At 39.5% G+C, this 112,077-nt stretch overlaps 3 protein-coding genes, 1 non-coding gene and 1 pseudogene across 38 annotated transcripts; 2 read left to right on the forward strand and 3 right to left on the reverse strand.

The window, feature by feature from the left end:
- The first annotated feature begins 2,556 nt into the window (after positions 1-2,556).
- ZNF793 (zinc finger protein 793) lies at positions 2,557-38,672 on the forward strand. Of its 3 annotated transcripts, none has more exons than XM_067019184.1 (7): positions 2,557-5,887; positions 7,616-7,757; positions 20,120-20,241; positions 24,887-24,932; positions 31,685-31,814; positions 32,335-32,430; positions 35,733-38,672. In XM_067019184.1, exons 4-7 carry the CDS (start codon positions 24,918-24,920, stop codon positions 36,713-36,715), a joined length of 1,224 nt encoding a protein of 407 aa, XP_066875285.1. In that variant the 5' UTR covers positions 2,557-5,887; positions 7,616-7,757; positions 20,120-20,241; positions 24,887-24,917; the 3' UTR covers positions 36,716-38,672. The 3 variants fall into 3 exon arrangements, with proteins under 3 accessions (XP_066875285.1, XP_058901052.1, XP_066875286.1); XM_059045069.2 differs by lacking the exon at positions 2,557-5,887 and adding an exon at positions 5,895-6,288; XM_067019185.1 differs by lacking the exon at positions 2,557-5,887 and adding an exon at positions 5,895-6,288 and having other exon boundaries at positions 31,688-31,814.
- An 8,892-nt stretch (positions 38,673-47,564) lies between these two features.
- On the reverse strand, positions 47,565-50,519 carry LOC131744939 (heterogeneous nuclear ribonucleoprotein U-like protein 1 pseudogene; annotated as a pseudogene).
- A 5,287-nt stretch (positions 50,520-55,806) lies between these two features.
- On the reverse strand, positions 55,807-65,276 carry ZNF829 (zinc finger protein 829). 24 transcript variants are annotated; one of them, XM_067019166.1, is made up of 7 exons: positions 64,968-65,246; positions 64,249-64,322; positions 60,486-60,599; positions 59,467-59,593; positions 59,066-59,161; positions 57,241-58,227; positions 55,807-57,150 (listed from the first exon to the last, which is right to left on the reverse strand). In XM_067019166.1, the coding sequence occupies exons 4-6, from the start codon at positions 59,582-59,584 to the stop codon at positions 57,248-57,250; spliced, it is 1,194 nt and encodes a 397-aa protein (XP_066875267.1). In that variant the 5' UTR covers positions 59,585-59,593; positions 60,486-60,599; positions 64,249-64,322; positions 64,968-65,246; the 3' UTR covers positions 55,807-57,150; positions 57,241-57,247. The 24 variants fall into 24 exon arrangements, with proteins under 24 accessions (XP_066875267.1, XP_066875278.1, XP_066875265.1 ...); XM_067019183.1 differs by having other exon boundaries at positions 56,007-57,150; positions 59,066-59,352; positions 64,249-64,306; positions 64,968-65,276; XM_067019182.1 differs by having other exon boundaries at positions 56,007-57,150; positions 59,066-59,251; positions 64,249-64,306.
- Positions 65,277-65,309: 33 nt separating this feature from the next.
- Positions 65,310-94,232, forward strand: ZNF568 (zinc finger protein 568). Of its 10 annotated transcripts, none has more exons than XM_059045012.2 (8): positions 65,332-65,438; positions 66,710-66,780; positions 69,541-69,622; positions 70,239-70,518; positions 72,040-72,098; positions 87,336-87,462; positions 87,734-87,829; positions 91,399-94,230. In XM_059045012.2, exons 4-8 carry the CDS (start codon positions 70,443-70,445, stop codon positions 92,979-92,981), a joined length of 1,941 nt encoding a protein of 646 aa, XP_058900995.1. In that variant the 5' UTR covers positions 65,332-65,438; positions 66,710-66,780; positions 69,541-69,622; positions 70,239-70,442; the 3' UTR covers positions 92,982-94,230. The 10 variants fall into 10 exon arrangements, with proteins under 10 accessions (XP_058900992.1, XP_058900995.1, XP_066875154.1 ...); XM_067019053.1 differs by having other exon boundaries at positions 65,339-65,546; positions 91,399-94,208; XM_067019050.1 differs by lacking the exon at positions 69,541-69,622 and adding an exon at positions 66,310-66,590 and having other exon boundaries at positions 65,371-65,438; positions 91,399-94,208.
- LOC131745703 (small nucleolar RNA SNORA25) lies at positions 74,930-75,056 on the reverse strand. The gene has a single exon (XR_009332433.1). It is a non-coding gene; the product is annotated as a small nucleolar RNA SNORA25 (small nucleolar RNA).
- Positions 94,233-112,077: the final 17,845 nt, after the last annotated feature.

Genomic DNA, 112,077 nt, shown 5'->3' on the forward strand with positions numbered 1-112,077 from the left:
ACCAAAAAAGGGCTATTCAGTTAATGGGATCAGAGCCAGTCAACATTACAATACCTTATACTGCTCAGCAACATTCCTGGTTATTGTTTACCTCCAATCACTGGGGAATCGCCTTTTGCGATTATCCTGGGAAAGTTGATAATCATTACCCATCTGATAAACTGGTATATTTTGCCCTACAGCATTCTTTTATTTATCCGAAAATCATTACCTCCAAGCCAATCACTGGAGCTCGGAATGTATTCACTGATGGCTCTGCTAATGGTGTAGCAGCACTCGTGTCTAATGATGTGGTTATAAAGGAAAAAACGTCATTTACCTCTGCACAAAGAGTAGAATTATATGCTATTGTTTTAGCCTTTAGAACATTTACCTCAGAATCTTTTAATCTTTATACTGATAGTCATTATTTAATGACAGTTTTAAGAAATATAGAAACAGCTACAATCAGTCATACTAATGATTTACAATTGTTTAATATTTTTATACTATTACAGTCATATATTCAACAACATTCTTATCCCGTTGCGGTTTTGCACATTCGTTCACACTCTGGCTTGCCTGGCCCTTTAAGTCAGGGTAATCAATTGGCGGATACTGCTACTAGACAAATGTTTGCTGTGAATTACCTTACCAATGTACAACAAGCTGAACAATCGCACCACTTACATCATCAATCATCTAGTATGTTACAAAAGCAATTTAAAATTTCAAAGGAAAGCGCTAGACAAATTGTTAAAAATTGTGGAACTTGTGTTACTCATTTACCTGTTCCCCATTTTGAAGTTAATCCTCGAGGTTTACTTCCTGGACAACTTTGACAGATGGATGTAACCCATGTCCCCTTTTTTGGAAAATTACAATACGTTCATGTCACTATTGATACTTATTCTGGATTTATTTTTGCTACCCCCCCCCCCAGCCGGAGAGTCTACTAAATATGTTATTACACATTTATTACACTGTTTTACCTGTATGGGTATTCCAAAACAATTGAAAACAGATAATGCCCCAGGATATACTAGTGCTAGTTTTGCTCGCTTTTGTTCTATTTTTTCTATCCATCATATAACTGGAATTCCATATAACCCACAAGGACAAGGTATAATTGAGTGCATAAATCAACAATTAAAACTTGTATTACAAAAAATAAAAAAGGGGGACTATAATAGGACTCCACAGAATATGTTATGGCATGCAGTATTTATTTTAAATTTTTTAACAGTGAACATATTTCGTCATGCTCCTTATGAACGCCTTTTTTCCTCTACTTTGCGGAATTATGCTGAGGTTAAATGGCGTGATCCCTTAACCAATGAATGGAAAGGTCCTGATCCTGTATTGATGTGGGGTCGAGGTTATGTTTGTGTTTTTCCAAAGGATTCTAAAGCTCCCCGTTGGCTCCCTGAACGATTGGTACGACATTATCATGCCCCCCACAATGGCCAATCTGACCCGAAGGATGCGGCGTCTCCGTCTCAGTCGACCAGTGAGTGTCCCTGGAGCCCCACAAATACTTTGCAGGATGAGACGGAATCAAAGGCAGAGGAGGCGCCTAATACAGGAGGCAAGAAATAAATAAATAACTTGTTTTCACTTACAATGTTTAGTTTTTCAGGCACGGCGGTTGATGGAAGAAGGGCCAACACCCCGTACCCCACTTACATTATTTTTGGCTATGATTGCAGTGCTTGGAGCTCCACCAGTTGAAGGCCTTTCTTATTGGGCCTGCATACCCGATCCACCTTTATTACAACCAGTTACTTGGGCAGAGGCTGATTTTCCTGTGTTTTATAATAATTCTACTTTGGGGAGAGTATTGGGGAATCTTCCCGTCATGAATATGTCCATAAATTACACTATTTGGTTTAATTCTTTTCCTGTTTATTTAAGCCCTTTGAATATAGAGTCAGGATGTGTTAAAGCTATAGCTTTGGAACATGCAATGGCTTATAAAACAACTATACAATCGCAATTTTATTCCAAGATTAATTCTGAATATAAGAAAGTAGGATAATCTGTACTTCTTCCTTGTAAACAAACTGTTTCTAAACGTGGGGATTTGACTACCGATGTGTTTTGGTATAAAGATCATAAGCCTGTTCATTTTCAAGGTCGTATTTCCAGACTTAAGGTTAGTGATCCCTTAGATCATTCTATTTTCATTGATCAGCTTCAGATGTCTGATACAGGATACTATTTGTGTGTTGAAGTATATGTAGGAGGACAAGGGACTTTACTGGCCGGCCATTAAAAGTTTAAAGGTGGTTAAAGCTGTTACAAGTTTGAAGTTTCCCTCCTTTTTTCCTTCTGATTTTCCCCAATCTGATTTTGCAGTATGTTATGATACATGGAGTAATTCTCAAATCTGGTGCACCTTAAATTATAATAATGGTACCATTTTAATTTCTTCAGTTCCTGTTACTAATAATAGTTTGGTTTTTTATAAGCATTGGGATTTTTGGAAGTTTGCATTGTCTTATTCTTTTTTTTTTTTTTTTTTTTTTTGTGGTACGCGGGCCTCTCACTGTCGTGGCCTCTCCCGTTGCGGTGCACAGGCTCCGGACGCGCAGGCTCAGCGGTCATGGCTCACAGGCCCAGCCGCTCCGTGGCATGTGGGATCTTCCCGGACCGGGGCATGAACCCGTGTCCCCTGCATCGGCAGGAGGACTCTCAACCACTGCGCCACCAGGGAAGTCCTGCATTGTCTTATTCTTATCAACCCGTTATTACTTGTGTTGCACCCCCATATGCCTTGCTAATAGGAGATTTACAGATTGAGTTTACTTCTGGTTCCATAGGATATAATATAACTTGTCAGAATTGTATTTTTAGTACTTACATTCTGCCTATGAAAGGAACTTTTTCTGTTATGATGTTAAAACAACCTTGCTATGTAATGCTGCCTGTAAATATTTCTGAACCATGGTATCATAGTACTAGCATGCAAGCTTGGCTAGAATTATCTGAAGCTTTAAAAAGACCTAAACAATTCATTGGAATATTAATATGTAGCATTTTAGCCTTAGCCGATTTAACAGCCACTGGGATTGGAACAAAGTAAAAATGCACATTTTAAGTGTATGGACTGATGGACACATTAGTTTGGACATACAAAAACTTAATGCGGAAATACAAGCAATTCAAGAAGCTCATCTACAAGAAGACGGGCCCCAACAATTAATTCAAGGACTCTTGGATCAGCTTCAATGGTTAAACCCAATGCACTGGTTTCAAAATGGACTCACAGGAAAAGAGGGGGAAATGTGGCGAGCATTGCCCTCTGAGAAATGCACCATTAAGACCCTCATAAGCCTCAGGGCCCGATTGTACTCTCCTTGGTATGCATCCTGGACTTTATGGTATGAACGTTAAAAAGGAGATGGCCTTTGGCCAGATCGCTCCAGAGACCTGCTCAGTTACTGGGAGTCCCTGGTTGTTCCCTAAAGCTAGGAAAAGCAACCCTGGAGGGGAAGTTGGTGCCTTTGTGGAACAAGCGATAGACCCGCTGATGCAGATATGGTGGCGACTAAGCCTAAGATGAAAGACTAGTTCTAGAGAACAATGTTTATACAGTTTCTGCTTTACAATGACCATGCAAAGTCCCTGCTTTAGGGGTGTATATATATGGCTATGCTTTGCTGTTAAATTTGCCTGCAACCATCAGTTGTTTGTGCCCTTCTGATCCCATACCTTGGTGCGTTCAGTTCCCTACCCCCTCTCGTCGATTGTTGCTGCACTTTGAGGACCCGCCGCGGCTGGCGGCATCTGCCTTTATGACTGGTGCTAGAATGAGGGTAGCCCATGAAGTGAGAAGGCCAGCAACAGGCCAGGCATGTAATGGGCACTCTCTAAATGGTCATTTTTGTTAATTACTATAATCACTTCAAAGCACTGTCACATAAACCGCTTGTATTAATTCAAGTGAAGCAAGACTCTTAAACTCTTCGCTAAATTTTAAGTATCTAGCAGAGCCATAGGCCTTTAATTTCTCTATCATGCAGGAGAAGAGGAAATTGCTAATAATCCCCTCTGACTTGATAGAACAATCTCACAAGTTTAGGAACTTGCTTAAGGAATCCAGAGATGTCAACTATAGCATTTTTACCACAGCATCCAAGTTATCGATTGCTGCATAACAAGTTACTCCCAAACTCAGAAGCTAAAAACAAATATTTAATAGCTTACACATTATATGAAGGTCAAGGATCTGCTAGCTGGGTGGTTCTGAGTCGCTCATGTGGTTGCAGTCATCTCAAGGTTTAACTAGGGTACAGGATCTGCTTTCAAGATGACCCCTTGATACAAGAATGCATCAGTTCCTCCCTGGCTGTTGGCAGGAGATCTCAGTTCCTTGCTACATGGGCCTCTTCACAGGCTATCTCAGTGTCCTCAATGACATGGCAACTAACTTCTCCAGAGTAAGTTACCTGAGAGAAAGAGCATGAGCACCTCCAAGACAGGAGCTGAGGTGTCATTTACAACTTAATCTCAGCAGTGACAAGCCATCACTTCTACTGTATACTATTAGTCTCACAAATCTGCCTTGGTACAACGTGAAAGGGGACTACACAAGGGTGTGACTACCAGGAGGTAGGAATTGTTGGGAGTTATTTTAGAGGTCAGCTGTTATACCACTTGGTAAGACCACCAAATAGAATTTTTTGTAAGCTATTTTCATACGACAAGGCAATCATTTCTAGAGATGTTCCAAAACAATGCCTGTGATGTGCAGAGCACTTTGGATGCATTAAAAACAGGACTCTGGTGAATGCTGTCTCTACCCCACCACTGCCTGGGCACTCACCATGCCCATATGCTGATGGCTGGCTTCTTCCCAACTACAGACTGCCTCAGGTCTGCCCATGAGGCAGGCTGAAAATGCTACAGCTTTAAGGTCCTTACAATAGCCCTCAACAATGAGGAACCAGAGATGACATATAACTATCTCAGCTTCATCAGCCCTTGAGTGGGACAGTTTGGAGGTGATTTCTACACAATCTCCCAGACTTCCCCACAGGACTGAGCCACCATTGCTCACAGGGGTACTCTGGCTCATGGATGCACTCTGTGTTGGTTTCCATCCCTCCCCTGTCTCACTTATCCATCCTCTACGTGTCAAATAAACTGCTTGCACTCACAGCAGTGTTTCAGGTCGTCTTCTGGAGCATGAAAATAAAGGAAAACCTCACTCAAATGGAGTAGGGCGGCCTGAAAGGGGAGCTCTCAGGCAGTACCACTCCATGTCAATTACAGGAAGAACTGACCCCAAAACAAGAATCAACAGGAAGGAATAATCCATCACAGGCCTCACCAAGAAGAAATCCACTACCCCAGCAACTCAGCCAATGAGAAACTCTCATCACTCTGAACTTTCACTTTTCTCCAAAGGACTTTTCTTCAAAACAACCCCTCCCAACTACCTCCTTTTTCTCTATAAAGTAACTGTTTTTCTCCTTTGTTTTGTGGACTTGCCTATGATTTTTGCTGTAGCTTGCTCGTCCGGAATTACAATTCTCTGCTATTCCAGAATAAACCCATTTTCTGGTATTTCATTTTTAATGTCAAAAAGCGTCAAGCCACCTAAGATAAAGACTCGGCTTTTAACGTATTCTTTCAATAGCCGGCTAAAAACCTCCTGCTTGCCCTCTCTTGCAGCTCCGCCCCCTCCGTAAAGTATCGCGGGGGCCTCAGCCTCCCCAAGAGAAGAGCCTCTCTCCTTCGCTGTTCTCCAAATCCTAGAGCTGGCCCAGAAAAAGTGTCACCTTGCTTTATAGACGTTCCTCCTGAGAGATGGCCGCGCCCATTGCACGTGAAAAGCGGTATAAATGGACGCGGCCATCTTACCTCACTGCCTGCGCAACTGGAGACAAAGCTCAATTTCCAGGTCAGGGAGCCTCTATATTGATCTCAGGAGGTTTGGGCTTCTGAGACGCTAAAAGCAGCAGTGACGTCTGTGTTTAGGGACCCCGGAACACTTGCTTCTCCCCGCCCTAAAATAGCCTAATCGTCTAACAAAAGGCCTAGTCACTCGCCGTACGGCACAGATTTAAACATGGCCACCCCCTGCAAGAGGTTGTCAAGCAGGCGCGGCCATCATACCTGCCATTAAAATTCAGAAACCCAGAATCCTGTTCTCTGGAAGGTTGCCAGGTGGTGGCCGACAACCTCAAAGATGCGACTGAGTCTGCGCACGGCCACTCCGGATGGGAAATGCTCATACCGCGGAGAGGCGGCGTGGTGCGGCAGTTTCTGGTTTTGGGCGCGGATGCGGGGAAAATGGGAAAGGTCAGTGTGAGAAACGGTCCAAATTCAGGACCTGTGTAGGAGGGCGACCAGATGGCTACGGTGGCCCAACTGGGTCAGTCATGGGAACCCGTAAGGCTCAGAGACTGAGGGTATTGAAGGGTTAAGTGATTGGGCGTCTGAGCCTCTTGCGGGAGGGAGTCTGTGGTGGCGGGTTTCTGTGAGTCAGTGTCAGTGTCTGTGAAGAAGATGGATTGGGAGTATATGGGAATCAATAAACGAGGGTTCTTGATTGAGAGAGTGCGTGGGGGTCAGTTTATGGTGGTCTTCAAGGGTCTGAGGCCAAGTGGGTTTCTTCGAAGACACTGATTTGAACGGCGTTAGGGCTCAGTGATCAGAAGCCTGAGAGGTCAGTGATTAGAGGTTCTAAGTTCTGTTTGGGTACCTGGAACTGGTGATTGTGGAAACTTCGAGGTTCAGTTCTGAGGGTGGTCAGTGAGGATCAGTGTTTGGAGAAATCTTTAGGCCATCAGTGATGAAGACTTTAGATATCTGAGGGCATCAGTGACTGGACTTTTGTATATCAGGGAATGGGGACTAGAGAGATCAATGCGGGGGGGAGGTGTCAGTGATTGGGACTGTTAGTAATTGTGGGGGGAGGTAGGACAGTGGGAGTCAGCGATTGATCCCCAGTCTTTGGGATAGCATTGGAGATCAGTGTGGGTTCGCCATCAGGGATCTGGGTCATTCAGTTTCACTGTTCGGCAATTAGAATGGATCAGTGAGTTTTGTAGTCACTGTCTAAGTGGTCTTTGATGGTCAAATTTGGCATTCCAGGATATCTGTGACTACAAGGACCTCTGGGAGTTAATAGATTGGAGACACCGCGTGTGTCTGTGATTAGGAGGCTTAATGGGGGTTGGTGTTGAGGCTTGCAAAATGCAGACGTTGGGGATGGGAGAGTCAAGGATTTGAGGCTGCAACCCTGCACAGTGGGAACACACTTCACCCATGTGACATGCCCCAATTGATGAGCAGCCAGTTCCGTTCAGTTCGTTAGGGCCAAAGCCCACCTCAAAACTCTTTTTGAAACCTCCCTCTCTGGGAATTCCCTGGCGGTCCAGTGGTTAGGACTGCATGCTTTCACTACTGAGGGCCCAGGTTCAATCTCTAGTCGGAGAACTAAGATCCTGCAAGCCACGGGGAGCAACCAAAAAAAAAAAAAACCTTCGGCTCCCTTTTTTACTGTTCGTCTCCCTTCTTTACTGTTCCCCACATGAATGAAACTGCTTTGAAAGGATCAAGTGTTAGAATTCTCTAAAGTAACATCTTGTTAAAAATGCATATTTCTCCTAATATTTCCTTTAAGGTTCTTTCTGGAAAATGTAATGACATGTCCATCTGTGACAGCATCCCAAGAGTCAGCCTGGTTTCTGGAAATCTATTCTGACTCCATGGCAGCTAGGATGGATGTAACTTTGCCTGTGGTTAGAAAACAAAGGGTTTACTGAGTAAGTATCTAAACTGATGTAAAAGATTTTGCTGAAGGAGCAAACCTTGAGAGCATTCGGAAAATACTTTTATCTAGGCTTAACTTAAAAATAATGTCCTCACCACACACACACACACACACACACACACACACACACACACACACAAAGAAAAAAAAGGTAATTATGTGAGATGATGGAGATGTTAACTAACCCTTTTGTGGTAATCATTTTGCAATGGATACATGTATCATATCAGGGCATTGTACACCTTAAACTTACACAGTGTTATATGTCAATTGTATCTCTATAAGGATGGGGAAAAAAAGATGAATTATGGAAGGAAAAGAAAATGGATCTAGAAGTTACTGTGTTCTAAGAATTTTTTTGCTTCGTTCTGTGTTTTTTAGGCATGGCACGTTTGACCTCCGTGAATCTGTGCCATATAAAATCCTGGTAGAACAATTCAATAAACGTAAAACCATGATAACAACCGCAAAAACAAAAGTTAAAGCTACTTTTAGAAACTGTTCTTCACTGAAATTAAAGTCAAACTAATGATGATTAAGATGGACTGAGACAAAATTACAAATGAAATGCAAATATGATTTTGACCATTAGCTTAATAAAAGGGTGAAATGCTGAAACAGTATTTTAATTGTTTTTATAAATATTACATTCAATCCTTATGTAGTCTTTAGACAAAACACAATGAGTATATCACCTTAAGGAGCAAAGGAACTTGAGAGGTAAGGCAGGTAACATCTTTCAGAAGAAATACATGTCAAGCTTTCATTTTTAGAGCAGACAGTCCCTGATTTTTACCTGCACAGAATCAAAGATACAGAACACATGCATGGGTAAGGAGTTAGGGCATTTTCTTTTTCTTGTAGCTCGTTTCCTTCATCACCTACACTGTGCTCAATGCCAGGTTAGGGAGCAAATACTTGTTCTTTTTAAAGTTTTTAACATAGATCTTTTATTGAGATATAAAACGCATAGACAAATATACATACAGCTCAATAAATTGTCACAAAGAGAACACCCCTGGGTGTTCAGATCAGAAAACAACATTCTAGCACCCTGAAATTCTCATGATACCCCCTCCCAGTTACTACCCTGCCATGGGGAACCATTCTCCCAATCTAACATTACAGATTAATTTTGTCTGTTCTTGAACTCTAATTAAATGGAATATCTAGGGCTTCCCTGGTGGCGCAGTGGTTGAGAATCCGCCTGCCGATGCAGGGGACACGGGTTCGTGCCCCGGTCTGGGAAGATCCCACATGCTGTGGAGCGGCTGGGCCCGTGAGCCATGGCCGCTGAGCCTGCGTGTCCGGAGCCTGTGCTCTGCAATGGGAGAGGCCACAACAGTGAGAGGCCCGCCTAGCACCAAAAAAAAAAAAAAAAAAAAAAAAAAAAAAAAAAAAAAATGGAATATCTATACCTGATGGGGTGGCAGTATGTGGCTCTATGTGAAAAAATTTTTTAAGTTTGAATACAGATTGTTTCATTTTATTTATGCCAGAAACATTTTTCCAGATCGTTTCCAGATCTGGACACAGATACACAGACAGTCAAGTGTTCTTATGTTAAGGCCACAGCTCAGTGAATTTTTATATTGCAGAGAACTGTGTAAACACAACGTAGATCACGATATACATCATTTCTAGCATGCCAAAGCCTTCCTTATCAGTCAATACCCACTGCCGCCCCTGGGTCTAATTCAATGGTCTAATTACTTTTGCCTGTTTTTGAACTTGAATTAAATGGAATCATAGAAATAATCTGAAGCCAAAACATTCATACAATGTGGAAGTTTTGTCTGAAATTCTGAAACCAGACACACCAGGACAAAATTCTGTTCTATAGCCCTGGCTTGGCCATTTGAGATTGCCTGTTTTCTGTTATTCCCTCTGGAATCCAAAAACAAACATTTAAGTGAACCCTGCAGTTTGGGGTGAATTTGGAGTCAGGATCCTGTTAATGAAGTTAACAAGTTAAGGCTGATTCTTCTTTGTAGGTAATTTGGAGGGGGACCTCAGAGCCCCCTGGGAAAATCTCTTAGCCTTTGGAGACTGACCATTGGCTGCAGAGACTGAATAAGGCAGCTTGAAAAAGAGCCTGCAGGGAATTTCCTGTTGGTCCAGTGGATAGGACTCGGCACTTTCACTGCCTTGGCCCGGGTTTGATCCCTGGTCAGGAAACTAAGATACTGCAAGCAGTGGGGCATGGCCAAAAAAAAAAAAAAAAAAAAAAAGCCTCCATGTGGTTGCCTGCCTCCATTTGACAGTAAGTTGTAGACATGATAGCCCTTTTTACCCCTAATGTGAATTTCCTGAATACAAGAACATGTTCTTATGTGACCACAATATAATTATCAAAAGCAGGAAAGTTAACATTGAAACACTATTATTATTTAAAAATTTTTTTTCACATCTTTATTGGAGTATAAATGCTTTACAATGTTGTGTTAGTTTCTGCTGTACAACAAAGTGAATCAGGTATATGTATACATATATCCCCATATCCCCTCCCTCTCAAGCCTCCCTCCCACCCTCCCTATCCCACCCCTCTAGGTGGTCACAAAGCACTGAGCTGATCTCCCTGTGCTATGCAGCAGCTTCCCACTAGCCATCCATTTTACATTTGATTGTGTAGATACATCAATGCTACTCTCTTACTTCATCCCAGCTTCCCCTTCCCCCTCCGTGCCCTCAAGTCTGTTCTCTACGTCTGTGTCTTTATTCCTGCCCTGCCACTAGGTTCATCCATCCCGCTTTTTAAAATTCCATATATATGCGTTAGCATACGGTATTTGTTTCTCTCTTTCTGACTTACTTCACTCTGTATGACAGATTCTAGGTCCATCCACCTCACTCCAAAAAACTCAATTTCGTTCCTTTTTATGGCTGAGTATTATTCCATTGTATATATGTGCCGCGTCGTCTTTATCCAGTCATTTGTTGATGGACATTTAGGTTGCTTCCATGTCCTGGCTATTATAAATAGTGCTGCAGTGAACATTGTGGTACATATCTCTTTTTGAATTATGGTTTTCTCGGGGCATATGCCCAGTAGTGGGATTGCTGGGTTGTATGGTAGTTCTGTTTTTAGTTTTTCAAGGAACCTCCATACTGTTCTCCATAGTGGCTGTAGCAATTTACATTCCCACCAACAGTACAGGAGGGTTCCCTTTTCTCCACACCCTCTGCAGCATTTATTGTTTGTAGATATTTTGCTGATGGCCATTCTGATACCTCATTGTGGTTTTGATTTGCATTTCTCTAATGATTAGTGATATTGAACATCTTTTCATGCGTTTGTTGGCCATCTGTATGTCTTCTTTGGAGAAATGTCTATTTAGGTCTTAGCACCCATTTTTGGACTGGGTTGTTTGTTTTTTTGTTATTTAGCTGCATGAGCTGCTTGTAAATCTTGGAGATTAATCCTTTGTCAGTTGCTTCATTTGAAAATATTTTCTCCCTTTCTGAGGGTTGTCTTTTCTTCTTGTTTATGGTTTCCCTTGCTGTGCAAAAGCTTTTAAGTTTCATTAGGTCCCATTTGAAACAGTATTATTATTGAAACAGTATTATTATTGTTATCATAGTAGCATCAAGTGAAAAAAAATCAAAAACAAAACACACAACATAAGAGCTGTGAGTTGAGTTTTATTCAGTGTCTTACTGAGAACTATAGCCCAGGAGACAACCTCTCAGCTCTGAGGAATTGCTACGAAGAGGCAGGGGAGAAGCCAGTAAGTATGTGATTTTTTTGTCTGGGAAATACATGTAGTCAAGCATAAAAAGATTATTGCTAGTCACAAAGAATAGACATCTCAAGTTAATGATTTTAGTGCTTTTCTGTGTATGGAAGAATTTGGGGTCATTGAAATTCTTCCTTAGATATGCATCTTAACTATCTAGGTGCCCTTCTATCCAAACCACAGAGTGCCTCCTGTCTTAGAACTGGAATGGTGAGCAACATTTTTTGTTTATAGCTGTCTCAGCCACAGACCTTATTTAGATTTCTTTAGCTGTCCCAATAATGTCCTTTATAACAATTATGTTTTTCTGGTCCAGGAATCTAATCCAGGATTACATGTTGCATTGAGTTGTCATGTCTCTTTAGAGTCCTTTAATTTGGAATATTTTCTCAGTCACTTTTTGCCTCTTTTGACCTTGATGTTTTGAGAAGTACAAGCTAGTTATTTTTATAGGATGTCCTTCAATCTAGTTTTTCTGATTTTCCTTACGAAATATGTACATTTCTGATTGCTACTTGGAGTTATGATGTGTCCTCAATGTCCCATATCAGGAGATGCATGATGTCAGTTTGTCATATTGCTGGTAATATTAACTTTGATCATTTGGTTAAGGTTATCCACTGTAATTTTAGTAGTGGGTTGTCCACTATAAAGTTATGTTAATAAGTATCTTATCGGGGCATTTTTTGAGACCATGTAAATAACCTCAAACTTTCATTCACTAGTGTTAATATTATCCTTTAATGATTGTTGCCTGAGTCAATTACTACTGTTATGGTTGCCAAATGTTGATTTTCTAATTGTATCATTCCCTTATATTGATTAGTTGGAGCTTTCCCTTATCCCCCATGTATTTATCAGTATAAATATAGTAGTGCGTCTCAGTTACATATAAAACAGGAGCTACACATTAGAAACTTACAAGCTGTTTACACTGTTGAGTTAGATCATGAGCCAGAGCTCAAACCTTCTAAATCTCAAAGAAAGCATCTTGGGAGACTGACTAGTTTACAGAGAAAAAGTTGTCAGATCATGTGACAAATAACCCACATAGACAGGAAACCTCTAGGGTCCCACTCTGGCCAGATAGATTTCTAAAGTGCTGTCACAATGAGGGATTTGGCAGCTAGAGAAGGAAAAGAAACGGACTGTCAGAAATGTAGTAGACTGTCAAAACCTGATGAAATGATCCATACATATTGTAAAACCCAAGTCATGGTTTTATTGATTCTGTGACAGTATATCATATTGTATTTTTAAAAAATCATGGTGGAAAAGGTCAGATGAGATTATGTGGGATAGTTTCTTCAATTGAGTTATACCAAACTGTGGGTAGTTTTCTGTGGTTTTATTTTCTGTCTTGATTAAATGTTTAATCAAAGAAGTTAGAAGATATATATGAAAAGTGGAAGGAATCAATAGATACAAACAGAGAAATTAATGAGTTAAAAAAGAAGAAAGGAAAAACTGTTAAATCTGATTTTTTAAAAAATCAAAAATATAGATTAAACCACTAGCAAACCTTATCAGGTCAAGAGGAAATTAACAAATATACAAATAGTGCAAAAAAGGAGAATAACCATATCATTAAGAAATATTTTTGTAAAGCTTTACATTAATGTATTTTCAAGGCTGGCATGCAAAGAATGATTTTCTAGGAATATATGTATATACGAAAATTCCATACAAAGAGAAGGAGAACTAAAAGCTGTGCAAATTTGAAATACTCAGAAAGGTACCTGTACACCACCTCCTGCCATTCCTTATTTCTCTTCTCAAGAAAGAAAGACAAGGCTTAGATAGTTCAGTTGGTGTTTGAGATTTGAAGTAGCTTCCAAGTAACTTACAATTCTTCAAATAGTTAAACCCTCCAAGGGAATTTATAAAGGAGGGGAATGCTACCACATGTTTTTATAAAGTCATCATTGTTGCTGTCAACAAAAAATTAATCAGTTGATCTAAGAAAGAAATGGAAAACTCTATTCAAGCCAAATTTGAGGACTATAACCCGGGAGGAGCATCTCAGAAAGCTCTGAGAACTGTTCTGCCTGTTAGAAGTCAAGGCACAGTTATATAAATGTTTTGAGACAGAGGGCGTACGGTAAATGATATATTATTGACAGTTTACACAATCTAGATCTAAGCATCATCGTGGCCCCTTACAAGATCAAGAAGGAACGTTATCTTTTAAGGAGTTGTCTTGTTGATGCTAGGAGAATGTTGCTCTTTATGGTTGAGCAGGTGTTTCTGCCCATGGGGGAGGTTTTTTAAGGAACCTCCATACTGTTCTCCATAGTGGCTGTATCAATTTACATTCCCACCAACAGTGCAAGAGGGTTCCCTTTTCTCCACACCCTCTCCAGCATTTGTTGTTTGTAGATTTTCTGATGATGCCCATTCTAACTGGTGTGAGGTGATACCTCACTGTAGTTTTGATTTGCATTTCTCTAATAATTAGTGATGTTAAGCAGCTTTTCATGTGCTTCTTGGCCATCTGTATGTCTTCTTTGGAGAAATGTCTATTTAGGTCTTCTGCCCATTTTTGGATTGGGTTGTTTGTTTTTTTAATATTGAGCTCCATGAACTGTTTATATATTTTGGAGATTAATCCTTTGTCCGTTGATTCATTTGCAAATATTTTCTCCCATTGTGAGGGTTGTCTTTTCGTCTTGTTTGTAGTTTGCCTCCATTCTTTTTCTGAGGTCCTGGGTCATCTTCAATATCATTATTCTGAACTCTTTTTCTGGAAGGTTGCCTATCTCCACTTCATTTAGGTTTTTGGGGGGTTTTATCTTGTTCCTTCATCTGGTACATAGTCCTCTGCCTTTTCCTTCTGTGTATCTTTCTGTGAATGTGGTTTTCCTTCTACAGCCTGCAGAATTGTAGTTCTTCTTGCTTCTGCTGTCTGCCCTCTGGTGGATGAGGTATCTAAGAGGCTTGTGCAAGCTTCCTGATGGGAGGGACTGTTGGTGGGTAGGGCTGCATGTTGCTCTGGTGGGCGGAGCTCAGTAAAACTTTAATCCTCTTGTCTGCTGATGGGTGGGGCTGGGTTCCCTCCCTGTTGGTTGTTTGGCCTGTGGTGGCCCAGCACTGGAGCCTACCTGCTTTTTGGTGGGGTTAATGGCAGACTCTGGGAGGGCTCACGCCAAGGAGTACTTCCCAGAACTTCTGCTGCCAGTGTCCTGGTCCCCACCGTGAGCCACAGCCACCCCCGGTCTCTGCAGGAGACCCTCCAACACTAGCAGGTAGGTCTTGTTCAGTCTCCTATGGGGTCACTGCTCCTTCCCCTGGGTTCTGATGCGCACACTACTTTGTGTGTGCCCTCCAAGAGTGGAGTCTCTGTTTCTCCCAGTCCTGTCAAAGTCCTGCAGTTAAATCCCGCTAGCCTTTAAAGTCTAATTCTCTAGGAATTCCTCCTCCCGTTGCCGGCCCCCCCAGGTTGGGAAGCCTGACGTGGGGCTCAGAACCTTCACTCCAGTGGGTGGACTTCTGTGGTATAAGTGTTCTCCAGTTTGTGAGTCACCCACCCAGAAGTTATGGGATTTGATTTTATTGTGATTGCGCCCCTCCTACCATCTCATTGCTGCTTCTCCTTTGTCTTTGGATGTGGGGTATCTTTTTTGGTGAGTTCCAGTTTCTTCCTGTCAATAATTGTTCAGCAGTTAGTTGTGATTCTGGTGCTCTTGCAAGAGGGAGTGAGCACACGTCCTTCTACTCTGCCATCTTGAACCAATCTTCAAGCAAAGTTCAATGTTATTTAAAGAACTTATTAATGAATTTTACCATGTTAGTAAGTCGGAGAAGAAATACCCTACAGTCATCTCATAGATGATAAAAAATTTAAAAGCTTTTAATAAAGTTCAACATCTCTAATGGATTTTCTAAAAAACAGTAAGACTATTTGAATACTTCCTTTCTTTTTTTTTTTTTTTTTTTTGTTCCTTGACCAACCACTGGACTGCCAGGGAATTCCCCAGTTGAATACTTTCTTAACATGATGAAGATCTTCTTTTTCCCAAATTGAAAGTCAGTATCAGATTTCTTGGCAGAACACTAAGCATTTCCATTCAAGTTTGCAGCCTCTCCCAGTTGTGTTTTCTTCTTTTTCTAGAGTGCTAGTGTTACCAAACCAAACTTGGGTCGGCTTGCCCACTGCACACCAAAGTCAATCTACTGACACTGGGTTGTGGTGAAGGAAAGTACAGCATTTATTGCAGGCACCAAGCAAGGAGAACAAGCACCTCGTGCTCAAAAGACGCAAACTCCCTGATGGCTTTTAGAGAAGGTTTTTAAATGCAGCATTTGGGGTTAGGGCTGCAGTTCATGGGCTTTCTTCTGATTGGTTGGTGGTAAGGTTAGAGGGTGATGTTTTGGGAATCTTAATCTTCAACCTTCTGTTCCAGCCAGTCTGGGGTCTAGGGGCTTGTGGTCAGCACTTAGTCACCATCCTCCACCTGAGTGAGGGGGGTCTTAGTTTCTGCTCAGCAACTCAGAAGTATGCATCCAATTGGTATGTATATCCCTTGGGGAGTAACTAGGATTGCTTAACTGCTTTTCCTTTGTTTCTGCATTCTATCACTTCTCTAATTAGTTCCTGCTTGAGTCTGTCTTTGGAACTCTGGGAAGGCCTTGGAGACTAAAGCCTTTTTCTACAAATAGAAACAGGTAACACAGAGGGCCTTTTGTACCAGGGAGGGCCCCGCCAGGTCCTGCTCAGTTTCAACCCCAACTTTTCTTTGATACTCCTCAATCTTGAGGGGAACAGGAGTGGGACAAGAAGGGAATAAAATTTTGGATAGAGAGGTTAATCGTAAACTCAGAAGGGGAACTTAGTTTTAGGGGGACTTGGTTTCACTGGTGGGTGCAGTTCATCAGGGAATGAGATAAGAGGTATAAAATACTGGAAAAAGAGAAGAGAAAACTTAAGTTTTCATGGATGATATAATTATATACACCGCCCCCACCCCCATGCTGAAGAGGATTAACTCTAAAACCATTACAGACATTAAAGCTCAGTAAAGTGCCTGGTTTAAAATGAATATAGGAAAATAGATTGATGACTTTTCCATTTCAGTCAGTAATTCAGTGGATGAAAATATGCCATTTAGAATAGCAATCAAAAACACAATTAACTACCTAGTGATAAATATAAAGAGAGTTAGAGTACCTTTATGCAGCAAAGTATAAAACTGTTTTGAGATGTAAGGGAAGTTTTGAATAAATGGAGAAGTCTTGATCTTGGATTGGAAGGCTCATTTTTCAAAATTGTCAACATTTTTTATATGGACAAATTCAATGTAGTGTCAAGCAAACTCTAAGAAGTGTTGGGGTTTTTTTTTGACTATTTCAGAATAATTCTACATTTCGTACCAAAAATGAAACATTCGAGAATAGCCAGGATATTTCTGAAAAATAAGTAATGAGAGGCACCCTGCCAGGCAAAGTTTTCAAACATGTTATGCAGCTTTGGGAGATAAAGTCTGTGATCGAAGAGGAAGAGTAAGTTGAGGGAAGAGATATTGAGTTCACTTTTGTGAGTGGTGAGGAGAGATCCATGATCTATCTGGTTTTAAATTTGTGCCTGAGAGCATCCAGGTGTCGGTATCTATATAGTAACATGTGGCTTTTGAGTTCAAATGTTAGGGTCTGGTGATAAGGATGTGCAAGCCACAGTTGTGTAGGGAAGGAGGAGATGGCATCCCTTCAGGTGACTGCCATGCTGCTGTTGGGGACGGACTGCATAGTGGTACCACTTACCAAGATTGACTCTTTACCAAGAAAGATAATGATTGGCTTCATCTTCCACCACACTATCTGGTGGAATTATCCAAATTTTCTCCCCACCCACCCACCCCAAATAATCTGCTTTTTAATGAAAAAAGAAAAATTTACCTTGCTGCTGAAGGAAATTGAAAAAGAAATTCTCCATAGTTTCACCATATGCACCCAATTACTGTTTCCTATCCTTTTTATTTTAGTCTGTGTGACATTGTGATTTATAATAAGAAATATGTATTTGGTCTCCTCAGTGTCATTTCTGGTACAGAACTCCTAAAACCCTTGGGATTTCCTAAGTGATAAGAGGGATAAAGGTGTCTTTTGTTATTCAGAACTCAACCCCTTTCAATCACTCCTGGGTTTTTTGTTTGTTGGTTTTTAACATCTTTATTGGAGTATAATTGCTTTACAATGGTGTGTTAGTTTCTGCTTTACAACAAAGTGAATCAGTTATACATATACATATGTTCCCATATCTCTTCCCTCTTGCGTCTCCCTCCCTCCCACCCTCCCTATCCCACCCCTCTAGGTGTTCACAAACCACGGAGCTGATCTCCCTGTGCTATGTGGCTGCTTCCCACTAGCTATCTATTTTACGTTTGGTAGTGTATGCCACTCTCTCACTTTGTCACAGCTTACCCTTCCCCCTCCCCATATCCTCAAGTCGATTCTCTAGTAGGTCTGTGTTTTTATTCCCGTCTTACCCCTAGGTTCTTCATGACTTTTTTTTCCCCTTAGATTCCATATATATGTGTTAGCATATGGTATTTGTTTTTCTCTTTCTGACTTACTTCACTCTGTATGACAGACTCCAGGTCCATCCACCTCACTACAGATATCTCAATTTCGTTTCTTTTTATGGCTGAGTAATAGTACATTGTATATATGTGCCACATCTTCTTTATCCATTCATCCGATGATGGACACTTAGGTTGCTTCCTTGTCCTGGCTATTGTAAATAGAGCTGCAATGAACATTTTGGTACCTGACTCTTTTTGAATTATGGCTTTCTCAGGGTATATGCCCAGTAGTGGGATTGCTGGGTTGTATGGTAGTTCTATTTTTAGTTTTTTAAGGAACCTCCATACTGTTCTCCATAGTGGCTGTATCAATTTACATTCCCACCAACAGTGCAAGAGGGTTCCCTTTTCTCCACGCCCTCTCCAGCATTTGTTGTTTGTAGATTTTCTGATGATGCCCATTCTAACTGGTGTGAGGTGATACCTCACTGTAGTTTTGATTTGTAATCAGAAATGTACATATTTCATAAGGAAAATCAGAAAAACTAGATTGAAGGACATCCTATGAAAATAACTAGCTTGTACTCCTCAAAACATCAAGGTCAAAAGAGGCAAAAAGTGACAGAAAATATTCCAAATTAAAGGACTCTAAAGAGACATGACAACTCAATGCAACATGTAATCCTGGATTAGATTCCTGGACCAGAAAAACATAAGTGTTATAAAGGACATTATTGGGACAGTTAAAGAAATCTAAATAAGGTCTGTGGATGAGACAGCTATAAACAAAAAATGTTGCTCACCATTCCAGTTCTACAAGTATGAAGTCATTAGCCACTGTGGGTGCCTACTGACAGTGTGCCCTGAGGGAAATTGAGAATGGAAAAGACAGGAGGCACTCTGTGGTTTGGATAGAAGGGCACCTAGATAGTTCAGATGCATATCTAGGGAAGAATTTCAATGACCTCAAATTCTTCCATACACAGAAAAGCCTAAAATCATTAACTTGAGATGTCTATTCTTTGTGACTAGCAATAATCTTTTTATGCTTGACTACATGTATTTCCCAGACAAAAAAAATCACATACTTACTGGCTTCTCCCCTGCCTCTTCGTAGCAATTCCTCAGAGCTGAGAGATTGTCTCCTGGGCTACAGTTCTCAGTAAGACACTGAATAAAACTCAACTCACAGCTCTTATGTTGTGTGTTTTGTTTTTGATTTTTTTTTCACTTGATGCTACTATGATAACAATAATAATACTGTTTCAATAATAATACTGTTTCAAATGGGACCTAATGAAACTTAAAAGCTTTTGCACAGCAAGGGAAACCACAAACAAGAAGAAAAGACAACCCTCAGAAAGGGAGAAAATATTTTCAAATGAAGCAACTGACAAAGGATTAATCTCCAAGATTTACAAGCAGCTCATGCAGCTAAATAACAAAAAAACAAACAACCCAATCCAAAAATGGGCAGAAGACCTAAATAGACATTTCTCCAAAGAAGATATACGGATTGCCAACAAACACATGAAAGAATGCTCAACATCATTAATCATTAGAGAAATGCAAATCAAAACTACCATGAGATATCATCTCACACCAGCCAGAATGGCCATCATCAAAAAATCTAGAAACTCCTGGGTTTTGTTTTGTTTTTTTTTCTCAGTTCCCTGACTAGGGGTTGAATCTGGGCCCTTAGCTGTGAAAGCCCGGAATCCTAACCACTAGGCCACCAGGGAACTCCCATGGGTTTTGTTAAAGGAGGTAACTTTTGGAAAGCCCCTAAGGATGGGCTGTTAAAAAATTATCATTTATCATTCCTGTTTTCACAGATGAGGGAAATGAAGCCCAGTGAAGTGAACTGTCTGGACTAGATCCCTTCAGTCAGTTAAAGGAATCACTGGCTTCAGACTTCTATCTGAGTAACTGTCAGGCTCAAGGTCTTTCCAGAAGTTCCCCCTGCCCCAAAGCCGGAGCACAGCCATCATTCGGATATGTCTACTGCCCAGTCTTCTGCAGGCTTCTTCCTCTTAGGCCTCAGAGAGTATTTGGGGGACTGTTTGATGACTCTCACCATGGGGTCTGCTTATCTTCAGGTTTCCTGAGTGCCCTGTACACCTTTGGGTCCCACCACCTCGCTGGACAGCAGGGCTCTCCTTGGGGCCCACAGGACCTTGGACACGTCTACAGAAGGCCCTGTCAGCAACTGCAGCTGAGGGTGAGTTACTGTTTTTTAAAAATATTTATTTATTTATTAATTATTTGCCACGCCACAAGACATGCAGGATCTTAGTTCCCCAACCAGGGATCAAACCCTCGCCCCCTGCATTGGAAGTATGAAGTCTTAACCACTGGAACCCCAGGGAAGTCCCAGAGGATGAGTCACTGTTGAGAAATAGAGCTGTGAGAGCCTAGCAGACCAGGTAAAAGACCCTCTGGTCCACGAGATGGGAATTTGGGACAAAAATCCCCTTCTGAAGGCGTCACCTAGGGTCCAGACCTCTTGCCAGAGCAAAGATTCCTACGTAACAGGAAATAGCATCATCCCTGAGCCAGAAGTTTAGCAAGACTCAAACTGTTGTCCCTCCTTCCAGGGACCCTCCATGGCTACATGGTGGGAGAAGGGTTGGCCCCAAGATTCAGAGAGACAGACAGAAGTGAAAGGGGAGGCAGGGAAGGCCATGTTCTCTCATGTGATAGGCATGTTCTCTCAGGGGAAGGGGACATTGGTCCAGCCTAGGGCATTCTGCCATCTTGTAGTGTGGCATGTGGCCAACCCACTCCCTTATTTTTTCTGGCCCTGTCTGGACTCTTAGCTGCATAGCCATGGAGACCAGGCTGAGTCTGAGTAGCCAAGTCCAGGAAGGTGAGGGAGGGAGTGTAGTGGCCTCAAGCTAGATTAACTGCCCCAGGCCTTTCCTGCCAGCTCAATTCCTAATGGACAGTTCAGTTCTCTCAGAGAACCCCATCCCCTTTTCGAACCCTCCTGTGACTTCCCTCATAATGAAAAAAGGCAGTGGGAAAATGAATGAAATATGTAAACAATGAAATGCATATGTGTTACAGTTACAGCTTAGAGTAAGAAACATCTGCCACCCAAATCGAGCCACTAATAATATTTTATTGTATTTCATACCAAAAGTTTTTCTACATATATATTTCTTAAATAACGGGATTGTGGGTTTTTTTTGTTTTTAAAACTTGAGATGTAACTTACATAGAGAATAGCGTATGATCATGTATTCACAGCCCAGATCATGATAGAGAATATTTCCAGCTCCTCAAAGGCTTCCCCACTTCTCCCAAGCAGTGCCTGCCCAAAGCCGTCACTTAGTTCAGGGTTGCCTGTTTCTGAACTTCATATAAATGAAATTGAAACAAGTAGATCATACCTTGTTTTTTAACTGCTTTTTTGACTTACAGGTATAGCTTGATTAATATATTATTTAAGCAAAGAAGTATCTGTATTTAACATTCAAGAAAATCACTTTTTATTTCTTCTGTGGAAGAGACAGGAATCTAAGTAGTTCATCTTAATACCATTGAGACAAATTTGTTATATCTTGTGAACAGGATGTTCCTTAACAAAAGACACATAAGGGAGCTTTCTGGGTGATGGAAATGTTCCATATCCTGATTGTGTGGTGATTACATGGGTGAATAATTTGTGAAAACATATTGAACTGTACAGTTAGAATGGGTTCATTTATTATGTGTGAATTATACCTCAGTAAAGAAAAAACTTTTTTTTAAGACACAGTAAGCTCATTGCTCAGTCTCTTCCGCTGCTGATACAATAGTTAAATGCCACTTTCACACTAACCATGCTTTATGACCTGTACAATATTTCAGTGCATTTAATGGATATTTATTGTCCATTAAATAAATGATATTTATTGTCCGTTAAGAGGAAAGTAAAACATTAACTCACTTAGCACTGTAGTGTTAGGAATTTTTCCATGTATGTACCCTCATGTACCCACAACCCAGATCATGATAGAGAATATTTCCTGCACTTTAGAATTATTCTCTTTTTCAAAAGATGGTATGTCAGTAGTTCATGAGAAAGAACTTCTGTAAAACAAAGCAAGGAAAATGTATTCATTTGGAAACATTTTTTTCCCTTAAAACTAATGTCTTCTGCCAATCACTAAACTAATTGGAAGCTGTTCACTTTCCTTAAAAGGAGAAACTCATAATTTTATTCACATTCTTTCAGAGGTTCAGAAGGGCTTCTAGAATTTCCTCCTCTCGGAGAATCTTTATTTTTTCTTAGTAACAATTTGAACAGTTCCTCATCAGCACTATTGGAATATATAAGTAAAGCAAACAACAATTTTTACCAACATTATTAAGATGTTGTATAAAATTCTTCCTAGCTTTTGAATAATTTAATAGGTCTGGACCTTAGGTGACCTTGAGGCCTCAAGTCTTCGTCCTGAGGTAGTTTGACCCAATGAACCCTCTGTATTGTTAACATTTGGCATGCCTAGGCTATTTTACCAAGAAAGTTTACCTCCACTTGTCCAATTAGGATGAGTATTATCCAGTTTGAGGATGATGATGTTACAGGTATTTCACCTTCAGTGCTAAGCTCACCATGTGGGCAAGCTTAATATTTAGGGACACTGAAGTCCTTTTATACTTGTGTGACATTTGGAATAAGTCACTTTTAAATTCTCAGGCTTACTTGACACATAAAAGTATAAAATTAAAGTCTGTTCTTCCAGCCATGGCCAGTTCTTCTCAGTCTCCTCTGGTTAATTTTCTTTGATCTCAGAATTGACCAACTGTAAGAATAGGGCAGTCACTGATTAGTGTTGGAGGGATTATTCATGATTATGTAAAGAAACCTCAGGACAGTAATTTGCTAGAGCTGTTTTTACAGGAGAGAACGTCAGGATAGTCAAATGGTGTGAATGTCACTATACTAAGGAAAAGCTCTTCTGTGTCCTGTAGGAAAATTATAGTCTCTTCTTTTTGCAAAGGAGAGATAACTGTTGCTCTGTTTTAAAGGTTGTCCTCCTAGACTGTTTCTCAGTGGGCAAAGCCTGGATCTGGGGGGGCGTCAGCTGTGGGGTTGACAAAGTTGGAGTTGTCAGCCATCAGGGCCACAACTCAAGAATGCCAGTCAGGAGAGAAACTCTTGTAGCCCCACAATGGTGGGATGGTTTTCCTGCCCTCAAAGGCGTGAATCAGTTTTGGTAGATGTAAGACTTATTTCGTCTGAGCCTTGCCTTTTGCTTTTTGCCTTTCTTTTCCTTTTCTCTTTTATTGAGGTATAAAATACATAGAGCAAAATGTACAAATCATAAATATACAACTTGATGAATTTTCTAAATACATATACACACTCATGTAACCACCACTTAGATCAACATTTCCATCACCTTAGAGCTGGGGTTGGCAAACTCTAGCCCACTAGCCAAATATGGCCTACATCTGCATTTGTAATTAGTTTTTTTGGAATACAGCCACACTCATTCATTTACATATTATTGTCTACGGCTGCTTTCATGCTACAACAGCAGAATTGAGTAGTTGTGGAAAACTCCGTATGACCCCCAAATCCTAAAATATTTACTGTCTGGTCCTTTAAATGAAAAGTTTGCTGACCTACCTTAGAAGGCTCCTTTCTGCCCCATCTTAGTGATTCATTCCCTTCCCCCATCTGACGCTGTCTCCATATTATTCGTTTTACCCATTCTGGAACTTTCTAGAAATGGAATAATACAGTATATTCTCTCCTATGTTTGACTTCTTTCATTTGGCGTAATGTCTGTGAGATTTATCCATGATGTTGCATGGATGTCAGCAGTTCATTCCTTTTTATTATTGAGTAGTATTTCATTGTATGGATGCATCACAATTTATCTAGTTCTCCTGGGCAGTTTCTAGTTTTGACTCACTATGATCAAAGCCGCTATGAACATTCTTACATTAATACAAGTCTTAGTTGAACAATATGCATGTATTTCTCTAGTATATATCCAGTAATGGAACTATGTTCAGCTTTAGTAGATATGGCCAAATGGTTTACCAAAATGGTGGAACCAAATTACAGTCCCCTCAGTCATGTGTGAGAGCTCTTGTTGCTTCTGGATGTGGATTTTCAATTCCAGGCTATAGGTTATTGGCAAACTATATTCAGACCTATTTATAAGGTTTCTCACTACTGTGAGTGAAAAACTTAAAACATTCTTAATCAATGTTTGGTACAAATTTAGTTCCATATTTCCTAATATGGTGGATGTTTGTTCTCATCTGTTACAAATTATTTTTTAGGGAATTCCCTGGGGTCCAGTGGTTAGGACTCAGCGCTCTCACTGCAGTGGCCCAGGTTCAATCCCTGGTCAGAGAACTAAGGTCCGGCAAGCTGCGCAATGTGGCCGAAAAAAACTTATTTTTTAATGACAATACTTAATAAACTGCTGGGTGAATAATAAGGTTTAGCCTTTCAGTTATTATTTGTAACATACTTTAAGTAACCATTAATTTTATTAATGTTACACAGTTACTTTACTTTTCTTTGAGTTTTTTTTGTAATATTTTCATTACAGATATAGAAGCCCCCTTTCCAGAATATACTTGGGGCCAGTTATTTAAGTTATAAGGATTTTGTTTTTTAATAACTTTCAGTTCTTACTTGGTAGCAACTTTCGTTTCCTGGTAAGTCTCTTCTGTTCATCCACATTCTGAATTGAATGGCAACATTTTTTTCTTCTACCCAGTGATCTAAAGCATGGGTTTTTGTCCAAGATTTACAGGGAATTTGCAAGTTCTAAAACAAGCCTGGTCCCTCACAGCTCTGTTCTCTTTCTCCATCCTCCTCCCCACCCCTCCCCCCATCTCTATCTTCACAGGCCACAGATCTTTTTCCAAGAACAACAGAAAATGATCGAGTACCAGGTAAGTGTGACATTAACGAGCCTACTTTCGGGACTTCCTTGGCGGTCCAGTGGTTAAGACTCCGTGCTTCCAATGCAGGGGGTGCGGGTTCGATCCCTGGTTGGGGAACTAAGATCCCACATGCCACACGGCGCAGCCAAAAAACAAACAAAATGAGCCTACTTTCCCTTCTTGGGGAAACTGCTCTAGAAAAAAATATATGCATTTCAACCACATATGCTTTGTCATAGGCTAGGTTCTCAGCAAAACAAACTTGGGGATGGAAATTGGCACACAGAAGGTTTACTAGGGAGGCTCTTGGAACACCTGTAAGTCAGTGAAGGAAGCAAGGTGGGCAGAGGGACTTGGTGAACAGAGGCATCAGCTGCTCTTATAAGATGCTCTGGAGCTGGGATGGTCCTCAGTGTTTTCCTGAATGGAGGCTAGGAGGCCTTTGTATTCTGAAATCAACCAGTCATTGGTTGTAGGCTGCCCCAGGGAGGGGACATAACCTTGGGTGGTGTCGCTCCCTTTGGCCAAAGGAAATTCTCTAAAGGTTTCACGCCGGGCAACAGCCAGCCATCTCCTAGCAGTTGGGAGAACTACCTCGGTACTGCAGGGAGATTTGGGTGGAATACCACAGCCTCTCTATACACATAGACACAATGGCCAGATACTTATTATACATACTACTCTACCCTTTTTTCCCAATTAAAATAGCCTAGAGATTGTACCATATTAGTACTAAGAACCATGCCTTTTTTTTTTTTTAATAACGTACATAATGCTCCATTATATGCATGGAATACTGAACCCATCCCCCATATTATGGACATTTCGGTATTTTCCAAATTTGATATTTTAAGCAATGATGCAAGGAACATTCTTTGTTGGAATACAGATGTACAAGGGGAGAGTCCAGTGAGAGTCAACTATGGACTTCCTGGTAGCCCAGCAAAAAGGCAAACACAGCCCATGACTTGCATTGGCCATAAGGAAGAAGTGTATTGTTATTTCCAAGAGAAAACTAGCTTTTCAGGGCACTTTTTTTAAAGAAGTGTCTTAGACATTGATGTTCCTGTGGGTTTGAACCTTCTCTGGGGCCTCTGGGGGTGGTTTCATCCACTCTTAGGTTGATGCTTGTGTGTCTGCAAGTGACTCCCATATCCATACCTCAGCTGAGGCCTCCTCTGAGAGCTTCAGACCCCTTTGCCCAACATCTGCACTTGGCTGTCCCAGAGCACTTCAGATTTAACTTCCATCTCTCTCCTCTTCATCCCTGTGTTTGGTGAAAATGGCATGGCCTTTTAGGTGCAGGACTACGTCTTTTCTGCTTTGCTCTGTTCTGTTCCCTCCCATTCTGTTTCATCCTATCCTATCCCACTCCACCCCATCCCATCCCATTCCAGTTAGCTCTTTTTGGGAAATACTGCCCAGAGCCTGTCACTGAGCCAGGTCCTGTGCTCTGTGATGAAGCCTGATTGCTGCTCACCCACTACCACAGTATGTTGTTGTGGCATCAGAGAGGGAGTCTAGTTGGTACCTCCTTTATGTGGGTCTTAGGGTCTCACGTGCCAGCTTCCATGGCCTCCACCCTGGTTTTGGTCCTGCCTTCAGATCCATCTGCCTGGGCCACTACTCAAGTGCTACTGTTGCAGGAAAAAGAGTGGGGTGCGAGAGGGTGGTCACATCCCAGGTCTCAGGTGAGTCCCTGGGACGGCCGCCAAGTATGGGTTCTTGGCTTCGAGCAGGAAAGAATTCAAGAGCAAGCCACAGTAAGGTGAAAGAAGGTTTATTCAGGGAGATACACGCTCCACAGATAGAGTGCGGGCCGTCTCAGAAGGTGAGAGGCCATGGGAGAAACACACTCCACAGACAGAGTGTGGGCCATCTCAAAAGGCGAGAAGCGTCAGGGTATGTACGGGGGCTGTCAGTTTTTATAGGGGTGGTGAAGCTCATAGGCTAGTAAGTGGGAGGATTATTCCAATTATTTTAGGGAAGGGACAGAGATTACCAGGAATTGGGCCACCACCCACTTTTTGGCCTTTTATGGTCCACCTTGGAACTGTTATGGCACCTATGGGTGTGCCATTTAGCTTGATGATGTATTACAATAAGCGTATACTGAGGTATACTGAGGCTCAAGGTCTAGTGGAAGTCAGTCGTCCACCATCTTGGACCTAGTTGGTTCTAACCAGTTTATGTCGTGTCCTCAATGGCTGTCATTCTTTTAAAGGTTGTGCCCTGCTCCCTTCCTGTCTTACCACCGTAGGACCCAGCATTCTTCAAGGAAACTTACAGCCTCCTGAGAGTGGAGAGTGGCTGCTCTCAGCCCTTTCACCTCTGTGGGGCCCTATCAATGCTTCTTCCCTCTGGCCACTCCCAGAGGTAGTGGGCCAGTGCCACTGGCACTGTGCGGTGCACTAGGGCTCTCCACCCCACTGACACCCAGGCACAGGTCCTGGGTGTCCCCCCCCACCTTTTTTTCTGTCCTTTAGAATTGTTTTCCCTTTCTTAACAGATTTTTAAATATAGATTTACAATCTTTTTCTACTTAAAATAGGTACTTTTATATTGTGCTGTCATATGCCAGGCACAGTTTATAAAGGCTTTACACATGTTAACTCATTTAAACCTCATAATATAATAACCAAGAGACACACACTATTATTATCTCCACTTAACAGATGAGAAAACTGAGGCAAAGAGAGGTTAAAGAGCTTTCCCAGGGTCACTTATTTAGTGGCTGAGCCTGTATTTGAACTTGAGCAGTCCTGCCCCGAAGTTCATGCTTTTAACTGATCTGCTCCATTGCCTCTTGCGTGTGTCAGTGACTGTAAAGCAGTGGACAGCAGTCCACAAAACCACCCTCACTTCTGACAGCAACTGTAAGTTTGGAGTTTCCCAAGACCACCCTCGGGTTTGATAATTCTCTAGGAAGACTCACAGAATGTTATATTCACAGTTAGGGTTCATTACAGCAGACATATACAGATTAAAATCAGCCGAGAAAAGAGATACTTGGGGCAGAGTCCAGGAGAGTTCCACACACAGGACTTCCATGTGTCCTCTCCCAGTGAGTGTGGACAGTGCAAAATTCTCTCAGCAACCATGTGTGACAATACAGAGTATTGCCAACCGGGGAAGCTTACCTAGGCCTTGGTGTCCAGAGTTTTCTTTGGGGGTTGGTAAAGTAGACATGACTGAGTGCTGACTTCAGTTTCCAGCCCCTCTGGAGGTTGAGCTGATTGATGTCTGTGAGCCAAAGCTTCCCCCAGAAATCATGTTGTTAGACTATCTGGTGTGGCCCAAGGCCCCCAGGTAAACAGAGACACTCTTACCTAGGAGGATGTTACAGGGGCTTAGAGATTAACTTCTAGGAACTGAGGGCAAAGGTCAGACCTCTCCTTGGGCAAGGTTAAATTCTCTACTGTACAGTCACTTGAAGATAATATCTTAGGTACTAAAGAAAAAACTGTTTCCTCTACTCACTGGAGTAGAAGAAGTTTTTTCCCCACAGCAAACAATTCTCCAATTCTATGCAGACCCTACATGTTAGGGGGTCAGTCTTACAAGACTGCCTCCCACTTCAGATGTCTATTGGATATTCCAGGTGGTCACCTGAACTTCTGAGTAGCCAGCTATAAATTGGGGGTTCCCATGACCCCCTCGTCAGTTTTGATAATTTGCTATAACTTACAGAACTCAGGGAAACACTTTACTTACTATTACAGGTTTATTATAAAGGATATTATAGAGGATAAAAATGAACAACCAGATAAAGAGGTACGTAGGGCAAGGTACAAAAGGGTCCTGAACACAGAAGCTTCTGTCCCCATGGAGTTTGGGGTCCACACCCTCCTGGCTGTGTTCACAAACCTGGAAGCTCTCCAGGGTTTTTATGGAGATTCCATTATTTAGGCATAATTGATTCAGTTATTGGCCTTTGGTGATTAGCTCAATCTCAAATCCCTCTCCCCTCCCCAGAGGTTGGGGGGTGTATGGCTACAGGTTCCAACCATCGAATACCTGGTTGGTTCCTCTGGCAACCAGCCCCCATCCTCAAAGAATTACATCATTAGTATAAACTCTGAGATGATTGACACGGGTTTGTTACTACTAATAAAAGACACTCCTATTATTACTTCTGTCGCTCTGGAAGTTACAAAGGTTTAAGAAGCTCTGTGCCAGGAATCAGGCAAAAAGATCAAATATATATAGATATATATTTCTTTTTTTTAAATTAATTTATTATTTTTGGCTGAGTTGGGTCTTCATTGCTGCGCACAGGCTTTTCTCTAGTTGTGGCGAGAGGGGGCTACTCTTCGTTGTGGTGCACAGGCTTCTCATTGTGGTGGCTTCTCTTGCGGAGCACGGGCTCTAGAGAGCGGGGGCTTCAGTAGTTGCACCACTTAGGCTCAGTAGTTGTGGCTCATGGGCTCTAGAGCACAGGCGCAGTAGTTGTGGTGCACGGGCTTAGTTGCTCCGCGGCATGTGGGATCTTCCCGGACCAGGGCTCAAACCTGTGTCCCCTGCATTGGTAGGCGGATTCTTAACTACTGTGCCACCAGGGAAGCCCTGTATTTCTTAATAGATCACAATATCACAGATGCCTTCTTAGGTTAGTACCTGTGGGTCTTTCAGCAGCTATCTGGTTCTGGGGCACTGGGCTCTTTGGAGAATTTGTTCTCTGTGCCCTAAACCAGAGGACTGACTGCCCGGACAGTGTAATCTGAGGCTTGCCAGGCTGTGGAGCCTCCTTTCCAAACTTCCTCTTCTGGGTCTCCAGCTGGACTCTTCTACCATTGGCCTCTTGTGTTTAAGTGTCCCTTGGGGCTCTGGCCTGAGTACTCTGCTCATCCTGTCTCCTTGCTGAGAGAGACCACACTGTGTGACAACTTTAGCTACCACTTCTGTGCTGATGGCTCACACAGCTTTAGCTCCATTCCTGTTCTTGTTCGTGACAGGACTCAAGTCCATCCTGCTGCCTGTCAAGTGTCTCCCCCTTTGTGTCCCCCAACATACCACGTCCTCTTTGCTTTTGCAGTTTTTCTCAGCTGCAATTGAGATTGGTGACCAGTGTCACCCAGTTGCCTTTGAGATACCTCAAAGGTAAGGGTGTTACCCTTACACCTTCTTCACACCCCACAACCAGTTAAGGTACAGGTTCTGCTCTTCTTTACATTGGTCCTTCTCTATCTCACTGTTTCTGTCTTACTTGTGAGCATCATCTTCCACCTAGGTTAGTACAGAGTCTTTCCTTTCTTCTCCCTCCAGGTCACCCACCACATTTCTCTTTCCCTCCATTCACTTTCAAACTGTCTGTGAGTTCTGTGTCTCTTGTAGGCAGTATTACTTTTTTATCCAGTCTAACAATCTCTGCTTTTTTGGAGTGTTTAATCATGTATTAAATAACCTTGTAATTTAATATAATTATTGGTAGGATTGGATCTATATCTTTTTAGCATTTAGTTTTCTATTTGTCCCATCTGCTTTTGCTTTGTTTCTTTTCTCTTGTGTGTGTGTTTTTGTTTGGATTAACTGAATATTTTTTAGAATTTTATTTACTTCAGTACACCTCTTTGCACTGAGTTTAGTGATTACTCTAGGGAACAATGTACCTCCTTAACTTTTTTTTTTTTTTTTTTTTTTTTTTGCGGTATGCGGGCCTCTCACTGTTGTGGCCTCTCCCATTGCGGAGCACAGGCTCCGGACGCGCAGGCCTAGTGGCCATGGCTCACGGGCTTAGTTGCTCCGAGGCATGTGGGATCATCCCGGACCAGGGCACGAACCCGTGTCTCCTGCATCGGCAGCCGGATTCTCAACCACTGCGCCACCAGGGAAGCCCCCTCCTTAACTTTTTACAGTCTGCTTAGAGTTACCATTGTACAGCTTGACACGGAATGTAAGAAACTCACCACATGCCTTCTAGAATGTGCTTTCTACACACCCCACTCCCTTGATAGATTTCTCATTGTCTTAAAGTCCATCATTTCATCACTCACAGGCCTCTGTACTCTCTCCTGTAACTGAGTGACTTGCCATCCTTAAAATCACTGTTTGGGGGCTTCCCTGGTGGCACAGTGGTTGAGAGTCCGCCTGCCGATGCAAGGGACATGGGTTCGTGCCCCGGTCCGGGAAGATCCCACATGCCATGGAGCGGCTAGACCTGTGAGCCATGGCCGCTGAGCCTGTGTGTCCGGAGCCTGTGCTCCGCAATGGGAGAGGCCACAACAGTGAGAGGCCCGCGTACCGCAGAAAAAAAAAAAATCACTGTTTGGCCCCCATGCCTTTGTTCATGCTGCTCCCTCTGCAAGGAAGGCAGTTTTTCCATCACTGCAGAGAAAATTCAGCTGCACATATCCCTTAGCTCTGAAGCCTAACTAGACCCTGATAATTTTAGTGGACCATTCACTTCTCTGCATGCCATAGCCTAGGTGTCCCGCTGTCACAGCTCTTACCCTTTCACCCTGAGGGCCTTACATATTGCTCTCCCTACTAGGCTGTGAGCTCTTTGAGGTCAGGTGCCACCCATGACTGTGTCCCCAGCAACCAGGACTGGGTCAGACACAGTCTTCAGTCAATATGTGTTGACCCAAATATAAATGACAGTGGCTTCCAATCCCATCATATATAGTCCAAAGCCAGGACTATAAAAGGCATCCTAGATAAATGATCATAATAAGCTCTGACCTATGAACATTATAAAAAATCAGAACCATCCACCTCTGCCTACACTTTCCCCACATGACTCAATGTCATTTCATCTTCAGCAGAGACCTGTGTCATTCAAGGATGTGGTAGTGGGCTTCACTCAAGAGGAGTGGCACAGGCTGAATCCTGCTCAGAGGGCCCTATACCGGGATGTGATGCTGGAGACCTACAGCAACCTCGTCTCAGTGGGTAAGAACAGCTCTGCCACACAATCTAGATTATACTTGAATGACCACCTTTCCGTTTTCAGTTGCTAGAAGTAACTGAAGTACCTAGAACCTCTGAAGTACCAAATACTTTCTATGTCTCAGACACTATTTTAGCCACTTTAAAAATATTAACTCATGTAATCCTTATAAGAGCCTTATGAGGTAGGTACTGTTAGTACCACTATTTTACACATTTGGGAACTGAGGCAGAGAAGGTGAAGTAACTTGCCCAGTGTCACTCATGCAGTACATAGCAGAGCCAGAGCGGGATTTGAACCCCAGCGGTCTGGCTGCACAGTGTGTATTCCTAACCCTTATACTCTGTGCTTCAGTGAGCTTGGCTTGGGTTTCAGTGGGCCTGGATTACTAGTTCCTTTTGAGTTCTGGACAAAATGTGTGTACAGTCTCCTCCCAAGTACAGTGTCTGTTGTGTAGCCTTTAATGCTGCCTGAGAAGACCAAGGAACTCAGTTCAAGGCCTGGATCATTTCCCTGGAACAGGTTATGAAGGCACCAAACCATATGTGATCCTCAGGCTGGAGCAGGAAGAAGCACCATGGATTTGTGAGGCATCATGCTCGGGCTGCCACTGTCGGGGTAAGTATGATAAATCCAGCAAAAGACGTACTAAGGGAGGCTGGCACCTCTGGGATTTTGTTCAGGGTCCAGCTTTTGTAAGCCTTAGAGCTTTGAAAGCTGCTGGAGACATTTCTCTGAGAGCTTCAGCCTTCTTGGTGACCGTTCAGGCTCCATGCATCCCACCTCCCTGTGTGCTTGCCCCATCTCCTTTTCTCCAGAATCCTTGGTCTCTCTCTTGAGATTATCAGTACACTTTCTCTTTCACATTCAGGCATTCTTACAAATAAGCTTCTGTGATTCTCTTGTTCTTGCTGATTCCTTCCTATTCTCTGTTCTAACAGTTTTTGGGTAAAATATCCCAGACCTGCCTGCCATACTCAGAGTCTCACTTCCTATCCTTTCCTTAATCCCTTAAGTTATCCCTGAGTCCCTTAATTTCCTAAGTCACAGAGGAGGAAGCAGTGAATTCCAAGAAGTGAACAGGGACAGTTGGATAGTGAAGGAGATGCCTGAGTTTGGCCTGTCTTAACCACTTCTATTTAATTTTCAGAATAACTGCTCCTCTCCCATCAGCTCTATAAAATATCTCAGCAATAATCCCTGATATCATGAGTGTTGGTAACTTACTCTATAGAATGCCTCTGGACTTCTGCTTCTCCAATAGAGTCATGAATTTAGCAAGAAGAGTCAGTGCCATCTGTTTCTGGATCTCTTTATGCCATTTGTACTTGGTGTTATAATCACATGATTGAATTAATTATATAAACCCCCAAAACATTCAAGTCATTTCATGCTTCTCCCCAAAATAATGTCTTTGAGATTACCACCATCCAGCTTTCACTGGTTGTAGTAGTAGCAGCAATAGCATTAGAATTTCTGGCCAACACTCAGTGTGTGCTCACTTTGTGCCAGGTCTGTTCTCAGTCCTTTACATGTATCAACTCACTAAACCCTTACAATACCTGTGAGGTGTTTATTACCAGCCTTTATTCCCCCATTTACAAATGAGCAAACAATCACAGAAAGGTTAAGAAACTTGTCTAGGAACATATAACAAAGTAAGGGACCAAATGGGGATTTGAACCCAGGTGGTCAGGCTCTAGAATCAGTATTCTTTTTTTGTAATGTTTTGGCCATGCCACGTGGCATGTGGGATCTTAGTTCCCCGACCAGGCATCGAACCCGCTCCCCCTGCAGTGGAAGCGCAGAGTCTTAACCACTGAACTGCCAGGGAAGTCCCTAGAACCAGTATTCTTAACCATCACACTCTGGTGCCCTCTGAGGTGTATTTTGCTTCATGAAACTGCTCGTCAACCTTCCTGAAACCATTGTAACCTGGCTATCAACTGCTTTTCTTTTCCTTCTTTCAAGAATTTTATGTAATAACTGCCAAAAAATAGTATCCAGTCAGCCCTCCTTTCTAAGTTCTCGGTATCGTCTATTTCCCTGGCTGCAGCCCAGCCTTTTCCTTCCAAGGGACTACTGCATTTTCTGTTTTCCAAACTTGATTCTCTTCTCAATGGTGTAACTCCCTAAAGAAGTCATCCATTCTGAGACCATATGATGCTCACAACCGGCCTCTTTGCCATTTTGCCACCTTTTGTCCGCCTTGTACCACCTAGGCTCCCCTACCCCCCATTTTACCAGTCTGGATCATCTCCACAGTATGTCCACTTATCCCTGTTTTTTGTCCAGCAAGAAGTGAAGTCATCATCTTTTCTACTTGCTACCTCCCCTCCACCCCACATGCACACAAGTGCATGCATATATATACCTCACCTTACTTCTCATTGCAGAGTTTTGCTACCATGAGCTCATTTTGAAGCTTCTGTCTCTGTCACCCTAATTGTTCTATGCATATGTGCTAGTTTTGTTGGTTTTCCTTTGAGAAATGACTTTAAATCTTCCTGTCTACTTTTCATTTTCCACTGACATCTCCTAAAATTGGACCCAAATTACCTCATGCCTGAATGTCTTTAAGTTAGGGGTTGTTAATCATTTTTGTGCCATGAAACTTAACCATTCTGGTGAAGCCTAATAGACCCCTTTTTTACATATTAAAAAAAAATAAAACCCATAAGATTACATGTGATACAAATTACTAAAATACAGTAATTACTAAAATAAAGTTAGAAAATGCAATGTCAAAATATTAATGATGTTAATGATATTAGTGATAATAGTAGATATACTTCCTTATTTATACATTAAATTATGAGATCTCCCATCAGGTCAAATAATTGTCATGATCTCAAAGTAGAGATGATTGTAAACATATTTTGCAAAATCTGTGATAACTATAGTGTGACATGAAAATACCTTATTCACAAACTAGGACAGTTACAGGAGCTAGTACTACTGTGTTTTTCACATTCATAATCAAAGGAAATGCTCAATTGTAGTTAGAACAGATTTCTATATACCAAGTTAAGAGCTCCTGCTTTAAATTCTAGTTAGCTTCTTTGATTCCTTCTTTTATCTAGTTCATCTTAGAGCCCTTGCCATTTATATTATTACTAACTAGCTCAACATAAGCTCTCTGACTGCTATAACAGTGCTTGTCCAACTTTTAATATGATAACGAAGCATCTGGGCAACTTGTTAAAATACAGGTTCTGATTCTGTAGGTTTGGGGGTGGGGCCCAAGATTCTGCATATCTGCCTACATATCATTTACCAGATGAGGCTGATGCTGACCATTGAGAACCATGCATTGGGTAACAACGTGCTTTATGACATTTAAACCCCTTTCCTCTGTAACAGGGATTGGCAAACTTTGGCCTGTAGGTCAGCCACCTAATTTTGTGCATAAAGTTTTATTGGAACACAGCTGCACCCTCCTTACATTTACATACTGGCTGTGTTCTCACCATACAATGGGAGAGTTAATTGTAATTAATTGTAATTGTCACAATTAATTGTCACAATAAATTGTGATTTAATTTAACAACTAATTGTGTGAATTAATTACAGTTGTCACAATTGTAATTGTGACCGAGACCACAAAGTTTAGGCCCACAAAGCCTAAACTAGTTGCTGGTCCTTTAAGAACATGTTTGCCAACCACTGCTCTATAATATCTTCTCATCTTCAAAATTATTTCTCTCTATCGTCTATGACGTGTTCCATTACATTTGTGCCAGTTTCTGAATCTTCTATACTCGTATAATACTTTTCCCTGTATTGGTGCCTTTAGTTATGATTCATGCTCTCTATTCATATACTGTGCGCCCTTTAAATTTTTAGGGCATTTCTCAAATAGTTTTATTCCAGGTCATAATAACAGATTCATAAGGAAAGGTTTGCTGTACCTTCTCCAGAAAACATTTGGCAAGGTAACGTCCAGAAGAAAAGACGGCAAGACATGCTTTTGAGGCAAGGTACATTCATCAGCAAGAAAACGTTGCCCAAGGAAAGAAGCCATGAATGTAATAAGTTTGGGAAAATATCACGTCTGAGCACTGATCTTTTTCCTTCAATTCAAAACCCTAATAACTGGGACTTTTGTGGAAAGAGTGTGAACCATAATTTAGACTTGAATGGTTTTAAGAGAAACTATTCAAAAAAGCAAGATGAGTGCTATGGATATGGGAAATTATTACAACATACAAAGCATGATAGAAGACCTAATGGAGAAAAATTCTGGGAATGCAGTCACTGTGAGAAAGCTTTCAGCCATAACCCAGCACTTATGTATAAACCAGCAGTAACCAATTCTCTTGTGTACAAACGGAAGAGGGTTCCACCTACAGAGAAACCCCATGTCTGTACTGAGTGTGGGAAAGCCTTCTGCTACAAGTCTGAATTCATTAGGCATCAAAGAAGTCACACTGGGGAGAAGCCATATGGATGCTCTGACTGTGGAAAAGCCTTTTCACATAAGTCAACCCTCATTAAACACCAGAGAATACACACTGGGATAAGACCCTTTGAGTGTTTTTTTTGTGGGAAAGCCTTTACCCAGAAGTCACACCGCAGAGAACATCAGAGGACACATACGGGAGAGAGACCCTTTGTGTGCAATGAATGTGGGAAGTCATTTGGTGAGAAGTCATACCTCAATGTACATCGTAAAATACACACAGGAGAAAGACCCTATCGTTGCAGAGAATGTGGAAAATCCTTCAGTCAAAAGTCATGCCTCAATAAACATTGGAGAACTCATACCGGAGAAAAACCCTATGGATGCAACGAATGTGGCAAAGCTTTCTACCAGAAGCCAAACCTCAGCAGACATCAGAAAGTTCATGCTAGGAAGAATGCTTATAGGAATGAAAACCTAAAAATTGTAGGAAAGCCTTGAGCAAGATATCCTATATCATATGTGGAGGAATTCATCCTTAGGAGAAATCTCATTGATCTAATGACCAAGTGTTTTATCATAAGGCAAGTCATGCTCCAATTGTGACAGAAAATTTTATACTAAAGATTATAGAAAATATTTTATAAAACATAAACCTGTTCATTCTGGCTTATGAAAGTTTAAATGATAATAGAATACAAAATATATGTGAAGAAAATTAGAGGTATATTATGGTATGTCCCACAGTGAGCCACATAATAAGCACTATTATATTTTAGAATTATAAATGTGAATTTAATAAATTATGAATATCAAGCACATATGTAGAATGCCATTCACCAACCTTTTTCACTCTAAATATCACCATTGTCTTTTGGTGTCTAACGATACAAAAAACAATAAAATAATATGGCCAACTATTTTTTTAAAAAGCTTTAACATATTAAACCAGCACCTTTTCTAGCACAACTGGCTTTTTAATCAGGAAGAAAGTAAAGTTGAACCAACAGCACAAACCATACGAAAAAAAAATTGGAGGCGGACTTGGGATTTAAAATTTTAAAATAACAATAAAATTCTTGAAAGAAAATGAAAGGAGACTACATGTACAATCTAGGAATTGGAGGAGATTAACTTTACCAACCCAGGACACTCAAAAGCTGTTAAAAAGTAAATATTTGACTACATAAAAAGTGCAATCTTTTGCATGGCAAAAGATGCCATCAACAGTCAATAAACAATGATTTGGGGGAAAATATTCACAGAGCCAGTCAGAGAAAGAGTGGTCTTCATATTGACAGGAAAAAAATAACCCAATAACAAAACATGGCAAAGAATGAATAGACAGTTGAGAGAAGAACAAATCCAAGTGGTTGATGGGCTTATCAAAAAAATGGTTAGCCTTAGTAGTTGTTGGAGAATGCAGATTAAAGTTATAATGAGATAACAGTATGCAATCAAGCTGACGAAAAAGAGCAGGAATGCTTTTTGCTGTCAGGACAAAGGGTGTTCTTAAGACACTGTTGGTAGAAACATAAATTGTTACAGCTCTTTTGAAAAGCAATCTGACATCTATTATAACTTAAAATACTTATGCCACTTTGGGGAATCTTCTCTTAGAAGTAAAACCCCAATACATAAGGGACATGTACATTTATTGTGAATTGTTCCTAGTGGCAAAAAACACTGGAATCAAAATAAATGCCCATCAGTAGGGAAATTGGAAGAGGGAAGGAACTGTAGTATATCCATTCCATAGGATGTTTATATAGCCATTAAGGTGGACAAGTTAAAACTATGCTAGTGGATTTGAATGGAATTCCACAATATTCAATGTTTTCTTGAGAGAAAAAAGCAAGGTAGAAGTGTGTAAAATGACTCTGTTTTTGTAAATCAGTTACAAAATGCTTCTAGGTGCTTATGAGTGATAAACATGTATCATATATTTGTGTAAAATTTTATATGCATGGAGAAAAGTATAGAAGAGTATACATTGGGTTTGGGGAAGGTGGGTGATGCAGGTGGATGATGGGGTAGTCAGTGTAGGAAAATGAAAGCCCCAAAGAAAAATTATGTAAATAACTGAACCAAGTATGATGTGTCAAAGATGTGATTAAGAAATTTGAGGGGGAAGCTAGAACTCTACTAATTTGTGGAGATATTTGTGGTATATTGTTAAGTGAAAAGAGAAAATTTCAGAATAATGTATATAAATCTATTTTTTTAATTAAAACACGTATATGTGTATTTATGCATGTGTGTGTTTATATGAACAAAGAGAAAAGTGTGGAGGGATAGATATAAAACAAGGTATTAACATTGGTTACCCTGGTGGGGAATGGAAATGTAAGTAGTTGTTTAATTTATATATCTTTGTATTGTTTTACTTGTTACAAACATATATTACTTTTGTAATTTGAAAAACAAAATAAAGGGGGGAAGAGTGTTTTGAAATACATGAGGCCTTGTAAATGTTTTTATTTTCTGACAAGATGGAACTCTGGCCTGGTCTACTGCCTCTCCCCTAGCTCAATCCTTGGGATATCACCAGATTAAAAGAAAATGTGTAGATCTAAAGAGCAAAAGGCAATACTGTGAGAACCCCTCAAGTAGAGATTTTTTTGATTTTATTTTGAAATAATTTTTGACTTATAAAAAAGTTGCAAAACAGTTCCCAAATATGCTTCACACAGCTTCCCCTAATGTTAACATCTAATATAACCATAATACAATTATCAAAACCAGGAAATTAACATTGATATAGTAATTAAACTATAGCCCTTCCCACTGATGTCTTTGTCTAGCCCAAGATCCAGTCCAGATCCCACATTGCATTTACCAGTTATTTCTCTTTAGTCTCCTCTAGACTATGATAGTTCCCCAGTCTTTTCTTGTCTTTCATGACTTAGACACTTTTGAACAATACTGGCCAGTTATTTTGTAGAATATCCCTCAACTGGGGTTTGATTAACTGGGTTATGCATTAATATTACAGAAGTGATGCATCTTCAGTGCATCATATCAGAGGGTACATGATGGTGATAAATCTTATTGGTGATGACAACCTTGATCATTTGGTCAAGGTGCTCAATGTCAGATTTCCCCACTCTAAATCTGCCATTTCTGCCTTTGTAGTTAGTAAATATCTTGGGAAAGATACTTTGCAGAGAATTTTTTTAAAAAACATATTGGCCCCAGAGATTCTGTTTGATTAGCTCTGGCAGAGGGTTCAAGCATCCTCAGTAATTCTGATGGTCAGACAAGGGTGGAGTTGTGGTATGGATCACACACCTAATCATTAGCCCTGAAACAGAGCATCCTCCTCACAGAACAGATAGTAATGAGAAAAAATTATGACATCTGTTAACACTGGTCTCTAGCTTTGGTAACCTAAGTGTGTTAGTTATCTAGTGCTACCTAACAAATTATCACAAATTTAGTAGCTTAAGCCAACCCACATTTGTTATGACAGTTTCTGTCAGTACAGACACAGCTTAGCTGGGTCCTCTGGTTCAGGTCTCACAAGGTTACAGTCATGGTGTTGCCAAGAACAGTGGTTTCATCTGATCCTCAACCAGTTACATAATTTGTGGACCTAGGGCAAAATTAAAATGTGGGGCTTCTTGTTCAAAAATTACCACACATTTCAAGACAGCAACAGCAGAGCGTTAAACCAAGTGTGGGACCTTCTGAGTGTGGGGCTGTCTGCAGCTATACAGGTTGCATGCATGAAGCCAGCCCTGGGTAGAGGGGAGTGTCCTGGGTAATCTGTTAAGACCTGAGTGAGTTGCCTTGCCATGGCAGTCACTGTGCGTGTGTTGATGCTTAAAATTCCCTGGGTCTCTTAGTGCCGGAGCAATGGAAGCGGAAGTCCTCCCTTGGAAGTCAGTAAAAATGACCTACACAAGAGTCAGTTCCTCAGAAGTTACCCCAAGATCAGCCCATTTGTAACCTTCACATTCTCTTTCCCTGTTACCCCTCTAACTTTGTATTATGAAAACTTTCAAATATACAGAAAAGTTGGAAGAATTGTCGAGTGAACACTCATATACCACCATTAACATTTTACCCTATTTGCTTTTTTATCTTTCCATCTATCCATTCATCAGTCCATCTCAATTTTTCATTCATTTCCAAGTAAGCTGAAGAAATCGGAATATTTTATAAGTGTACATTTGCTGAACTTAAACAAATGCATGCACTTGTATAACCGAAACCCTTCTGCAAAGCCCTTTTAATCTCAAGAAACTTTTACCTCCCGGTTCTTTATTCACTTTCTCTGTCCTTTCTCCTCAAAACCTTGTTTCCTCTTCTTTCTAATAGACTTTGCAAATCTGTTAAACCCAGAACCAGAAGTAACTCAACAGCTAATCCCCCTTTCTCCCTAGGAAGTGTTAATCACCTCTGAAACAGCAGATTTAGTGCTTCAGAGCTCGGTGAAGAGCCAGACAGTATTTTCAGCTTTGCAGGCCTGGCCCTACAGTCTGTCACAACTACTCAACTCTGCCCTTGTAGTGTAAAACCAACCACAGACATTACATAAACAAATGAGCATGGCTGTGTTCTAATAACCTTATTTACAGACACTGAAATTTGTGTTCCATGTAATTTTCACATATCACAAAATATTTATTCTTTTTTATTTTATCTTAACTACTTAAAGTTATGAAATCTTGGACTTCTCTGGCCGTGCAGTGGTTAAGACTCCACACTTCCACTGCAGGGGGCACAGGTTCAGTCCCTGGTCAGGGAACTAAGATCCCACATGCCGCCAGTGTGGCCAAAAAAGTAAGTAAATAAAATAAAATTATGAAATCTATTCTTAGCCATACAAAACAAAGGGACTTCCCTGGTGGTCCAGTGGGCCCGGGTTCGATCCCTTGTCAAAGAACTAGATCCTGTGTGCCGCAACTAAAGATCCCACATGCCACAACTAAAGATCCCGCATGCCACAACTAAGACCCGGCACAGCCAAATAAATAAATAATATTAAAACAAAACCAAGCAGCAGGCTGATTTAGTCTGTGGGCTGTAATTTATTAATTCCTGCTTTAGAAACTCACTGCTCCTAAGGTGTCCTCAGACTAACCCTATGGCAGCTTATTTGAAAGAGATTCTCTGGTCCCACCCCAGACCTCCTGAATCAGAACCTGTATTTTCACTGATTCCTGGATGATTCTTGTTCACATGAAAGTTTGAGAAGCACTACCCCATACCTTGGGTTTGGAGACCAGAATGCCAGAGGTTGAATTCATCCACTCTTACTGGATGAGTGACTGATGGTAAGTTATCATAATTGCAGGTTTAAAAATAGAATTCTACTTATTAGTAATTATGAGACAAATTAACAATTACTGATACAGATTGTGCACCTAAAAAATTCTGAAGGAAAAAACCCTAGCACAATATGGGAAAATGAAAGAGTTGTGAAATGAATGTTATATCTGATTGTTCACTTTATATGTGGAATAAACTCTTAGAAGATACATACTGGCAAAAACTCCTAAATATTTATGTACTTTAAAAAAACAAACAAACCTGATCTTACTAACAATTTAAAATATTATAGTGGTACAATTTTTTTATGTGATATTGAATAGAGATAAAGTATAGTGAATACTGAGGTGTGCCACCCATCTCTCTCCCTTTCAGGGCCAAAGCACTCATCTCCCTAGCTGCTGGGATTGTTGGCAGCTGACAACTCACAGCTGAGTCCCTCTTCAGCAATTGCAAAGGTACAAACACCCAACCTCCTTGCCATTATTCAGGAAATCCCTGAGAGCCATTTTAGTTTTAAACCACACCTGAATATCCATTTGGTGTCAAGGAACCCAGGATCTGACACAAATCAACAGGATACAGAAAAGGACATCAGCAAAAGCAATACTACTGCAGTAGTGAAGATGCTCTTGTCTGAAATTTAAAGAAACCAATTCTGGCTACCTTCAGCAGAAAAGGCAGTTAACCAGAATACTAGGGTAAGGAGTGGGTTGAAGAAAACCCTACAACCAAGAATTATCTAATAATCAGCTAGGGCTGTTTGGGGAATGCTTGAACCTTCTATATTGCGGCAGCTCCCAGGCTAGGCACGTTTCCCTTCCAGATTTCAGACTGCCAGGAGAGGGGAGGTGACTGGCTGAGCTTGGGGCGAGGGCAGCTCTGGCAGGGTTGGGAGGTGGGGGAAAGGGGAGGTGGTGGACAAGACGGTCAAGACTACTTATAGGGTGACGAACTGTCCTGGTTTTCCCAGGACTATCCCGGTTTTAGCACTGAAACAACTTCCCGGGAAACCCCTCCTCAGGACATGCAAAGTCCCAGTTTTTGCAATGGGTGCAAAGGGTGTGGGTAAAGTAGAAAACTGATATGGTGGCCCCCAAAATAGGAACTGCTGAAAGCAACAGATTTTAGTGTCAAGTGGATACAGCAGAGCTTTTCTGCCTTCCATACTGCCCCTGACTGCTGATGTTAATAACCATGATGGGTAGCTCACAATAAGGAATCATTCATTGATGCATCACTCTGAGTAACGCAACTTAAGTGTGTTGTAATTAGGAGCTGTAACTGTCTTTGCCTGTGCCTGTGGATTAACTCGTGCTTTGTATCAAGTAGTGCTAGTTTTCACTTCTGACGCTGTGAATACTGTGATAATGTTTTCTAAGATTTTAGATAATGAAAAGAATGGGTACGATAGCAACACCGGCATAACCCAGACCAAAAAAAGGCTAAGTGAATGTGTTCTTTTAATGACAAATGGAAGGACACATGGATTAGGGAGATAAATAACCAAAACAGAGAATACTGAACAATATGGAGAAAAGAATTTAGGATTGAGTATTCGGGAGAAAGGTATGTAAAAGTACACACGGTGACAATCTCACAAGTCTGGGACAAGACAGGTAAGTACTTTTAACTTCGTCAAGGTTTTTCAGCTCCCCCAAAGACACCAATAAAAATAGTGGTGGTGAATTGGCTTAGGTATACCAAACACACATCATCATCGTTCCTTTGACTGCTCTGTGAAACCAGGTACAGTTCAGGTACAGTTAATTTTCCGAACTCATAGCTTGCAGCTAAAACGTCCCGTGGGCAAGCTAAAGGGGAAATTTTGACGAGATATGTTGGTCCCTTACAGTCTAAAGCCTATTTTGTCAGATCTTGCCAGCCATCGTGATCAGCTTTCTACAGTTTATCAAGTGGTATGTGGAGTCATGGTAACAAAAATTTCCCCCTAGTTGTTAGGTACTCGAAAAATGGAGTTTCAAATCATCTTCTTGATTTCTATGAAGATTTTAATGAAACCACACCCACACAAACATAAAACGAAAGGGTGTTGATATCTCGTTCAATTAATAACTAGATTTTGTTCATCTATCTGCACATTTGGCAGACAATGTAGATGTAATTTTGGTAAATTCCATTCAGTCCCTAAACTTTTCACCAAAGAAAAAAAAAGATATTAGGGACCTCCCTGGCAGTCCAGTGGTTAAGACTTCGCCTTCCAATGCAGGTGGTGTGGGTTCGATCCCTGGTCAGGGAGCTAAGATCCCACATGCCTCGTGGCCAAAAAACCAAAACGGAAAATAGAAGCAGTATTGTAACAAATTCAATGAAGGCTTTAAAAATGGTCCACATCAAAAAATCTTTATTAAAAAAGAAAATTAAAAGATTTTTATCTGCAACACTGCAAAAAAAAAGGGGATGTGATTTGCTTATCTGAATACTGAGGCTTTCATAATGAAAGGTTTTGGTTATTACTCGATTTCTTCAAAACATGCAGAAGCACTTGGTAAGATTTTAAGCTTTAAAGAAATGGACGGAGATGGCCTCCTTAGACATATGCGTACCAGATTGCTGTTGATGCTAGCCATAGAAAAGATGTTAAAATGTCTTACTGTAAAATTATATTTTCCAAGTGTGGAACAAGCATGTACTTCTCTAATTTGGAGAATGAGGATGAGAATGGAGAAGATGATTATAGTAAAACAAAAGTTATATGCTGTTTCTCCAGAATTGTTTGATGATCTGGTTAAATAGAACTTTCTCAATTTCTTGACTGAAACTTTAACTGTTAACTTCAATTTCACAAGGTCAAATTACCTTTCTTATTTTCCCTGAGAGAGGTTAACTTACAGTGACATTCAAACATTGAAGTGCTTAAAAACTGTGGACATTTTAGACATGGATAGCCTCGGATGAATTTATAGATCCAAGACCCAGCAAACAGCTGCTTTACTAACATAAGCCTGTTAGATACAAAGTGGATAGACATTTTTAGAGAGCTGGAAATGAATTCATCCAAATCTAAAAACCTGCTGTTGCTAGTAGATAAAATCATTAAGTATCCCACGCTCATATGCTTTCGTTTAGAAGATATTTGGCTTGCTGTCATCAAATTGGGGTGACACCAGGAATTAGCATAACGTGGGCTTGATAAGAGCAGAGCTCCAAGTCAAAGTGAATTTTGTATGTAGTCAGTTTTACCACTACTGTTCACACAAGAAAAGAAGTATGTCTTGAAGGCCACAGGCAGTTCAGAGAAATATTATTGACAAAGAAAACAGTAAAAACATCCCACTATATCATGAGACAGAAATATTTCACTTTTAAAATTAAGTATAGGTATTATCTTTTTCATTAGCCCTATTGCATTTATGTTCTCCTTTTAAAGTCTTAAACTTATATACTGTAGACTATACATTAACATAGCCCACAGATTTTAAATATCCAATGGAGAGTTTTTTTTAAAAAGTTAAACTGATGTATCAGAGGAAAAAAAGAAACATAAAATAGTGGGGTTTCTTCCTTGCATAAAGTATGTTTAATTTGTTCTACTATTAATTACTACTAATTATCACAATTAACTGATTCTATTGTTTTACTCAGACCATTGCATGATTTGCCCCTGCACCCCTCACCCTATCTCTCTCCATCCCTTTATACTGTCTTTTCATTAGAGCACTCACCTGTGTTTTAAAAGTTTAACGTTGTCTATTGCTCAACTAGAACATAAGCTATTAAGACCCATCTGTCCTGTTCACTGCTGTGTGCCCCTCTTCTAGAAGTTTCCAGCACTCAGCAGGAACTCAGGCAGTATTTCCTGAATGAATTAAGTGACGTGATGTGCACAAGGCCACGTTCTGAGCCACAGGAGAAGCCAAGAGTTAACAAGCTCAAGCTCTAGTCCTTTTTCTTAGTATAAATAGGTGTCATGAATCATGCACTCATTTTGTACTCAGAAGAGGTAAGATTTAGTTGTAAAGGGTAGAGTAAAATGAGATATAGTTAGGATTTAAAAAGAGCTGCTTACAAGCTCTGGGATCCCAGGGCAGGCCTCAGTTTTATGGCATGTAAAATGGGGACAGTAGATGCCTCCAGAACTGGAGCCCCGGGATGTAACATGGAAGCATCAACCCCTGCCTTATTTATTTATTTATTTTTATTTTTATTTTTTGGCTGCGTTGGGTCTTCGTTGCTGCACGTGGGCTTTCTCTAGTTGCTGTGAGCGTGGGCTTCTCATTGCGGTGGCTTCTCTTGTCGCAGAGCACAGGCTTTAGGTGCATGGGCCTCAGCAGTTGTGGCATGTGGGCTCAGTAGTTGTGGCTCGCGGGCTCCCGGGCTTAGTTGCTCTGTGGCATGTGGGATCTTCCTGGACCAGGGCTCGAACCAGTGTCCCCTGCATTGGCAGGTGGATTCTTAGCCACTGCGCCACCAGGGAAGCCCTCTTCTTTTCTAATATATATATTCAATGCTATAAATTTCCTTCTAAGATCTGCTTTCATTGTATCCCACAGATTTTGATAAGCTGTATTTTCATTTTTATTTATTTTAAGATATTTTAATATTTCTGAGATTTCTTTGACTTGTGTGATATTTAGAAGTGTGTTGTTTAATCTCCAGGTATTTTGGGGTTTTTCAGCTATCTTCCTGTTGTTAATTTCTAGTTCAGTTCCACTGTGGTGTGAGAGCATACATTTTATGGTTTCTGTTTTTTTAAGTTTGTTAAGGTATGTTTTAAGGCCACAGATGCTTGCTGTGTTTATCTTGGTGAGTGTTCCTTGTAAAATTGAGAAGAATGTGTATTCTACTGTTGTTGGAAGAAGTAAGTCTATAGATGTCAACTATATACAGTTGATTGATGGGGCTAGAAGTCAACTGTGTCCTTACCGATTTTTCATTATTTAAAAAAAGGGTGTTGAAGGAATCCAATTATAATAATGGATTTATTTATTTCTCCTTGTAGTTCTAAAAGTTTTTGCCTCACATATTTGGATGGTCCATTGTTAGGTACAGATAAAGATTACTACTGCTTTGTTATACCTGTATCACTATGCAATGGCCCTCTTTATCCCTGATCATTTTCCCTGACCTGAAGTCAGCTTCCTCTAAAATTAATATAGCTGCTCCAGCTTTCTTTTGATTAGAGTTAGCATGTTATACTTTTCTCTATTTTTTTAAAATCAGGGTTGAAACCTTGCTTCCTTCCTGCTAGGAGGTGCCATGCCATTTATTGAAACCAAACAAAACAGGGCAAACACATTTCTTAATAAGTGCAGTTTATTAAAGTCGTGTTAAAACATATGGGTCAAGGGGAAGTAAAAATAATCAGAGGATCACTGTAGGAAAAACCTTTAGGTCTGGCACCTGGAAGACCTCTGGAGAGGAGGCAGTGGGAGAAACTTCATGTTCTGAAAAGAAGGAGCCCCCCAACTCCCTTCTTCCCTCTCACCCGATTAATCCCACCAGAAACCACCAAGATGCCCGGAATAAAAGGTTTCAAGTTCAATAGTCACACTCTCTCCAAATACAAAAGGCAGGTACAATTCAACTCAACACAGAAGCTTGTGTGCAACGTGTCGGGAAACTGAGACATTGTATATAAAGTTAGGTTAAAGATGATTCTGCGGTTTTGTTTTGTGTGTGTTTTGTTTTGAGGGTGTGGCTCTTCCTCAGTCACCTGAACTCAGCAAAGAAATGGTTATCCTGATGAAATATCAACAGCCGACCCACAGTAAAAAGAGACAAATTCTAAAAATGTTTTAAAAACCCGTGTCCCCTGCATCGGCTGGCAGACTCTCAACCACGACACCACCAGGGAAGCCCGCATTTTGCTTTTTTTAAACTTTGTGTTTTTAAGTTTTAGATTTTTTTTTTTTAAATCCTAAAAAGTAGACAGTAAAACAGCTCCTGGAAGAATTTACAACCAACTGCATGAGAATCTGGGAAGCTGAGGGGCTGGAGCAGGGCTGGGACCAGAGGACAGGAAGGGGCCCTCCGCACAGCCCTGTAGCCTCACTGTACAACCAAGGGAGGGGGCCTCTTTAGCCAAAAAGGAGGAAGGGAGGAAGAGGAAGAGGAAGAGGAGGGGGGTGGGGAGACAACCAAAATAAAAGGTCATTGTTGCCTCTTTGAATCCAGAGGAAAATGCCGGCCCTGTGTGGGGGAAGAGCCCCTTGGAGGGGAGGCAGCCCTGGGAGGACCCGTCCCCCAGCACCACGTGACCCGGTGGTGGACAAGGGGGGCCAAGGTGGGCGCTGGTGGAGAAAGCCGGCAGGGGCCTCCAGGACACACTGGCTACTGTGTGCTTGTGCCCCCCTGTGTGTTCCCGGAGTAGCTCCCATAGTCATAGCTCCTGTAGTACGGCGGCCACTGGCCCTGGTTCTGATAGTACTGGTTCCACTGCTGAGCATACTGTTGGTACTGGTTATAGCTGGGCCGAGGGTAGGTCTGTGCGGTGGGGGGCAGCAGAGGGCTGTAAGGGGCTGGGTTGTAGCCACCGTAGCTCCCATAGGTGTAAGCAGGTGGTGGCAGAGGTAGAGGTGGTGGAGCTGTGTAGCCCTGGCTACACAGCCCTGGCTGTAACTCCCTGGTTGTAGGGAGGTGGGTGGCTGTAACTTGGCTGTGGAGGGCTGTAGCCGCTGACAGTAGCAGTGCTGGTATTGGTGCTCGAGCCAGGGATGTTGCTGTTCTTAGCATAGCTGCCGGTCCCTGGAAGGTACCGAGCAGGGCTGTAGCTGGGTGGCGGTGGCTGCTGTGGTGGCAGCTGTTGCTGGGGAGCCCGGTTGTAGCTGCCTCGGGTGTTGGAGTTGTTGTTATCCCGGCTGTTGTTACCCCAGCGATTTTGGTTGTAGCCACCACCTCCACTGCAGTTGAAACCTCCTCGGTAGCTGCCTCCTCTGCTGCATCCTCCCCGATTCTGGAAGCCTCCTCGGTTGCCCCTGGCGGGACCTCGGTTGTCATAGCGCTGGAAACCGCCGCCACCCCCACGGCCCCGGAAGCTGCCACTGCTTCGGTTGTCAAAGTGCTTTTCAGGGGGTGGCCCAGCCTTGCGGCCTTCCTCATTGTATTGCCTCGGCAGCTTGTCTGCTTCCCCTTGCTGCAGCTCAATGAACAGCATCTCGTCCAGGAAGTCCCCAACATCTGGCAACGTGAAGTTGGCTTTCATTTCTAAGACCACGTGATCTGGGACATCCTTCGCTTCTTCGTCGGTTTGCTTTATTGATGGGTCTTTTAGGTCCTCATCAGTGGGACAAATTGCAATAGCTTTGCATTGGAAGCCTTCGAATGGTCTCATTTTTCGTCTCTGGGCTGACCCATAAACATTTGTCTGATCTAGGATAGAGTCGCGTTTCCTTCGGGCAGCAATCTGCATGAGGCGGTTGAGGCACTGGGTGGCCTGCTGGATCAGAACGTCCCAGCGGCCGGCGTAGTTCCTCTGACGGTGTAGGCCCATCACCTGCATCTTATCCATGATGGCATTGGCACCCAGGATGTTACTTCTTGGAAGGGTTGGAGGCTGCATGTTTGATGGTCCATGTGGTCTTACCGGTGGCAGGCAGGCCCCCCATCATCAGAATCTCACACTCTGCCTTGCTCTTTGGTCCAACAGTGCCAAGGATTCGCTCACTCAGGGGAAGGTGCTAGATGAAGGTGAAGCCTGGCAGGACAGAACAGTAGGGCTCTGCCCTCTGCCCGAAGTTGAACTCCACTGCACAATTCTTCACCAGGGCATGAGGGTAGAGGGCCTGACCCCCCAAGGCTCCCTTCTGGATTCGGAAGGCAATGCCCATCCACTTCCCATTTTTGGTGAAGGAAAGTTCCACATCATTTCCACATTCAAAGTCCACAAAGCAGCCAATCACATCATTCTCTGCAAACTTGTCTCCATAGTTTTCAAACCAGCTGTTGGTGGACTTCTTCCCAGTGCCTCTGTAGCCATAGGAGAAAGGCTCTTCGCCTAGCTGAGTGCTGCAGGAGTCCAGGGACCAACCAATACAGACAACATGTGGGTTGGGCTCTGTAGATGGAAGGTGCTTCACAGAGACTTCCTCATTGATCTTCATCTCAAAGCACACACGGCCCCTTCTGACCCCATAGCTGGCACGGCTGCTGCCCACAGGTATGCAAAACCTCCAGTTGTAAGTGGGTAGCCACTATTCCGGTCTCAGCCCACCTTGATGTGGAGGTCGCAGTTATATGTGTCGATGGCAGCAAGGGTGTCGTCAAAGTCATCTTCATCCTCTTCAGCGGGAGGCTGAGGAGAGCGGCCCTGCCTATCCTCCCGGTGCTCGAAATACCCCCTTCCCTGGTTTTCTTCATAAGGCCTCTTGTGACTCTGTCTGGTTTGAGTTGAGATGCTTCGGGCGGGAGGAAGCTGGTGGGTGCTTCTTGCTTCATCTCTGTCTTCACTTCTACTGGGCGATAGGCCTGCTGCTGCTGGTCCATTTCCAGAGTTCTCCTCTCGTAGCCTGACTCATTCTCTTTCTTGATGACCTGCATCTCATAGAATTGGTTCTGCATGGTAATATTGTCCATGACATCTCCTCGTTGTGCCCGGGTTGCCCCGGTTCATCGTCGGCCTCGAGCTCCGGCTCGTCGTCAAGGCTCCTCGGCCTCCAGCGTCGCCTGCAGCCACTCAGCAAGCTCGGCCTTGAGGCCACGAGTGTCCAGGCCGCGGCGCTGCAGCTCCTCGCAAAGTTCGTTCACCTTCAGTCGGCGTACATCCATGGCCCGGGCCCCTGGGGCGGCCCCCGAGCCCAGCCTGGCCTCCCAGGGCTCAGTCCCCCTTAAACCTTTCCTGTCAGGAGGCGAAAGGGGAAAGGGGGGGGGGCCACTTCAATCTCTCTATTTTTTTAAATTTATTTTTCATTTTTATTTTTGGCTGTGTTGGGTCTTTGTTGCTGTGCATGGGCTTTCTCTGGCTGTGGCGAGAGGGGGCAACTCCTCATTGAGGTGTGCGGGCTTCTCATTGCTGTGGCTTCTCTTTGTTGCAGAGCACAGGCTCTAGGCACATGGGCTTCAGTAGTTATGGTACGAGGGCTCGGTAGTTGTGGCGCACTGGATTAGTTGCTCCATGGCGTGTGGGATCTTCCTGGACCAGGGATGGAACCCATGTCCCCTGCATTGGCAGGCGGATTCTTAACCACCGCACCACCAGAGAAGTCCCTAGAATTGGATTTTTAATATATTCTTATAACATATATTCACCATTTTACATATGTCAACATACATGCAACCTGATCTCAAAATGAGTTGTTACCCCATCTGCTGTGATGTCACTGCTATCATCACCACCATTCTGTCCACATTCCAAACATTTAGTGATCCAGAAAACACTGGTCACCTATAGTTTAATGCATCTCACCACTGCCATGCACTTTGCAAAATATTTTGTTAAAAACAAAACAGTATGTTACATTCTATAATAAAATGAATGTGGATATAATGAGTGACTTTAGGAGTTACCTCCAAATACTATGTCTGCATCTTAGCAATAGCCTTATAATCCCACATCCTGTAATGCACAGCAGCATATTAACTGTGAAGTTAAAAAAAAAAGACAGAACTCCCACTTAAGTGGTTTATCCAAGTGTGATCCAAACTAATTTGAACATGAAATCCTATTTGCTGCTAATCACTGGTAACATTTTTGGGAAGTATATATGTTTGGGAACTGTTTGGGTTTTTATTTTGTTTTTTGGCTAAAATCATGAATCAAAGGATGAAATTAAAGAAATCATTACAGGTAAGCTAGGAATTTGGGGATGGAGTATTTTCCATCTCCCTAATATCAGGCACTACAGGATGCCAGACACAACTGTAAGCCATCAAAAATATTAAGATCGCTGATAAAGGTAAATACATGGATAAATATAAAAACAGTATTAATGTAATTTTGATTTGCAAAATTTGGGGTTTTTTTAAACAAGATTTTAAAAACAAATGCATAAAAATAATTGTAAATCTAGGTTAAAGTATACACAATATATAAAGATTCAGTTTGTGATATCAATAACAAAGAGAAGGAGCCAACTGTAAAGGAACAGAGCTTTAGTATGCAATTGAAGTTGGTTATCAATTTAAAATAGATTGTTGTAACTTTAGGATGTTATATGTAATCCCTCTGGTAACCACAAAGAAAATATTTATAGAATACACAAAAAAGGAAATGAGGGAATCAAAACGTGTCACTACAAAAAATCAACTAGAGGTAAGACTTCCAGTTTCTAGTCCATAACGAGCTTGGAAGTCATCAATCCATTATAACAAGTAAAAAGCAGAATGGGGCTTCCCTGGTGGCGCAGTGGTTGAGAATCCGCCTGCGGATGCAGGGGACACGGGTTCGTGCCCCGGTCTGGGAAGATCCCACATGCCGCAGAGCGGCTGGGCCCGTGAGCCATGGCCGCTGAGCCTGCGCGTCCGGAGCCTGTGCTCCGCAATGGGAGAGGCCACAGCAGTGAGAGGCCCGCGTACCACCAAAAAAAAAAAAAAAAAGCAGAATGAACTGAAAATCAACTCTTCCATAGATCCATCATAGATCCATCAGAGAATTAAGGTCACAGGGTAAACTGCTGCCCACAGACAGGGGGATACAGAGAATCACAACTTACCAGAGCATAGGCACATTAGCAGAAACCTCTGTGGGAACCAGTACAGAAGATGGAAAACTTAAACGGTAATGGACAAATTGCAGGAGGCTCAGTGTGGACAAATCTGAGAGTTAAATGCTCCAAGAGGGTCCGAGTCTTTAAGAAGCCCCTGCACTTTTATGAGCTTTACCTCCAGGAGCCCAATCAAGTCCTCATAGTGAAGACTGGAGAAAAATCCCCATTGTGTTTCTGGCAGAGAGAGGGGGAAAGACGCTATTTTGAAATGTTCTCAAAGCATTCTGTTCTTAATAAGGCGTGCCGCAAAGAGAAACTATTGTACCAGAGCCTATAACCTACTGAGGTTTCATTAGTGTCTGACCAACCTGAGGGAAAAGAAATGCTCAGCTCCAGCCCACTCTAGCCATCCTGTCCCACCTGAGGGAGGGAGGTAGACTGAGAGGCACTGGCAAAGTTCACAGTTCAGTGGCAGTTTCACCAAGACTGAAGCTTAATCACAGGACTATAGAACATAACCCCTCCCCCTACACCTTATTACCACATCACTAAAGGTCTTACCAGTGTTCCTTTTTCCCAGCACATGATGCTAGGTTTAAACAAAAACAAACAAAACAACAACAGAGACAATTAATAGAAAACAGTAACAAATATGATAGGTATTAATCCAATTATATCAATAACCACTTTACATATCAAAGATAAAAATCAAGACGTAGCCAAAAATAAATAAATTTTTAAAAATCCAATTCTAATAATGCTTAGAAAAATAAAGCTCAAGGAAACAAGATATTGGGACTTGGTCAAACAAATTCTCAATCTTTATGGAATTTAGATATATAAACTCCAGATTTCCCACAGGAATTATCTTTTGTTGCATTTCAAGAATCCCTCACTATGGCTCTATTTGTTTTCTGAGTTTGGATAGCACAGAATACTGTGTTAACCTAATCTATTTGACGTCTGTTTCAGAAAGTGACTCCAAGCATACCTCAGAGATATTGTGGGTTCGGTTACAGACCACTGCAGTAAAGCGAATATTGCAATAAATTTTTTGGTATCCCAGTGCATTTGAAAGTTATGTTTATACTATACTGAAGTCTATGTTTACCCTACACTGTGTAATATGTTAAGTGTGCAGTAGTGTCATGTCTAAACAATTTTTTTAAAATAAGGTATTTTTAAAAAATACCTTATTGTTCAAAATTGCTAAACATCTTTGGAGCCATCAGTGAGTTATAGTAGTAACATCAAAGATCACTGATCACAGATCACCATAACAAATATAATAAATAAATTACCAAATTACCAAAATGTGACAGACACAAAGTGAGCAAATGCTGTTGGAAAAATTGTGTTGATAGACTTGCTCAACTCAGGGTTGCCACAAACCTCCAATTTGTAAAAAACACAATACCTGAGAAATGTAATAAAGCGAAGTGCAATAAAATGAGGTATGCCTGTGTCTAGAGCAAGGATTGATGAACTTTTTCTGTAACAGGCCAGATGATAAATATTATAGGCTTTGCAAACCACTTAGTCTGTCACAGGTACTCAACTCTGTTTTAGTGTGAATGCAGCCAAAGACAATATGTAGTGAATACATGTGGCTCTGTGTTAAAAACTTTATGAACAATGAAATGAATTTCATATAATTTTATAATATATTATTTTTCTTTTCATTTTATTTCAACCACTTAAAAGTGTAAAAACCATTCTTAGCTTGTGGGCCATACAAAAACAGGCAATGATCTGAATTAGTTTACTGACCCCTGACTTAGAGTTTGGTGGTAAGTTTTTATCGAAAGTATTTGATTTCTGAGTTTAGGTGATGGATTCAGATTATGATGAATATCTGTACTCTTTTAATAGACTGCTAGAATAAATTTTCATGTTTGCAGGCTTAGTACTATATGACACTCATTATATTTTTGACATCAGGATTATGTAAAATTCACAGAAGAAGATGGCAAGCTTTTTATCTCATTTGATTTGTAAATTCCTTAAATAGTTGATAGATTTTGCCCATAAAGTGATCTGGCTTGGTGATCTCTTTAAGTAGAGATTACATCAAAATATTATTTCTGCGTTGTTTGGGTCTATTAAGGGTTTACATCTTTTGGAGTTAATTCTGTCATTACATTTTCCTACAAATATCACATATTTCGCTTGATTTCCAGATATTAGTAAATACATTAACCTCTAAACATAATTATGTCCATATATAATTTATGTATTCATCTGTCTTTTTTCCATCAGAATTACCAATGCTTGTATCTATATATATTTTTTTCTGACAACGAAATAAGTTTACTTTTTCCTTGAAGTATTTTTGCCTTTCATTTTTTACTACCTTTTCTTCTATATTTGGATTTAGTTTGCTTTTATTTTTCTAGCATTTTGTCTTGTACATTTAGTTCACTTATTAATAATTTTTTTTCTTTTGACCATGACACGCAGCTTGTGGGATCTTAGTTCCCTAACCAAGGATTGAACCCTGGCCCTCAGCAGTGAGAGCATGTACTCCTAACCACTGGACTGCCAGAGAATTCCCTATTGATAATTTCTTCATGTTTTAATATCCACATGCATATTAGGCTATACATTTTAATCTAAACACAGATCTGGCTGCCTGTCAACCCTCAATGTTTTTCTACATAATGTGCTTATTTTCATATATACATAATTCATGGATTGATTTCCTTCTTAACTAATATTTGGAGGGGTGTTATCAATATTCAGATATTGTTGGCTATCATATTTTAATTTTTTCCCATTCTGGAAAAGAATGTGACCTACATGTGTTCTGCTTTGAGGGGGAAGTGATTATTGATATTTCATGTTTTGCTCTTTTTTGACAAATGTTTTCAACTACTATAAATAGGTTTTTTTGATGGGTATGAAATTGTGCAGCATGAAGTATGAGGTGTGAATGTAGGCTTATTCACCCATTCTTTGTCTTTGAGTTTTCTTAGGATTTTAATTTTCTTTTTAAACTTCATGCTGAATAAGGAGTAAGTGTTGGTGAGATGCTTTTCTACAAACATTATACCTACTGGTCTTTTTTCATTATAAATTCTTTGATATAAATTAAGGTGTGAACATGATGAAACATGGTAAAAGTCCTTTCCACAAATAATAACAGTGAAAATATTACTGCTAACGTTGGTTAACTATCAGCTAGATAGTTACTATATATTAGTAAGAGTCCCAACCATTTTACACTTAACTCATTTATCCTTACAGCAATCCAAGACCCACATCATCAGTATATATTTATACAAAAAAATTATAAAGCAGCACTTTTTCTACAAGCATTTACTTACTTGGTTGTGTGTGCAGGCATGTAAAAAAGTTTTTTTAAAAGGTCTCAAAGGATAGGGCTTCCCTGGTGGCGCAGTGGTTAAGAATCCACCTGCCAATGCAGGGGACATGGTTTTGAGCCCTGGTCCAGGAAGATCCCACATACTGTGGAGCAACTTAGACTGTGCGCCACAACTACTGAGCCTGTGCTCTAGAGCCTGCGAGCCACAACTACTGAGCCCACGTGCCACAACTACTGAAGCCTGTGCACCTGGAGCCCATGCTCTGCAACAAGAGAAGCCACTGCAATAAGAAGCCCGCATACTGCAATGAAGAGTAGACCCCACTCACTGCAGGCAGAGAAAAAGCCCGCATGCAGTAAAAAAAGACCCAACACAGCCAAAAATAAAATAAAAATTTTTAAAGTCTCAAAGGATAAAAACAAATTTGTAATAGTGATTATGAGGGAATTGGGAGTTATTGGCAATTTTTTATAGGAAGAAAATGTTCATCAGTTATTTCAGCACTGATATTTAATGTTTTTAAGTTTCAAACAAAAAAGGTACTAAAGTTGCATTTAGAAGGCAACTTTTATAACTGCAAAGTTTAAACAGGAACCAAAATGTTTATTGATAGTTATTTAGCAAAATGATAGTCAACCACACAAAAGATTATTATGATACCATTAAAAAATGATACATAAACATCTATACTTGCTGAAATAGTAGCATGATAAAAGCAGGTTATGGTACAGCATACATGTCACAATTACACTAAATAAAGCCTGGAAGGATACGTTGTGATAATTTGAAGTAGTCATCTCTGTTTGGTAGGCTTACAAATAATCTTTATTTTTGTCTTGGTGTCCTTTTTTTTTTTTTTTTTTACAATAAGAAAATATTAATTTTACAAAAGGAAAAAAGAATACAGCTGCCTTCAAAAACAAAGTTATAGTTCCACCATGAATTCAAAGGTAGCCTATGTAACACAATTTACAGTGTAGTAATTCTGTAGGCCACAGATATAGAAAAGATGGCCCTAAAACATAAGTTAATACAAACTATATAACCAAAACAGAGAATAATTCGGAAGGAATTATGGAATAAGTAGTTTTGGGATAGAATCTTTTTTGGGGGAAAAGGGGAGTTTAATTTAGACCTTGAATTCACATTTTAAAATACATTTGATTAACTTTATGTATAAAATTACAAATGCATTAGAAAAAATAGTGTTAACAGAGTGTAATGGGTTGAAATATGTTGAGGTCCTAACATCTGGTATCTGTGAATGTGATCTTACATGGAAATAAGGTCTTTGCACATATAATCAAGTTAAGGTGAGGTCCTTAGGGTGAGCCCTAATGCAATATGACCAGTGTCCATATGAGAGAAGAGACACAGAGAGAACACAGTGTGAAGATGGAGGCAGAGATTGGAGCAATGCATAAAGCCAAGGTATGTCAAAAATTGTTGTTACAAGCAGCTAGGAGAAGGGCATGGTACAGATTCTTCCTCGGAGCCCCAGAAGGAACCAACCTTGCCAAAAACTTTGTGGGTTTCAAGGCTCAAAAACTGAGAGAATAAGTTTCTGTTGTTTTAAGCCACCTACTTTTGTGGTACTTGGTACTTTGTTATAGTAGCCCTAGAAAACTACTACAGAGAGGTACCCTGATCATGCATTATCTGGGATTTTTTGTTTATTTTTTGCATTACCTGTTTAAAAAAATATTATTATAAAGGTTATCAAAAGGGCCTATCATTTATCCAAAATGAATTTCTTCATGGTGGATGAGATCACAGCGACTACCAAAGGCCTTTCCACACTTCTTACAGTCGTAAGGGCCTATCATTTATCCAATATGAATTCCTTCATGGCGGATGAGGTCAGAGCGACTACCAAAGGCCTTTCCACATTCCTTGCAGTCATAAGGTTTCTCACCAGTGTGAATTCTTTGATGTCGAGTAAGGTTTGAGCCTTTATTAAAAGCCTTTCCACATTCATTACATTCATATGGTTTTTCATCTGTATGAATTCTCTGATGTTGAATAAGTTCTGAGCTCTGAATAAAGGCCTTTCCACATTCTTTACATTCATAGAGTTTCTTGCCAGCATGAATTCTGTGATGGTTAGTAAGTGTTGAGGCACTACTAAAGGCCTTCTCACATTCCTTACACTTATAAGGTTTCTCACCAGTATGCATTCTGTGGTGTTGAATAAGCCTTGAATGTTGAGTAAAGGCTTTCCCACATTCCTTACATTCATAAGGTTTCTCACCAGTATGAATTCTCAGATGTGGAAAAAGTTGTGAACTCTTAGTAAAGGCTTTTCCACACACTTTACATTCATAGGGTTTTTCACCAGTGTGAATTCTCTGATGATCATTAAGGTTTGAGCAATAATTAAAGGCTTTTCCACATTCCTTACATTCATAGGGTTTCTCACCAGTGTGAATCCTCTGATGTTGAGAAAAATATGAACTACAACTAAAAGCCTTGCCGCATTCTTTACACTCATAGGGTTTTTCACCAGTGTGAATCCTCTGATGTCGAGCAACAAGTGAGCCACGACTAAAGGACTTCCCACACTCCTTACATTCATAGTTTTTTTCAGCAGAATGAATTCTCTGATGTTGAACAAAGTGTGAGTTTTGATTAAAGGCCTTTCCACATATTTTACATTCACAGGGCTTCTCTTCATTAATAGTTTTTTGATGTGGAATAAGAAACGTGGGCCGAATAAAAGTGGGTATGTCTTCATGGGTAAACATCACTTGACTAAAATGTCTCTTCTTTAGAGAGAGTAACTTGGTCTCACACATGGATTCCAGATCTGGAAGAAAATTTAAAGGCATATGCTCATTTTTCCTATGGTGGGTAAGGTTAAACTTCTGAAAAAGAAATGCAAAGATTCAGCTGAAAATATTTGGGAAAGTAAATGCTTAGACAGTTCTCAAATATGGCTAGGCAATTTGTAAAACTGATAAGAAAAGCACAGACATTAAGGAGAAGCAACAGAGATAGCTGAAGAGGGTAATTAGGGAAATAGATGACCTCTATAATCCTGGTGTGGATCAGAATCACCTGCAACTTCAATGAATCCACACTATTCAGGGCCCATCCTCCACATTATACAGTGATTCTAATCATATATAAGCATATACTCACACAGCGTCATACTATATGTTTTCTTATTTGTGGATAACTGTCATACCTATAGGACTACTGAGGAATAAATGTGTTGAAATGTATAAATGGGGTTGGGGGAGGGTCAGCAACTCTAAGCAAAGGGTATGTTGTTGGCAAATTCACACTGGGGGACAGCCCTCAACAAGTCTAGGGTGCTGAATGAAACTGGTGAGAATGGCAGACACGTAAGTTTCTTCTGTGAATAGAGCCTCATATATGTTGGGGATTCACTGAAAATAGTTTGCCTTGGAATTCTGTGAATCCTATGAAGTAATGAAATCTAAAAGGTAGGTAGAATAACTCTTGGAAATGACAAAGGAAGGTACTTGCTACATTGGACTGGGAATAAAGTATAAGAGAAAAAAAGCAAGATACTTCTTTTATGGAAGAGGGCTTGGGTTTTTGAGGGGAGTTTTCTGATAACATCTTATATAGGTGATACCTCCTCAGGCTCTGCTCCTGCTCTATCACCTCTCACTTACCTGAACAAAGGCCTCTCGTCAGCTCTCTGTCAACCATCCAGGGCTCTTTTCCTTGTTCCAATAAGGAGATCACAGTTGGCTTAGAACTGGAAAGTCCTGATCACAAGAAAAGACATGGGACATGGTTATGCTGTTGGTGTCCCAGAAATCAGATCCGGTCCCTTGGTGATCGAGAAAGAGACGCCCCTATACGGAAGGACCAGAGAAAGACGAAGATGAAGCTTCAGCCACAGCCCAGTGGAGCTGCCAATTTCGAACTCTTCCATTCCATTCCAACTCAACCATTCCTTGGGGAACAGAGTGCAGAAATTTAGCTGGTTACTTGAAATGAGTAATTCACAATGGAGAAAGGAGACATTCCCAAGGGCAGACTCTGAATTTGGGGGGATAGTTATCCTTACCCACTGAAACCAGGTTGCTGAAATTCTCCAACATCACTTCTTTGTATAAGTTCATCTGACTAGAGTCCAGGCACTCCCATTCCTCCTGAGAGAAGTTTATAGACACATCCCTGAACATCACTGACCCCTGAAACAACAAACATGCTTTCACAATGGAAAGAGAGAAGAAAAAGATGATAGTAGATGAGGTGGTAGAGGGCTCTACAGAAAAGGACAGAGATCATTAAGCAAATTGAAGGACCTGGAATCAATTATATCAGTATAAGTCAAGACATATCTCCTATATACAGAGGGGTATGTCTGGGAATGTGCAAACAGAGTGGACTTTTCCAGTGAGATGAAATAGCAAGCATGTAGTTCAGTGCCTGGCCACAGTAAAGTCTGCATAAATGAGAATTCCTTCCCATGTTCCCTTTAAGCCCCAAGAGAGGGAAAAATGTGATGGACTTTAAAAAAAAAAACCTTATGATATATTTTGGAGTAAAATTTCAGAATATCAGGGAAAACCAGAACTTTCTAAAAGCTTCTGTGGATCACATAAAAATTTTCAGGAATCAGAATGGCAATGGATTTCTCAACAGCACCATTTAAAACAAGAAAATGAAGTGATTCCTTTAATATTACAAAAGACAACAAATTCTGGCCGAGAATTCCACACACAGCCAAAGCTAGTATGAAGATTATATATGAAGCAAGATTAAATACCAAAATTGGTTTGGTATTAGTAAGTCATGCTTTTCCACTAAAAGGGGACGGAGGGGTGGTAATCCACGAGATAAGCTAATCGGAAATTATGGCTTTGCATTTTGTTGTTCTACTTCCTGAAAATAACTTGGAGATGCTCCTGATTTGTCACCTACTGCTTTGATTCCTTGGATATCACTCATTCTTTCACTTTAAGCAAAAACAAGTAATTGTTGCTGACGTCTCTGTATTTTGCAGTTGCCCTCTTGTAAGACGCACTTTTCCCAAATAAAAAAATTTTTTAAACCCATTAAAAAAAAAGAAAGATTAAATACCAAGTTAGTGTGATGATTAAATCAAGACAATTCTGGGGACTTCCCTGGCGATCCAGTGGTTAAGACTCCACACTTCCAATGCAGGGGGCGTGGGTTGGATCCCCGGTTGGGGAACTAAGATCCCACAAGTCATGTGGTGCAGCAAAAAAAAAAAAAAAAAAGACAATTGTAGAACCACAGACAATGAATGTTAAATTATCTCCTGTCTAGCTTTTCTTGGGAAGCTGCTGGCCTAAGTGTTCCATCAAAACTAGAGAGTAAACTAAGAAAATGAAAGGTATTATATTCTGAAACTAGAAAACTAACATGAGAATGGTGAACAAAGCCCAGTATAATTGCAAAAGGCAAGTCCCTGAACAATATCTAGACCTAGAGAGCAACACCTAGAACAGGAGGATAGAGGACTATAGTAAAGAAACTGACTACTGAGCAAAGAAAAGAGTTCAGATTAAAGAAACAAAGCAGCTTAGTAGGTCCTCCTTTTCACACTGTAAGCTTCTAGCCTGAAGCAAGCCTGAGCTCAGAGAAAAGGCTTTAAATGAAATTTGCACATTATTACACTCAACTAGAGGTTATAATTAGTAAAATGAGACTGATCTTGTGACTGAAAATAACCAAAGAATACCAAAGAGTGACCATAACAATTATAGGGACTACACAAGCTTTTATTCAGGGCAACAAAAACATTAGCCATAGAGTTGAGAGTGGAAATTATAGGGGAAAAAAAATTCTTTTGCTTGCTCCCTATGGAGTCCTGCTTATTTCAAAGTGTTGGTTATAAGTTGATCTGATTTTCCAGGTACACAGTCATAGCATCTGCAGAAAGTAATAATCTTAACACTCTCTTTTCTAATTTTTAACCTAATTTTTCCTCATGTCTAAGTGCTTTGGTTAATACCTACAGAACAATGTTAAATAACATTGGTAATGCTGTATACCCTTGTCTTTTTCTGATTTTACCTGGAATGTTTCAGATATTTCCTGATTAAACATTAGGTTAGCTTCTAAGACAAAATTCATTTTATTCCTTTTAAAATTTATTTTCCACCACAGTATACTACCTCCCTAGAGTTACTGCCATTAATATTGGGCAATAATCTTCATTACAGAGATGGCGAGTGTAATTAGAGGTTGATGGGGGAGGGGAACCAGATGCTCTGTTTGGGCTTTGGCACAGGAGAAAGGATTAGAAAGACTCAGCCCTTTTCTGAAGGAATTCAGATAGAAAGGCCTTAAACTGAACAGACTTGGGGAGACTGTTTCTCATCCCGATTTTCTTTGCCTCTGTACCAAACACACATTTTTAAAATTGAGAGTTCCAAATTTAGTTTCAGCTCCCAATTTATACCTTCAGAAAACACAATCCCTATTCTGAGTCCTCTACCTTGGTACACTCTAATTTTCAGATATGAGAATCATAAAGTGAACTGATAGCCTTATGATTTGGTGAGCTCCCCAAGATTATAAGTGTTGAAACATAACTGAATAAAGATATTTTTTTCTACCAGTTAGAGGAAGAACCCCAAAACTCTAGCTACCTGCCATGCCCTCCACTCCTGTCCTGAAACAAGGCAAAGTTCTTTTGCCTAATATTGCTTTGATTTTAGCTACAAGTATTAACTCTAAAAACCAAAAAGAGAGTAAGAGACCAAAAAAAAAAAAAAGGAGAGAAATTATAACCTATGTATAATTAGAGCCTAAGAAGAAGAGAGAGAATGAGGCAGGGCAATCTTTGAAGATGGCTGAGGATATTCCTGAACACCTATCCACAAATTAAAAAACCCTTAACAAATTCCAAGCAGATAAATAAAAAGAAATGCACATTTAGGCACATCATACTTGAGTTACAGAAAGCCAAAAACAGAGAGAAAGTCTTAAAAACAGCCAGAGGAAGAAAACTCAAATTACCTCAAATGAGGAGCTAGAATAATTAAAAATAGGTTAAGTAAATAAACGGGATTATCGCTTTAAATATAAATATAGACTACTTGCATAACCTTGGGACAGGGAAGGATTTCCTAAATAAGATACAAAAAGATACCACCAAGGGAAAAAATTTGATAACAAATTAGGGGGACTTCCCTGGTGGTGCAGTGGTTAAGAATCTGCCTGCCAATGCAGTAGACACGGGTTCATGGTTCAGTAAGATCCCACATGCTGCAGAGCAACTAAGCCTGTGTACCGCAACTACTGAGCCCGTGCACCACAACTACCGAAGCCTGTGTGCCTTAGAGCCCGTGCTGTTAACTACTGAAGCCCGCGTGCCTAGAGCCCGTGCTCTGCAACAAGAGAAGCCACGGCAATGAGAAGCCCATGCACCGCAATAAAGACTCAATGCAGCCAAATATATATATATAATAAAAAAATTCAGATTTTATTCATAAAACTACCGTAAGGGAAGTGATAAAACAATCCAGATAGTAGAAAAATATAATCAATAAAGGATCCATATCCAGAACATATAAAGAATTCCCATGAATCAATAAGAGATAATCCAGGGACTTCCCTGGTGGCGCAGTGGTTAAGAATCCGCCTGCCAATGCAGGGGACACAGGTTCCTGGTCTGGAAAGATCCCACATGCCACGGAGCAACTAAGCCCGTGGGCCACAATTACTGAGGCCTGAGCTCTAGATCCCGCGAGCCACAATTACTGAGCCTGCATGCCACAACTACTGAAGCCTGCCCGCCTAGAGTCTGTGCTCTGCAATAAAGAGAAGCCACTGCAATAAGAAGCCCATGCACCGCAAGGAAGAGTAGCTCTCCGCAACTAAAGAAAGCCTGTGCATAGCAACGAAGACCCAATGGAGCCAAAAAAAAATAATAAATAAATAATTTATATATTAAAAAAAGATAATCCAAGAGCAAAATAAAAGATTTCAAAAGGTGTGTCACAAAAGAAGAAACCCTGATAACCAATAAACATACGAAGTGGTGTTCAATCTCATTATTAATCATGGAAATCGCAACTCAAACCTACGTGCATCTATGTATATGTATGTTTGTACAAATAAATATTTTAAATAAGTGTTTAAAGATTTAATGTCTGACACAACTCATGACGAATAAACCATAATTCATTCACAAAAAAAAGTGTATCTTTGAAAAATGGTATTTACAAAGATCATTTGACAACACAGGAGAATGAATACTTTTTAGTGAAAATGTAGGATATGAAATGGTAAATGAAGCATAATCTGATTTTGGAAAAATAATGAAAATACACCAAAATGTTAACACTAGTTATTTGAATGGTCTCATTTCATTTTTTCTTGGTAATCTGTGTTTTTAAAATCTCTAAAATAAACATGCTTTTATTTTAAAGTCATAATAAATATTGCATTTAAAAAGAAGAAAACTTGGGACTTCCCTAGTGGTCCAGTGGTTGGGACTTCGCCTTCCAACGTAGGGGGTGCGGGTTCAACCCCTGGTTGGGGAGCTGGGATGCCACATGCCTTGCAGCCAAAAAACCAAAGCATAAAACAGAAGCAATATTGTAATAAATTCAATAAAGACTTTGAAAATGGTCCCCATCAAAAAAAAAATCTAAAGAAATAAAAATAAAAAGAAGAAAACATGGCAAACAGAAGTGAAGCCATTTTCCAAATAAGTAAACATTAGGTATATGGGAGCTATTGTGCTTCAGTAACAGGCTCAACTATCCTTTTCTCCAGTGGGAAGATTATAGGAACCTATAATCAAATGGCATCTTTATTAAGCATTAACTTTCAGAGGAACGAAAGAAAAGAGGAAACCCCAACATACCCTGAAAACTGCTTGTAGAAGTTCAGCATGCATTGTTTCCTTCTCTTCTGCACCTCACCTAGAGAAGGATAGAACTTGGAAAGTAGAAAGTCATCGTAAGACACAAGGTTTTTCTTGTTGCTCAAACTGGTCAGGTCACAGGTCAGCCCCATCCCCATCCCCCAGCACATAAACGGAATGAGATCAGAGGAATGGGGCGCCCCGTCCAATCCCAGTGTCTCAGGAGAAGGCTGCGGTTACTGCTGTTGAGGTCAACAATTTAACCAAACCTCACACAGATTTCCTAAGGACAGGGTTCTGGAGTAACAATCGCACAGTTGACAGGAGCCTCATACCCATACACACAGTGCCACATGCCTTAAGCAGTCATTCTTAAAACAAGGGAACACGCACTCCACATCCGCACACAGAGCCAAACATGGTATCACAGATACAATCGCAAATCCAACACGGAATACATACACTCGCAGGTACCCAAGCGTCGCGGGGTCACAAGCACACACCACCATAGGGGGACACAGTCACAATTCCACAATGATAAGCATCCTATATCTGCACACGGGTCGCATAACCTCCCCCTTCTCACGCCGCTCCGCCCGCACAGGCCTTAGTACCGAGCTCCATATCGGCCTCCGGTCTCCTCAACTTAGGCCCTTCGGGTCCCCGGGGGTCCGAACCTGCAGAGCTGAACCAGCTCCCCCAGGGGCCCACGATCTCACCTCAAGGATCTAATGCTCCCGCCAGGCGTGATGAGAAGTTCGAGTTCCCGCGAGAAGAGCGACGGGCCGCCGGGCCCTCTGGGAAATGTGGTCCACTGCGAGCCCCACGGCCGATTCCTCTCAGCGCCCTCACTGGGTCCACCCGAAACAACTGCTCCTGCAACTCTTAGAGTTTAGCCAGGTCTCAGAGTTGCAGTTCGCGGTAACTCGGCACGCTCGGGCTCAGCCACCAGAGCAGACCTAGCTCACCCGCCTCCCTCACACATGAAAACTCCGGGTCCTTTCTGGCCGGAAGTTGAGTCGGGCCGCGAGGGCGTCTGGGAGGTGTTGTGTAGTGGAACTTCCGTTGGGGGGCGGGCGCAGAGGGTTGGTTCGGCTTTACCGTCACCTGGCCCGGGCCATCGTGCGTGTCACCTTCACCCAGCCTCCCAGAAACTGCGCGCTAGATGCGCACTCGGGCGTTTCCGGCAGGTGACGCTACCGCGTCCCCGGAGCGGGACTTGAAGGAGGGCCTCAAGCAATCTGGGCTGAACCAGCGCGCGGCGCTGACGGGGCGGAGCCTTTAAGGAGGCCCAGAGGGTCTGGAGTAGTGGCAGTGCAGAGTGCTCGGGGTGGGAGTACGGTCCTGGAGCGTGGCTGGAGTTGTTAGAACAAGAAACCGGTGGAGAGTTTGTGTGTGATTATGATTGTCTGTGGGGTTGTGATCCTGTGTGTGTGTGTGTATGTGTGATTGTGATGATGCGACAGTGATGGGGGTGTGGTTGTGTTGAGTGTGGTGGAGTAATTGTGATGGGATATTTGTGTCATGGTGATGTTTGTAATTGTGATTTATGATAAAGTGTGTGGTATTGTCTGTGATTGTCAAGTAGATGTGCAGTGTGTGTGAGTGTGGAGGTGTTTCCAATTGTGATTCTTGTCTTACCTCATTTGACTTTTGTGTAGCCTTTGGCATAATTTGTAACCGCTTGAAAAAATTTTCTGTATTTGGTTTCACGTGGTCTTTCCTCCCCACTGGCTACTCTTTCTTAGTCCCCTTTGCTGCCCTTTTTTTCCCCCAGCAGTTCTTGGCCCGGTTCTGTTGCTCTCCAGTTTCCCTTGGTGATCTTTTCCAGATTTATTATTTTATCTTCCTATGTCTTCTTTTATTACATGTATTCGTTATTGTGATCATAATAATGCTGCCTAACAGACCACTCTTAAACTCAGTGGCATGAAACAGCAAGCATTTATTCTCTTTAAACAGGTTTGCAGGTTCTGTGTTCAGCTTATCTAGGCTGGGCTTGCCTGGGTGGCTGGACTGCAGAATCGATTCAGACCTGCTCCGCATGTGTTCTTTCTGCAGCTCAGGCTAAAAGGACAGTTGTTACCAGGACGTGTTCTTCTCCTGGTGGATCACCAGAGTGCAAGAAAAAACACCCTTAAAAACCTCTACTCCCAAGTATACTAATATTAGGTTAGCCAAAGCTATTCAGGTGCCTAAGTGTAACATTAATTACACCCAGTCAGAGGGCAAGGCAAAGTTAAATGGCAAAAAGCGTGAATGTGTAATCCTCTTAGAGGGGGGTGAAACGTTGGGACCAAGATTCCAGTCTACGACATTAAGAAACATGCCTCTTTATCCTGGTGAATGTCTTTTGGTCCATGTTCTCTTTTGTCTGATAATATTGCTTTTCGCGTTTTGTTATTGTATTTTCCAGGAATTTCATTTTACAACCCCTTCCCTTTATGTCTTTATACTTCAGGTCTGTCTCTTGTTAAGAGCATATTGCTGGGCTTTTCCCCTTTTTATCCTGTTTGACTGTTATTTTAATAGGTGAGTTTAATTCATTTACATTTATTGTGATTGCTGATAAAAATTTGTTTTATCTTCTATTATGCCTTCTTTTTTATTGTGCAGGTTTACCTTATCCCCATTTCTTTCTCCAATGCTTTAGTTTCTTATCCTTGAATTTTTTAAAAAAATTATTTATTTATTTTTGGCTGCGTGTGGGCTTTCTCTAGTTGCAGTGAGCAGGGGCTACTCTTCGTTGTGGTGCGCAGGCTTCTCATTGCAGTGGCTTCTCTTGTCGCAGAGAACGGGTTCTAGGGCATGCGGGCTTCAGTAGTTTTGGCTCGTGGGCTCTAGAGCGCAGGCTCAGTAGTTGTGGTGCACGGGCCTAGTTGCTCCGTGACATGTGGGATCTTCCTGGACCAGGGCTCAAACCCATGTTCCCTGCATTGTCAGGCGGATTCTTAACCACTGTGCCACCAGCGAAGCCCTCTTATCCTTGAATTTTTAACATGCATGTTTAAAAAAACCCAAACTTAAATAAGATTTTAGAACACTTGAACTCCAAACTACCCACCCATTTCTATGTTATTCTTATCTGATATTTTGCTTTCTTCTAATTTTAATTACCCCCAATTAGTATTTATTCATTTGCTCAATATGTATAGCTGACCTATGAACAACGTGGGGGTCTAATTCCCTCCCCACCCCTTGCAGTCAAAAATCTAAGTAGAACTTTACAGTTAGCCCTCTGTATACTAGGTTCTGCAGCTGCAGATTCAACCAACCTCAGATCGTGTAGTAGTACTGTAGTATGTATTTACTGAAAAAAAAAATCTGCCTGTAAGTGGACCCACACTGTTCAAACCCATGTTGTTCAAGGGTACACTCTGTGTGTGTGTATTTTTTTAAATTGTGGTAAAATAGAGATAACACATGACATAAAATTTGCTATCATAATATCTGTACCCCTATGTTCATTGCAACGATATTCACAATAGCCAAGATATGGAAACATCTATCGGTTAACAGATGAGTGGGTAGAGAAAATGTGGCATATATGTACATTGGAATATTATTCAGCCTTAAGAAAGAAGGAAATCCTGCCATTTGCGACAACATGAATGAACCTTTAGGACATTATGCTAAATGGAATACGCCAGTTACAGGACAAATACTACATGATTCTTTTACATGAGGTATTGAAAATAATCAGACTCAAAGAAGCAGAGAGTAGAATGGTGGTTGCCAGGGGCTGTGAGAGAGGGAAATGGGGAACTGTTTTCCAATGGGTACAAAGTTTCTGTTATGTAATATGAATAAGTTCTAGAGCTCTGTACAACATAGTACCTATATTAACAAAGTGGTATTATGCACTTTAAAATACGTTGAGAGTAGATCTCATGTAAGCTGTTCTTACTGGAAAAAAACCACAAAACAAGGAAGTTTTTGGAGGTGATGGATATGTTTAGTACCTTGGTTATGGTATTGGTATTAACAGATGTATGCATATGTCCAAACTGATCAGAACATATACATTAGATTTGTGCAGTTGTTTTGTGTTTCAGATATACCTCAATAAAGGCAAAAACAATACACAAAAATTTTACCATCTTACCAACCATTTTTAAATGTTCAGTTCAGTGGCATTACATCCATCATGGCTGTGCCACCATCACCATCTGTTTATCCATAGAACTCTTTTTATCTTGCAAAACAGAAACTGTACCCATTAAACAGTAACTCCCCATTCCTTCAATCCCCCAGTTCCAGACAGCCACCATTCTACTTTCTGTCCCTATGAATTTGACTTTACCTCATTATGTACTTTGTGTACCAGATCTTACAGTATTTGTCCTTTTGTGACTGGTTTATTTAACTTAGCATAATGTCCTCAAGGTTCATCCATGTTAAAGCATGTGTCAGAATCTTCTCCCTTGTTAAGACTGAATAATATTTCATTGATTGTATATACCACATTTTGTTTATCCATTTATCTGTCAATGGACAGTTGGATTGTTTGTTTCTTTTGACTGTTGCAAATAATGCTGCTACAAACGTGTGTACAAATATCTGTTTGAGTCCTTGCTTTCAGTTCTTTTAGGTATATATCCACAAGTGGAATTTATGGATTATATAGTAATTCTATTCTTAATTTTTTGACTGCCATACTGTTTTCCCTAGTGGCTATACCAGTTTATCAACATATTTTTTGAGCACCTACTATCAGTGGCAAAAAGACAAAAATAAATCCCTGTTTTCATGTATTTTATATGAGGGGGTGGAAAGACAATATGCATGATAGATTATATAATTTGTTAGTGATAATTGCCATTCGAAAAAAATAGAAACTGTGTGAGGGACAGTAGGAGTATATCCCAAGCATAACACTTCTCAAAATTTATTATAATTGAATGTTTTCTGTTTTATTATTTCTTTTCTGTCATTCAGAGTAAGGATTAGTCTACTCTCTTGCGTATCATTTTTTTCACCATAGATGATAAATTAATGTCATGTGACAATGTCACTGTGACATGAGTATAATTCTCATTTCAAATGACAAGTTTGGGAGTTCTATGTTACAACGCTCGTTTATCTCAATTGTCAAGATAGATAGGAAACGGAATAGCTGGACTTTTAATGCACCTCTCTTTCACACCAAATCTGGAGTTGCTGAAAATCTGAATGTTTTTTGACTCAGCTTTATATCTGTCACTGCATCAGGCCTACACCTTTATGCTCACAAAAGATATTTGAGGAGCAGATATTATGTGAACATCACTATTGTATTCACTTTGTTTCTAGACTCTTGGTGTTTCTATTGGTTCAACCTGAGTTGCTGAGTCTTTGAGCTTTCTTCCAGACTCCTGCTGTCTCAGCATCTCTGGTCAGTGACTCCAGGGACTGTGAATTACAAGCAAGGAAGCTAATTGTTTGGGACTGTATTAATTATCTATTACTGTGTAATAAGGTACCTCAAAATTTAGTGGCTTAAACAACAATAAACATATATTAAACAACAATAAACATTTATTATCTCAGTTTTGGGGGAGTGGAGAGTGACTTAGGTGGGTATTCTGGCTCAGATATTTCATGAAGTTGCAGTCAGTTGCTGGCAGGGCTGCAGTCATCAGAAGGCTAATGGGGACTGGAAGATTTGCTTCCAAGATGGCTGGCAAATTGGTGTTGGCTGCTGGCACAAGCCTCTTCCTAAGGCTTGTTGAGTGTCTTCATGTCATGGTGGCTGGCTTCCTTCAAAGTGCGTGATTCAAAAATGTGCAAGACAGAAACCACACTATCTTTTATGACCTAACCTTGGAAGTCACACACTGTCATTTCTGCAAGATCCTATTGGTTATACAGGTCAACTCTATTCAGTGTGGGAGGGGTGTATGAAAGACATGAATACCAGAAGACAACGATCATAGGGGGGCCACCTTGGAGGCTGGTTCCCATAGGGATCCAGTGAGCAGACACCAGGTAAATTGGATTTATATCATAAGCCCACAGGTCCTGGCTCCACAAAGATAAGACAGATCTGTGACGTGAGGATAAAGAACCGTGAAGAGCAGGTATTTATCGTGGAAGGAGACTACCTGATCTGAGTCCACCCCTGGAAGCTGGGGAGTCCTGAGATAGAGTGGACCCTGGAATTGCTAGACCTGCACCCTATCTTAACCCCTCTGTTTGGAGTGGGAAAGGCCTGAATGACATCTCAACCTTCAGAGATCAGCAGTAGCTGTATGAAAACGGAGCATTTGACCCAGATGATGGAAGGGACAGGTGAGGTGGCTCAGAGATGGGCAGTTTAGGAGAGAGTCTGTAAAAAGAGTTAGGAAGTTCAGTACTCCTACCAAGAAAGTTCACAAGTTATTGGCCGTGTTGACGTTTGTTTTTTATTTTATTCACTTGACAACTGTTTTTTAAAATAAATTTTTAATATAATTCCTATTTTTCTTAAATACATTCAGATTTTTTTAAAAGTTTTTAAAAGCTGTTAAATATATAACTGTAAACAAAAGTTTCCTGTTCCATTCCTTCCCGTACCCTGTTCCCACTACCCATAGGCAATTACTTGGAACATTTTTTTCTGGATATTCTGGTATTCAGCTCTGCTTTCCTGAATAACATCCTAATGTTTGATTTCAGTTTTAGATATTTCCTATTGACTTTTGACAGTAGAAATAAGGATTTATCTCTGTTTTCTATCTAACCCCTTCCTCATCACCCTCACCCCACCCCGACTCCCACCCACTCTTCTCTTTGCCCTTCTTTCTAATATGGTGTTCTGTTCGAGGTTGAAGGTTGACCAAATGTCAGGATCTGTATGCATTTTCTTTTGAGCTAGTCAGTTTTCCCAGCAAGAAGTCCTAGATTGTTTGAGGAGTATAAGCCAGGACTCCTGCTTTGGGGAGGCAAAGAAAGGGAAAAAAGTTGAGGGGAGCACTTCATCTTTCAATCTGACAGCTTTTACTTAATTCCCTTATTTTCTCTACATTGCTTCAACCCCACCTTGTATGTAGTTCCCTGTTTTTCAGCCCCACCCCAAACTCCTCCCTGTAGAAGAAGTACCTAATACCTCCCCATTCCTGAGCCTTTCAAGTGTTCTGCCATGGTTTCCCCATCCTCGCTTAAGTTTCATCTTTCTCTAAGTTAGAAACCAGTCATTTGCTCTCTTTCAGAATTTTGTTGACATCTCTTATCCGCTAAAATCTTCTGTATTCTTTGTCCTTGTGAGATTGTTTCTTTTGTTTCTTTTATTTTGGTTGTGTTTCAGAGAGAGCAGAAATAAATGCAGGTATTCAGTCTTCCATTTTTAACCTGAATGCTCTGAATTTTTTAGGGTAAAAAATAAGTCAATTAAGTTATTTTAAAATGTCTTTAGAATTATAACTGCATTTCATTCCATCATATGAATGTTCCACAGTGCCTGTAACCTGTCTCTGATTAAAGTTTTTTCCAAATTCTTTACAGTGCTTCATAAATAATTTAATCCTTAAATCTTTGTGGTATTTATTATTATGTACTTAAAAAATCTCCTATTAGGAATAAAATGGCAGGAAACTAAGGAAATAGATTCATTGGGCACCCTAGACTTAGCCCTCCAGAAATTCCCATAGAACCCTATATGATTAAATTACAAGCCATCTATGTACATTTCAGTGTCTCTGTAGCTTGGTGGTGGTTAATATTTCTCAAAGCTCTGAGGATCGTTATAGGTGATCTTATAGCTGGTGCTGAAGTTTTCTTTAGTTCTTTATCTGGGGCTCTGAAGTAAACAGATTTTTATTTCTCTTTCCTCAGCTTGGTGTTCTCCAGATTCTGCCCTTTTCAAGGAAGAAGAGGATATGACCAGTTCTCTTGTACGTTTTTTTTTTTTTTAATTTGTTTATTTTTGGCTGCGTTGGATCTTCGTTGCTGTGCGCAGGCTTTTTCTAGTTGCGGCGAGCGGGGTCTACTCTTCGTTGCGGTGCATGGGCTTCTCATTGCAGTGGCTTCTCTTGTTGCGTAGCACAGCCTCTAGGCATGCGGGCTTCAGTAGTTGCAGCACACAGGCTCAGTAGTTGTGGTGCACGGGCTTAGTTGCTCCACGGCATGTGGGATCCTCCCGGACCATGGCTCGAACCTGTCTCCCCTGCATTGGCAGACAGATTCTTAACCACTGCACCACCAGGGAAATCCCTTCTTGTACGTTTTAAGCATTTATTTGTTTCCTACATTATTTTACAATGCAGTTGCAGTGGGTTACCTTAACCTACCAGTAAGTTGGAAAAAACTAAATCAAAAATCAAGATGAGGAAAAATACAGCTAGAAGGTCAGAACCTGGGGAAATTTGACATGTGGCTATGCAGAAACAGGTCCATACAGGATTATAAAACTTGAGTTCAAATTTGAGGGACTTCCGTGGCAGTCCAGTGGTTAAGACTTTGCCTTCCAATGCAGGGGGTAAGTGTTCAATCCCTGGTCAGGGAGCTGAGATCCCACATTTCTCACGGCCAAAACACCAAAACATAAAACAGAAGCAATATTGTAACAAATTTAATAGAGACTTTAAAAATGGTCCACATAAAAAAAATCTTTAAAAAAGTTTTTTTGAATACGATCTGGAGAAGCAAAAGCAAACTGAGACATAAAGTTCATCCCACAATTTGCACTACTTATGAGGAAAAAGCTTATAATTCAGGAAAGAAAAAAGCTTTTCATTGGCACCTAGGTCAAAAAGAAATCCAAAATAATTCCATAATTCTTATGATTTTAAGCTCAGTTTATTAAAAGCCCTTCTTGACCATAAATTAAAAGCTAGAATTATCGGGAAGAGTAAATCGAGTACTTCTTTCAAATGATCCTCCATATATATTTCCTTCAGTTGAGACTTTTTAAGTTGAGCTAAAATATATACTAAAATTCTGTGGCAGAATTTTTTATAGTTCTGGTATTTATAACTCTCCACATCTTTTTTATGGTCTCAAAAGATACAGTATTCTTCATCTTCTTACAAAATGACTCATTTTCCTCTGCTGTTGATTCTTTTTGTTTCCAACACTGGAATCCCTCACACTCCTGTATTTTAAATATTTCCCACTGCCTCTTTTTCCTCAGCTTATATGTTTTCCATCCTGAAACACACACACACTTCTATTGACCATATGATTGTGTGGCTTATCCAGTTATTTCTCCTTTTAGCAGAGTGGTTTTCTGGGCCTAGACAGACTTGGGTTCAAATCTTGGCTCAGTGACTTACTAAGTGCATGATTATGGGCAAGTTTCTTAATCTCTTTGGCCTCAGTTGCATCATCTGTAAATGGGATAATAATAATACTTACCCCATAGGAATATTGGGAGGGTTAAATGCACATAGTAAGTGCTCCATAAATGATATTGTTAATAATTATTAGCTATATAAATCTTTCTACCTGAAAAGGTCTTTGAATGTGTTCGCTGTATTCATTGACCTACTTTTTTAGTTTAACATATGAAACTGATAAGATAAAAGAGTAGATGCCTCATTTGTGTTCACAAAATTAATCCTTCTCTTCAATAAAACTACCATAAACACTGTAATAAGGCAAAACTGGGAACAGTTTTTATAATACATATGCAGAAATATACTAACAATTCTTAAAAACCAATAATTAAGAAAATAGAAAATTGGGTGAAGAACATGAGTAAGCAGTTGGAAAAAATGCAGGTGACCAATAAATACTTTAAAATAAAAATGTCACAAAGAAACAGACTATTCAGATTTGTAGATACATTTTTTTAGGTGTATTTTGAATTAGTGGGTAATGCCCATCTTTTATGAGAGGATTCCAAATAATTAGTTCACATGTGAATTTTCCTTATATAGTAAAAAGCTGGAGATAAGTTTTGATCTACAAATAGGACACTCTGTTAGCTTTCATAAACTTCATTCAGTTCCTTTCAGACATCAAAGCCAGACATCTTGGTCTGGACTATCAAACAGAAATGGACTGCCTATGTTTCTGGGCATTCATTCTAGAATATGGATGTAAATATATTCCGTGGCAGCTTTTATTTATATTTGAATAGACTACACAGCAGCTAGAAAAATCTTCTACAGCAATAAGTATAATAGCTTTATTGAGTACCTATTATGTGCCAGGTATATTGTGCTATAAGCTTAACATAGCTTATTTCATGTAATCATTATCAGAAGTTTGTAAAGTAGATATTATTTTAATTTTTACAGAGAAAGGAAGTGAAGCACAGAGATTAAGAAACTTACATAACTTCACGCATCAAGTGTGCGGTAAAACCAGGATTCAAACCCATAAAACCTGACTCTAGGACCACACTCTTATGATACTGTACAAATGGAAATCCACTCATGAGTGAAGAAATGCAAATTTTGCCAATTGACTGTTCATATTATTTGTCCATTTTATGCCGTTAGTCCTTTTTCTACTTGAAATTAAGGGATTTTAAGAATGCCTGCTTCAGCATTAGGATTTATGCAGATAACTTCTTCTAATTTGTCACTTATATGTTATCGTGTATCTTGTATATAAACTTTAAATTTGGATAGTTTCATCTAGCATATGATAAGTTTGTGCATACAGCAAGAATTCAGTCAAAATTAATATGCAACATTAATTTTTATTGTTGTGTTGAACTTGGGAAACATTTATTTTTACTTTCCCATATCAGCAATCATGGATATAAGTGGTTAAATCTTGTGTCTCCTCAGGAAGACATAGCACTGTTGAGTGACTGTTACATCCCGTGGAGAACTTCAGTCTTTGGTCACAGCATTAAGAGCTCCTGGTTTCGGTCTCATAAGCCCTCTTTGAAATGACATATGCAACATTAATGTTTAATAGTCTTCTTTCATGAGTTTCTAATGTTGGTATTTTGTAAGATATCTTTCCTAATATTATGTTATAGTTTCTTTTCAAAGCTTTGCTTTTCATATTTAGTTTTTGATCCAACTGGAATTCAATTTTTTAATTGGTCCAAGGTAGGAATTTACTGATAATTATATCAGTAAAATTATTTTTGCATGTAGGAGACCAGTGTTCCAATACCATTTGTTAAATAGATCTTTATTTTGTGATGCCACCTTTATAATATACATGCTTAATCATTTCTAGGCTCTTTATTCTGTTTCTTTAATCTATTTGTCTGCATCTATACCAGTACTATGCTCTGTGTGTGTGTGTGTGTGTGTGTGTGTGTGTGTGTTTACATTGTCTTAACTACTTTAACTTTATAATAACCCTGTTTGCTTGGCAGGGATTTCCCCACTTCCCACTACACAAATGTTCTAGTTTTAAAAAATTCCTCAGCTACTTTGGGACCTCTGTGCTTTCATTTGAATTTTAGAATCAGTTTATCTAGCTCTAAGGAAAAAACACTGTTGGGATTTTAATTGGAAATGCAAAGAATTGTAGACTACAGACCTTCCTGACTTACATCCTGATAAACCCATCATAATTTGAAAATATCATAAATTGAAAATACATTTAATACACCTAACCTACCAAGCATCATAGCTTAGTTTAGCCTACCTTAAATATGCTCAGAACACTTACATTAGCCTTCAGTCATCTAACACAAAGCCTATTTGATAATAACGTGTTGAATATCTCGTGATTTATGACTACTGTACTGAAAGTGAAAAACAGAACAGTTGAATGGGTATAGAATGGTTGTAAGGGTGTATTGGTTGTTTACCCATGTGATCACATGGCTGACTGGGAGCTATGGCTTGCTGCCACTGCCCGGCATCACCAGAGGGTATCATACCACATAAAGCTAGCCTGAGAAAAGATCAAAATTTAAAATTCAAGGTATCTATGTTTTCTGTGTGTATCACTTTTGCACTATTGTAAAGTCGAAAATTCATAAGTCAAACTGTCTTAGGTTGGGGACTGTCTGTAATTGGAGAAGAATTGAGTGAAACATTTTTTTCTGTCTATCAGAAAGATGTTTCAATTTAAGGAAATCCATTAATATAATTTATCATATTCAAAAATATATATAATCAGCTCCACAGAGCTACTAATTTTTTTAAAATCAGAATTTGAGATTTTTTAAAGAGGATCTATTTATAAAATAGAAGTAAAAGGATACTTCCTTAACATGATTTTTTTAAAAAATTATTCTACACACATACTAAGCTAAAGGCCAGAACCATGTTTCCTGTGGGAAATGATACATATTCCTACTAAAGTCAGGAACATGACCAGATTACTCATGGTACTGCATTTATTTACTGTAATTCTATATGCATATAGAAAAGAAAAAAAGATAAAAATTGGGAAGGTGCATACAAAATTATATCTAGGTGATAACAATTATGTATGTGGGCAGTTGAAGAGGAAACAAGAGAATTCAATACATTATGGACACAAAATTAATATATAGAAATCAACAGCATTTCTATATACAAACCACCAACCAGTTCAAAAGTAAAATGGAAGGTGGGAATTCCCTGGCGGTCCAGTGGTTAGGACTTGGTGCTTTCACTGCCATGGCCCAGGTTCAATCCCTGGTCGGGGAACTAAGATCCTGCAAACTTCATGGTGCAGCCAAAAAAAATTAAATTTAAAAAATATATAAAATGAAAGAAAAATGTTAAGAGTAGAAACAAAATCCTAAAGGAAGAAAAAATGTATCCAATGTATATGGGAGAAAGAAACCTTTAAAGCATTACTGAGACCTAAAAGAGGATTTGAGTAAATTTTAGATACATACTTTTTTTGGAAAAGATCATCATTATTAAATCAATATAAATTCTCTTTAATCTTGAGATTTATTGGAATCTCAGATATTCTAAATATTCTTTTTAAGGCAAGTCTATTCAAGCTGACTGTAGAAGACATTTGAAAAATAAGTGTGTAAAATATCCAAGAAAAAATATGAAAAATGTGTGTTATGCTCTAAGTTTTGAAAAGAAGAATATTCGTTTAATGTTTGTGTAACTTTAAGGAAAAAAAAACTTTTACAAAAAGTTGCCAGTCAGAAAGAAAAAAGTTGCCAGTCAGCATATATACCATAGAACTGACATGTAATTACCTTTATGCCTTTGCTGTAAACGTTGTTATTTTTAAAAAAGATTTATCATATTAAGTATCTTAAAAATGAAGGAGAGGAAACTGCTGTGATACCAGCAGGACCTCTGGAAATGTTAAGGCTTCCTGCCAGGGCCCAGGAGATACTCATCTTTTTCTTGGTTCTGTCTGACAGGAGGAGGAATAAAATTTAATGACACAAACTGTGAATTTGTGTTTTTTAACAATCCTCTTTGTTCCTTGCTCCTAATATGGAATTCTTGACATGTGTATGTAAAGAGAGTCAGCATCTTAGGAAAATAGACTATTTGTTCTAAAGCACTGATTCATCATTTTATACAGTTAGAAATTAACCCATATTTACTTTTGTTACTTGTTTTATAATTTTTGTCAGGAGTACAATTTTTTTTGGTATGAAATTTATGCTAATTTACGAGTTAGTGGGAAAGATGTTTTAATGCTAATTTACTAGCACTAGTAGAAAATATATTTTCTTTGTTTTTGTTCTTCCCTATTCTTTTCAGTGGTTCATATTCCATAGGGGTTATCTATTCCTGAAACATTTATTGAATGATTATTGGGTGCCAACCTCAGTTCTGAGTGCTTCACAGTTTTTGGCCTCATTTAGTCCTCATAACACCCCTTGGAGGAAAATGCCACTTTACAGATGAGGCTCAAATTGGCTATTTGTCGAGTTTAGTTTAAAAAAACACTTTTTTTGGTTTTTTGTTTTTGGCTGCGCCACGAGGCTTATAGGATCTTAGTTCCCAGCCAGGGATTGAACCCGAGCCATGGCAGTGAAAGCGCCAAGTCCTAACCACTGGACTGGTAGGGAATTCCCACACGATTAAATTTTGAAGTCAGGATTTGAACTCATGATGTCAGACTCTACAGCCTGTTAACCAGTAAAAATATCTAAATCCAGCTCCATTTTGAGAGCCTAATTCTTTGAAAAATTTTCAATCAGGTATCTTTTCAGCTTTTCTGCTTCTTTTATGAGATCTTTATTCTCATGCAGGTTGACTATGTGGGCTTTGGGCTCTACTTTGGGCTGCAGATCACCTGGCCCTGACTCAGGCTGTGGCATGGGCTCACATCTCCTCCACGTGTGTTCATTCAGGTGAAAGAGCAGCAGCTTTCTGGGGCAGGCTCTTCACTTGCCAGATCCCTGGAGTACATGAACCAAGTCAAGGGTGTGTTTAAAAACAAAATTCAACTGATTACATTTTTAAGATCTTATTGGCTTTATTCAGTGAATCATGAGTCAGGGAATATCCAACCTAGCAGATACATAGGAACTCTGAGGAGCTGTACCAAGTCAAAGACTTTTATAGGCAGAAGGGAGTGGGAATAAGGAAGTTATAGTAGCAAAAAGTGGATTGGTTCTGGCCAGGTTACTTTCCTTTAGGGGATGGTAGGGTCTATCAGGCAGATTACCTCAGTGATGCTGATCAGGTGATTCCTGCTTGACTACTTTAAGATTTTATTTCTAGGAGAGGCTGAAACTGTATGTAAGTCTCAGTTCGGTGACACGAGGCTTAGCATAAGTGACTCCATTTTGGGCCTGTTGTCTTGTTTTTAAAAGGTGTAAGCGCATTTCAGGTCTCTACTCACATCATGTTCACTGACATTCCTTTAGCTCTAACAAATGACTCATTCAAGGCCCACACTGGGGGATGGGACATTAGCTAGAAATACAAATGAATATTTGTGGAATAATAAGTTAATCAGTAACATTTTCTGATGGAATTATTTTTATTGGAATTTTTTTAAAACTTGAAATACGTTGAAACAGTCTCACAACCTAAAAAAACTTTGTTGACATATAAGTCACATACCATAAAATTGACACATTTAAAGTATATAATACAATGATTTTTAATATATTTATGAGTTGCCATTACCACAATCAATATTAGAACATTTCATCACCCTAAAAAGGAACTCTGTACCCATGAGCTGTCACTTCCCATTTCCCCCCAAGTCTCCTTTGTACTTTCTGTTTCTATGGATTTGCCTATTCTGGACATTCATATAAATGGAATCATATAATATATGGTCCTTTGTGACTGTCTTCTTTCACTCAGCTTAATGTTTTCAAGGCTCATCTATTTTGTAGCTTTTACCAGTACTTTGTTTCTTTTTATTTCCAAATAGTATTCTCTTGTATGAATATGACATAGTTTTAAATAAATTTGTTTATTTATTTCTATTTTATTTTTTTGGCTGTGTTGGGTCTTCGTTGTGGCAAGTGGGGGCTACTCTTAATTGCGGTGTGTGGGCTTCCCATTGCAGTGGTTTCTGTTGTTGTGGAGCATGGGCTCTAGGCACGTGGGCTTCCATAACTGTGGCACAGGGGCTCAGTAGTTGTCGCTCATGGGCTCTAGAGCTCAGGCTCAGTAGTTGCAGCGCATGACTTAGTTGCTCCACAGCATGTGGGATCTTCCTGGACCAGGGCTCGAACTTATGTCCCCTGCATTGGCAGGCAGATTCTTAACCACTGCGCCACCAGGAAAGTCCTGAATATGACATATTTTATTTATCTTTTTATCAGTTAATGGACGTTTGAATTATTTCCACTTTGTGGCTATTACGAATAATGTAGCTAAGAACATTTGTGTACAAGTTTTTATGTGGACATATAATTTTAGTTCTCTCATTATATGTAGTGGAATTGCTAGCTTATACGGTAACTCTACATTTAACCTTTTAAGGAACTGCCCCACTGTTTTACACAACAGTTGTACAATCTTACGTTTCCACCAGCAGTGGATGAAGATTCTAGTCTCTCCACATTCTTTTCACACTTATTATTATCTGCCCTTTTGATTATAGACATCTAGTGGTTGTGAAGTGATATTTCATTGTGACTTTGATTTACGTGTACCTGGTAATTAGTGATATTGAGCATCTTTTCATGTGCTTATTGGCCATTTGTATATCTTCTTTGAAGAAATGTTTATTTAGATCCTTTGCCCATTTTTTAATTGGTTTGTCTTTTTATTATTGAATTGTAAGAGATCTTCATATATATTCTAGATATGTTTCTTATCTGGTATATGATCTGTAAATATTTTCTCCCAGCCTATGGGTTGTCTTTTCACTTTCTTGATGATGTCCTTGAAAGCACAAGATTTTTACATTTTTCTGATGTCCATTTTTATTTAATTTTCTTTTGTTGCTTGTGCTTTTGGTGTCATATCTAAAAAACCCATTGCCTATCCACAGTTACAATTTACCCTTTTTTTTCATTCTTTTTTTCCTTTCACATAGTCATAATATCTCAACTTTATTTCAACTCCAAGGTTTTTTTTGTTTCCATTTGTGTTTTTGGGTTTTCTTTTATTCTGGTTCCTTGGCAATGTATATAGCTTTTAGATTAGATCTTCATTCTCCATCCTTTATGTTTGTATCATCTCTCAACATTTTCATCTCTGGTGTGTGGGACTGGGTCCTGGGCCCCCTGCTGGATAGAGTCATGTCCAGGGGTGGCTGTGGGCTCAAAGAATCTTAAGGCAGCCTGCTTGCTGATGGATGTGTCTGTGTCCCTGCCTGGCTAATTGGTGGACCTGAGGAGTCACAGTACTTTTGCCTACAAACTGGTGGGCGGCGTGGAGCTGAGTCCCAAGGCTAATAAGCTAGAGAGAAGATTCCAAAATGGCACTTGCCAGCACCAGCGTCCATGTGGTTGAACGAACTCTCCAAAGTGGCTGCTGCAAGTTTCTGTGTGCCTAGGGTGAGCTCAAGTTGCCTCCTGCCTCTCCAGAAGACTCTCCAAGGTCAGCAGCGGGGTCTGAACCAGGCTCCTTTCAAATTCCTGCTGCTCTCCTGAGTCCCAGAGCACGTGAGATTTTGTGTGCACCCTCTAAGAGTGGAGTCTCTATTTCCTACAATCCTCTGGGTCTCCTGAAAGTAAGCCCCACTGGCCTTCAAAACCAAATGCTCTGGGGGCTTGTCTTCCCCAGTTCAGGATCCTCAGGCTCTAGAGCCCGATGTGGGGCTCAGACCCCTTGCTCCTTGTGGAAAACCTCTGCAATTGTAATTATTCTTCCATTTATGTGTTCCCCATCCAGGAGTACGGGTCTTGACTATACGTTGACTCTACCACTCCTACCCATCTTGTTGTGGTTCGTTCTCTTTATAGGTTCCAGTCTTTCTCATCAACAGTTGCTCTGTAAATAGTTGTAATTTTGGTGTGCCCATGAGGGGATGTGAGCTCAGGGTCTTTCTACTCCACCGTCTTGAGCAGTATTTTATTCTTTCTGATGCTATTGTAAATGGGATTTGTTTTCCTTCATTTCATTTTTGGATGTTCACTGCAAACGTCTAGTTATACAATTGGGTTTTTACTATTGATCTTATATTCTGCAACCTTGCTAAAGTTGTTTATTAGTTCTAATAAAATTTTAGTGGATTTCTTATGTTTTCTGAAAATCATGTCATCTGAAAATAGAGATAGTTGTAATTTCTCCTTCCCAATCTGGATACCTTTTATTTTCTTGCCTAATTGCTCTGTTTAGAACCTTCACTGCAATGTTAATAGAAGTGGTAAGAATATACATCCTTGTCTTGTTCCTGACCATAAGGGGAAAGCATGTAGGCTTTCACATTTAGTATGATGTTAGCTGTGGGGTGTTTGTAGATGTCTTGTAACACGTTGAGGAAGTTCCTCTTTTTTGCTAGTATGTTGAGTGTTTTTCTCATGAAAAGGTATTGAGTTTTGTCAAGTGCTTTTCCTGCATCTATTGAGATGATCATATGGATTTGTTCTTTATTCTGTCAGCATTGAATATTACCTTAGTTTATTTTCAGATGTTAAATCAGTATTGCATTCCTGGGATAAATCCCACTTGGTGATGGCACATAATCCTTTATTTATTTGTTTGTTTGTTTTTAAAGAGCAATTTCAGGTTCATGGCAAAGTTGAGAGGAATGTACAGGGATTCCCCATACACCCTTTGCCCCCACACATGCATAGCCTCTCCCATTATCAGCATCCCCCATCAGGGTGGTACATTGTTATAATTGATGGACCTACACTGACACATCATAATCACCCAAAGTCTAATAGTTTACATTCAGGCTCACTCTTGGTGTTGTATAATATATGGATTTGGACAAATGTATATATGTGTGTCTGTCATTATTATATTATTAAATGTGTATACATTATTATGTTAAATGTATATACATGTGTCTGTCATTATTATATATTATGATATTATAGTATCATACAGAGTATTTTCACGACCTAAAAATGCTCTCTGCTCTGTCTAGTCATTGCTCTCCTCTCCTCCAGCCCCTGGTATCCACTAATCTTTTTACTGTCTCTATAGTTTTGCCTTTTTTCAGAAAGTCATATGGTGGAATCATACTGTATATAGCCTTTTCAAGTCAGCTTCTTTTACTTAGTTATATGCATTTAAGTTTCCTCTATGTGTTTTCCTGGCTTGATAGCACATTTCTTTTTAGCATTGAGTAATATTCCTTTATCTGGATGTACCACAATTTATTTATCCATTCACCTACTAAGGGACATCTTGATTGCTTCCAGTTGTTGGCAATTATGAATTAAAGCTGTTATAAACATCTGTGTTCCCTTTTTATATATTGTTAGATTAAATTTGTTAGTGTTTTGTTGAAGATTTTTACTTCTGTATTAATAAGAGATAGTGGTCTGTAGTTTTTCTTTTTCTTTTTTTTTTGGCTTTGGTATATCAGGGTAATACTGACCTCATAGAAGGAGCATTCACTTCTCTTCTATTTTGGGAGATTTTGTGAAGTATTGGTATTAACTGTTCTTTGGTGTTTGGTAGAATTTACCAGTGAAGCCATCTACCCCTGAGCTTTTTTTTGTGGGTAGTTTTTTGATTAATAATTGAATCTCTTTACTTGATACAGGTTTATTCAGATTTTCTTTTTTTCTGTCCTTGAGCAGTTTCATTACTTTGTGTCTTTCTAGGAATTTGTCCATTTCATCTAAATCATCTAATTTGTTACCATACTGTTCTTCATAATATTCCACTATAATCCTTTTTAATCCTGTAAGGTTAGTAGTAATGTCTCTTCTTTCATTCCTGAGTTTAATGTTTTGAGTGTTCTCTCTTTTTCTTGGTCAGTCACCTTAAAGGTTTGTCAATTTTGTTGATCTTTTCAAGGAACCAATTTTTGGTCTTATTGATTCTTTCTATTATTTTTCTGTTCTCTATTTTATTGATTTCCTTTTAAAAATATTTATTTATTTATTTGGCTGTGTCAGTTCTTAGTTGTGGCACATGGGCTCTTTGTAGCGGTGCGCAGGCTCCAGAGCATGTGGACTCTGTTGTTGTAGCACATGGGCTCTAGTTGCGGCATGCGAGCTCTCTAGTTGTGGTGTGCGGGCTCAGTAGTTGCAGCACGCAGGCTCATTTGCCCCACAGCATGTGGGATCGTAGCTACCTGACTAGGGATTGAACCCATGTCCCCTGCATTGGAAGGTGGATTCTTAACCTGTGGACCACCAGGGAAGTCCCCAGTTTTTGTTTTAAAGTCTATTTTGTCTAATATTAGTATATTCACTCCAGCATTTTTATGGTTATTCTTTGCATGATATATCTTTTCCTGTCAATTTATTTCAACTTATTTTTATGTTTGAACCTAAAGTATGTCTCCTATAGACAGCATATAGTTTGATCTTGTTTTTCTATCCAGTCAGACAGTCTCTACCTTTTTGATTGTTCAATCCATTTACCACTAATGTTGACACTAAATTTTATCTGCCATTTTCCTTTCTCTTTTCCATGTCTCATGTCTTTTTTTACATTAAAAAGGCACTCCTCATGTATTTTATTTTATTTATTTGTTATCTTTATTGTAGTATAATTGCTTTACAATGTTGTGTTAGTTTTTGCTGTATAACAAAGTGAATCAGCTATATGTATACATATATCCCCATATCCCCTCCCTCTTGCGCCTCCCTCCCTCCTACCCTCCCAATCCCACCCCTCTAGGTGGTCACAAAGCACTGAGCTGATCTCCCTGTGCTATGCAGATGCTTCCCACTAACTGTCTATTTTACATTTGGTAGTGTATATATGTCCATGCTACTCTCTCACTTCATCCCAGCTTACCCTTCCCTCTCCCCGTGTTCTCAAGTCCATTCTCTACATCTGTATCTTTATTCCTGTCCTGCCCCAGGTTCATGAGAACCTTTCTTTTTTATTAGATTCAATATATGTGTTAGCATACGGTATTTGTTTTTCTCTTTCTGACTTACTTCCCTCTGTATAACAGACTCTAGGTCCATACACCTCACTACAAATAACTCAGTTTCATTTCTTTTTATGGCTGAGTAATATTCCATTGTATATATGTGCCACATCTTCTTTATCCATTCATCTGTTGATGGACATTTAGGTTGCTTCCATGTCCTGGCTATTGTAAATAGTAAAATTTTTTGTTCTAATTCTTTGAAGAATGCCACTGTTATTTTGATAGGGCTTGCATTGAATCTGTAGATTGTTTTGGGTAGTATGGTCTTTTCACAATATTGATTCTTCCAATCCAAGAACATGGTATATTTCTCCATCTGTTTATGTCATCTTTGATTTCTTTCATCAGTGTCTTATAGTTTTTCGAATACAAATCTTTCACCTCTTTAGGCAGGTTTATTCCTAGGTGTTTTATTCTTTTGTTACAATCGTGAATGGGATTGTTTCCTTAATTTCTCTTTCTGATTTTTCATTGTTGGTGTATAGGAATGCCAGAGATTTCTGTGCATTAATTTTGTATCCTGCATCCTTACCAATTTCATTGATTAGTTCTAGTAGTTTTCTGGTGGCATCTTTAGGATTTTCTATGTATAGTACTATGTCATCAGCAAACAGTGGCAGTCTTACTTCTTCTTTTCCAATTTGTATTTCTTTCGTTTCTTTTTCTTCTGGTTGCTGTGGATGGGACTTCCCAAACTATGTTGAATAAGAGTGGCGAGAGTGGACATCCTTGTCTTGTTCCTGATCTTAGTGGAAATGCTTTCAGTTTTTCACCATTGAGTATGATGCTTGCTGTGGGTTTGTCATATATGGCCTTTATTATGTTGAGGTAGGTTCCTTCTGTGCCCACTCTCTAGAGAGTTTTTTATCATAAATGGGTGTTGAATTTTGTCAAAAGCTTTTTCTGCATCTATTGAGATGATCATATGGTTTTTCTTCCTTAATTTGTTAATGTGGTATATCACATTGATTGATTTACATATATTGAAGAATCCTTGCATCCCTGAGATAAATCCCACTTGATCATGGCATATGGTCCTTTTAATGTGCTGTTAGATTCTGTTTGCTACTATTTTGTTGAGGATTTTTGCATCTATGTTCATCAGTGATATTGGTCTATAATTTTCTTTTTTTGTGATATCTTTTTCTGGTTTGGGTATCAGGGTGATGGTGGCTTTGTAGAATGAATTTGGGAGTATTCCTCCCTCTGCAATTTTGGGAAGAGTTTGAGAAGGATGGGTGTTAGCTCTTCTCTAAATGTTTGATAGAATTCGCCTGTGAAGCCATCTGGTCCTGGACTTTTGTTTGTTGGAAGATTTTTAATTACTGTTTCAATTTCATTACTTGTGATAGGTCTGTTTATATTTTCTAATTCTTCCTGGCTCAGTCTTGGAAGATTGTACCTTTCCAGAATTTGTCCATTTCTTCGTGGTTGTCCATTTTATTGGCGTATGGTTGTTTGTAGTAGTCTCTTATAATCCTTTGTATTTCTTCAGTTTCAGTTGTGATTTCTCCTTTTTCATTTCCAATTTTATTGATTTGCATCCTCTCCCTTTTTTTCTTGATGAGTCTGGCTAAGAGTTTATCAATTTTGTTTATCTTCTCAAAGAACCAGCTTTTAGTTTTATTGATCTTTGCTATTTTCTTCATTTCTATTTCATTTATTTCTGCTCTGATCTTTGTGATTTCTTTCCTTCTACTGACTTTGGGTTTTGTTTGTTCTTCTTTCTCTAGTTATTTTAAGTGTAGGGTTAGATTGTTTATTTGAGAATTTTCTTGTTTCTTGAGGCGAGATTGTATTGCTATAAACTTCCCTCTTAGAACTGCTTTTGCTGCGTCCCATAGGTTTTGGGTTGCCGTGTTTTCACTGTCATTTATTTCTATGTATTTTTAAATTTTTTCTTTGATTTCTTCAGTGATCTCTTGGTTATTTAGTAGTGCACTGTTTAGTCTCCATGTATTTGTGTTTTTTACAGGTTTTTTTCCTGTAATTGATTTCCAATCTCATAGCATTGTGGTCAGAAAAGATGTTTGATACAATTTCAATTTTCTTAAATTTTCCAAGGCTTGATTTGTGACCCAGGATGTGATCTATCCTGGAGAATGTTCCATGTGCACTTGAGAAGAAAGTGTACTCTGCTGCTTTGGGGTGGAATGTTCTATAAATATCAGTTAGATCTATCTGGTCTGTTGTGTCATTTAAACCTTGTGTTTCCTTATTTATTTTATGTTTGGATGATCTGTCCATTGGTGTAAGTGGGGTATTAAGGTCCCCTACTATTATTGTGTTACTGTCAACTTCTTTCATAGTTGTTAGCATTTGCCTTATGTATTGAGGTGCTCCTATGTTGGGTGCATAAACATTTATAATTGTTGTATCTTCCTCTTGGATTGATCCTTTGATCATTATGTAGTGTCCCTCCTTATCTTTTGTAACAGTCTTTATTTTAAAGTCTATTTTATCTGATATGAATATTGCTACTCCAGCTTTCTTTTGATGTACATTTGCATGGAGTATGTTTTTCCATCCCTTCACTTGCAGTCTATATGTATCCCTAGGTTTGAAGTGGGTCTCTTGTAGACAGCATATACATGGGTCTTGTTTTTGTATCCATTCAGCTAGTCTGTCTTTTGGTGGGAGCATTTAATCCATTTACATTTAAGGTAATTATTGATATGTGCGTTCCCTATAGTATAAATACAAAATTAAGTAAACATGCAAACCTGGTATATGATATCTGATCAGCTAAATGGATTCTTAGGTGTTTTGACCACCGTGTTTAGTTTTGATGACTTCAAATTGTCTTTTTACAGGGAACAGTAACATTTAAGGATGTGGCTGTGGACCTCACCCAGGAGGAATGGCAGCAAATGAAACCTGCTCAGAGGGACTTGTACCGTGATGTGATGCTGGAGAACTATAGCAACCTAGTCACAGTGGGTAAGGGTAGCTTTGCAATTTTACACAGAATTCTTTTCTGTCTTTGAAATGTGTGAAGACTTCAACTTGCCAGATGTCTTTAACTAGCCTTCCCTTTCTTCATTTGATTGTATGTGCTTGTCTTTAGGGTAAAGGCTAATTACTTTGTCTCACTGTGGAAGTTCCTCCATCCTCATCTTTCATAGGCCCTCAAGTCCCCAGGACTCAACCCAAGGTCTGGATGGTTGTCTCCAGCATTAATATCCAAGTCCTTTGTTGTCTCTCATAATAGGCTGCCAAGTCACCAAACCAGATGTGATCTTCAGGTTGGAGCAGGAAGAGGAGCCATGGGTGATAGAAGAAGAAATGCTTGGGAGGCCCTGTCCAGGTGAATATGTGAAAATGCAGGTCTGAATGAGAAAGACACATGACAGTTGTTCAGGGGGTTGATACCATTTCACATTTTCCAAGATGCGCTTAAGTCTTCTAGAGTGACAAAAGGTATGAATGCCTTGGATTATGGTGACACTTCCAAATACTGTATTGGAGCTATCTTCCTTTTTTCAAATTTTAGATACCAAAACTTCCCTAGTTCATTTACAGAGTTACTTTCAGGATTAGTGTCCCTCTCTATGATCCTTAAGCTCTCTCTTTCCTTTGTGTCCATAGGGTTTTTTCTTATGCCTTCAATATTTTGTGGATGTATAGTATTTTTAAAACATATTTGTTTCAGAGTTAGATTCCTTTTCTTTCTATTTTTGAAAAGCCTCAGATTTGTTTTGTAACAATACTCACACTTTCCATTGTACTTCACAACTCTCACAATCCCACATAGGTTTAAAAGTTTCTGGCTTACAAATTGTTACCTCCTTCCTGCTTATTTACACCTTTCATTCCTTTAATTTTTTTGAAATATAATATATGCACACTTAGTTACAAAATATAAACAGTCCAAAAGATAACATTGAAAAGTGAGTATGTCTCTTACCCTTGACACTCAGTCCCTTTCTTTTCCCAGTTGAGTACACTTTCCTTTTTAGAGTTGTGCTGGCTATTCTTTTTTAAAAAAAAATTTTATTTACTTATTTTTGTCTGCATTGGGTCTTTGTTGCTGCGCATGGGCTTTCTCTAGTTGCAGCGAGCAGGGGCTACTCTTCATTGTGGTGCACGGGCTTCTCATTGTGGTTGCTTCTCTTGTTGCAGAGCACGGGCTCTAGGCACATGGGCTTCAGTGGTCGTGGCACACAGTCTCAGTAGTTGTGGCTCGTGGGCTTTAGAGCACAGGCTCAGTAGTTGTGGCGCATGGGCTTAGTTGCTTTGCAGCATGTGGGATCTTCCCAGACCAGGGCTCGAACTGGTGTCGCCTGCATTGGCAGGTGGATTCTTAACCACTGTGCCACCACAGAAGCCCTGTGCTGGCTATTCTTGATTGTTTATTTCACCATAAAAATTTTACATTCAACTGTCTCTTTCCAGAGAAAAACCTGTTGGATTTTTTGTTGGGAATGTGTTAGAAGTATAACTTTCAGAGTGCTGACATCTTTATAACATCAAGGTTTTCTATCCAATAACATGTTCTCTGTCTTTGTTCAGATCTATCTATTTTTGTGTCCTTCAGAAATGCTTTCCAAGGTTTCCTTTATACCTTTTGTAAATTTCTTACCAAGTTTATACCTAAGTAACAGACAAGAGAAAAAAATCAGTACTCGAAGAATTGGAAAGGACCCTGTAAAACCATCTTTATTTATAGATGATAAGATTATATCCCTTAAAACACAAGAGAATCAACTGCAACAAATAGTAAGAGAATCCAGTGATACGGTAGGGTATCAAATTAATAAATAAAAACCAGTAGTTTTCATGTATACTTCAACAACCGAGTAGAAGATTTAAGGAAAAGGAAACCACATTTATAGTCATAACAATATAGGTAAAATATTATTCTGGGCATGGGCTCATGGAGCTTACAATTTAGTGGGAACTGGAGTCCCTGAAGTTTTGCAAACAAGCAAAAATCTTTTTTTTAAACCTTTATATTTGGTTGATAGTTGGCTGTGTATAAAATTCTTGAGCCATACTGTCTTTCCTAGAGGTTTTGTAGACAGTTCCCTGAAGACTTTAGATAGTTCTCTGTTGCCTCTTGCCTTTGAATTGTTGCTTGGAGAAATCTGAAGCCTGATTCTTTTCCCTCATAGGTGACTTGATTTATTTGCCTGGATGCCCATAGGTTTGTTTTTCTTGAAAGCTTTAGAAATTTATGAGGCTTATTGATCAGTCAATATCAGTTTTTCCTGTAAGCTTGTACATTCATGTTTTTTAATTCTTGTAGTGTGGTATAGATCTGAATACTGGTTCCTTTTATAACTATCATTCCTCATCTTTGAATAAGGTTATTTCCTGCTGGACCCACTATTTACAGAGGGAGAGTGCTGGAGATTGTCTAGAAAAGTACTCTTGAGCTAGTAGGAAGCCTCTATTGCTCGTATTGACTGCCTGTCATACAAGATTTGGTGTTAAGAGTTGGTTTGCCCTTTACTTCTTCTGAATCAGAGATTATTAATTTCATGCTTCCTCTAGCACTCAGTATCTCTTCTACCCTTCTTTGCCAGCATCTTGCTTATACAAGAATAATGGCTATTTGCATCTCCTTGTTTAGCTCTGCCTTCCCTACCTTTTGACAGGGCCAGTAGAAGACCATTATGTTCCTGCCACCATGCAGTCTTAACACATCTGGATTCCACTTCTGTCCACAGGGTGTGCCTTCTGTTTTGGAGAACTCTGTTCACCATGCTTTCTGTCTAAGATAAGAAAGAACAGCCAGTGTCTGGGTTTCTTCCCTACCTGGTTCAGTCTACCTTCTGGTCTTTCCTTAGACCCTGGAATTGGAGTTTAGCTGTCTTTTAGTTTTATTGAGGATATACTTTCTTTTCTGTTTCTTCTTCATGTTTGCAGAGAGGAGAGGACACAGAGATGATTAATTCCACCATATTCAAACAGGAATTCCTCTTCTATATTTGATCCTGTGGATCACCCTGCCTGGAAATGTCTTCTTTTCTCTAAAGGATTCTGATTTCTCCTCAGTTCCTGTTTATTTTTCTTATTCCTTTATGAACTGTGTTTTACATGACTCCTTTTCTCCAGCCCTCACTGAGCATTATCCAAAATAGTTCTAAATTACATATAGACCCCTTTTTCCTTTATGTACCTTCATGATATAGATGTGTTCATGCCTTCAAATCAGTATATAACTCCAGACTTTAAATTAATCCTCTGTTTTTCAGCCCCACTCTTATCCCTGCCTTTAAAGTACCTAAATCCTCCAATTTTTGAGCTTTTCTAGTGTTTTGTTGTCAAATCACTTTGTTGTTGGACGTTTGCAGCTTCATAGCACAAAACTTCAATTTCTTAGCTATGCTATCAGTTGATGGTTTTCTTACCCTTTTGCCTTCCAGTATTTTGTTGAAATGTCTTGTTTACCCTTCTTTTTACTCCTATTTCCTTTGTTCTGATGGGTTTGAATCTTTATTCTTTTACTGTCATTTCAATGGAATTTTAAGAAGTGGGAGAAATAAACATATACATTCGATCTGTTTTGTTTAACCACAAGTGTTAATTTTATCCTCTAGTCATTTGACTTGCTATCCAGTCATTTATGAGTTTGCCCGTTCATCTTAATTATTCTGTTCATTTTACTGTTATCTGCATTGTATAAGTATGTTTTTTAAATCAATCAAAGTAGCTTGGGCCTAATGGCAGTTTTCTCTCCATAATATTATCTATAGGAGTTAACTTCTCAAATCTTAGAAACTAGGGACATTTGCACTTTGGATTTCTTTCATATTTGGAGACTAGAGCCAATATCAAAGATCAACCCCACTTTGGCAGATTTCTGAAATGTTATCAATAATGCAGTAGGAGAAAAATTCAAAAGTTATAATTTTTGGTCCTCCATTTTAGAAGTTTGGGAAGATGATGAAAAGATCAAGGAGCAGCAAGAAACACTTGTGAGGAAAGTCACATCCATCTCCAAGAAAACTCTAATTAAGGAAAATGTCATTGAATGTAAAAAAGTTGCAAAAGTATTTCCTCTGGGCTCAGACATTGTTACTTCAAGACAAAACTTCTATGAATATGACTCATTTGATAAGGGTTTTGAACATAATTTAGACTTACTTAGTTATGAGAAAGGCTGTATAAGAGAGAAAAATTATGAGTGTAATAAGTATGAGAAACCATTTTACCATTGCTCATCCCATGTTGTAACCCCCTTTAAGTGTAATCAGTGTGGACAAGACTTTAATCATAAATTTGACCTCATCAGACATGAGAGAATTCATGCTGGAGAGAAACTGTATGAATGTAAGGAATGTGGAAAAGCTTTCAGTAGGAAGGAAAATCTTATTACACATCAAAAAATTCATACTGGGGAAAAACCATATAAGTGTAATGAATGTGGAAAAGCTTTCATTCAAATGTCAAACCTTATTAGACACCAGAGAATTCATACTGGAGAAAAACCTTATGCATGTAAGGATTGTTGGAAGGCCTTCAGTCAGAAATCAAATCTCATTGAACATGAGAGAATTCATACTGGAGAAAAACCCTATGAATGTAAGGAATGTGGAAAAGCCTTCAGCCAGAAGCAAAATCTTATTGAGCATGAGAAAATTCATACTGGCGAGAAACCTTATGCATGTAATGAATGTGGTAGAGCTTTTTCTCGAATGTCATCTGTTAATCTACATATGAGAAGTCACACAGGGGAGAAACCCTATAAATGTAATAAATGTGGAAAAGCCTTCTCTCAATGCTCAGTATTTATTATACATATGAGAAGTCATACAGGTGAGAAACCCTATGTATGCAGTGAATGTGGGAAAGCCTTCTCTCAAAGTTCATCCCTTACTGTACATATGAGAAATCATACAGCTGAGAAACCCTATGAATGTAATGAATGTGGAAAAGCCTTCAGCCGGAAAGAAAATCTCATTACACATCAAAAAATTCATACCGGAGAGAAACCTTATGAATGTAATGAATGTGGGAAAGCTTTTATTCAGATGTCAAACCTCATCCGACACCAGAGAATTCATACTGGTGAGAAACCCTATGGGTGTACAGTATGTGGGAAAGCCTTTAGTCAGAAATCGAATCTCACTGAACATGAGAAAATTCATACTGGAGAGAAACCCTATCATTGTAATCAATGTGGAAAAGCTTTCAGTCAGAGACAAAATCTCCTTGAACATGAAAAAATTCATACTGGAGAGAAGCCATTTAAATGTAATGAATGCGGTAAAGCCTTCTCTCGAATCTCATCCCTTACTCTTCACGTTAGAAGTCATACAGGGGAGAAACCGTATGAATGTAATAAATGTGGAAAAGCCTTCTCTCAGTGCTCATTACTTATAATACATATGAGAATTCACACCGGTGAGAAACCTTTTGAATGTAATGAATGCGGGAAAGCATTCTCTCAAAGAGCATCCCTTTCTATACATAAGAGAGGTCATACAGGTGAGAAACGCCGAGTATACTAAATGAATAAAGGCCTTCTCTTAAATTCAATCCATGCTTTACTTAACTTTAAAATATCTTGGCATAGTCTCAAAAAATGAAAAAGATCTTTATGAAAAAATTGTAAAGCTTTATTGAAGGGCAAAAGACTTGAGTAAATGGAGGGAAATAACAATGGATGTAGATGGAAAAACCCAATATCATAAAATATTTTTTCTCCCCAAATTAATCTGTGGACCTAATATAGTTCCAAACATCTAACAAGAATTTTCTAGGGTCTTTACCAAATGATTCTAAAATCCATATGAAATTAAAGTCTATGGATTGCTGAGACAATATTGAATAAGAACAGAGAGGACACACCTTCTACCATATACTATATGTATTATGAAGTTATGGTCATATAATAGTGTGTGGTATTAGAACATTAATGGATAAATAAAAAGGATTTACAGAATAGAATGCCTAGAAGTAAATGAATGAATATATGCAAACTTGTTGTATATTAGACATGACATCGTGAATCAGTAGAAGAATGACGGCCTAGTCAATAAAAACAGTTGGAGTATTTGAATCTCCATATTGGGGAAAATAAAATTACATACAACCTTACAACATATAAAGAAAAATAATTCCAAAGGATTTGAACATTGAAATGTGAAAAGCCAAACTCTGAACTTCTTGAAAGGAAATAACAGGATATTGTCTATTACTTTGAGGCAGGGAAATATTTTTTAAAAGGACCCTGCCATTCCACTTCTGGATATACATCCTAAAGAAGTTCATAAATGTGAATAAGAAATATATATATATATATATCTGAATTGAAAATAACATATATATTGAAGGGATAATGGATGAATAAAATGTGATATATTCAAATAATGGAATGGTATATAGCAGTTAAAAGCAATGAGCTTGGTCTGTATTGTGTAACATGGTTGTTATCTAAAATAATGTTGAGTGAAAAAAAAATCAAGATCCAGATGAAACATACCATATAATAACATTCATGTAAATTGGAGTGAAATCATTCACAAAGAATAGAATTGTTTTTATTATTGAAATATGTATGTAAAACTATTTTAAATGGATTAAAAAAGACACATACCAAATTATTGATAGTGTTGTCTCTGGCAGGAGATTAGGATTGAGGGTGTTGGTCAAAGGGGGCTTTTAGCTTTACTTGTAACTTTTATGCCTTAAAAAAAGATGGGTAGCATATAAAATAAATCTTAAAAGTTAATGACATACAATGGTGATATGGATATCTTATCTTAATAGTGTTTTTGTACTTATTTCTCAGGATTTATGGGCTAGGGGAAGCCTATACCCAGAGAATAAAATGTTACAATGGATTCATATGCCCTAGCAGGTGCTGAACTATTTTGTCAAAAATATTTCCAGAAAAGTAGTAATTAAAAGTGATAGTTCTGTTTACTATATAATATGAAGTTAACATGTTTTATCAATCCCATGATGCTTTTTCCCCCACATTTTCACATTCTGAATTTAGAACTCAATTTTCAACCAAGTATATCTTAGATTCAAGGAAGTATATAATTATTTATTAAAAATTTGAAAATCAGAGGGCAGTGTGACAAATCAAATGTGATTTACTATTTTAGGGCATCATCAAGGTCTAATGATCCCTACTCTCTCAATGTGTCTTGCATCATTTGGCAACTTGTTGGATTCATAGCTAATAAGTTAGTTGACTTGTTGGATTCATAGCTAATAAGTTAGTAATATGCTTAGAGTCATTGTGGAGAGAAAAAGATTTTCCTGAGAAATTAACTCTACAATATTAGTCTTGCACTGTAAGTTTCGATACAACCAGCATAGGCATTAATATCATTGTTAATTATTACAATATTTTGAAACAAGAAAGCCTTTTATAGGCCATTTAAAAATATTTATTTATTTAATTATTTACTTGGCTGCGTTGGGTCTTAGTTGTGACATGCAGGATCTTCATTGAAGCGTGTGGGATCTTTTGTTGCAGTGAGAGGGCTCCAGAGCACGTGGGGTCTCTAGTTGTGGCACGCGGGCCCTCTAGTTGTGCCACACAGGCTCTAGAGTGTGTGCTTAGTAGTTGCAGTGCACGCCATGTGGGATCTTAGTTCCCCGACCAGGGATTGAACCAAACCCACGTCCCCTGCATTGGAAGGCAGATTCTTAACCACTGGACCACCAGTCCCAAGAAAGACATATTTTCTTGAGGTGGCCATAAGCAATTATGTAAAATTGCTTCACTCTTCTACAACCCTTGTTTTATGTACCTATCTAGTTTTGTTTGGAAGCAGTGGTGGTCTAAGACTCTGAGCAGTAATAAGAGTTTAACTCAAAGGATCTCATTCTCTGTAACAATACATGAATCACCCCTTCAGGTAATTTTTTAAAAATTATGCCACCTCTACGATATTACTTGACATACAGAAAACCATTAGTGCCTTTTTAAAAACATGATTAGGATTGGCGATGTTGTTCAAAAGGAATCTTTAGCTTTGAATGTTTGAATGTCAGCCGCATTTATTTTGAAGCTGATTTCACAAAACTGAATCTTTCTCAAACTAAATTTATGAAGTACAAGCATGAGTAATGTCAATTTTACTTTTATTAGCTATTTCTAAAGACTGACAGTGACTTATAATTGTAAATAGCAGGTGCTGATTTTTATGAAATCAGTAATTTACCAAAACTTAAATATCGGGCTTCCCTGGTCGTGCAGTGGTTGAGAGTCAGCCTGCCGATGCAGGGGACGCAGGTTCATGCCCCGGTCCGGGAAGATCCCACATGCTGCAGAGCAGCTGGGCCCGTGAGCCATGGCTGCTGAGCCTGTGCGTCTGGAGTCTGTGCTCTGCAAAGGGAGAGGCCACAACAGTGAGAGGCCCACGTACTACAAAAAAAAAAAACTTAAATATCTAAATGAGTGTTGTAATTTCATAATCTCTTCTTTCATAGGTTTTGTGCTAAGTCCAATTTTGCCAGCACACTTTTTTGTAGACTTCTTTTTTTTTTTTTTTTTTTTTTTTTTTTTTTTTTTTTTTTTTTTTTTTTTTTTTGTGCTATGCGGGCCTCTCACTGTTGTGGCCTCTCCCGTTGCGGAGCACAGGCTCCGGACGCGCAGGCTCAGCAGCCATGGCTCACGGGCCCAGCCGCTCCGCGGCATGTGGGATCTTCCCAGACCGGGGCACGAACCCGTGTCCCCTGCATCGGCAGGCGGATTCTCAACCACTGCGCCACCAGGGAAGCCCTGTAGACTTCTTTTTTTAAAAAAAAATAGTTTTCAAATTTCATGTGTTATATACATAACAAGATCTGTATATTTTTAGTTACAAAACTTTTTTTTTGGTCTAAACTGTCATTTTTCACTCTGATTTTCTTCTTTTTAAGAATAATTAATTTTTATTTTTGGCTGCATTGGGTCTTTATTGCTGCGTGCCAGCTTTCTCTGGTTGGGGCGAGCAGGGGCTACTCTTTGTTGCAGTGCATGGGCTTATTGCGGTGGTTCTCTTGTTGCCGAGCATGGGCTCTAGGTGCACGGGCTTCAGTTGTTGTGGCACGTGGGCTCAGTAGTTGTGGCTCACAGGCTCTAGAGTACAGGCTCAGTAGTTGTGGCACACAGGCTTAGTTGCTCCACAGCATGTGGGATCTTCCCGGACCAGGGCTCGAATCTGTGTCCCCTGCATTGGCAGGTGGATTCTTAACCACTGTGCCACCAGGGAAGTCCCCTGATTTTCTTCATGTTTTTTATTTTTATTTTTGTTTGTTCATTTTTTGCTGCACCACACAGCTTGCAGGATCTTAGTTCCCCAGCAGTGAAAGCACAGAGTCCTAACCACTGGACTGCCAAGGAATTCCCAATTCTTCATGTTTCTTTGTTTGGCTCATATCTCATTTAAGTCTTCTGCCCCTTTACATAGCTTTGGAGTCAACAGAAAATTTTAAAATTTCACCTGTAGTCCATAAGGACTACCCTAGGGGCCTCTTTTAGCCTCTCCCACTAAGAGTGGCTTTGCTTATTGGGTGAGATAAAGTGCCTGAGAGTAAACCTGAATCTCAAGTCTAAGAAGGCTGTTCTGCTGACTATATGTCAACAAGAAAGTGTTCTGGTCTCTAAGTTTTTTCCCTGTCCTAAGGAATAGAAATAAGGTCTAAGTGACTGAGATAGCATCTGAAAAAAAAATCATTAATCAAATTATGATAAATTCCTCTCCACTTCGACACATGTGAACTGCTGCCTGGAGAATTTCCATTCTAGGTTTCAGACTTAATTTGAAGTTTGCTGATATGAAAGATGAGGAAAAGAGATAAAGGATAACTCTTACATTTTTGTGGAGAGCAACAGCTGATGGTCGCCATTTGCTAAAAATGCAGCAGACTAGGGAGAAGTATTTGGGGGTAAAGATTGGAGGATGGAATCGAGTTCTATTGTGGACATTCTTTTACCTTGTATTTGCCAGAAGCAGACCTTAAGATGAGGATTCCTATGCAAGTGGATTATTAAGGAAGTTCTCCCAGTAAGAATGGTAAGGGCACAAAGAAGCAGGACAGTAAAGAGGAAGTTAAGGGTGTGATCTCAGCTGTAGTCCTACCGTGGGTCGTTTCAGCCTGATCACTAAGGGAACTCTAGAATGTAAGTTATGCCTTAGACTTGTCAAGATTCCCCGCTCATTGTGCTGCCAGCTGCTGAGGATCTTGACTGCTGACAACTCACAGCTAAGTTCCTCTATAGGTGTTGCTCTTGCACAAAGAGAGCTGGGTCGTGCACGGTTAACACCTCCTCCCCAAGGGCAATTTAGAGCAAGTCCAAAGAGCCAATCCAGTCCTAGAGCTCCCCAACAGACTGCAACCCTATCACAGATCAACTTCGCTTTCCACCCAATCTGCTTCCTCTCAGATTCTGTTTCCCAGGGAACCTGACCTAAGACAGGCAGACATTTTACAACAGCAAGTCTCAAACTGAAATAAAAAAATTTAAATTCATTTAAAAATGAATAAACTCATCACATGTTAACGTGATAACATTTTATGAGTAGTAATTATTTTCTAAAACAAAAATAATGAGAGTGGCATCATTATATAATTTTTTAGATATCTTTAATGTTTAATGGAAGACAGCTGGTTTCTCATATCTGCATTCATTCTGTAGCAATGTCGCATGTTATATAGACTGGGAGACTCTACACTCATGAGAAAATGAAAGTGAAAAAGGAAAATAAAGTCTTGGAATTACTATGAAAATATTTTGACCTAAGGGACCCCTAGGGATTCTCCAACCACTCTTTAAGAACTGCTGTTTTGACATCTGCCCTGGTCTCTTCAAAAACTCTTTGTTAATGGACAAAAGGGTTGTGAAGGGAGGGGAACTGAGGAGAGGTGTTGGCATGCTATTTAAAAATATAAGTGGTCCTAGATAGAGGATTTGAGAAACAAGAATAGTGGGCAAAGAAAATGTTAAAATGTGAGTAACTAGAATAAACATTGACAGTGGAACAGAATAGCAGAATTGACTTATGGTATTAAAAATGACAATGAAATTACTGGAAAACACTGGCATGTAATTTACAGGATTGGTGTGGGTTTGATTTAAAGTATTTCAGGTCCCTTTATTGTTAAAGCTAATGTTTTGAGTTACAGATTTAGAATGTAAGAGACCTCAAATAACAGTGCCTTAAAATAAAATTAAAAACTGATTTTTTTATCCTTACTTTAATAGTCTGAAGTTAGGTAGTACAGAACTGGTACGACTTCTCTTTCTTGTTTTCCAACACTCCTAGGGTGGTGACCTTATTCACACAGCCCAAGATGGCACACTATCATATTCACATCCCAAGGAGCCAAGTGGAAAAGCGGGCAGAGAGGCACATCAGTTTACTTTAAGGACAGGTATCTAAAGTTGGAGACATTACTTTCCTTCACATTCTACTGGCTAGCACTTAGAACAGAAATAGCTGCAGAGCCAGCTGGGAAATTACAAAGACATAACATCCAGCACTGATGATTATGCAAGTAAGTGAATGGTAATGATGTGAAATGTATGACTCTTTAGGAAATTAAAGTTTTCATACTGATTAAATCAGGATTTCTGGTTTCAGCTCTGACATTTAAGGAGCTTGGAAGTCATTGCTCCCATCCTTACAACAAGGAAAAAAAAAAAAACTGAACAAACTGTAAATCAATGACTTTCCCCCTGCCCCGAACCCTGGGAACCCACAATTATTACTATTATTTTTTAAAGATTTTTTTTTAAAGGGAAGTTTTCAGTTAACAGGAAAACTGAGGGGAAGGTACAGTGATTTCCCATATGCCCCCTGCCCCCACACATGCCTAGCCACCCCATTACCAACATCCCCCACCAGAGTGGTAAATTTGTTACAATTGATGGACCTACTTTGACACATCATAATCACCCAAAGTTCATAGTTAACATCAGGGTTCACTCTTGGTGTTATACATTCTATGGGTTTGGACAAATGTATCCACATATATCCATCATTATAGTATCATACAGAATATTTTCACTGCCCTTAAAATCCTTTCTGCTATTCATTCCTCCCTCACCCCAACCCTTGGCAACCACTGATCTTTTTGTCTCCATAGTTTTGCCTTTTCCATATAGTTGGAATCATATAATATGTAGCCTTTTCAGATTGGCTTCTTTTACTTAATAATATGCATTTAAAGTTCCTCTATGTCTTTTCATGGCTTAATAGCTTATTTCTTTTCAGCACTGAATTGTCTGGATATGCCACAGTTTATTCATTCACCTGCTGAAGGACATCTTGGTTGCTTCCAGGCTTAGGCATGTATGGATAAAGCTGCTGTAAACATCCGTGTGCAGGTTTTTGTGCAGACAGAAGTGTTCATCTCTTTTCGGTAAATATCAATACCAAGGAGTGTGATTGCTGGAATATTTGGTTAGAGTATGTTTAGTTTTATAAGAAACTGCCAAACTCTCTTCCAATGTGGCTGTGTTGGCTTCCCTGGTGGCACAGGGAATCCTCCTGCCACTTCAGGGGACACAGGTTCGATCCCTGGTCCGGGAAGATCCCACATGCCGTGGAGCAACTAAGCCCGTGCGCCACAACTACTGAGCCTGCGCCCTAGAGCCTGCGAGCCTCAACTACCGAAGCCCGTATGCATAGAGCCCGTGCTCTGGAACAGGAGAAGCCACTGCAGTGAGAAGCCCAAGCACTGCAACAAAGAGTAGCCCCTGCTCACCGCAACTAGAAAAAGCCTGTGCACAGCAACACAGCCAAAAATAAATAAATATATTCATTTTTTTTTTAAAGTGGCTGTATCATTTTGCATCCCACCAACAATGAATAAGAGTTCCTGTTGCTCCACCTCCTTGCCAGCATTTGGGGTTGTGAAATTTCCAAATTTGGGCCATTCTAATAGGTATGTATAGTTGGTATCTCATGGTTTTAATATTAATTTCCCTGTTGACATATGATATGGAGAATTTTTTTAAATTTTATTGAAGTAGAGTTGATTTACAGTGTTGTGTTCATTTCTACTATACAACAAAGTGGCTCAGTAGCTCAATATATATATATATTGCTTTTCATATTCTTTTCCATTATGGTTTGCCACAGGATATTGAATATAGTTGCCTGTGCTATACAGTAGGACCTTGTTGTTTATCCATTCTATATATAATAGTTTGCCTCTGCTAATCCCAAACTCCCATTCCTTCCCTCCCCTACCTCTCTTCCCCCTTGGCAACCACAAGTCTGTTCTCTATATCTGTGAGTCTGTTTTTGTTTTGTAGATATGTCGATTTGAACCATATTTTAGATTCCACATATAAGTGATATCATATGGTATTTGTCTTTCTCTTTCTGACTTCGTGAAAACAATGACTTTTCTTAAACCCATCAGAGAATTGAGGTCACAGGGAAAACCACCACTATGAATTGTGGAGAGATGGAAAAATATAGATAACAGCCAAAATCAGTGTACCCGGAGCAAAAGCCACAGGAGCCATAAACTGTTAAGAACACTTAAATGATAGTTTTGATGAATTGCTGAAGGATGAGTTTGGATTAGCTTGAGTGTGAGAAGTCTCTGGGGGCCCAGCCTTAGGGAACCCCCACACTTTCATGTGTTTTATCTCTTAAGAACCCACCAGGTTCTCAAGGTAAAGATCTAAGAACCCCCCCTCATTTGGGGGACTAGGAAAGGGCAGCCTTTTTGAAATACACTTAGAGTGTTCTACATAATAAATTCCTGCTCTCCTAGGCAAATGGTATTACCAGAGCCCTATCTCCTGGAGGGAAGAGCAGCTAGCCAGTGCCAGCCCCCTTTAACCTTCCTGTCTCACTGAAACGGAGAAGGGGATAAAAAGGCTGAAAACACTTCCAAAATATTCAGACCCACTAAAAAAAGGAGATTTAATTATAAGAGTATAGAATGCTTCCCCTCCCCAACACCTTAGCACCACATTGATAGGGCTCCTGTATTATAACAGTGGATTGCAATGGAAAGAGCCGCAAGATACAGACTTGATTTAAGAAGGAGATCTTAGAGAAACTGAAGCCTCTGGCACTTACAGCTGTAGCAAACATTAAACATGGTCCAACTACTGGCCAGATTTACGTAAAATCTCACACTAAGGTATATTACTTCAGTTTATATTACCCAATACGTCATATCCAGTTTTCAACAAACAATTACAAGCTACGCTAAAAGGCAAGAAAAAACTGAAGAGATGATGTAAGCATTAGAACCAGGCTCAGATATGACCCAGATTTTGGAATTATCAGGTAGGAAATTCAAAATAACTGTGATTAATATGCTAAAGGACTCTAATGGAAAATGTAGCCACTATGCAAGACAGTTGGGTAGTGTAAGCAAAGAGATGAAAACTCTAACAAAAGATCAAAAGAGAATGCTAGAAATCAAAGAATACCTTTGATAGGTTCATCAGTAGAATGAATATGGTCAAAGAATCAATGAGCTTGGGGCTGTATCAGTAGAAATTTGCCAAACTGAAATGTAAAGAGGAAAAAAATGGTTTAAAAACAAACAACTCAAAAACAAAACAAAAAGCCAGAACAAAATATCCAAGAACTGAGGGTAAATAACAAAAGGTGTTACATACATGTAATTAAGATGCCAGAAGGAGGAGAAAAAGATAAAGGAGAAATACTTGAAATAATAATGGAGGAGAGTTTTCCAAAATTAATAACACCAAATGACAGATCCAGGAGGCTCAGGAAACACCAAGCAGGTGAAATACCAAGAAATCTACACGTATGTACAGTTGATCCTTGAACAATGCAGGGATTAGGGGTGCTGACCCTCAGAGCAGTCAAAAATCCACATACTGCTGTCTCTGTCTCAAAAACAAAGGAATTGATAAATGACTCACCCAAGGATAGGAGGCTTAAACAGTTTGGATAGAATCAGGACTCAAACCCTAGTTCTTTTGATCCCACATATTGTGATTTCTGATTGAACACAAACCTTTCCCCACACATAAAGGTCTGTAAAATGAAAATATACTACTATATTTATTGAAAGTAATCCATGTATAAGTGCACCTGTGCAGTTCAAACCCGTGTTGTGCAAGCAGCAACTGTATATCATATTGAAACTGGAGAAAACCAAAGACAAAGAGAAAAATCTTGAAAGAAGCTATGTTTGGTGGGTGGGGGGGGGACACCTGAACTCTGGAGAACAAGGATAAGAATTACATTGGGCTTCTCTCCAGAAACCATGTAAGCATGAAGAGAATGTAGTGAAATATGTAAAGTGTTGGGGGAAAAAACCCTAGCATTCTACACAGCTATAGTAATCAAAATAGTATGATGCTGGCACAAAAACAGACACATAGATAAATGGAACAAAATAGAGAGCCCAGAAGTAAACCCACACATATCTGGTCAATTAATCTATGACATAGGAGGCAAGAATATACAATGAAGAGACAGCCTCTTCCATAAGTGATGTTGGGAAAACTGGACAGCTACATGTAAAAGAATGAAATTAGAACATTTTCTCACACCATATACAAAGATAAAATTAATCAAAGACCTATTGTAAGACCTGAAATCATAATACTCCTAGAAGAAAACATAGTACACTCTTTTCAGGTCTTAGCAATTTTGGGGGCGAGGGGGATCTGTCTCCTTAGGCAAGGGAAACAAGAGCAAAAATAAAACAAGTGGGACCTAATCAAACTTAAAAGCTTTTGCACAGCTAATGAAACCATCAACAAAACAAAAAAAGCAACCTAATGAATGGGAGAAGATATTTGCAAATGATATGTCTGATAAGAGGTTAATGTCCAAAATATATTAGGAACTCATACAGCTCAGTAGCAAAAACAAACAACCTTATTTAATAATGGGCAAAGGACCTGAATAGGCATTTTTCCAAGAAGACATATGGATGACCAACAGACACATGAAAAGATGTGCAACATTACTAAGCATCAAGGAAATGCAAGTCAAAACCATAGTGAGATATTCACACCTGTCAGAATAGGTACTGTCAAAAAGACAAGAAATAACAAGTGTTGGCGAGGATGTGGAGAAAAGGGAACTCTAGTACATTATTAGTGGGAGTGTAAATCGGTATAGCCAATATGGAACACAGCATGGAGGTTCCTCAAAACATTAAAAATAGAATTACCATATGATCCAGCAATGCCACTCCTGGTTATATATCCAAAGAAAGTGAAAACACTAATTCAAAGATACATGCATTCCCATATTCACTGCAGCATTATTTACAACAGAACAAGGAAGAGTATCAGGGGAAAAGAGGGCATCAAATAATCATAAAGAGATCAATTGCTCAAGAAGTCATAATAATCATTAAAGTGTATAGACCTAAGAGAAGAGCATCAAAATACATGAGGAAAAAACTGATTGAACTATATTCATAATAGCCAAAAGGTAGAAATAATGAAAATGTCCACTACTAGATGAATGGATAAACAAAATATGCAGGGGCTTCCCTGGTGGGGCAGTGGTTGAGAATCTGCCTGCCAATGCAGGGGATATGGGTTCAATCCCTGGTCCGGGAAGATCCCACATGCCCCGGAGCAACTAACCCCGTGCGCCACAACTACTGAGCCTGTGCTCTAGAGCCCATAAGCCACAACTACTGAGCCCACGTGCCACAACTACTGGAGCCCACGTGCCTAGAGCCTGTGCCCCACAATGAGAGAAGCCGCCACAATGAGAAGCCCACGCACTGCAACAAAGAGTAGACCCCACTCACCGCAACTAGAGAAAGCCTGCGTGCAGCAACAAAGACCCAACACACCCCAAAATAAATAAGTTTTTTTTTTAATGCTGTATCCATTTAACAGAATGTTGTTTGGCCATAAAAAAGAATGAAGTACTGATACATGTTACAGTATAGATGAACCTCAAAAACATTATGCTACATGAAAGAAGCCAGAAGCAAAAGACCATATATTATATGATTATTCCATTTATGTGAATTATACAGAATAGGCAAATCCATAGAAACAGAAAGCAGATTAATGGTTTCCAGGGATACTGAGGAATGAGGGACTGGGGAATGACTGCTTAATGGGCATGGGCTTTCCATTTGGGGTGATGAAAATCTTCTGGAATTAGTGGTGACAATTGCACACCGCTGTTAATGCACTGAATGCCACTGAATTGTACACTTTTTAAATGGATAAAATGTGAATTTTATCATAATAAAAAGGACTGATAGAACTGTAAGGAGACTACTACACCCCACCTTCAGTAATTGATAAGTCCGTGAGGCAAAAAAATCAGTAAGGACATAGTTGAACTGAATAGCAGCATTGATCAGCTGAATTTAATTGATGCTTATAGATTATTTCATCCAAAAACAGCTGAGTACACATTCTCAACTCAGTTCAAACATTCACCAAAATAGACCACATTCTGGCCATAAAACACACCTAACACATTTTGAAGACTAGAAATCATATAAAGTATGGCCTCAGACCACAATGAAAAATAAACTAGAAATCAGTAATAGAAAGCTGAAAAAAATCACAAAATGTTTGGAGATTGAACAACAGATTTATAAATATCACATGGGTTAAACAATTACCAAGAGAAATTCAAATATATTTTCAACCAAATGAAGATACAATTTATCAAAATTGTGGAGTGCAGTGAAATGAGTACTTGGAGAGAAATTATAGCCTTGAAGTTCTATATTAGAAAAAAAGAAATACCTAAAATCAATAATTTAAGCTCCCACCTTAGCAAATGAGATAAAGAGGAGCAATTTAAACCTAAATCAAGCAGAAAGAAAGCAATAATAAAAACTAGAAATCATTGAAATTGAAAACAGGAAATCAATGGAGAAAATCAATGGAAACAAAAGCTAATTCTTTGAAAAGATCAATAAATTGATAAAACCCTAATGAGTCTACCAAGAAAAAAGAGGACAAAACTATAAATCTCTTAGGAAAAAAATTTAGGGGACAACTGACATTAGATTGGTAATAATTTCTTGGCTATGAAATCAAAAGCACAAACAATGAAAGAAAAAGTATATATATTGGACTTAATCAAAATAAAAAACTGTGCATAAAAGTATACTATCAAGAGAACAAAAAGACAACTCACAGAATGGGAGAAAAATCATATTTCTAATAAGTGATTAACATCTCGAATATATGAAGAATTCCTAACAACAAATAACAATCCAGTTCAAAAATTGGCAAGTGCCTTTTATAGACATTTTTCCAGTGAAGATACACAGATGGCTAACAAGCACATGAAAAGATACTCAACTTCAATTGTCATTATGAAAATGAAAAATCAAGACCATAATGAGATATGACTCCACACCCACTAGGATGACTGTTATTTTTTAAATGGAAAATAATAAGTTTGGGCAAGGATGTGAAGAAATTGGAACTCTTGTGAATTGTTGGTGGGAAAGTAAAATAGTGCAACTGCTGAGGAAAACTGTTTGGCAGTTCTTCAAAAAAGTTAAACTTAGAATTACCATATGATTCGTATTTCCACACCTAAGTATATATCCAAAAGAACTGAAAGCAGGAATTCAAATTGATATTTGTAAACCAATGTTCATAACAGCATATTGACAATAGCCCCAAAATGGCCATCAGTGGATGAATGGGTAACCAAAATGTGGTATATATATATATATATATATATATATATATATATATATATATATACAATAGAATATTATTCAGCCATACAAAAGAATGAAATTCTGATACAATATAGATGTAATTTGAAAAGTGTTGACTTTTGTCCTGAAAAGCAGTTACCTTGGCTGGATTTTTTTTAACATCTTTATTGGAGTATAATTGCTTTACAATGGAGTGTTAGTTTCTGCTTTACAACAAAGTGAATCAGTTATACATATATATATGCTCCCATATCTCTTCCCTCTTGTGTCTCCTTCCCTCCCACCCTTCCTATCCCACCCCTCTAGGTGGTCACAAACCACCTAGCTGATATCCCTGTGCCATGCAGCTGCTTCCCACTAGCTATCCACCCTACGTTTGGTAGTGTATATATGTCCATGCCACTCTCTCACTTTGTCACAGCTTACCCTTCCCCCTCCCCATATCCTCAAGTCCATGCTCTAGTAGGTCTGTGTTTTATTCCCGTCCTACCACTAATCTCTTCATGACATTTTTTTTCTTTGATTCCATAAATATGTGTTAGCATATGGTATTTTTTTTCTTCTTCTGACTTACTTCACTCTGTATGACAGACTCCACGTCCATCCACCTCACTACAAATAACTCAGTTTCATTTCTTTTTATGGCTGAGTAATATTCCATTGTATATATGTGCCACATCTTCTTTATCCATTCATCTGTTGATGGACACTTAGGTTGCTTCCATGTCCTGGCTATTGTAAATAGAGCTGCAATGAACATTTTGGTTCATGACTCTTTTTGAATTATGGTTTTCTCAGGGTATATGCCCAGTAGTGGGATTGCTGGGTCATATGGTAGTTCTATTTGCAGTTTTTTAAGGAACCTCCATACTGTTCTCCATAGTGGCTGTATCAATTTACATTCCCACCAACAGTGCAAGAGTGTTCCCTTTTCTCCACACCCTCTCCAGCATTTATTGTTTCTAGAGTTTTTGATGATGGCCATTCTGACCGGTGTGAGATGATATCTCATTGTAGTTTTGATCTGCATTTCTCTAATGATTAATGATGTTGAGCATTCTTTCATGTGTTTGTTGGCAATCTGTATATCTTCTTTGGAGAAATGTCTATTTAGGTCTTCTGCCCTTTTTTGGATTGGGTTCTTTGTTTTTTTGTTATTGAGCTTCATGAGTTGCTTATAAATTTGGATTTTTTAAATAAGAATCTGGATAGATGGAAATTTTTTTTGATATTTATTTTATTTATTTATTTGGTTGCACTGGGTCTTAGTTGCAGCAGGTGGGCTTCTTGGTTGTGGCTCACTGGCTCCTTAGTTGCAGCTCACTGACTCCTTAGTTGTGGCAGGCAGACTCCTTAGTTGTGGCTCATGGACTCCTTAGTTGTGGCATGCAAACTCTCAGTTTTGGCATGAATGTGGGATCTAGTTCCCTGACCAGGGATCAAACCCAGGCCCCTTGCATTGGGAGCATGGAGTCTTAACCACTGCGCCATCAGGGGATCCCTTGGCTGGATTTAAAATACAATCTGTCTCCCCTGAATAAGCAGTAACTGAAACATCTGCTCCATTTTTCCAGTCTTCTAGATGTTGATTTCCCTAGGCTCTTTGGAGTTTCCTTTTACTTGTAAGTTTCAAGCGTCAGTCAAAGATATGGGCAGAATTTATATGTAGATCTTGAGTCTGTTTTTCTGTAGCTCCCTCCTTACTGGAATTTAACTCTTCATTATTAAACCATTTCATGAAACTTCAAATGTCATCCTCCAACTTCTCAAGCCAGTATGATTGTGGCTTTCTACTTGTGTTTAGCTACCTCGTGCCACAGAGGCTGTGAAGTGCTCTTAGGTGACAATCTATATAAATGTTAATGTGTCACAGTGCACTTTTTGTTTTTCAAGGTTCAACTCCCCTTCAATTTTGCCTACTTTTATTTGTTCCCCAGTGCCTTCACATTGTGTGTGTGTGTATGTGTAAAACATAGTCCAGAGTTTATAGTTATTATCTTTGTGTGGATTAGTCTGAAATAAGTCTGCCACTACTGAAAGTGGAACTAGACAATGACATTTGAGCAAAGAACTGAAGGAGGTGAGGGAATGAGTCATGGAAAAATTTGAATAAAGAACATTTAGCTTTAGAGAACAGAAATTTCAAAGACCCTGCAGAGAGCATACGTGACATGTTCAAGGAATGGTAAGGAGCAGGACATTATGGTCAGAGAAAAGAGAGGTAAGAAGGGACTAGTAAGTGATGAAGCTTAGAAAGAGATTGAAGGCCAGATTAAGTTGTGTCTTGAAGATGAGTCTAAGAAGGGATTGGCTTTTGTTTTGTAAGGAGTGGGAAACCATTGGAAGGCCATAAGTAGAGGACTAACACAATATGACTTATGTTTTAGAGGGATTATCTTATAGGACCTATTAATAATAGAGGGCAGAGGAGCAAATGTGGAACCAGAGATACAAATTGAGAGGCTCGAGGTAATAAGGGCTTGGATCTGGGTGATAATGGTTGATGTATTGAGAAGTAGTCAGTTTTTTGAGATATTTTCAAGGTAGAGCTATAAAGATTGGCTGATAGATTTGGTGTGGTTCATTAGAGAAAGAGAAAAATCAAAACGATGCCCAGATTTTTGGCCTGATCAACTTAAAAGATGCAATTTCTATCTGTTGACATGGAAAAGCTACAGACAAGCTTGTTTGAGGGTCTGGATGGACAGGTTGCTAGGGAGAGGCCTAGATTTCCAAGCACAGAAGTCTACTAGACAACTAGATATGTGGATCTGGAATCCAGGAGGGATGTCTGACTAGAGATATACTTTCATGAGTTGTTAGAATATTAATTGTGTTTAAAGCCATGAGACTGGATGACAAGAGATCTAAGGACTGATCTTTGGGGGGAACTCCATCATTTAGAGGGCAGAGAAACGAAGAGCAAGCAGCATAGGAGACAAGAAAGTGGAGCCAGGGAGTTAGAACAAAAACCCAGGGAGGAAAATGTACTGGGAGCAAAGTGAAGAAAGCGTTTTTAAAAGGAGGGAATGATGAACTTTATCAAATTTTGCTAATTGGCCAAGTAAAAAGAAGACTGAGGGACTTCCCTGGTGGTGCAGTGGTTGAGACTCTGTGCTCCCAATGCGGGTGGGGGGGGGGGGGCCTGGGTTGGATCCCTGGTCAGGGAACTAGATCCCACACTCATGCTGTAACTAAGAGTTCGCATGCCACAACTAAGGAGCCCTCAAGCCACAACTAAAGGAGCCCGCCTGCCTCAACTAAGACCTGGTGCAACCAAATAAATAAATAAATATTTTTTTAAAAGAAAAAGAAGAAGACTGAGATACTGACCACTGAATTCTTTAGCAACAGTAAAGTTATTGGTGACCTTGACAAGATTAGTTTCAGTAAAGTGGTGGTAAGTAAAACTCTGAAAGTAGACAGAATATGTAGTTAAAATGACTATAGTGATGGGAGATTTTACAATCTCTCTAATTGACTGATCAAGCAGACAAAATGTTTTTAGGCTTATAGATAATCTAAGCAGCAGAATTAACAAATTTGACCTGCTGGACATATCTAGAGCATGCATCTGACAACTTCAGAATATACATTCTTTCCAAGCAAACATGGAACATTTATAGAAGTTGACCATAAAGAAAGTATCAAGCAAATATCAGTAGATTAATATCTTAAGCTGCAATCTCATCACATTGCAGGTAAACTAGATATCAGTTACAAAAATCCTGGAACCTTTCAGTATATCAGAAAGCAAGAAAGTTATCAGATTACTGGGGTCATTTCAAAGGACACAGGAGCCAACTTGAAGGGACTCTTACTGGCCAAAGGTGATTTTAACAAGGAAAAGACTAATGACTACAGAGGACTGAAATATAACAATTTGTGAAAATCCATAGGATCAAATTATGCTGGAAAAATAGCAAGAAATCAAAACTTATTTTTCACCAGTGGCTGGTGCACCAACTCCTTATATTGAAAATGTGACAATTAAAGAGTTCTCTATATGAACTGTATTTAATAGTACCCAACTAGTCCTAATAGTGGTTGCAAATAGCTAAGTAGTTTAAAAAGAAAAGTCTGTATGGAGTAATTAACTGGACCGCGAGAAAAGTCCCAAGGGGAGCATATTTTCTCTTGCCTTTTCCAGCTTCTAGAATCACCTGTACACCTTGGTTCATGGCCCCTTACTCCCTCTTCAGAGCACATCATTCTAACCTCCCCTTCTTTCCTCACTTCTCCTTTCTGACTCTGACTCTCCTGCCTTCCTCTTATAAAGAACCATATGATTACTTTGGGGCTACTCAGATGATCCAGGATAATCTTCTTATTTCAAAAGATCCTTGGGGCTTCCCTGGTGGCGCAGTGGTTGCGAGTCTGCCTGCGGATGCAGGGGACACGTGATCGTGCCCCGGTCTGGGAGGATCCCACATGCCGCGAAGCAGCTAGGCCCGTGAGCCATGGCCACTGAGCCTGTCCTTCCGGAGCCTGTGCTCCGCAACGGGAGAGGCCACAACAGTGAGAGGCCCACATACCACACACACACACACACACACACAAGATCCTTAACTTAAGCATATCTGCAAAGTCTCTTTTGCTATATAATATAACACAGTCATTCACAGGTTCTGAAGCTTAGGACTTAGACATCTTATGGTAGACATCTTATGGGAGAAGGGGCATTATTCTGTCTACCACATTATCTTATTGGCATCATTTGATATGTATATATATATATATAAAATTTTTTCTCCTTTAATTTGTTCATTCGTTTTGTCATTTTGTTCTTTCAACATTAGGAAATCTTTTGACATAATTAATTGTACAAATTTTATACTACATTCTTGAAATCAGCCTTTTATTTGGAATTTTTGCATCTATAATCACAAATGTTAAAGTAATTAAAGAAGGAGGCTATTAGACTGAGGTGACTCTAATGCCTTGGTAGCTTATGTAAGCAAACCGAAACCTAACCCAGAGTCAGTGCACTCGAATCAGAGAAAATAAACCTTAGGGACAACCAATCACAAACAGCCAACTCAGCTTTCCCCAATAAGACGACTGCTTAAGGTATAGCAATCAAATAACTTCCTTGCTTTGCTTTGGGGTCTTCTCTATAAAAACCTCTCCATTGGCTCCTATTTGTTGAGTGCTCCTAACCACTTTTGACTTGATGCTGCCTGATTCAAATTGATGTATGCACAAGTAAACTTAAAAAATTCTGTGTCTCAGTTTATCTTTTAACACCAATGAAACTGATTAATAACTTTTCTTTTGGCCTGTCGTTATCAGTTTTTATGCTAAAGTTAATTAGAGAGCATTCCTTCTTTTCCTAGGAGCTGAATAAACTGAACAATCGTTATTAGTTCAAAAATTAGCTAAAACTCGATTATAACCATCTGGTACCTTTTTAATAGTACATATTTTAAGATATATTTAAATTTCATTATAGCTAGTGTTCTGTTCAGGTTTTCTACTTCTTAGTAGAAATTAGTAATTTAAATTTTACTAGAAAATCTACAGTTACCTCTACTGTGGTTATAAAGTTGCACATAGCCTCAAAATTATTTTAAACATTATGTCTATGGTTTAACCCTCCACACTTCTAATGTTTTTGTTTTGATTTAATTTTTTGTTTTGTTTTGTTATTGTTTATAGATATTGTGTTTCATTTATCTTTTAGAACCAAATTGTGAATTTTAAAAGTCCAGCCCACTTTTTTGTTTTCTAGTTCATCATTTTCAGAATCTATACTGATAGAAGAAACTTTCATATATTGAGGTATGGGGAAATCATTCTGGTTTATACATAATTTGGCCTGAACTTTATGTTCCTGGAACAGCCTTGTGTCCTGTTTATCCTACATTACACATCTGCTTTAACCATTAAAGAAAAAAATGCATGATCCAGAAGTAAAGAATGTCCACTTTGAAGATAAGGATAAATGCCTCCCTTCCTATAAGCCCATGACTGTTCTCC

The sequence above is a fragment of the Kogia breviceps genome, chromosome 18 (genome assembly GCF_026419965.1).
Source record: "Kogia breviceps isolate mKogBre1 chromosome 18, mKogBre1 haplotype 1, whole genome shotgun sequence".
Lineage (NCBI taxonomy): Eukaryota > Metazoa > Chordata > Mammalia > Artiodactyla > Physeteridae > Kogia > Kogia breviceps.

Bases quoted from the DNA above. Each gene is read 5' to 3' on its own strand.
- ZNF793 (XM_067019184.1), top strand. The intron at 31,815-32,334 runs GTAAGAACAGCT...TCCCTGGAACAG, and splicing joins CAGCAACCTCGTCTCAGTGG to GTTATGAAGGCACCAAACCA. The intron at 32,431-35,732 runs GTAAGTATGATA...TACCTTCTCCAG, and splicing joins CTCGGGCTGCCACTGTCGGG to AAAACATTTGGCAAGGTAAC.
- ZNF829 (XM_067019159.1), bottom strand. From the start codon at position 64,281: ATGCATGCTGAACTTCTACAAGCAGTTTTCAGG. The intron at 59,162-59,466 runs GTAAGGATAACT...TCTTGTGATCAG, and splicing joins CAGCAACCTGGTTTCAGTGG to GACTTTCCAGTTCTAAGCCA. The intron at 58,228-59,065 runs GTAAGTGAGAGG...ATTTTCTTCCAG, and splicing joins GACGAGAGGCCTTTGTTCAG to ATCTGGAATCCATGTGTGAG.
- ZNF568 (XM_059045009.2), top strand. From the start codon at position 70,443: ATGACATCTCAACCTTCAGAGATCAGCAGTAGCTGTATGAAAACGGAG. The intron at 72,099-87,335 runs GTACGTTTTTTT...GTCTTTTTACAG, and splicing joins AGGATATGACCAGTTCTCTT to GGAACAGTAACATTTAAGGA. The intron at 87,830-91,398 runs GTGAATATGTGA...CCTCCATTTTAG, and splicing joins GCTTGGGAGGCCCTGTCCAG to AAGTTTGGGAAGATGATGAA.